This window comes from Magallana gigas, chromosome 3 (assembly GCF_963853765.1).
Source record: "Magallana gigas chromosome 3, xbMagGiga1.1, whole genome shotgun sequence".
NCBI classification, from domain to species: Eukaryota; Metazoa; Mollusca; class Bivalvia; order Ostreida; family Ostreidae; genus Magallana; species Magallana gigas.
Window position 1 is genome coordinate 15,232,768 of NC_088855.1, and position 144,179 is coordinate 15,376,946.

At 33.8% G+C, this 144,179-nt stretch overlaps 8 protein-coding genes, 1 long non-coding RNA gene and 1 other non-coding gene across 14 annotated transcripts in view; 4 read left to right on the forward strand and 6 right to left on the reverse strand.

The window, feature by feature from the left end:
* Nucleotides 1-13,878: 13,878 nt before the first annotated feature.
* LOC117693017 (short transient receptor potential channel 7) lies at nucleotides 13,879-49,179 on the reverse strand. The gene is given in 27 exon segments (XM_066077727.1): nucleotides 13,879-14,393; nucleotides 14,711-14,777; nucleotides 15,179-15,316; nucleotides 15,690-15,920; nucleotides 16,129-16,327; nucleotides 16,485-16,639; nucleotides 16,896-17,047; nucleotides 17,265-17,364; nucleotides 17,691-17,830; nucleotides 21,136-21,158; nucleotides 22,416-22,977; nucleotides 23,366-23,432; nucleotides 23,658-23,795; nucleotides 24,158-24,388; nucleotides 24,605-24,803; nucleotides 24,967-25,121; nucleotides 25,379-25,530; nucleotides 25,749-25,848; nucleotides 26,176-26,315; nucleotides 27,748-28,000; nucleotides 28,351-28,515; nucleotides 28,875-29,051; nucleotides 29,257-29,748; nucleotides 30,104-30,262; nucleotides 30,842-30,954; nucleotides 45,744-45,860; nucleotides 48,496-49,179. Coding segments are annotated over 26 exon segments (4,866 nt in total). The 5' UTR covers nucleotides 45,832-45,860; nucleotides 48,496-49,179; the 3' UTR covers nucleotides 13,879-13,923.
* A 7,194-nt stretch (nucleotides 49,180-56,373) lies between these two features.
* LOC105322871 (neuroguidin-A) lies at nucleotides 56,374-61,864 on the reverse strand. 2 transcript variants are annotated; one of them, XM_034482904.2, is made up of 13 exons: nucleotides 61,783-61,864; nucleotides 61,399-61,537; nucleotides 60,786-60,923; nucleotides 60,576-60,660; nucleotides 60,427-60,479; nucleotides 60,134-60,221; nucleotides 59,661-59,785; nucleotides 58,931-58,986; nucleotides 58,750-58,798; nucleotides 58,129-58,221; nucleotides 57,798-57,836; nucleotides 57,085-57,103; nucleotides 56,374-56,813 (listed from the first exon to the last, which is right to left on the reverse strand). In XM_034482904.2, the coding sequence occupies exons 2-13, from the start codon at nucleotides 61,525-61,527 to the stop codon at nucleotides 56,788-56,790; spliced, it is 900 nt and encodes a 299-aa protein (XP_034338795.2). In that variant the 5' UTR covers nucleotides 61,528-61,537; nucleotides 61,783-61,864; the 3' UTR covers nucleotides 56,374-56,787. The 2 variants fall into 2 exon arrangements, with proteins under 2 accessions (XP_034338795.2, XP_034338796.2); XM_034482905.2 differs by lacking the exon at nucleotides 61,783-61,864 and adding an exon at nucleotides 61,711-61,734.
* A 3,249-nt stretch (nucleotides 61,865-65,113) lies between these two features.
* On the forward strand, nucleotides 65,114-87,949 carry LOC105322845 (protein-glutamine gamma-glutamyltransferase K). 3 transcript variants are annotated; one of them, XM_011421745.4, is made up of 14 exons: nucleotides 65,114-65,272; nucleotides 67,546-67,697; nucleotides 78,044-78,226; nucleotides 78,560-78,820; nucleotides 80,306-80,424; nucleotides 81,022-81,129; nucleotides 81,426-81,603; nucleotides 81,799-81,934; nucleotides 83,523-83,626; nucleotides 85,324-85,566; nucleotides 86,194-86,472; nucleotides 86,892-87,052; nucleotides 87,173-87,309; nucleotides 87,636-87,949. In XM_011421745.4, the coding sequence occupies exons 1-14, from the start codon at nucleotides 65,229-65,231 to the stop codon at nucleotides 87,790-87,792; spliced, it is 2,262 nt and encodes a 753-aa protein (XP_011420047.3). In that variant the 5' UTR covers nucleotides 65,114-65,228; the 3' UTR covers nucleotides 87,793-87,949. The 3 variants fall into 3 exon arrangements, with proteins under 3 accessions (XP_011420047.3, XP_034338800.2, XP_011420048.3); XM_034482909.2 differs by lacking the exon at nucleotides 65,114-65,272 and adding an exon at nucleotides 67,277-67,294; XM_011421746.4 differs by lacking the exons at nucleotides 65,114-65,272; nucleotides 67,546-67,697 and adding an exon at nucleotides 73,758-74,199.
* A 552-nt stretch (nucleotides 87,950-88,501) lies between these two features.
* On the reverse strand, nucleotides 88,502-98,436 carry LOC105322846 (b(0,+)-type amino acid transporter 1). Its single transcript, XM_011421747.4, has 14 exons — nucleotides 98,299-98,436; nucleotides 97,037-97,126; nucleotides 95,557-95,658; nucleotides 94,526-94,653; nucleotides 94,018-94,153; nucleotides 93,426-93,551; nucleotides 93,076-93,175; nucleotides 92,943-92,987; nucleotides 92,673-92,796; nucleotides 91,609-91,712; nucleotides 90,674-90,770; nucleotides 90,406-90,555; nucleotides 90,095-90,275; nucleotides 88,502-89,927 (listed from the first exon to the last, which is right to left on the reverse strand). Exons 1-14 carry the CDS (start codon nucleotides 98,303-98,305, stop codon nucleotides 89,881-89,883), a joined length of 1,437 nt encoding a protein of 478 aa, XP_011420049.4. The 5' UTR covers nucleotides 98,306-98,436; the 3' UTR covers nucleotides 88,502-89,880.
* Nucleotides 98,437-100,861: 2,425 nt separating this feature from the next.
* LOC136273305 (mitotic apparatus protein p62-like) lies at nucleotides 100,862-103,047 on the forward strand. Its single transcript, XM_066077728.1, has 4 exons — nucleotides 100,862-100,903; nucleotides 102,059-102,258; nucleotides 102,588-102,693; nucleotides 102,817-103,047. The coding sequence occupies exons 1-4, from the start codon at nucleotides 100,862-100,864 to the stop codon at nucleotides 103,045-103,047; spliced, it is 579 nt and encodes a 192-aa protein (XP_065933800.1).
* Nucleotides 103,048-103,050: 3 nt separating this feature from the next.
* On the reverse strand, nucleotides 103,051-110,151 carry LOC105322847 (uncharacterized). Of its 2 annotated transcripts, XR_010711513.1 has the most exons (4): nucleotides 109,952-110,151; nucleotides 106,467-106,617; nucleotides 105,534-105,587; nucleotides 103,051-103,886 (listed from the first exon to the last, which is right to left on the reverse strand). It is a non-coding gene; the product is annotated as an uncharacterized lncRNA (long non-coding RNA). The 2 variants fall into 2 exon arrangements; XR_010711514.1 differs by lacking the exon at nucleotides 105,534-105,587.
* An 8,725-nt stretch (nucleotides 110,152-118,876) lies between these two features.
* LOC105322849 (E3 ubiquitin-protein ligase RNF166) lies at nucleotides 118,877-124,696 on the reverse strand. The gene is made up of 6 exons (XM_034482911.2): nucleotides 124,515-124,696; nucleotides 122,099-122,255; nucleotides 121,001-121,104; nucleotides 120,587-120,701; nucleotides 119,434-119,541; nucleotides 118,877-119,277 (listed from the first exon to the last, which is right to left on the reverse strand). Exons 1-6 carry the CDS (start codon nucleotides 124,640-124,642, stop codon nucleotides 119,212-119,214), a joined length of 678 nt encoding a protein of 225 aa, XP_034338802.1. The 5' UTR covers nucleotides 124,643-124,696; the 3' UTR covers nucleotides 118,877-119,211.
* Nucleotides 124,697-124,849: 153 nt separating this feature from the next.
* Nucleotides 124,850-124,921, forward strand: Trnaw-cca (transfer RNA tryptophan (anticodon CCA)). The gene has a single exon. It is a non-coding gene; the product is annotated as a tRNA-Trp (tRNA).
* Nucleotides 124,922-126,694: 1,773 nt separating this feature from the next.
* LOC105322850 (protein BANP) lies at nucleotides 126,695-134,839 on the reverse strand. Its single transcript, XM_011421749.4, has 11 exons — nucleotides 134,652-134,839; nucleotides 133,589-133,782; nucleotides 132,171-132,262; nucleotides 131,319-131,524; nucleotides 130,432-130,478; nucleotides 130,214-130,303; nucleotides 129,860-129,935; nucleotides 129,555-129,718; nucleotides 128,734-128,957; nucleotides 128,183-128,353; nucleotides 126,695-128,015 (listed from the first exon to the last, which is right to left on the reverse strand). Exons 2-11 carry the CDS (start codon nucleotides 133,776-133,778, stop codon nucleotides 127,896-127,898), a joined length of 1,380 nt encoding a protein of 459 aa, XP_011420051.3. The 5' UTR covers nucleotides 133,779-133,782; nucleotides 134,652-134,839; the 3' UTR covers nucleotides 126,695-127,895.
* Nucleotides 134,840-136,181: 1,342 nt separating this feature from the next.
* LOC105322852 (protein O-glucosyltransferase 2) overlaps nucleotides 136,182-144,179 on the forward strand; it is a 13,634-nt gene continuing 5,636 nt past the window's right edge. The window contains exons 1-5 of the mRNA XM_011421750.4: nucleotides 136,182-136,560; nucleotides 141,627-141,832; nucleotides 142,290-142,501; nucleotides 143,442-143,519; nucleotides 143,772-143,944. Coding sequence (XP_011420052.3) covers nucleotides 136,355-136,560; nucleotides 141,627-141,832; nucleotides 142,290-142,501; nucleotides 143,442-143,519; nucleotides 143,772-143,944 — 875 coding nt within the window. The 5' untranslated portion in view covers nucleotides 136,182-136,354. The remainder of the gene's footprint in view (nucleotides 136,561-141,626; nucleotides 141,833-142,289; nucleotides 142,502-143,441; nucleotides 143,520-143,771; nucleotides 143,945-144,179) is intronic.

The following is a 144,179-nucleotide window of genomic DNA, read 5'->3' on the forward strand; positions in this document are numbered from 1 at the left end:
ACATGTGATGACTCTTAATCATCTGTTATACATGTATATCTGATATATATGTACAAGATGGGAGAAATAATGACGGAACAGACTGGGATTCGAACCTGGGCCCCCTGAATCTCTAGTCAGGTACTGCTCTAGCTACAAACTGAACTATCTGGCACTGGTATTCAAACCAGTCTGACTGTCACATATATAAAGAATTATTTAAACAATGGTGATCAATAAAATATAACACTTGCAACCTTCAGTTTTTGTCTGTAATTAATCAATATTGGCGTGCGATCAGTTCTCGCCGAGTACCATTTCTCACCAGTGCATTGTTACGTCATTTTATCAACACGTAAAATTATATATGAAAATATGATGTAACAATGCACCAGCAAGAAATGGTCCTCGGCGAGAACTGCTCGCACGCCAGTACTGCCTCGGAGCGAAACATCTCACTGTATTAAGATATTTTTCTCGTTTTATTATTGCTCTGAAGTTAATTATAATCTATATAAGAATTGAAATAAGTTAAAAAAAAACATTAAAACAGTGTTTGCATTTAATATAATATGCGCCACTAGTATAACGGTTTTTTGGTCCTGTTTTCGCGGTGGGTTTTTTTATGAGGCCTTTGAAGCCATTGCGTTATTATATAGGTTCAGAACAAGAGGTATTAATTGTGTTGTGATAACAATTATAGCATGACTTTCTCTTGAGATTTACCTGTATTTTTATGAAAAATTAGGGGTGTTATGTACAGGTAATTATGTACTACAGATCTAAAGGTGGGGATAATTTAATTACATCACTTTTCTGCTTTAAACTTTAAATTGCCGCCTCTGCATCCATTCAACGGTACTACCATTTTTGTACTTCTTTTGAATAAAAGTAATGTGTGAAATTGTTTGATACATATGTAATTTCCATTCCCATATATTTATAATATAATAATTTCGTTATTGGAGAATGACATACAAATTACTGAAAAATACACACGAAAATAACACACATATAGTTCTATATACAGAATCATTACTCCTAATATAAGAAATAATCTGAGATAAATATTCAGAGACACACTAATTGTACATCTTGTACATAGTGGTAAAAAAAGAAATTCATAAATTATCTTTTAAAACAACTTGCAAACGATTTTTTATCGTGTGTTCTCCGATTTTTTCAATTAAAGCATTATTGGTGTGCCTGCACGTGGCACAGATTGATTCAATTCAATAACGGATTAATGTTATGATTAGTAATGCAGTTATACCGGTAACATTTTTTTTTTTATAGTTGCTTTCTAGTATTGTTCACCAGAGAATGTTAAAAAATTGTCATTAAAGATTTAATTGCCAAATTTAGAGGGTGTTGTTTAAGCTTTTGGTAATTGATAATTCCTAATGACTTAATTGTTTGTGCAATTAATTATATGAATTAATTATTGTGTTATTTCAGAGAATAATTAGTATGGTCTTCGAATAGTTACCGGTATTACTGCATTACTAATCATAACATTAAATTTTTATTTCATAAATATTTTGGAATATTAACTTAACATTTACATGTATATGTTTCATAAATTATTTATTATTGAGAATGTATTCGATGTGAAACATTGCGGTGCGAACCATCTCAGCGCGAAACAAAATAGGTGCGAACCATCTCAGCGCGAAACATGTATAGGTGCGAAACATCCCGTACCCCCGTCGGTCTGCTAAACCTCTCTAATGATACAATGATCGGCATCATAAAAATATTAAAGTCATGTTTTAACTCTGAAGTATACAATTTATTTACTTGATGTTATGTCGTCAGGGTATTCATGTCTACATTTAAAGTCTTCCGCACAAGAATATATCATGTGTTTCTAATTAGACCCTGCTTTGAATTTTGAGTTGAAAATTCACAAACTGGTTTTTTTTTAAATATACATATAGATAAATTTGGTCATCCTTTCCAGTCTCCCATGAACCTCGAGCGAGAAATATTTGTAACTTCATACGTGATGCACATAACATAAGAAAATCTATGTACTAACTATATTTGTATACTGTATGTATGACTTTCGCCACATGTGGATTTTGTCAATAAATTGAATTGTAATTCAAACAAAATTGTCTGAACTAACAAAATAACATACATCAGTGACAGTGTGCACGTACTTACATGTACACATCTATAGACTAAATGTTTACTAGTTTACATGCTGACATTTTAACCACTAAAGACAAGAAAGTTCAAACTTTAAAATGAGTAAAAAGACTTACCTTCTTCAGTAACATCCACATAAATCACACTTTTAAATGTCCATCTTTTTTCTGTTATTACTCGTAACTCTTATCAGCTTATCAACAGCTGATCAATGTAAACGTAAACATCTGCCGACAGTAGGCCTACTGTGACTGTCAGAATTTCCTCGTAAACGATTCAAACGGTTCAAACAAGTATGAAGAATATATCCCTCCTTAATATACAAATACGAAGTAGTGTTCCCGGTACATGTTCATGTGCTTCACTGTGGATTGAAAGTGCACGTGAACGTACATCATGTACGGCGAAAAAATACACAACTTCTCTTCTGCGTTTCGGCATCCATGGCTCTGTCTTTCCCATAATGCCGTTCGTCGCTGTTTATATTTGGGGTTACAGGCAGGGGCGCCGACAGAGATTTGTTCTGCGCGGACACATAGCACGTTTAAATAAGTAGTTGTGTATGTTCATTGCATTTATAAATTATTTAGATAAACAGAATAAAACCGTGAAATTTAATCAGAACAATAACAAATACTACGCCCGGAAGCGGCATTGTTCGCTTGTGTGTCTATGTAGACAATTAACTCGTTCATGTACGATTCTCGCATATTTGTTTTATGAAATTACAAATAAATATAGCACAGAGCTTGTTTAATTTCATACCAAATGACAAAATTTAATTTATTAAAAGTAATCTAGTTATTTTTTTTTCATAAAATGATAATTTTTTTAGCTATCAGAAAAAAACGTTTATGGACTGCTGACCCCTAATTATAGGGGCCAGCCCTTTTTTCCTAATTTTAAATGAAAGCTCTTGTTATTCTAAACAACTTTGTGTTTTAACAAAATATTTTTAGTTTAAAAGTTATAATACAAAAAAGCAACAAAATTTCAGCCCCGAAAAAATCTTAAACTTTGGCGATAAATAGCTCAAAAACTAACGAAGAAATTACCAAAATGTTCATGCCAGCAAAACTATAAAATGTTACCGACAATTTCGCCAAATTTCGTGCATATATCATCTGTAGTTCCCGAGAACAACTCTGGACAAAAGACCCCCCAATTTTCAATAAAAGGGCAATAACTCATAACCGGAAGTGAATTTTAAAATTTGAAAAAATTGTCTAAAGATCTTAATATTATCTACATACCCTGAAAGTTTCATAGCAATCAGACAATAAATGTTCGAGAAATCTCGTGCACAAAATTTGCGGGAAAAAAAAAATAATAACTAGAGCAAAGCTCGTTGCAAAGCAACGAGTGGGTCTTCCGTTAATGCCGGAAGTAAAGCTGGGAGTCCTGTAAGAAGCAGAGTTCTCAAACCAATAACAAGAGTAACTGAAATAAAAAGATGAAAAAAATCGAATTATTCCTGGTACGACTTAACAAAATCCGAATAATTTTAAGTGCGAACTAACAAAAACCTTTTTGATTTTAAGAACGACTTAACAAAAAAATTCGGAATGTGTTCAAGTACGACTTAACAATAGTTTTTGGTAAGGTGGCAGGGGACAGTTTTTTTGATACAATTCATTGTAGCCAAGGGATGCATGTCTTCGGAACTCTGTAACTAGAATTTCCTCAGTTCCCATTCAGCACAAATACCTTTAATTCACTCTTTATAAGGCCAATCACCAATTTCTGAAGAAAATTACTAATCAAATCCTGTAAAATTCTCTACATACTGGTTTTTATGAGATTTTGACCCTTTCATATTTTGCTAATTTTTCATGATTTTTCAGCTTTTTAGACCTCCCCCAGCTAATTCCCTGCAGAGGGTTGACCTTCCGTACTGCGTGCATGTTGCACTATCACATGTCACAAACTTACCGGTGTATAGTTTTCAATGTCCCATCCACCTACTTTTCGTGTTATTTTACCTCCCGTCTGTAACTTGCAATTTCACTGTGTAAAGTCAGCACAACAGTCATAGCCGCAGGTTTCGCAGTTTACTTCTGATTCTCATGTACCTAACATAAGGGGCCTACATATTGCATATCAATTTCAACAAGAGACACCCCTCTAACTAATGATAATCATTAAAAATCATTTCATGAATTTTAGCAACACTCATAAGCCTTCAAGTACAACAACTCTCAATTTTACAAAAATATTGACGGGTACTTTATTCGAAACTGTCCCTTGCTACCTTTAACATACACTAACATTCTCTGAAAAGTCATCTTGTCTTAAAATTAAAAAGCTTATGCTATTCTGAAAAAAAGTACACCACATTTTGCCAATTCCATTGAGGTTTAAGAAAAATATGGCCATTTAAGTGAACCCACCATTTCCAGTTTCCTCTATTTAACACAGATTCACAGGGCTCTCCATAAATAAAGCATCTTTACCTAATCTTTTAGAGGTCAACTGTTGTTCAACCCCCTTAAATAAGAAACCTTATTCAATACTACATACATCTGCTTGATATTATCATGATAAAAGCATCACATCACTTAGAAATCCCTTTACATGTATACCCTCCCCCTATCTTTTGATTTTCACATGAAGCATTAGTTTGAACACTTTAACCTAATATTATGAAACTTGTGGCAGTTTCCTTGAGTCATTTCTTACACATAATTGAAAACAACCATCACTGGTATTTAAAATTGATCTTTTTTGGTAAATGGATAATTTGTAGCATTTTTATTCACAAAAAGTCATGTCGCCCTACATGTGATTTCTTGTTTTCATGAAAAACTAAGCCTATAATCATATTTAGTGGATATCTTATATAGTCTGGTTTCTAGTCTCCTTTTAACTTTGCTAAATTAGTAAGACCTACAAGTGTGATGTGTGCGTTTAATTAAAATGAAATTCAAACACACCCGGGTACCTGGGGACGGCTGAGAATTCCATGAAAAAAGTTCAAATTTTACATGTTTTTCTACATTTTTGATGCATATATACAATAAAAGGGTACTAAAAATATGTTGTTTTTTGTTCATTTCAAGAGTAATTATCATAGCAGATGTTATTTCAAGGTCAAATGTACATTTACATATCCTACATGTATTGGTAATGGAGTCCATTGGAAAGAAGGGGTGGCTTTTTCAATTCTGTAAATACATCTAAAATACCATTTTTTGATACGAAGGAGCAAAAACTTGAGTTTTTTGACATATTGTATACTTTGATAACTGCATTTGTCTACATGTAAAGTTCATTTGAAATAAAAATATGCTGTTTTAAAAAAATTGGGTGATATAAGTCAGGTGGATTAATGTTATTTCATAAAATCAGACAGCAAAATGACTGCAAATTCATAAATTCAATGATTTAATTGATAAAAACTGTTTTAAAGTATTTATTCTTATCTCAGTAATTAACTTAAGCCTATTGATTGTCATCAGGATAGGAAATGCCTACTCTCTAAGCCAATTTACTCTAGTGGTGGTCATTCTACACATTTAAGAGGGAGTTACTCCCCTTGAATATTTTAGCTAATAAATCATGTCATGACATCTATAGCCAAGAAAATCATCCATTGTCACAAAATGTATTACTTATGGTACAAAATCCACTCAAAATTACACTCAAAGGAGAAATATGAAAATACCATGTAGTCTTGAAGGTGGCAGGGGACAGTTTTTTTGATACAATTCATTGTAGCCAAGGGATGCATGTCTTCGGAACTCTGTAACTAGAATTTCCTCAGTTCCCATTCAGCACAAATACCTTTAATTCACTCTTTATAAGGCCAATCACCAATTTCTGAAGAAAATTACTAATCAAATCCTGTAAAATTCTCTACATACTGGTTTTTATGAGATTTTGACCCTTTCATATTTTGCTAATTTTTCATGATTTTTCAGCTTTTTAGACCTCCCCCAGCTAATTCCCTGCAGAGGGTTGACCTTCCGTACTGCGTGCATGTTGCACTATCACATGTCACAAACTTACCGGTGTATAGTTTTCAATGTCCCATCCACCTACTTTTCGTGTTATTTTACCTCCCGTCTGTAACTTGCAATTTCACTGTGTAAAGTCAGCACAACAGTCATAGCCGCAGGTTTCGCAGTTTACTTCTGATTCTCATGTACCTAACATAAGGGGCCTACATATTGCATATCAATTTCAACAAGAGACACCCCTCTAACTAATGATAATCATTAAAAATCATTTCATGAATTTTAGCAACACTCATAAGCCTTCAAGTACAACAACTCTCAATTTTACAAAAATATTGACGGGTACTTTATTCGAAACTGTCCCTTGCTACCTAAGAGTTAATTTTACTTTAAACATTACGCTATTTTTTAAACCAAGGACGTGGAAACAAAATTTCCGAAAAAATCAATTTTTAAACCCCGATTTCTCTGCAAAGTATCGTCCGATCTTAAAACGGATTTCAGTTTTAAATTTAGCTTAATAAAAGCTCATTTGCTGCTTTATGATTAATATCAAATTATTGGTCAGAAAAGAGTTATTATAAAAACACTTAGTAGCCCTTCTGGCCCCTAATTTGAGGGGTCAGCCCCTTTTTCTTGATATCAAATAAAAGGTCTCGCTAATATAAACATATTTTGTTCTACAACTGTTCACGAATTGTAAACCGTTCTCGAGATATCTAAACAACTGTGTTTTAGGGGCCGACCCTTTAACCCCTTACTGGGACCACTAACAACAAAATTTTTGGTATCATATTGTTAAGAAAATTATTTTGAACAATTTTTGTTCTACATTGCTTTTCAAAATATTTCTCCTTTTTCAGATATTAATTATCAAAGTTTTGAATTCTGGCCCCTTGAAACCCCTGATTACGTAATATATGACTTAGGTATGGTACTGTATAGATAAACAGCTGTACAATGAACATTTTTGCTTCTATAATTAATAACAAATTATTTTTCAGTAAAGACTTATTGTATGAAGACATTAGAGCCCTCTTGGCCCCTAATTTGAGGGGCCAGCCCCTTTTTCTTGATATCAAATGAAAGGTCTCGAAAATATAAACATATTTTGTTTTACAAGTGTTCACGAAATGTTAACGGTTCTTGAGATATCTGTACAAATGTGTTTTAGGGGCCGACCTTTTAACTCCTAAATGGGGTCATAAACAAAAACATTTAAGGTTGCATATTGAACAGACCATTATTTTGAGCAACTTTTGTGCTACATTGCTTTTAAAAATATTTATCCTTTTTCAGATATTAATGATCAAAGTTTTGAACTTCTGGCCCCTTGAAGCCCCTAATTACGTAACATATGGCTTAAATATGGTACTGTATAGATAAACAGCTGTACAATGAACATTTTTGCTTCTATAACTAATAACAAATTATTGTTCAGTAAAGAGTTATTGTAAGAAGAATTTAGAGCCCTCTTGGCCCCTAATTTGAGAAGTCAGCCCCTTTTTCTTGATATCAAATGGAAGCCCTTGTAATTTAGAACAACTTTTGCATTACATGTTTTAACAAAATATGTACACATGGAAAGGCATTACAGAAAATGTGCAAAAATTTCGTGAAAAAATTTGGTGCTAATTTTCAGGTTCGGGCGAGCTTCAAGGCCTTGAGCATTTTTCATAATTTGAAGCATGGGGGTACATCTACAGACATTCATCTACAATCCCTGAAAATTTTAAGTTTCTACCGTGATTAGTTTCGGAGGAGATGCGTGGACAATATGACCCTTAAAAATTTACAAAATCGTCTATATCTTAAACCGGAAGTGACGTCATCATTCGAAAATTTAATAATATGTAGCGACGACGTTGTTCTGATACTCCTAAAAATTTCGTGCAAATCGGTTGAGTAGTTTTTGAGAAAAGACGCTCCAAAAAAGTCAGAAAAAGAAAAAAAAATAATAAGAACTAGAGCAAAGCTCGTTGCAAAGCAACGAGTGGGTCTTCCGGTGGTGTCGAGAGTAAAGATAGAAGTTCCTGTATGAAGCAGAGTTCTAAAACCAACTACAAAGAAAATGAAAAAAATATTTTTTTAAAAATCGAATAATTCTTACAACGACCTAACAATGTCTGAATGATTTCAAGAACGAATTAACAAAAACCTTAACAATTTCTAGAACGACTTAATAAAAACAAAGTCCCGAATGTCTTCAAGTACGAATTAACAATTTCCGAATCATTTTAGGCACGAGTTAATTTAACTTTTAACATAACACTATTTTCTTAACCAAGAACCTGGAATCAAAATTTCCGGAAAACTCAATTTTTAAATCCCAATATTTTTGTAATGCATCGTCCGATTTTAAAACGGATTTCAGTTTTAAATTAAGCTTAATAAAAGCTCCTTTTTTGCTTGATGATTTATATCAAATTATTAGTCAGAAAAGAGTTATAATAAAAAAGACTTAATAGCCCTTCTGGCCCCTAATTTGAGGGGTCAGCCCCTTTTTCTTGATATCAAATAAAAGGTCTCGCTAATATAAACATATTTTGTTCTACAACTGTTCACGAATGGTTAACCATTATCGAGATATCTAAACAACTGTATTTTAGGGGCCGACCCTTTTACTCTTTACCGGGGCCACTAACAACAAAATTTATGGTATCATATTGTTCAGAACATTATTTTGAACAACTTTTGTTCTACATTGCTTTAAAAAATATTTCTCCTTTTTCACAGATATTAATGATCAAAGTTTTGAATTCTGGCCCCTTGAAACCCATGATTACGTAATATATGACTTAGGTATGATACTGTATAGATAAACAGCTGTACAATGAACATTTTTGCTTCTATAATTAATAACAAATAATTGTTCAGTAAAAAGTTATTGTAAGAAGATTTAAGACTCCTCTTGACCCCTAATTGGCGGGGCCAACCCCTTTTTCTTGATATCAAATGAAAGGTCTTGCAAATATAAAAAATATTTTGTTAAACAAGTGTTCACGAAATGTTAACCGTTCTAAGGATATCTTTACAAATGTGTTTTTTAAGAGCTGACCCTTTATCTCCTAAATGGGTAACACATGATAAAATCATTACATTGCTTGGATACATAACTGTAAAATAAACATATTTGCTTCTATAACTGTTCACAAAATATCCCTCAGTAAAGGGCTACAGATGAAAGACTTTAGAACCCTTTGGTCCCCTTATGTTAGGGGCCAGCCCCTTTTTCTTGATATGAAATGAAAGGTCTTGTAAATATAAACTTTTTTTGCATTACATGTGTTAACAAAATATTTTTCAGAAAAGAGATAAACTAAGAAAACCATGAAAAATTACGACGTTTTTTAAGTCTCAATTTTCGGGACCAGGCGAGCTTTAACGCCTTTTGAGCATGACAAATATGAATGCCAAATTACACATCTACAATCTCTTGTCTACAATCCCTGAAAGTTTGAACTCAATATCTTTTACCGTTTAGGAGGAGATCCCTGGACAAGCCGACCCTCTGAAAATCGCTAAAACGTCATTTTCTCAAGAACGGAAATGACGTCATCAAAATAAAAAAAATGTATATTAAGTTCGGACTAATATCTATTAGATCTAAAAGTTTCACGAAAATCGGTTCAGCCATTTCCGAGAAATCGCCTGCACAAATTTTGTAAGAAAAAAAAAAATAACTAGAGCAAAGCTCGTTGCAAAGCAACGAGTGGGTCTTCCGTTAATGTCGAAGGTAAAGCTGGAAGTTCCTGTAAGAAGCAGAGCTCTCAAACCAATAACAAGAGTAACTAAAAAAAAAAAAGATAAAAATAATCGAAGTATTCCTGGTACGACTTAACAAAATTCGAATGATTTTAAGTACGACTTAACAAAAACCTTTCCGATTTCAAGAACGACTTAACCAAAAAAATCCGAATGTGTTCAAGTACGACTTAACAATTATTTTTGGTACGAGTTAATTTTACTTTGAACATTACGCTATTTTTTAAACCAAGGACGCGGAATGAAAATTTCCGGAAAAATCAATATTTAAACCCCAATAACTTTGTAATGCATCGTCCGATTTTCAAACGGATTTCAGTTTTGAACTCAGCATGGAAATTACTGTAAGATGCGTACGTAAAAATTTTAAAATTGAGAAACATGAAAATTCAAAAAAATTGGTTTTGCTTCCGGTTTCGACCGGAAGTGTCCGAATTGAGTTTCCAGCCTTATGTCATAAGTAAAACAGTAGTTCTACCTACTCTGTAAATCTCATAGCTTTATCTTAAATCAAAAATGAGAAAAGCTCCGGACAAAATCACTTTTTAAAACGTGAAAAACGTCAATATCTGACGAATTTGATGACGTCATCAAATAATTTTTTCATATCATAGAGATCTTTTAGATATACATTAAACCTGTAAATTTCAAAACAATCGATGCAAGCGTTTTTGAAATATTTGAGTTGGAAAAAAAATAAAAAGAATAATAATAATAAGAATAAGAAAAAAAAGAAACCGTAGAAAAACAAAAGGGTCTTCCGTTGGAAAACGGAAGACCCTAATAATAATAGGGAAAAAGAAACTGAACGAAAACAATAAGGTCTTCCGTTGGAAAACGGAAGACCTTAATAATAATAGAAAGAAACCGTAGAATAACAAGAGGGTCTTCCGTTGGAAACGGAAGACCCTAATAAGAAACAGTAGAATAACAGAAGGGTTTTCCGTTGAAAACGGAAAACCCTAAAAAAAAAAACAATAGAATAACAAGAGAGGTGAAAAAGAAACAATAGAATAACAGAAGGGTCTTCCGCTGAAGACGGAAGACCCTAATAAGAAACAGTAGAATAACAGAAGGGTTTTCCGTTGAAAACGGAAAACCCTAATAAGACAGAGAGAATGGGGTTCAATCAGTTTAACTAAAGTGGTGATGGTGAAGCTAGACCCCTATTGAAAATGTTTGGTATATATATTGCATATGATCTTATTTACGGTAAAAATGGTATAAAGGCAAATATGTCAAAGATTAAGTTTATACAAAAATAAGTGCACAATTATGGCATTTATTTTTTGTTAATGTACAGAGGGGCCATATGGCATAATATTTGAACGCTCATATAAAGCCAATGTTGCTCAGATGAGCGACGTGGCCCTTGGGCCTCTTGTTAGAAATCCTAAAACGAACATAATTTGAAATATTTTTAAGTTTTATGATATCTTTACCATTTCATTTAGCAAATCACATCCATTTTTTTAATTAAGCCTAAACATGTCGCAATATATCTTAATATCCATCAGGCCCCAGGGCCATAAAACTTATACGAGCTCACTTTTGATCTCAGTCTCACTTTTCGACTATAGGTTTCTTTTGTAAAAGTGAGACTTAGATCAAAAGTAAGCTCGACTAAGTTTTATGGCCCCAGGGCCAGGACAGCGATTTCTTCAAACTGACAGAACCTTCAAAGATTTTAAGCTTTTGATAGGAGAATGAATGCACACCTTAAAGTGGCTCACTACACCTTAACTAAATCAGCATAAAATTAATTAATTGTAATAGATAGCATGATGCATAGAAAGTATATGTCAAATAGGCAATCGCCCACTTGTGAAATATTGCCTTGAAAGTTTTTATAAGTTTTGATGTAGTGAGCTTCCTTAAGTTATTGAATAAGTCATTCAATGGAGATTTACATAATTTGATATATTTGTATGTATTAGGAATTACGTTCTCGGAAATATATTTGTTTATTTGTTTGTCTCTCTTTTTTCCTATTAGAAATTGCTTTCTCTAGTAGGGGATCTATGAACCAAGATACCGGTTTATTCCCACTTAGCCAACATTCTGAAATTCTCAATTCCCACTTGGCCTACATTCTGATTTTCATACCTGAGTGATCAGGACGCTATAGTCTGTTTTCACATGTAAATGTATTTGTTATCAATTACCTGAGAATAGTTTGATGGGAAAAAATAAATGATTGTATTTTAAAAAGATAAACTACAATGCATAAATTTATTTCGAGAATAATCGGCAATATATGTATTTTTAATATTTATCGAAACATAAGTCTTCTTTAAATGTTTATTCAAAGAGCATTAATTTTGCCTCTAATCAGAATAAATAAATAAAAATAACCATAGAATATTTGTAAAAACAAAAATGAAAATCATCAATTTTCTGCAAGATAATTGCATATTTTTTTTTTAAACTTTTATATGTATAAACTAGTAGCGGTACATGCATTATCAAAACATTAAAATAAATGACTATAGAATGTTTTAATTGGAAGTATAATTACATAAATGAGATTGATCAGCAGTTTTTAAGAATATAGACTAGATAGATAAGCATAATTATGGTCATTAGTTTACAAAATCAAAAGCCTGAAAATTATGAGATCTTAATTGTTTAATGAACTGTTAATGTAGTTGAAAGATATTAAGAAAATCAAATCAAATCAAAATGGCCAATCTTCAGGTGCAAGTCAACTTTTTAGAGAACGGCAGAGGAGGATTCTATCTTCTTCATGCTGGATTTAAGAAATTAATCATCATCATACAGTTGATCTTATTAAATGTGAAAAGTGAAAATGTTGCGAATATTCTGTGCGGGAATAGTGTAGATGTTACGTTGTCTATTCTTAATGTATTTATTCATCATCATACAACTGATCTTGTTAAATGTGAAGTATACAACATTAAAACATATAAAGCAATTTACTCAAGCGTTATTATGTTTTGTTATTTTCATATTGTGTTGATTGGAAATATTTGTAATATAACTATAGAAACTATATAAAATTGAAGGAAATAACATATATAGCTTATTTATAGTCAACTAATACAAATTCTAAGTCATGAATAAATCTATAACTATAGAAACTACATAAAATTGAAGGAAATAACAAATGACCCATATTTTTTTTTTTTTTTTACATATTTCAAGGCTTATTTAAAGTCAACTAATATAAATTTTGAGTCATAAATAAATTTAAATTTAAAATTACATTTTCCTCTTATTTATTTAAATCAAATAAAGTACTGTGTCAAAGCTTAATTCATATCTGTTCTCCCGTATTCGAAAACAGACTATAGCTTACCTGTAATTAAATTCTTTTGTTCTCTACCTGCACCCCATTCCCACTTAGCCAACACAGATCTACCTGTATTTTACCTGTATTTTTTCAAAATGTTGGCTCAGTGGGAAGACACCAAGATACCCACCCAGTTGTCACACACACACACACACACACACACACACACACACATGAAGGAATATAAGAAATGAAAACAAGTCTATTATAGGTATTAATTTCCGGTTGAATATGAAATGGGTTGTCATTAAGAAACTTTTATTCTGTCCTTCCATTTCCTTCTTTCTATTTCAATTTAATGCAATTTGTTTCGATAGCGTCATCCGTCGAAATTTCAGTCACAACTGGCCGTATGTGTTTGGTGATGGTGCTTACACTACAGGGTTTCGCCAGTCGTGGCCCCCAGGCTGATCGTTGCGTTAAACCCCATGTAGAAGTAATACAAACGGACGTTTGACATGCCAGCCGTAGGTGTCATGTACAATTTTGTTTGGGACGGGTTGCAACTTGCAACGTCCGATGTCCATAGGAACCGTACTGAAACTGTGATATTTGTAACTTGTATCATTTTTATTGTATCTTAACTGGTTGTAACTATCAATACATGTTTTATAAATATAACCAGTTAAGATACAATAAAAATGAAACAAGTTACAAATATCACAGTTTGGCATCAAACGCGTTTTTTACGTCATTTTCGTTCATCACATGAACGATGAAGTCGTCAGTGGAGTAGTTTTCATCATCCAGTGACTGTTAACGTGATAACCTTGGTGACGTATTGGTGTCCTGACTCTCTGAGCGAACTCTGACCCTAAGACGCCTATCCTCCCTCTGTACCGTCGCTTCCTCTTCCGGAATATCCTCCAAATACTGATTCCTTGTCATTGATAATTGCTGCAAAAGTTCGTCCTCCAACGACGATTCATCTAATGAAGAATAAGCACTTTCTATCAAAAGAGGAGCTGCAGGGCCTTTATCGTCCTCACTTTCATCTTTCTTTCTATAAACATCACCAGACTGTTCGCCGTTTTGACTAGAGTCATCGGAGTTAGTTTGACATAGCTTATTAAGGAGCACAGTTTGTTGCTGAACCAGGTCACTCAGTTTCTGTTCCATCATGGTAATCTTTTCTCGACATTCTCGACTCTCGACTTCTCGAGATTGTAAGTGATTTAAAATCTCATACCGGAAGCTTGATATATCTTGTTTAACTTCATCGAAATCTGAAAGAAATTAACATAAAAAACTAGTAAATTTACCCGGTATAATAGTACATGCACATGTACCACATTAAATAATAGTAAATGTACTGTACTTGTAATTACATATACATGTATTATGATCGATCTAAGATACATGTATCTCATTTTTTGGTTTAAATGCAGTGTCAAACTAAAGCTCCTTACAACAAATTTCCGGAAATAAAAAAAATGATAAACGCATACACGAACCACGCAAATTACAGTTACTGTACTAGTCGTGGAAAATGGAGCATTATATCATCATTTTGATAGAGAACTTAGTTATCTTGGCTACTCACAATCGTTACTATCGTTTTCTCTCTGCATGTCAAATATGTATCGTTTGACAATTCTTTTCATTACTCTCTGTAATAAATGAAACGAAATAATGAATATTTTCGATATCTCCTTGTACAATTAGTATAATAACCAATATTCATAAAGATGTTCATCTATCTGGATAAAGACAGAACAGTAATTATAATTATTCAACTATTGTAGCAGATTTTCATGTACATGTATCTTGCATATTGAGGTGAAAAAAGAAAAAAAGTCCAAACTATTGGAAGTCTTCAAGGATTAATCCTTACTGTCAATAGTAATACAACAAAGTTTATTTCTAAACAGAATTAAGGGAATGACAGTAATCGTGAAGGACTAATATTATTCCAAAGAGTAGTTATAACTCAAGAATTCAACCGGTTTTAATGTCAATTTACTTCAGCGTGATAATTCAGAGTAAGATATTATGCTTGATATTCTATTACTTTATATGTTAATTTTTCCTCAAACAGATTGTGGTCGGAATCACTCCTGACAAATCCATTTTTCGTCTGCATTCTCTCTCGGAATCTCTTGATGCCGTTTGCTTGATGTGCGGAACGTCCAACATTCCACCCTGAATTCTAAACAAATAAAACAAACACTTCTTTCACAGTAAAGAAAAACAGTTCCACACCAATAATAAATAAACTGATGAAAATCAATGACAATGTTCAGGTACGCTTTGTGCCTCTTATTCCCTACTGTCTAAAAAGCAGACGGTTACAAACCTCATTCTCTCTGGTAATTTTCCTAAAGAGCCATAGTGGCTTATATATACACTATTTCATTGCTATTGTTGATTTTATCTACACAAAGCACTTCAATACTGAAGGTTATCAGTACTGCAAAAACCTGGCATAAGGTGTAATATTATTGACCTAAGCATCGGACTGATATCGGACTACCACAGTTAGAGACCACCTTTAAGACCACTGTGTGCTAGCCCTCTCTTACCGTTGTGGTGGGACTAGTGGCGTATAGCTCCACGTCCTTGATCCTCCCGGGGTGGGGCCTTGCATCCCCTGCCTCCCCCTTACAGAAACAGATACTTAATTTTGAGCATAGCTTCCAGACTGACTTAGGTGTGGGAATCATGTTGAATGGAATGGGTAACGTTGCTCCTGATTTAATGTAGTCCATGTATAACTTACTACGAGCGAATTTCTACTCGGTGTCCGAGTCTTCCTGCGGAAAGAAATTTCGATTCATTCAAGGCCATTTAACACGACATAATTAATTTCTAAAGACTTGCAAAATCACTATGGGAGAGGGGATATTGTGAGTTCTTTTACAACCAACTCCAAGAAAACTCATTTCGATGCGATAATTTAAAGTTGCGAGATGAAAATGTATTATACTAGTACTTTAAAAACCAAACAGAAAGTATAATCACCTGAATGAGTTCGAATGACCTGGACATCTTGGCAATGAGCATGTTGAGTAGAACGATGACACTGCACCAGTTGTAGGCTCCAAAGATCCAGTACCCCACGTACTGGGTGAAGATGTGTTCAAACTCGTCCAACTCTACTATAGTGGCATCCCCGCGCCCGAACAGTGACCAGAATACAGTCCGAACTGTCTTGTCTGGTCTGGAATAGAGGTACGTTCAATTAACAAACATCCAGCATATGTTTATCTTTACATTTGTTAACTGGTTTTCTGATTTGTACATTTATAATTTTTTGGCATTTTTTTTAAATTGTTGACGGAAATTTAATGATTTGACGTGACTTCAGGTTTTCTTACATTCCAAAAGATTCCTCCGCCCTGACTGTAATGTTGTGATTGATGAACTCTACTTTTTCCCGGACTTGTTTGGGGTAGTACCAGTACAGATTGTGTAAACCGACCATAAAGGCAACCAGGATCACCAGAAAGATCGCCAAGAACTTGATGATGTCCTGCAAATGAATGTTATTTGTGTATGGTTCTTAGCTTGAAAAGCTTAATTAAGTAATACCAAACAAAAAAGATAAACGTATAATCAATATCAAATTACTTTTATTTTATCTTTTTCATTCATTCATGGCATTTTGAAATTTAAAAAAAAAATTAAAATACCAAGGAGAACGTTTACAATGAAAAATCGGCAGACAATTTATTGAATTATGAAAAGTACGAAATCCGAGTGTTATGACAATAATGTAATAACCTTACCGTCATCATCCGGGCTATTGAGATTTGCATAGGACCGAACATTTCATTGGCTGGTAGGATGTAGGAGACCCTAGTGAAGCTTATGACATTGGCAATGGCAAACAGTCCCTCTGCGATGTTGTGGGGGTCAAGGGAGTCCCAATAAAACCTGTCTGAAAGGAGATAGATACTGATTCATTATTTGGCTGATTAAGATGGCTTGATGGTCGGGGCCATTTTATATAGACTGTAGTGATCTCCTTTAGAAGAAGGGCTCTATATAAAAATATAGCAAAATTACCAAAAAAGGAACATGTAATATGGATTTTTTTTTCATTGGATAATTATTTATTGCTTAACAAATCATATCTGAAAATCTGAAAAATTTACCTGCAATGATCCAGTACATTTGCTTTGCTGCTGTCTGGTCACTAAGAAGTAATTTCTCCCAGTGTTCTCGAGTCTCAAAATATTGTAATGCAACATTAACCTAGAATTAATATGATGCCCTTTATTTTCTCAGGAATTGTTTCGAAGTATGATATTAAAACTGAAATATTACTTACAATGTAAGTACATGTACGTGTAATAATAGAACAAAAAAGAAATCAAATCAATAATGTAGTACGTTACATTCTATATTTAATAAGAAAGGTTTTGATTATAATCAATGCTATCGGCTACCAAGAATTTTTTTTTCCATTTTGCAATTATTTTTATCAAATCGGACTATATGTTGTTAGGGTGAAAGCAACGAAGACTAGTATGGTCTCTGTGCAATACAATAAGCTTTTTTTCTTATAGAAGCCTCTTTACCTTCCAGATGCAGACGTACTTTAAGGTGAAGGAGGACAGGTACAAGGTAAGAACGGCCACGTCCAGGTAATTATACAGGGAGTCAAAGTAGCCGTACAGGCCCTCACTGAACACCTGCTTAATCTCCTGCCAGAGCATGCCTACAAAACGGGTCAGGCGTTGAATTCAGTTACAGGGCAGATGGACATGGTATAGTAACAGCCAAATCAAGCTATGGCCAAACCAACGAAGAATCGCCGTTGTTTTGCAACCAACGAGCTCGTGATATAAAAAAAGCTAAAATCTAAGAAAATCGTCACTAATTGCAAGGCAAATTTTTTCCTCTAATACATGTACGCCCATGCTCTCTCTTCTTGACTTCTATTAGTTTAGTTAATGCTTTACGGTGTGGCAATCGTTTAAGTCAAATACATCGGAATATGAGGAAACATTTGACCAGCAGAGGATAGAACTTGCCTTATCGTCAATAACCGACTCAAATCAAGAAAAGCTTAACCTATTTGAGAAGTAAATATCGAGTGAAAGAGTTTCGAGCTTTATTTAGGAACACTTCTCTACAAAATAGGTACTTGATATAAAAAAAAGAAAATTTTATGTTTATAAAATCATATTCAATCAAGATACTCATTTAGATTAATTAAGATTTCGAAGGGCTTAGAATAATGATACTTCCAATTCGTATTAAGCTATCCTTTTATAGTTAATCTTGACAGTGAATTTGCAGATTTCTTTGATAAATGAGTAGTTGTGACCGACCAACCGATAACAAACCCGATTGTAATGATACAAAAAAAAAATCCTGTCGATTAAATTTACAACACAATGCTTGACACTATTTTACAGAAATTATTTGTTTGTTAGAAACAATAAAAGGAAAGGTCCAAGTAATGCTCGATATGATTACTGACAACATACTTTCCTCGTTTATTTGATACACACCGAGCCATATAACGAACCCGAACATTAAAAAATTGGAATATAAAAAAATTATTTTCTCGAAAATATGTCTATCAGACGCTACAAAAGTGTAAACTTGATCTGTAGTTTGACATTTTGAAGCTGTTCCGCAAATTTCATATTATTCCTCAAACGCATAAAGAAAAAAAATGTGTGGAAAACCGAAGTGGGACAGACAGACGGACTGACGGACGCAGAGGAAAGCTATAGTCCCCTCCGGTGAAAACCGGTAGGGGACTAATAAAAAAAACCCAAGCCAATCCAGTGTGGCAAGATAATTTGTTTACATCGAAGTTGAACATGAGAGTGTTTAAAAATTTATCATCGGGCCTCTTCACTCCCCCGAAAACATTATCAATCGCAATTTGGAAAGACATCGTATTATTAGGTATATGAGACAATACAAAATCCAGCATTGTGATTTTATTCTCATAAAAAATATCATATATCGCAGTCAAAAACAGCGAAAATCATCAGGTGAAATGGTGAATATTTTGTCTCAGCCATGTTTTGACGTGAACCTTTGAAGAATACAACAATGGCAATGAAAAGGATCGGTTTAGCTCACCCGAACTTTGTCATATTTTTGCATTAATTTTCAGAATGATATAGGGGTGAAAGGGGGGCCATTGTCTCTTTTATTTTTGAAGTGTTCACCAATCGGATACCACGGCAGTGTAGGGGACGTATGGGGTTATTATTTCCCAGTCTCAAATTTGGGATGTAGGGGTACCTCCAAGTGGCTCCAAGGTGTTCTGGCTCATTTTAGAGCTTTATATCTCACGTGAGTTTGATCATAAGATCTTGAAAACACTTGGATTAGGTAGAAGACCTCAAGAGGTATTCATAATAAGCCTTAAAGAGCACCTATGACACCTACAAGGGTCCAGTTAGCTTACCCGATCATAGTCATATTTTAGCATTTCACAATGATATAGGGGTGTAAGGCGGGCCATTTTCTCTTTTTTTCTTTGAAGTGTGCATCAAACGGATACGGGGTACTGTAGGGGACCTATTGGGCTATTATTTCACGGTCTCATATTTGGGTTGTAGGGATACGAAGTGGCTCCCGGGGGTTCTGGCTCATTTCAGGGGTTGGCTCCCGGGGGTTCTGGCTCATTTCAGGGGTTTACATCTCGCATGAGATTTACCACAAAACTTGGAAACACTGGGATTAGGTAGAGGACCTCAAGAGGTATTCATAATAAGCGTTAGAGGGCACCTATGACCCCTACAAGGGTTCGGTTAGCTCACACGAACTTTGTTATATTTTAGCATTTCACAATGATATAGGGGTTAAAAGTGGTCTATTGTCTCTTTCATCTTTGAAGTGTGTATTAAACGAATAACATGATAGTTTTGGGAGCATATGGGGCAATTATTGTCCGGTCTAAGATTTGGGCTGTAGGGTTACCACCAAGTGGCTCCCAGGTGTTCTGGCTCATTTAAGAGGTTTAAATCTCGCTTGAGATTGACCACAAGAACTTGCAGGCTCTTGGATTAGGTGGAGAACATCAAGACATATACAAAATAAGCATTAGAGGGTACAAGGGTTCGGTAAGCTCACCCGAACTTTGTCACATTTCAGCATTTCACAATGATATAGGATTAAAAGTGGTCCATTATCTCTTTTATCTTTGAAGTGTGCAGTGAAGAAGACCTAAATAGGTTATTATTTTCCAGCCTCAAATTTGTAGGGCTGTAGGGATACCCCCAAGTGGCTTTCAGGGGTCCGGGGCTCATTTCAGGGCGTTATATTAATCACAAGAACTTCAAAGCACTTGGAATTAGAAGAAGACCTCACAATGTATTCATAATAAGCGGTGTAAATGTGCGCCTATGACAACTGAAAGTGTCTTGTTAGCTTGCCTGTACTCTGGGATTTTTAAGCATTCTACAGTGATATATGGGTAAAAAGTGGAGTGTTGCTTCCGTTAGCTACCCTGATTAATGTAACTTACATTAAAATGTAAACTTCATAGGTCCATGACTTGAATGCATAATAAAAAATCAAATCAAAAACATAGTGTTTATTGTTTCCAAAACAAATTGTGTTCTTTTCAATTAATCAACAAATTATGGAATTATCATGAATACCTCTTGAGGTCTTCTACTTAATCCAAGTGTTTTAAGTTCTTGTTATCAAACTCACGTGAAGTATAAAGCTCTAAAAGAAGCCCAAACCCCTAGGAGCCACTTGGTGGTACCTCTACAGCAGAAGACTGAGACCGGGAAATAATTAAATAGCCCAATAGGTCCCCTACACTGCCCTGGTATCCGTTTGATGCACACTTCAAAGATAAAAGAGATAATGGCCCGCCTTTCACCCCTATATTATTTGGAAATGCGAAAATTATCTTTGAAGTGTGCATCAAACGGAAACCAGGGCAGTGTAACAAAGTTCGGGTGAGCTAACTGAACCATTGTAGGGGTCATATGTGCCCTCTAACGCTTATTATAAATACATGTACCTCTTGAGGTCCTCTACCTAATCCTAGTGTGTCCAAGTTCCTGTGATCAAACTCACGTGAGATATAAAGCTCTAAAATGAGCCCGAACTTCCCTGAGAATGCTTTCACATAAGTTTCAGCTTTCCTGGCCAAATGGTTCTTGGAAAGAAGATTTTTAAAGATTTACTCAATATACTCGTATGTTAAAATTCGACCCCCAGTGTGGCCCCACCCTACCATCGGGGGTTGATGATTTTCACTACTTTGAAATCACACTACCTGAAGATGCTTTCACATAAGTTTCAGCTTTCCTGGCCTAACAGTTTTTGAGAAGAAGATTTTTAAAGGTTGACTTTATATATTCCTATGTATAAATTAGAACCCCACCCCCCCCCCACCCCCCATTGTGGCCCCATCCTACCCCCGGGGGTCATGATTTTCACAACTTTGAATCTACATTACCTGAGGATGCTTCAATACAAGTTTCAGCTGTCCTTGCCTTATGGTTCTTGAGAAAAAGATTTTTGAAAAATTTTCGTAAATGTTCAATGATTCGTAATAATCTCCCCTTGTAAAAGGTTGTGATCCTTAATTTTCACAACATTGAATTTCCTTAGCCTAAGTATGCTTTGTGCCAAGTTTAGTTGAAATTAGCCCAGTGATTCTTGAGAAGATGTTGAAAATGTGAAAAGTTTACAGGCAGATGGACAGACGGACGACATACAAAATGTGATCAGAATAGCTCAATTGAGCTTTCAGCTCGGTGAGCAAAAAATACATGTACATAATCCGTGTTAGCGCATCATGCAATTTTTTCTTTAATGATCGTTACTTTCATAATCCACTTGTACAATCGAAGAATGCATTTTATTGTCTACATTTACATCTTTCTTTCAAAAAATAAATCGTAAAAAGTAAAACATATTTATTGTTAATGTAATGCAAAGAGCCAAGTCATGTTATATGGGAATTTGCAATTGAATCTGACATCATCATAAATCATATTTTTTTAATTTTCTTAGTCTGCTTATGGTTTCGATCGATTAAAAAACTTTCTCGAACTGGATCACGTAGATTTCAGTCCTGTTCTTATCTATTGAGCTGTGAAATACAATCAATTACCGTAAGAAATAGAGGGAATCGTTATGATACTTAAAATGAATGTAAATTTAATGATATAATCGTACATTGTTAACAAAAAAAATTGACAGACATAATCTTGTTCTCTGATATCGATGCAATATCGAATGTATAACTCAAATTAAACAACGAATGAGGGATTCATGAACACGTTCAGTTTAAAGGTTACAAATATCACAGTTTGGCATCTGACGCGTTTTTGATGTCATGTTCATTCAACACATGAACGATGATGTCGTCAGTGGAGTAGTTTTCATCATCCAGCGACTGTTGACGTGATAACCTTGGTGACGTATTGGTGTCCTGACTCTCTGAGCGAACTCTGACCTTAAGACGCCTATCCTCCCTCTGTGACGTCGCTTCCTCTTCTGGAATATCCTCCAAATACTGATTCCTGGACATTGATAGTTGTTGCAAGAGTTCGTCCTCCAACGATGGTTCGTCTAATGAAGAATAAGCACTTTCTGACAACAGAGGCGCTGCGAGGCCTTCGTCATCCTCACTTTCATCTTTCTTTCTATGAACATCACCAGACTGTTCGCTGTTTTGACTAGAGTCATTGGAGTTAGTTTGACATAGCTTATTAAGGAGCACAGTTTGTTGCTGAACCAGGTCACTCAGTTTCTGTTCCATCATGGTGATCTTCTCTCGACATTCTCGACTCTCGTCTTCCCGAGATTGTAAGTGATTTAAAATCTCATACCGAAAGCTTGATATATCTTGTTTAACTTCATCGAAATCTGAAAGAAATTAACATAAACAATTAATAAAATACCCGGTATAATAGTACACGTACATGCACCACATTAAATCAGGGTAAATGTACTGTACTTGTCATTGTATAATGGTCGATCTAAGATATGATATCTCATTTTTTGGTTTAAATGCAGTGTCAAACTAAAGCTGCTTACAACAAATTTCCGGAAATAAAAAATGATAAACGCATACACGAACCACGCGATTTACAGACCTAGTCGTGGAAAATGGAGCATTTTACCATTATTTTGCATTGCTTGGGATAGAGTTTTTTTAACATTAAAATAAATAGAAGCGATAAAAGGGTTTTTTTCACAAGTATATAGGTTCATACATTGAAAGAAATTAGTTATTAGTATCATGTTTACTGACCATCGTTACTATCGTTTTCTCTCTGCATGTCAAATATGTATCGTTTGACAATTCTTTTCATTACTCTCTGTAATAAATGAAACGAAATAATGAATATTTTTGATATCTCCTTGTAGAATGACAGTAATCTTCAAGGAACAATATTATTCAAAAGTGTAGATCTTACTCAAGAATTCGACCCGTTTTAATGTCAATTTACTTCAGCGTGATGATTCAGAGTAGGATTTTATGCATGATACATATAGTCTAGAATCCACAGTGTAATAGCAGAAGGTAACATAGGGAGAATTACTTTATATGTTAATTTTTCCTCAAACAGATTGTGGTCCGAATCACTCCTGACAAATCCATTTGTCGTCTGCATTCTCTCTCGGAATCTCTTGATGCCGTTTGCTTTATGTGCGGAACGTCCAACATTCCACCCTGAATTCTAAACAAATAAAACAAACACTTCGAAAAACAGTTCCACACCAATAACAGATAAACTGATGAAAATCAATGACAATGTTCAGGTACGCTTTGTGTCTCTTATTCCCTACTGTCTAAAAAAGCAGACGGTTACAAACCTCGTTCTCTCTGGTAATTTTCCTAAAGAGCCATAGTGGCTTATATATACACTATTTCATTGCTATAGTTAAAGTTATTTACACAAAGCACTTCAATACTGAATGTTATCTGTACTGCAAAAACCTTGCATAAGGTGTAATATTATCGACCAAAGCATCAGACTCATGCTTGACTCACACAGTTAAAGACGACCTATAAGACCACTGTGTGCTAGCCCTCTCTTACCGTTGTTGTGGGACTAGTGGCGTACAGCTCCACGTCCTTGATCCTCCCGGGGTGGGGCCTTGCATCCCCTGCCTCCCCCTTACAGAAACAGATACTTAATTTTGAGCATAGCTTCCAGACTGACTTAGGTGTGGGAATCATGTTGAATGGAATGGGTAACGTTGCTCCTGATTTAATGTAGTCCATGTATAACTTACTACGAGCGAATTTCCACTCGGTGTCCGAGTCTTCCTGCGGAAAGAAATTTCGATTTATTCAAGGCCATTTAACACGACATAATTAATTTCTAAAGACTTGTAAAATCACTATGGGAAAGGGGATATCGTGAGTTCTTTTAAAACCAACTCCAAGAAAACTCATTCCGATGCGATAATTTAAAGTTGCGAGATGAAAATTGTTTCTACGAGCGACTTCATACTTTAAAAAACAAACAAAAAGTGTCATCACCTGAATGAGTTCGAATGACCTGGACATCATGGCAATGAGCATGTTGAGTAGAACAATGACACTGCACCAGTTGTAGGCACCAAAGATCCAGTACCCCACGTACTGGGTGAAGATGTGTTCAAACTCGTCTAACTCTACTATAGTGGCATCCCCGCGCCCAAACAGTGACCAGAATACAGTCCGAACGGTCTTGTCCGGTCTGGAATAGAGGTACGTTCAATTTACGAACATCCAGCATATCATGTTTATCTTTACATTTGTTAACTGGTTTTCTGATTTGTACCTTTATAATTTTTTGGCATTTTTTTTAAAAAAGTGTTGACGGAAATTTAATGATTTGACGAGACTTCAGGTTTTCTTACATTCCAAAAGATTCCTCCGCCCTGACTGTAATGTTGTGATTGATGAACTCTACTTTTTCCCGAACTTGTTTGGGGTAGTACCAGTAAAGATTGTGTAAACCGACCATAAAGGCAACCAGGATCACCAGAAAGATCGCCAAGAACTTGATGATGTCCTGCAATTGAATGTTATTTGTGTATGGTTCTTAGCTTGAAAAGCTTAATTAAGTAATACCAAACATAAAAGATAAACGTATGATCAATATCAAATTACTTTTATTTTATCTTTTTCATTCATTCATGGCATTTTGAAATTAAAAAAAAAACTTAAATATACCAAGGAGAATGTTTACAATGAAAAATCGGTAGACAATTTATTGAATTATGAAAAGTACGAAATCCGAGTGTTATGACAATAATGTAATAACCTTACCGTCATCATCCGGGCTATTGAGATTTGCATAGGACCGAACATTTCATTGGCTGGTAGGATGTAGGAGACCCTAGTGAAGCTTATGACATTGGCAATGGCAAACAGTCCCTCTGCGATGTTGTGGGGGTCAAGGGAGTCCCAATAAAACCTGTCTGAAAGGAGATAGATACTGATTCATTATTTGGCTGATTAAGATGGCTTGATGGTCGGGGCCATGTTATATAGACTGTAGTGATCTCCTTTAGAAGAAGAGCTCTATATAAAAATATAGCAAAATTACCAAAAAAGGAACATGTAATATGGATTTTTTTTTTTATTAGATAATTATTTATTGCTTAACAAATCATATCTGAAAATCTGAAAAATTTACCTGCAATGATCCAGTACATTTGCTTTGCTGCTGTCTGGTCACTAAGAAGTAATTTCTCCCAGGGTTCTCGAGTCTCAAAATATTGTAATGCAACATTAACCTAGAATTTATAAGATGCCCTTTATTTTCTCAGGAATTGTTTCGAAGTATGATATTAAAACTGAAATATTACTTACAATGTAAGTACATGTACGTGTAATAACAGAACAAAAAAGAAATCAAATCAATAATGTAGTACGTTACATTCTATATTTAATAAGAAAGGTTTTGATTATAATCAATACTATCGGCTACCAAGAATTTTTTTATTCCATTTTGCAATTATTTTTATCAAATCGGACTATATGTTGTTAGGGTGAAAGCAACGAAGACTAGTATGGTCTCTGTGCAATACAATAAGCTTTTTTTGTTATAGAAGCCTCTTTACCTTCCAGATGCAGACGTACTTTAAGGTGAAGGAGGACAGGTACAAGGTGAGAACGGCCACGTCCAGGTAATTATACAGGGAGTCAAAGTAACCGTACAGGCCCTCACTGAACACCTGCTTAATCTCCTGCCAGAGCATGCCTACAAAACAGGTCAGGCGTTGAATTCAGTTACAAGGCGGATGGACATGGTATAGTAACACCCAAGTCAAGCTGTGGTCAAAAACAGGAAGAATCGCCGTTGTTTTGCAACCAACGAGCTCGTGATATAAAAAAAGCTAAAATCTTAAGAAAATCGTCACTAATTGCAAGGCAAATTTTTCTTTTAATACATGTACGCCCATGCTCTCTCTTCTTGACTTCTATTAGTTTAGTTAATGCTTTACGGTGTGGCAATCGTTTAAGTCAAATACATCGGAATGTGAGGAAACATTTGACCAGCAGAGGATAGAACTTGCCTTATCGTCAATAACCGACTCAAATCAAGAAAAGCTTAACCTATTTAAGAAGTCAATATCGAGTGAAAGAGTTTCGAAGCTTTATTTAGGAACACTTCTCTACAAAATAGGTACTTGATATAAAAAAAAGAAAATTTTATGTATATAAAATCATATTCAATCAAGATACTCATTTAGATTAATTAGGATTTCGAAGGGCTTAGAATAATGATACTTCCAATTCGTATTAACCTATGCTTTTATAGTTAATCTTGACAGTGAATTTGCAGATTTCTTTGATAAATGAGTAGTTGTGAATGTACTTTTGCAATTCTTGATTAAAATAAAGTTAACACAAAACTATATAATTCAATATTTAATTTAGTTTAGTACATATTTCTTATTATATATATTGCAAAAGTTGATTATCACTTTAAAGTTGAGCTTAATCAATATAATGAATTATTAACACCCTGCTTCAAATGTCCACTAATATAGCATCTTTTACACTTCTAACATAATACCATTTGACACAACACCGTAGTTTATTTAACTGGAATGACATAAACAAGCTGTAAACTTGCCCATCTCATATTCCCCCATCAAAGTTTGAAACCATTAGACAGCGGTCTGGAGATCTCTAGACCTACTAACCAGATTGATCGGAGGGTCCCGCACATTTCTATTCATGACACCAACGAGGCAAACAGCCTTAGGGACTCGGAATTCTAATCAGAATTAGAGATTCCAATTCAGAGATCATCGGCCATTTATATTACAATAGCTAGGCTGTTTAGTCCAAGTCTACAGAGAGCTACGTGGGGTTCAAGAAATATGTGGAACTTAAAAGATGACATTGAGACACGTAATAAAACGCTACGGGTCTGGAATTTGTCAGTGTCAACTCTGATTTAGCTTTCAAATTAATCTGAATAATTAAATCAAATCATATTGCTGTGTACGAATACACAAGAAAACAAATGTATAACTAAATCCATCTTAACATGAGTAGTAAAATGTTTCAGTTTACCATATAGGGTATGGAAATATCATCATAAAATACACAAAGTGAAAAATATAGATAATTTCAATTTATGAGAATATTAATTTAACGACCTATGCTTTTAAAAGCATTACCTATTATCCACAAACTAAGTCCTATTTGTATAACTTCCGGTCGGCACGTTCGAACCACGAAGTCCTCAGGCAGCGTCAGTCTGCTGTGGTTTTTGTACCAGAGGTAGTGTCTGTAAGGTCCCGGAAATGACGACATCCGACTGAGGTCTGTGGTGCCCTCCGCACTGGAGATCAGAATCATGATCAGGAAGGTCACAAAAGACATGGCGTGACCGATGAACTTGATACAGGGGTACTGGAGAAAACGTCCGATCTAAGAACACACAAGATAAATACATTTATGATACAAGGATACCACAATTTATTCTATCATGTACAAAAGTAAATGTTCAAATGGTTGGTCTATGTGTTATTTCCCATAACATATGTCATTAAACTACATTGAGATCAATAATTGAAATGTCTGTCCATTTCTTGTGTAAGAAAACGGAATCTTTAAAAAAAAATTCCATATATTTAATTAAGCTGATTTGAGTATATTCCTATTCCTGATAATGAAGAGCATTTTTTTAAATGCTTTCTTGAACAAAATATCAAAAATTCCTTTCTTAATAATCAGATTTGGTTTAACAATGTGTCAACAATGAATGAAGTACAGCTCACCTTAGAATGAGGCGCAAAAATGTATAGAATGGCTAATAAGGGATAGGCGGAGGTGACCCCGAGGACAATAAGGGACCGGAAAAACCAGTTGGAACGCTCCATGGCCCTCAGATCGTTATACCATATACTGACCAGCTTCTGTTGGCAACTAGCGTGGGCCACAAACTGAAATATGCAACGAGTTATTAAGAGAAAAATAATAAAGATAAACTATCAGATCTTTTATATTTATTTTTTAATGAAAATTAAATTAAATTAAAGTTTTAAAATTGAAATAAAATGTAACATATTAGATGTACATGTAGCACAATGTAAAATGCCTTTGCAGACTTAAGAAATATTATTTTCTGATAAGGGGGTGGGGCTTTACGTCGTGTTCTGTGAGATCCAGCTCTGTGATTCTATCCCACGTGATCAAAGTGAACGAATACATGAATATTCACGGTAGAATTAACTGATGGTAGAATGCTAGCTTGAAATAAGAATCAGCTACTATATAAGAGTGTTCGACCATCTTCACTCACTTTTTTCTCGCTGTAGTGGATTGCCAACTTCAGCCGAGACAGTTGTTCATACGTTTCGTCATCAGGTTCGCGTTTTCTTTTATTGAGAAGTTTTTCCAGTTCATCATGACCTCTGACCTTGTCCAATAACCGGACTACATACTCACTTAATTGATCTGCTAATGCTAAATAATCACTCTGGAAATAAACAGATGTACCAGTTTTATAACCGTGATTATATTGAGAAGAGCCATAATTACACTCATCATTTGTACCATTGACGTAGATAGCTTTTTAACGTCATTCCATTCAATTTTTCCAAAGAAATAGGCCAAAACATTATTATATACCGGCAGATAAAAATCTTAATGACTTTATAAATTCAATGGATTTTGTGTCTCACCTTGTAATATTTTTCCACTTTTGCAACACATCTAAGTTCTCTAGCTAGTTCAAAGGCGGTCAAAATAGGATCGTTACTGGATAAGGATATATAGGCGCTACTGGCTAGCCCTCTGTAGGCATTTAGCCTCGTTTTGGCTAATCGTAGCTGGTCAAATACCAGTTTGTTGCTACATTCCTGACAATTACAGTAATAATGGTGAGGCTTTCTGATTGTCTCGCCACGTAATAACAAAAGCTGGACGATCTCAAATTGGTTCCTCTCAGCGGCCAGAATCAGTGGAGTAATGTCAGAGGAAAACGGCGAATCTTCGCTTGTTGTATTGAAAAAATAATCTGTCTCCCCGAAGCGTTTATTTTCACGTTTGACGTCTTTATACTTTGGGTGTTTAAGTATGGTTTCTGCAATTTGTTCATGTCCTGCACTAATGGCTTGTAGAAGAGCTTCGTGAATACTGGCAGCATTAGAACGATCAAGAAGCAATTCAACAACCTGCAAATGTCATTCTTATGTTTTAACAATTTTACAAAATACTACATGTATTATTCTATATAATAATCGAATACCACCTCCCTAAAAAGGCCATTATAATCATCTGTCGTATACTTGTTGTTACATATATAATTCCATAAACATAAATTTCATCAAACATTTTGAACCATGAATTCGTACCCAAAAGAGTAATCTACATAGGTTTTTTGACATTTAAATTAGTGTTTAGTTTTCAATGCACTGATATTAACGTGATAACGAATTGGTAATGACAACTCTTGACCCATTGATTCGTTTACATCTTTGTGTGTGATAATGAACAGATGACGAGTGCCTCTCAATTGGAGTGAATTACCTCCAAGTGTTCGTTGCCCACAGCCAAACGGAGAGGAGTGCGCCCAAGAATGTCGTTAAAATCAACGTTAAAGTTAGGGTGTTCCTCCAGCAGCCGTTTTACGGTCGGAATGTCCCCGAACTCCGCAGCAAAAATGAATTCCTCCTCAAGGTCTGAAAGCTAATTAAATAAGTTTTAATTTTTTACTCTAGAACAAATAATCACGGGGGTTTTTTTCCGAAACAAATCAAACAAACACATGACTTGTTTCCTTCACGCATGTTTTGCGACGTTATATAACACTAAGGTTTTAACAGTTTTACATTTACAAAAATATATTTAGATACCGTACATGTACAAAAAGAGCAAAGAGATTAGATCTCTTAGTTTGAAAATCATGAATATTGAAAATACAGAAAACATTTCTGTACTGTATCGAATTTGTCTGTTTCGCACTGGTATAGAAATCAAAGTACAATTAAAGTTGCGTACTTTACTTAAAATACATATTCATCTATGATAAAAACGTGTATTAAGGTCGTATCGCCTTATATATCTTGAAAATATTACACAACTCTAAAAACACTTAATTTTTTCAGCATGTTATTCAAATATTAAAAGAAAAAAGAACTTTTTTTGTTCTGCACAATTAAATAAAATTTGATTTTTTCAGAAATATTATTAATAGCTAAATGATGTATATTTTGCAAGATTCCGTTAACGAAGCATGCTCATTGTCACGGTGATTTCGGTACTTACCGGTCCTTTTGTGTTATTAGACTTTTCACTGGACAACGCAAGTCGTGATAACGACTTTTTATTCTGATGTGGTTTGTACGGCATACCGTCGTTCACTTCATTGTTCCGAGAAGCTAAAAATAAAATCAGTCATTGATAATCTTTGATGTACTGCAATTTAGTGCCACTTATTTCCAGAATGCCTTAGACCCTCAAAGCAATGACCATGTCCAAAAAATTAGCATAGCATTACATAAAGACGCAGTGCACACCTGTATGTGTGCGTGAATGTTTTAAATCACGGAAAAAGTTTGCATGCGGATACTCCACAATTATTCCCTTGTTACTATGGAGACCAGGTAAAATAATGTATTTTTGATTTGCCCTGCACTATAATTACAAGCAATTTTCATAAATGATTTCCCAGCTTTTTGGGATTACATCACAGGCATTATTATATCATTATCGATTCCATACCCCTTACAAGCTTTAGGGAGAATACCAGACACTAAGGAAAAATGACTTTTGCAAATTCTTTTTCAGCTCGAATTTAGCTCTCCAAATTCTGCCAAGTGTAAAAACCTGCTTCTTAAAACACAAACATATATCCAAATACATTAAGGGGACTTATTAGATAGATTTGATATCAAAATTTTCATTTTTTAATGTATAACTTCATTGTTTGTGTTTACTTGTGCAATTCGAATGATTGACCAAAACTTAAATGTTAAAAGTCAAGTAATAAGAGAGATACAGAGGAAAGAATTCATTGTTATGTAAACAAAGCTTTAGTCTTAAAATATATATATATATATATATATATATATATATAATGTGAAGTTAGGAATTGCCACTTCTATGACAAAATGACACGTGGCACTAAATTAAATGAATCAATGTATTCATAAATTAGCCTTTACACGGCGCATAAGACAAATTATCATACTGCACTAACGCGGGATATTCAATTTGTCGGCACAGCCCTGGTGAATTTCAAACTGTATCTTGCTTGTATCTTAATATTTATATATCATCCATTGTAAAAAAAAAAAATTGACATCCACCCAATGCGGTCCCATCATACCCCGGGGATCATGATTTGAACAAACTTGAATCTACACTATCCGAAGATGCTTCCACACAATTTTAAGCTTTTCTGGCGTAATGTTTTTTGAGAAGAAGAATTTTGAAAATTTTCTCTATATATTTCTATTTCATCCTTCAATGTGCCATTCAAAGTTTTTGACTACATCATTCCTATGTAAAACTTGACCCACCCCCTTCCAATTGTGGCCCTACCCTACCCCCAGGAATCATGAGCAAATTTGACTCTACGCTACCTGAGGATGCATTCATATAAATTTGAGCTTTTCTTAAACGTTTTGTAGTTTTTGAGAAGAAGATTTTTTAAAAGATTTTCTCTATATATTACTCTGTGAAAATTATTCCCCCTCCCCCCCCCCCCCAGCATTGTGGCCCACCTTACCTCCGAAGACCATGATTTGAACTAACTTGAATCTACACTACATGAGGATGCTTCCATACAAATTTTTGACCTAAAAATTTTTGAGAAGAAGATGTTTAAAACATTCAAACACATTTTTATATTTTTTTAATTATCCCCCTTTAAAAAGGGCGTGGCACTTTATTTGAACAAACTCTAATTCCCTTTACCCACTGATGCTATGTGTCAAGTTCGGTTGAAATCGGACCATTGGTTCTGGAGAAAAAGGTGAAAATGTAAAAAGTTTACGCCAACACTGATACCAACGCCGAGACGACAGGTAACGAACAAATCTTGATAAGAAAAGCTCACTTGAGCATTTGGCTCAAATGAGCTCAAAAAACTGAAAAATTTAAAGTTAGAGCTCAAATCGTGTCAAAGTCTCTTTAAGCTTGTATAAGCTCTGCAAAATTAACGGAGTCTTTCTGGTTTTATCTTGAATTGCTTGCGTCAGTACCAGTACCGTATTTGTATCCAGAGATACTTCACTTTGCCTGTTTACCGGTCTTACTCTGTTTAAAAGGTGGATTATACATGCAAAATAGATATACATGTAGAAACCACGTAATATGAATTAAAACTTTACATCCTAGTACAATTGTATTAAACAAAAAAAAATGTTAACTTTTTTTAGAAAGATGAACTGATGAGCAAAATAGAAAATTATTTTAGTATTTATAAGAGATAAGAAAATGTATACAATAAAAAGGCAACAGATGAAATCCATTCAAGAGATTTAAGTAGCATTCATAGAGAGAAGAATTACAATCACTGTCACACAGCTAAAAGAATTACAAGTACTTATCTTTCCACAACAGAATAAGGAAGTTCTCGCTAAAGGGGAAATATGAGCAGTACTTAAGAGTATTTGTATTGTCGCCAATTTAAAAGCATATTGCTCCTCAGAAGTTAACAAATAGGAAAAACCCCTTTTTTAACTTATAATATATCACATGCAGAATTATATTATTATTCTTTCAGCAAAAAGTTAATGAACAGAAAATCGTGACGGTGTTCACTGAGATATTTTACTTGCAGAAATTGAGCAATAAGTCCGTTCTCGCAATTTTCCTCCTAGAAACATGATCATTCCAGAAAACAATTTTATTTTAATATGCAACATAATAACTGATGTTATACAACTGTAGCTATAAGCTGTGTAACAAAGCGTAAGGAATGCTTATATTCAAGGAAGGATTTCTAATCATTTACCAAGAGCTAAGTCACAGTTGTGGGCACTTGATGCCAGAAACACCTCGCCTTCTATGCGAGTGATCAACCCGATATATTTCTGTAGTCTTTCAGTAACAAACCTAATAAGTAATAATATTTTAAAAGTTTCGTTTTAATTGTCTACAGACATGTCGGTGAAGTTCGAAGTTCATAGTAGACGAAACGAAGAACTCAATGTTTAAAAAAAACCTGTAACGAAGAACACTATAAAAAAATGAATACCAACTCAAACATGTCTAATAATGATTTGGCGAGTGACAGAAGGGGTTTCATGTGATAAGTGCAACCACAAGTATGCATTATGTACATTAACAGTTTTTGGCATATCAAGCTTCCTTGTACATTGAAACAAACCAAAGACGATGCCCACTTCTTATATTGAATAAACAGTGGATTTCATAAATCTGCGACAACGTGAAATATGAACAAAACCTGATCAGAAGGAATTTTTCTTTGTGTATTTTTATAGCATAAAATATATAATGTCAAAAAGTGTGTGTTTTGAGGGGAGGAATAAACCATTTCATTTCTAATTTAACCTCAACTGACTTTATACGATTCTCATTATACTGAAGTTGTCGATGTCTGAAGGATAAGGTCGACATTTTGTAGCGTGGAAAATGAAGTCTGAGGTTACTTAACAGCAACCCATAGAGCATTTAGCGAACACCCCGTCAAAATGACCGATAATTCACTTTCTCTAATTTACTGCCGTCAATCAAACCGCAGCACTTCTCGCTGAACAGCGGAGCTGATTTTATTGTTCGATAGGTCATTAATATTGCTTAACCCTGTTTAGGTTAAAAAAATGTATATGGACCCCCACCCCCCTCCCCGAAAAAAGAAAGAAATCTAGATAACGAAACACAAATACACGAAGAGGTGGAACTTTAACAAAATTGCAGCTGTATTCCTTTTCGACATTTGCCAAATTTTGTTTGACGATGTTTGTCGTTTTCATCGATGTTGAACGCGTAATGAAATGATGAACTCTATAATTATCACATCGGTCAAACGTTTGACCTTCACAGCAAGTGAGGGTCAAAGTCGACCATTGAACTTTTTTTACATCTTTTGTGAATTCAAATAAGTTACAAATTAATTTTTGCGCATCATATGTACATGTATGTTAAATGAAATTTAAGACAAAATAATAATGTAATTGAGATAAACAAGAATTCAGATGATATACTGGTCCACTTGTTGCATTAAATAAATACTGACAAATTTTGAAAGAAAAAAAAACGTGGCAAAAGAAAAACCTTTTTTAACCCAAGAACATCTTATGAGTTCTAGGAATTCACCGAAAAAAACGTTTTATTTGTCATCATAAAGTTTTGCTCTGAAGGTGTATGGCGACATCCATAGAATAAATATCAGTGAATCGAAATAGTTATAGAAAACTCGCAGTCATCTGTTCAAACAAAAGAAAGGGCAATAGTGGACACTCCAGAGAAATCGGAGTATGCTGACGACATGGACATATCGGCATGAAAATCAATGAAACCCAAGACACGTGAAGCCATACGTGCTAGTACGCCATTCTATAACTGTAAAGAACAACTCTATATACGTTTCTAGCATCTCCAAACATCATCATTTTTAAAAAATTTAGTCATTGCACTAACCCAGATATTCAAGTAAAAAAAACTAAAATTTAAAAAAACCCAACTTTTTATTGAAAAAATTACATAATCATTATGAAAAATTATATAATCATGAAATCCGTCATCTGCATAAAAACGGAAATTAGTCGGGCAACTGCGGGTGTAGTTATTTGACAACAAAGCTGTTTTAATTCCAATTAATTCTCAGTAATATTATTGGGAATTCCTTGTGCATATGTTCTATTAAATCATTAGCTCATGCATATGGTGAATTTCTTATGAGTGTTTCCCTATATTTACTTATGCTTGTTTGCTCATACATTTTGATTGCTAATATAAAGTTGCTTCTAATGCTAGTAATGGAATCCGTCGAAACATCTATTTTTAATTCCAATAGCAATATATATTCTGTTGAATCATTCGAATTCGTGGTGGCTCAATTTTCGTGGTATTCGTGGGAAGCCCCCTCCCACGAATTTACATCCTCAACGAAAACTAATTATTAAAGATTAAGTTTACGTACTGAAACTGAAAACTGACGCATCCACGAAATTACATCCCCACGAATCATTAAAAAAAACCTACAATCCACGAAAATTGGCCCCCATCAAATTAAATGATTCCACAGTATACGTTTAAAATTTCAAACCAGGACGGGGATAAAACTGCTCACTATATATACTTACTAGTACACATAGCAACAGAAAATACTGACACTTGAGACTATAACACAAATAAGCAAGGGATAATTTCCTTTGCTGTGCCATTCTACGTCTATGAAACACGAGTTCGCGATTTTCAAAGTTTTTATTTAGACAAAATGAAATTCAAATCTTTACATTCATTTTTAAAAGATCCTTAATACATTTAAGTTTTTAACTGCATCTACTTCATCCCATAATTTAACTAGAATAGAGATGGTTTAATGAGAGAAAAGTCTTAATTTCTTACTAGTTTTAACTCCATAAACATAAAAGCTAAAACTAGATTTATATAATTGTTCAGATTTAGTGAAGAACAATCAATATTATGTGGTAAGTTTTTATTCTTCAGAAGCCTTCGTAAAAAGAAGGTTCGGAATCAGTAAATTGGAAGGTGGATGGTGGTGATTGAGAAAATTGATTTCCTTATTCAAAAGCATTTATTTTTTGGAATTATCTACGTCGAAGCGTCTAATAGGTAGATATAAAATGCTTACCTGATAAACGGCTGGCAATGATAAACCCTCTCCCTGTCCTATAGAATTTTCTTGGACGCATTTTTGAATCCATCACCATTTCATTAACCCCGAAAACAGTTTTAAAATGTTCCAAATAATTTCAAAAATCATGAATTAGTTTGTCCCTGCCAGACTAGGAGCAAAAAGTTATTTCAGAACAATATGGATATCTATCGGCGGAAAAGCAATCCACATTTAAACAGATTCTGTCGCTTTATTGCGCGTGGATCACGCGTGATGCACAGTTTTAGATCCTGGTTCAAGATAGTTCGGGATAAAAGAAGGAATTACCATATCCCGTGCTAATGCTACTCACTACCCAGTAGTCTGAACAATTCACGTGTAGCAACCTGCGACCTTCTCTTTGGGACGGAGCGATATCCGATACAACCCTCAAGTCGTTCTTAACGATTTGAACAAGGTGAAGTATAGATTTTTGTATCATATTGACCATTGGAGGAAAAATAACACTGACTCCGTCAAACTATAGAGAGCAAGCACCCAGGCGTATTAACGCCCTGTAGTGAGGATTTGGAAGGCCTTTCAGTTAAATCATAAGCTATAGAAAATATTTGTAGGAATCAAACGCTTCTTTGTATACAAGAATGGCAGGAAGGTTTTAAATTGTAGAATTCGTTATTCGGTGAAAGCTTTCAAAGCATTCTAATGCAATATAGATTACGTAAGAGAATCTGCATAATTAATTAAGATAATTTATAACGTTAGAGAATCTGCCAAAATTAATTAAGATAATCTATAAGCACGACTACTGCATGCGCATTATTTCGATTATTTCCATGTGCGCTCTTCCAGTTCAAGGGATCAAAGTTTTGTCGTTTTAGATACCAGCGTTATTGTACATGTATATTTTTTGTATACTACATGTATATGGACCACAATCACTTAATTTTAACACTTATTTTTATATTCGTCGTAAAATACAAAAAATATTTCATTTACAATTATTATGCATTATACAGGATATGTATTTGCAAGGTAGTCCAACAGAACTTGATTAGTTATAAGTTGGACAACAAAAATTTATTCATCAGTAAATAAAGGATTTTCGATATAGAATCATGAAATTTTTACGCCTTTATTACTAGCATTTATTTTGATGTAAATTCATTAGGGTCTTCATACATAAAATGAGTTCTATAAAGTAAACTCAAGTCATCGTCATTACATTCACTAAACCATGAGGATCCAAATGGTGTATGCAAAACAATGAAAAACATATCGTTCTTCTTCAGTATAAGTTTTGCCTGTTTTGAACATCACCCAGACAGTGTATCATGTTCACACAGCTGGTGTATTACATTTAGAGTTCATAGCTCTTGTGTAATCACCGGATGGCTTGGATACTTATAATGCAGTATTTTGATTTATGCTCTACTTGAATTATTGGTATGTACTAGATATGATGTACATCAATATTTATATGTTTTGATCAGGATATAATCATATCAATAAAATTTTCAACCCATTTGTGAGTTTGTTTTATACGTAGGTAGGAGAATGAGGAGGATAAAAGACAATAGGGAGAGCGTTAATGACAAAAGATATCAAAACGGTGAAATGTGCCGTTGATAAGGTAAAGAACCAGATCAAAGCTTATAAATGGTTTTCTTTACGTTGTCGCATCATATTCAAAACATAAAAGATGATTTATTTATTTATTTATTTATTTTTTTTTTTTGGGGGGGGGGGGGGGTCTTACGACTAAGAGTGATCTATTTCAGTTTGTTTGTAAGTGTCGAGACATCATAAATAGATTAAGGCCTATGGAGAATACTGCTACTTTACCACTGACGCCTTTTGCAATAATGTCGCATAACGTTAACAGAATTGCGACAGACGCCGAACTCACTTATCTCAAAACATAAAAAAATTGTTTTCGTTCTTAATTTTCTTATACATCAATTCAGTACACTAAAACTTTCACACTCATCAAAAATATTCATAAAAATGTAGCAAGAAAATTATCATTGCAATGGACTAAGTTTGGTTTTTATTATCTTAGTCCATGTACATTAATATAGTACAAATCGTAAACCGTAGTCACTCTGATCTGTACAAAATTTAGGTTTTTCAGATCCATAATTTGTTGATGGAACCAATTCTGATTCTTAAGAATCTAAATTGTTAAGAGAAAGTGCTAGTAATAGCAATACCACAGGGAATACTATATGTCACCATTTTGTAGCATTTGTAATCTGTATGTCATAAGGAATAATAAAAACAAAGCCTGTCTGAAAAAGTCTGATTATCATAATTTGTTGTGATTGTGTGTTATCAATCTTATACAAAGGGAAGCATTTCCTTGCAAGATTTTTTTAAAAAATTGTAATACACACGAGGAATTTAGAAAGCTATATTAAGGATGACGTTTACTCAGAATATAAAAAAATTCCACTGATGATAATGAAAAACCAACTATTGTGTGTTATAGACCTTACATGGTAGTGTTATTCTTCACTTTCAAAAAAGTATGTCAATGACCTACTTTTTGAGTTAATGGCCATTGAATATTTTTTGAAAATTTAAGAAAAATGCATAAAAATTTTACACTATGATTAAGATTTTCTTAATTGTGAAAATAATACAACTTGCTTAACTCTTTAACAAATGAATGGTAGTGACATTAAATAGATACAAAGCATTAAGTTTTCATTCACACTTTTTATAGATATTCTAGTCCGAATTTCCTCTATCAGTTTTCAAATTACTACTCATTTTTGATTCAATATATCAAAACACTGAATGATGATAATGCTAAAACATTTATAGTATTAAACTAGGTATATTGACCTCTCTTTGCTGGCATAAAATTTATATGAGGTAAATGATCAAAATTTTGAGATATGGTGTCTTTTATCATTTTCAAGCAGTTTTCAATATTTTTGTTGTGTGTGCTATACAGTTATCTAAATCAAAAAGCAAGATAAAACCAACAGAAAATATGCAAAATTATGTTGACTAACAAATAAAATCTTAACTTTAAACATTATAGTACTACTGTCCTTTACAAAAATTTAGATTATTGATAATCAAAATTTTGTCATGTACAAATTTTGATTATCAATAATCTAAATTTTTGTAAAGGACACTACCAAGAAAATTTCAGTGGAAAACGAAATCTGAAAAATTTAGTCCGAATTTCCTCTGTTTTGCTTAAAGTCAAACTGTGTCAGAGCCTAATTACATAATTTAGTAAAAATATCGATCGTTATGTCAATAATAATTCATTTCATAAATACTTTTTGTATTTAAAACAAATTTTACTCATGAAATTGAACTTTTTAACAATCCGGATTTGAGAACTCAAACCCTGAGTAAACAACGTCCTTAATCAAATGTATTTATAAACGTAAATCTTGTACCTTGTACACATGACATTTGATTTTGTTTTAAAATGCGTTACGTATTACATATTGAACGTTTACAATATGTTATTTTTTAATCTGCATTGTATTATTTTCCACTTTCATTGCATATGTTTCTATTTGACTTGTATAAAAATATAGTTTGTATTGTAAATATTATAAAGTATTTAATATTTTTTATTTGCATTGAATAATTTTCATGTGTACTGTACGTTAGGATTGTTAACATTGGTTCAACAGATTTAATGGGCTGAGTTTTTATCATAACAATTTATATTAGGTATAGTTGGTTTCATTTATTTTTTGAGCGTATGTATACATGTAATATGTAAATATATTTGCATACTACATTTATCATTCACTGTGGTAAACCGAATTTAAAGCTTCTGTTAAAATGAATATTTGTAATGACCTTTCATTTTAAAGAAATCATAGTACATGTATTATACACTACAAATATTTGATAAAGCAACCGTAACGAGCCTTGATGTTATCAAAATACAAGGAATTATCTACAAAGAATAAAAAACGATTATTACGTTTTTTGTGTTTTCATCAAACATTAAGCATCTTCAACCTTATAAGATACACGTACATTCACCTTAGTAACAATGAGGGAAATAAGGAACACAGGATAAAGGTTGATGGCAATCAGAAGGATTGTCAAAAAACAATTACTTAATAATTGGAAGCATTGATTGGAAGGAATCCAGACACAGTTCGGTGGCAAATGATGATTTGAAGCATAGAATATAAAAAAGAAATCAAAGGGAAATATGCATAGATTGCGTAGTCTTCGCTCAAAAGCCAGATAAACCTTCTTGATTTCAAAGAGCCATAGCAGAGTGGCCAACAATGAAATAGCCAGGGGTACTGCTGTTTGGCACAACTAACTAAAACCCAAGTTCCTGTTAAAATTGTTCTATATTCACTTAAAGGGGCATGGTCACATTATTGGTCAAAATTTATTTTTACTTTTTTACTTTTTACCATGCTCCAGTTAAGCATTTCTAAAAGTCAGCCAATTTTAGCGACATTTGTTGAGTTATAAGCGAGTTACGGAGCTTACGGAGCTTACAATCCTTTGCTATGTAACAAAGATTTTGTTTACATTTTGATTATTGAAGTGAAAATTCCATTTTAGACCTAAAAATAAACGTGTTGAACGTTAGGAACTGTTTATTTATGCTTAAGATGAATAAGAAGATGGGCATATTAACTTGAAAAAGATTTTTACAGGTATATTGAACCTATGTAAACAAAAACAGGACAGAAACCTTGTTTACATGACAAACAATTGCGAGTATGTTTTATGCCTATAACTTACTTGCTTAAACATTTTGAAAGAGATCTTGGAACTCATTATGGAACAGCTTTTCAGATGAGTGATGTTGTACATCAGCATTTTGTTCAAGTTTGTCATTTGATTCGATTATTCTTGGTATATCAGGTTATGTTTATGTAATATATTATACTTCCCTAAACGTTTGGTAGAACAATAACCCCGGATAAAATCGAAGTTATTTTTAAGATCTACATAAACAAAATTATAATTAAATTACTCCAAAAATAAAGGATTGACTTACAGGGAGCAACAGTTTCGTCGTTCGTTTTGCAAGATGTATTTACCATTGGCCACTGTTTATTTATTCTCATGGTTTATAACCGATTCTCTTTGACTTCTGTAGCCGCCATCATCATCATCATCAGTATCTCAACCAATTATGGCGGCGATTTATGAAGCGGGTGACGCTAGATTAGTCTAAGCAAATATTATCTGTCAACGATCAGTCCTACGCGTAAGAACTTCTGAATGCTATTCCTAAGGTCTTTAATTGTGTGGAACTAGGTTCAAAGAGAAGCTAACACGAAAATATCACATGAGTTTATTTGTCTTATTATTTTCTTCTGTACACTTTTTTAAAACAATGTTTCTGGTGCCATTAAGACGAAAATCAATACTCGTTGATGCTTATTCCGTGTTAGAAACAAACAGCTATCAAAGGTTCAATACATTAATTAGGTTTACTGTAGATGTGCTTTAAATGCATGTAAAATATTTGAAGAATTACTTGGATGTAAAAAAAAAAGTGAAATGGAAATACACATGTACATGTAATTAGCGACTGCCAGCATTTGCATTAATTTTATGATGATTGGCCTTACTCTCCATACCATTAACCTACTGAAATATATATGTTCCAATAATTTTCAATTATGAATATACTGATCATTGTGGTAACGTTTTGAATTAATCAATAATGCATTGGTGTATTCCAGGGACCTCTGAACTGGGAGTAGTCTAATAAACAAACTAAATGATCATGATGAAAAATATTTTTACCTTCAAAGTGTAAACCTTTGGTCCAAACCAGTCTTGTGGTAGCTTTTCAAAATGCTACCATCTCTGCTTGAATAATCCGTTGTTTTGAAATATTTCGAATGGATTGTCTCTTACTTACTTTATTTGCTTTCAATATCAATTATCGATAATTAATCTCACTGTTCGTGGTGACTTGATCATCATTGTTAATTAATTGAACTGATCGTCAGGTATTACGATTAATAACTTACAGCTTATTCAATCAATAACACTGCATTATACAATTAATTCCTCACCATGTTAAATAAATCATATATCAACAAGCAAAGAGGGAGTTGCTGCTCTTTGAGAGACGTATTTCTTAATCAAGATCAAGTCAATTGATGCATGCAACTGATATCTATGACGTACAAATAATGACAACGCCTAAATATTAATAGATTAAGAGGGATATATATTGTCGTGACCATTTTAACTGTATTGGTCTCCTTTAGAAGAGAGTATCATAAATTACTGGAAAATACTCAGATTTAAAAGCGAAAATTAATTGATTTATTCTTTACTAAATAGTTATCTATTTACAACTGTACAAATCATTTCAAAAAAATTTAATGTAGATGATATTGACAATTTGTGAACTATTCAGCCTCCTTAATCAACTTAATTGGACTAAATGCGCTCTGTGCATGATTCGATGACAAATGCAATCTAGAGCGTAAACATCTGGTGACTGTTGTCTTTTAAATTGGCTTTATTAATTGTTTTGCAAAAAAATCATGAATATTTAGATGGGACTTAAGTGTTTCATCTTTCCAGAACCAAGATAAATATTCTAGAGATGATATTTGAGTGACTTTTTGTATAGAAATCGCTTTATTACCAATATATCACGATGTCTCGAGTCTTACAAACATATCAAAGTTCTGATTTGACATTGTTATTCCCTTTCCTTTTTTGTTCAGTTTTATGACTGGGACACATACTGAAAGGAATAAAGGGTTAACATATGGAAATGATTTCCTCGGTTTTAAAAACATATCTAATGGACCATTTTCTGATACTAATCATCGTTGTAATTGCTGTTTTTGATCGGTTTTATTGGTTTATTGGACATCCAAGACAGCAATCTATACCCTCCCCCTATCTTTTGTTTTCATAAAAAGTCATAGTTTGAAATCTTTTACCTAATTTTATAAAACTTGTGGCATTTTCTTTGAGTTGAAAACATTTACTGGAAACATCAAAGACATAAACATGTACAGTCTCTGTCATTTCCATCCAATGACACTTTGATTAAGATGTTATGAGGAGGTTATAAAATGAAAGGTTATCACTTTTATGGGAGTATCTTCATGAACACACATGCCTTTCAGTAATAAACAAATTAAAATTGATATGTAGAAAGATTTCAAAGATGTCTTTACCATGTGTTCTCTCTTTTTAGAAATAGAAATTTTAAAAGAGTTAAAAATCTATGAGGAATTAAGATGAAAAATAAGACACCTTTGATTATTTCGTAACTTTGCGGAAAATGTAGCAAAACTTTTTTTCAACATTCACTAAGTTCAACTTCACTTTGCTTTTGCTTAATGATAGTTTACTGTCGTTTTCGGCACAGACTTACCGTATACTTCTTCAACCTGTCAATATACAGGATGCGTCTAAACTGAAAAGTGTTCACTGTTTTGTGGGGTTTTTTTGGTTTTTTTGGTTTTTTTTTTTTTTGGGGGGGGGGGGGGGGTAAATATGAAAGTTTGGACCCCAGGTAAGTTAAAAAATTCAAATTGTCAAAGAAAAAGTAAACTTGAACAGTGGACATGTATGAGTATACTTTGTCCAGTGATATTTGACCAACACACTTTGCTTATTTTTCAAATAAATATACTATAGGTTCTCGGATATCCTTTTGCTTGTATGAAAAAATTTCAAGATTTCTTCTTTAAAACGTCCTTTTAATATTTTATTTTTAAGGAAGAAACGCCGATTTCGAATTGCATATAGCAATCACAGTAAAGTATCTCAATGATAAGGTTAAAAGTTGAAAAAAACTGAGAACTTACAAAATGGATATATATTTTTCACATTAAATTCCCGTAAAAGAGAAGACATTGCATGACATTAGTTGACATTTATTTCATCGTCAAAAAGCGATCATATTTTAAAAAAATCAGAGACATGTTAAAATTTTATTGCTAAATTAAAATCATTGTCATTGAGAAGCCTATAGCCTGACAATGCAGGTAGCAAATGCTTGATTGCGAGTCAATTTGGTTTAGAATAAGAAGACTAATACTGAAGTTAAATTAAACAAAGGCACCACAAAGCGAAATGTGCATACTTTCTCTTTAGCACACAATGACTACTCAACATGCAAAATCGACCGCGACTTTAAATATTTCTTCCAGACTCACGGTCAATTTCCCTCTCATTCACACATATCAAACGTGTTACTATTGCAAGTGGGATTTTAACAAATTAGTGTATGAGCAATAATTTAACCTACGTGTAAATAATTTGCAAGATACATTTTAATATAGCAATGTGAATTAAATCAATGAAGATAATCAGTCAGTCAATTTGTGCATTTCAATATTAATCATTTTTTACCAGATTAGTTAACGCGGCATTACAATAAGATATGAAAGATAAAAAGAAATTGATTGATCTTTAATTACCCATATATATTGTATAATTCACTTAAAGCATTATTTCAGATTAAGTTTACGAAAGGCTTTACGGTCAATATATCCTCCAATGAAAATAATTCAGAATAAAAGTTTACATGATGTGTAAAACATATGCACGACATTTCTCAATTTTTTTTTCTTGAATAATTCTATTAAAACTTTTCCTCTGTTGTGTTATCATAATTTTTATTCAAAAATTTATTCCTGTTTTTTTATAGCTAAAACTTGAAATGAATGTCTACGATTGTCAACTATGACAATTCTTATCATTTAGCGTATCATATACGAGGTAGTCTGTCCTCCAGGAGTTTCATTTTGTATAACTTTTCCTAACTCTCTAACCCTTATATTTATATATGTTTACCTCTGACCAATTTATAATTTCTATGTATATTTTAATGTTATTTTTTGTCCTCATGTACCATATGTTTGAAATGGTTTTGAGCGAATAAATGAACTGAACTGAACTGAACTGAGCCTATGAATTCTTAACGATCATTGGTTTTAAATCAATCTAGCCTAACGATTATTGGTATTTTCTCAATTTATTTATCATAATTGCAATATAATAAATCGATTCGTGAAATTTTATCAAAGCTTGTGTATCGTTTTAAGTAAAAAAAAATATCTAGATATTTTATCTACAATCAATATTTTTTTTAAATAAACAAATTATTGGCTAAATAATTAATTTATTCACTGATCTTTGTTTGATAAGGCCAATCAGTTTATATTGAGTCACAGTCAAATGCCAGTACAAATTCTGAGATAATCATATTCAAATCAACTTAAAAAGCTTCTGATTCAATTCAAGATGGCTTGATAATTGTTTATAAAAAAAAAACTAAGACTGACAATTCTCGTCAATAATTCATTCAGTTAAGAAAATAAAAATCTTTGGATACAAGAATAAGAAGGTGTCACAAGAACATAGTCACGTGGTCACCAAAAAGGTTGTACTCACGGCTTGGGAACTCGTGGTCGTAAAGTCTGTATCGGTCCGCCCCGCCTCGGTATCTCTTGAATGTTGGTATCTCACCGAACGAAAACATGTCGCATTCTTGTCAAGCAGCAGCTACCTCTGGAAATATTCAAGGAATACCAGCATGATGAAGCTTTCAGTCTTTACGCTTCGTATTTCTTCGTGACAGGAAAGAAAAATATCGGTCTCAATATCGCGTTCTAATAAAACGGTTTTTTTTCAACAACCTATTTGATATTAACGAAATATGATACGATCCGCATATCGTTTCAATGAATTCAACTTCGAGACATATAGACAGTCCATATAGTAAAGGGAAAAGGATGTTGGCACCATTAGCATTTCGACAGGTCATTTTGTAACAAACATCTTGATGATATATAATATAAATGTACAAAACCAGTATCGTAAAACTTATTTGTAGTTTATGGCGAAATTTAGAATTTCACTTCTTCAATTAACGATTTAATTAGAACTGTGTTCCTTGTTTTTGTCTTGAAACCATTAATAACACCATCGGAAATTCGTGTCTTCTAAAAGATACTGTTTAGTGGGGGTTTTTTGCCCTTGCCATAAAAGTACAATACAGAGGAAACTTTCTTACAAAGGATGTATTTGTTTCATTTTCACGATTGCTTTATGTATCTGTATATTATGCTTTATGATTTTGTTTAAAAATGACCTCTTGTACATCAACACAAATATACATGTTTGTACAGCACCATGCTTAACAATATACATGTGTATTAACCTTCTATACAGTAATGAAACGATTTTATGTGCATTAAAAAAACAGAATCTTTTGTACAACAACAAAAATACTTTTGCATATATTATTCTCTACAGCAACAAGAAAAGGCCATTGTATATCACCATCTGTTTATCATCAAAGCATATATAATATTAAAGAACCTTTTGCATATCAACTAAAGATTGCAATTGTATACAACCTTTTGTACAGCAACAAAAGAATGCTAATTTGAACCATTGCTGGCCATCGTTCCTTAAGCTTATTAGAAATCGTATGAACGCCATCAAATAGGATTATATTTGCTCTCTGTTTTTACACATGACTACTATAATCCGATCAGCACAAAAGTAGAAAAAGGCTGTCATTCTCTGAAGAATTTTTTTTAAATTTTTTCTCTCTTTAGTTATTCATATTTGATGGGGGTTTTCCATATACATGTTAGTTACAGATTCCAAAATTCTCTCCTCAATAAAAGGAACTATGTTATTTTTTGTTAGAGAATCATTTGGTGGCAAAGTCTCTCATCCTGACACGACACCAGTAGGTTATTGGTAGATTCTTTTAACAATCTTGATTGTACTATTCTTGAAAACATAAGACAAGAAAGGTCTTATCACCGAGAAAAATCTATTTGAAGGCAACGAATTTCCCTAAAGGAATACATACCTAGACAGTCCTTATAAGGTGTTAATGTTTCGTGAGACAAAGTGACAGTCACTAAGGAACGCCAGAAAATTCGTTGGGCAGCGCACTCCTACGACAGCACTAATCCAGACAGTGCTCACTATTGCTGGTGTGTCATTGTTCAGTGAGATTCAGCTTTTCAATTGTATTCTTCTTAATATTTCAAAGCGAAATTATATGAAACTTTTCATTAATTAATCATAGGTAATTTTATAATGCCTTGACAAAATTAATCTTTTTTTAAGTTTTAAAAATCTGATGCGTAATTTGTTGATCACCCAGCTTCCATATGCAATATTTAACTAAAAGTGTTTTTACAAGTACTAGTATATGGAATAGAGGCTTTTTAGTCGATATAAATGTACGTGTACTTGCAATTCGTTCTGTCAAACAAATTTCCAAATATAAGCAATGTAGGTGCTTAAGGTATTCATTATAAAATGGAAAAAATGAAATCAATCTGATTACGATACAGTCGGCAAGTCAATTCAATAATGAAAAACTCTAAGATCGATTGATTACTGGACTATAACTTTTCATTTGTTAAAAAAACGACAGAATAAAGTGTTTTCTTTTCGGATATTGCCGTGATTTGGCTTTTGCTTCTAGAAGTCAGCAAGAAATGAACCATTACTTACAAGTTTTCCCGTGCAAAGACAGGTCACAGAAGTTATATTTTTGTCATATAATGTACAATTAGAAATTCAAGTAAATGTTAACTAAAGTCAGAAATTTAATTGTTCTTTCCCATATTCATAAAAGAAATAGTGTCGTGTGTACCTGCTGCATGTCTATTTTGCGAGACCAATATTGGAAATATAGCAAAGAAAATGGTGGTTTTTTTTACTTTTCATTTAATAAAGATTGCATCTTTTTTACATCAAGCTTGTCTTTCCTTTATGAATAGCATGCAAGAAATTTAAGATGACAATCATTCTAATCAAGTAAGTTGAATAATGATGTCTAATTCAACTCGGCTAACGTTGCATCAATTTTGAAAAAGTAGGGGGGGGGGCAGACTCATCCAAAAATTCTTACAAGGAAAGAAAAAAAATTCTCTATAACTTCAACTTTCAATTTCCTTATTTTCACTTCAATCTTTTTTTACACCTCACCCCAAAAAAGAAAAGCCAATAATATTCCCCTTATAATATGTAATTTTTTAAAAGAAAAATGTTTACTGCAGCCCCCCCCCCCCCCCCCCCCCCCGACGCTACGTGCCTGTTTTGTATCAATACTAGTGCTTAATTTTCTTTCTGCATGTGAGTAACATAACAGGTAATTTAGGTAAAATCTTACCTTGCCACAGCATTAAAACTTAATCCTTGGAAAACGAGTCACCTTTAAATATCCATTACACGATTAATGAGATGGCTAACACTTGCAGTAGAACTATAGAAATCAACAGCCGCCAATTGCAAGTAATCTATGTAAACTGAACAAGCGGGAACTGCAGTACTACGTTAGAATAATTCCCAGCCTGCCTGAGGTTTATTAACCGTGGAAGTAGAATTGTCACTTTTTGTATCGATGCCTTTCATCACTGGTATTCCAACTCTGGTTTTATTGCGCATACCCCGTTATTTTTCATTCAAACATATGGACACAAACAGGTGGGAAGGACCAATGTTTACGTCCCGTAGGGTCATAACAACATCACCTATAAACACTGATGTATTCCACAACAACTACATTTTATTTTGATGATGGGATTTGATTTATTATAATTTTTTACTGAGAGCTTTGCTGCTAAATCCCAATGGTCGCTGTAACACCTGCAGGTGTGTCCTGATTCTGCGGTAACTGCTCTAATATTATCCTTTGGTAAATATATTGTTCTATATATATATGGTTTACGATTTATAACAATTAAGACATATGGAAAGCACGAGTGATGGCACTTAGAGATCCAATCATTAATATTTCAAAAGTTCATGAACCGGCCACAAACGAAAAGAAAGGAATGTTCGGTGTTGTTCAGTGCACTTAGGTACGTAAATAAAAACTGCTCTTGACGTCATCAGTTTCGGGCCATAAATCTGTGTACCCTGGGATTTGTATCTACTGCCCTGATTAGAAATCGTAGATTAAAGAAAAATAAATGCAGCAGTAAAATCAGTTAAACAACAATGACTTATGCAATTAAATTTACAGTTTTATCTATAAAATGCATTTATTAATAAAAACCTAGTATTGCCCTTGAACATTCTCTTGTTGACACTATGGCATCAGCATAATGGTGTGATTTACATGAAATTCTCCAATATCCTGGCACTTTATGAACATGTTGTTTTTAGAGATTAGTAAGCTGAAGGAATATTTCAACTGATCATGAATTTAATCTATCTCACTTTGTTGTTGTCCACTCCAATAAGAAAGTTTGAACCAATTCATTTTCAATCAAACTGGTTACTTTACCAGCATATACAATCTTCAATCTAAGGTTGGGTGGTAAACAAATTAACAATATGATTTTCAATAAATTTTTAGGTATGATTTGATAGTTTAGCCATAAACTATCATCTAGTCAAGAAAAATTTCAAATAGTGAAATTTTAATGTTTTGCTTGATCTTTTTACAGAGTCTTTCTTCTTTATGAGATTAATATATATACTTGTATAGTCTAAAAATGGTACCTAAGCTGTAATTGTATTTAAGTGTATATCGACGTCTATCTAAATCTTTTTACGTGGTTTTAGCAGATTTGTTTAAACATCGTTGATTTTTTTAGAATAAAAATGGCATTCTATAAGTTTTGTCATGGACGTCAAGAACATAATTGTATAATGAAAATAACCAGTATTATACATCAAAATAAAGTAATCTCCTTCTGTATACATATGTATATAAATATCATCGTTACTTGAGACTACGTCAATTTATATAATGCATAAAAGTTGTTGCAAAAAAACAAACCTAAAACCATTAGATTTGTCGCAGACAATTTCATGTGATAGTACAGGTCATATCAGTGTATGGATTTTCTCTGAATTTTATCGCTTAAATCATTTGATATGTTTACTTTTCTAATCAAAGCCTACATCCATCTCGATTATCGAAATGTCCAATGTCCTACAGGGGACTTTTGGTTCCTGGAGTGCTTCATTACAAATAGACAAGAGATCCTTTGAACCCTGACAGTAATGTGGACAAAGACCCGCCGATGACTTCTCTATCTTGACAATCTTTTTTTAACAGGGAAAACTATTAGTTTGATGAAAAAATTGTCTAAGCCAACGCAGTTCCGATGTTACGGGTATTGCATGATGGCCTTTTCACGTAATACTCACATATTTTATCTGTACATTTCATCAGTGCAATAGAGATATGCACTGCTTGTAATGGCCACAGTGTAAGAGATAAACTTTCAGTAAGAATGGAATAATTCAAACTGCTCTGTTCACCATAACATTGTTATAAAATTAATCACAATAAAGATTTGATCCACTTCACAAAAACTTCTAAGTACGATACAAAACACTATAAAGCATGAGTGCATACAAAATAAGACCAATCATCGATTCAGTTTACTCATTCTTATGTATATATATTTGTGTACTACTTTTGAACTCATCCATTTACTTTGATGGAACAAAATTAATACATTATTAATCGAAATAGAGTTGACTTATTAACACTGCACACTCTTAAACTTTTCACCTTGCAATAACTCTTGGATTTAACACTTACTGGATTAATATAACAACGGTAGGTGCTGTACAGTACCTCCTGTTTTCCTCTCATGTTGTTGTTTGGTGATACCTCAGGCTTTGTCTCTCTCTGTTCCCTTTATTTGGTCCTTTATATAATAAATCATTCATTCTGAAATATCTCTATGAAGCTTACACGAGGGACTGCATGGATGTTGTGGATTATGTTTCCTTGAAGATTGGTCTCGTCTCCGCATGCCCATCGGGATATGGACAAATCCTTTTAATTTGTTTCAATTATTTTGTTTACATACAGTGTATGCAGTGGATATAAAGCAAGTGAGAATTGCAATTTCGAGCTCATTTTGATTTTAAGCTTGCTTCTGTGGTTCTCTTATATCAGCAGGCCTCGTGACAACGACAAAAAATTCACGTTTCATAGTACATAAAATATCATAATACGCAAAAGAATATTATATTATTCGACAGAAAATTAATTAAAATAATCAGGCTTTATATAAATTAGTTTAAATTTCACATTCCCGTACATGTAGTTTGTTTCAATGATATCAGTATAACATTAAGCATGCTTCTCAGAATATGCTTAGGAAATCTATAATCTACCGCTGATTTCTAACAGCTCTATACGTTCGGTCTTTGGCATACCGTTCCACAATTTATCATTTTTCAATTGATGAATAGTCATGTTAAATCCAGAAAACATGATCGGCAAATTACATTTGATAAATTGTAGCAATTAGCATTTATGGAATGATTTCCAGAGAAAGATCATCTGAACAATCTCTCTTTTTCTAATTTCTATTTATTCTTATATTATATAAATAAAGCTCATTACAGTCGATATTTACATCCACGTTGGGGGGGGGGGGGGGTTGGAGGGGGGGGGGGGGGGGTAATAAATATTTATTACTGGTTATTCAAGGTTGATAAATCCGGGGACAATTAACAGTCTCATGGCAACGTATTTAATCTCCATTTATCAAACGGAAGCAATCGATTCTACAGCTTTGCTTGGTTTTATTTAGCCTTTTTCGTACGCGTTCATTTTTATGACTGTCCCTCGTGTGTTCTTCACTGAAATTTTAATCACCACGCAATTCATTTTTTTAGTACACGGAAGAGGAAAAAATTGACACTGTTGAACCATTTTGATCAGTAAGATGGGGTGGGGGAGGTGGAAGGGGGTATGTATAAACGGGCACACAGGGCATATTTGTCAATGGCATTATTGTGTGTTGCTTGCAAAAACACGTCGAAATAGTTATCTACAACATGTGATTAACCATGTCCATTTATGGATAATGCACATAAAATTTGAGGAAAATCATATCTCCATTTCTAGTTCCCAATCAGATATCGGAGACGCTCTATTCTCTGTCCCGGTAATAACCAATCGAAATCTTTATTATTTGATAAAACTAATTTCCGAATACTGTGCGCAACCTGATCACATGATCATCCGGTGATTTCTCCAAAGTCATCTCTCGGCCGAATCCTGGAAAACTTGCTCTTCTCGAAAAAATGGCTATATAGTAGTCCCCTTCAAAGCTGGATGTATATATAGTCAAATTCACCTTTATAAAGCTAGGCAACCCGAGGGAAAAAAATCGATGTACATGTATTATAATATGTATACATATGTATTTTCCCCTTAATTCCACTTTGGTCAAGTCTATGAGGAGTCTATAAGGAATTTCTGCTTGTTTAATTATTTAATTTATCTACAGGCAAATACAATATACAGAAGGAAAAATATTAACTTTAGATGACCGCCCCGCCCCACGTTCGGAAAACTGTTTTTAAATGGTAGTTAGTTTCTATATTTTTTGGGGGGTAGGGGGTATTTTCGTCAAGATTTGGAGTAGGTTTGCACCATCATTACAACCCCCCTCCCCTTCAAAAAAAAAAACTCCGCTACTATACGTGCCAGATCTCCATGTAAGTAAAAGTAACCTTTTGAACTGCACTAGTTACATTTGGTTCTGTTGAGCATATCGTTGACTGGGTAATGTCTCTAATCAAGTCCCCGTCTTACTATACGGTCTCTATTTTAAAAATGCAATTATCAAAATGCCATCACTATATGGAATGTATACATAAATACATATATAAATGTAACATTTATTTCATATTATTTACGTTAATGTCCACTGCAAATTAAAAAATCTAGCAATGCAATCCATGTATATATTATATATATAAAATTTAAAATGTCCGCAGTATATGCAGCTGTTGCCGATGTTAATACGATGTCCTAGTACTGTACATAACATATTGTGATTGTGATCATAGACCCTGGAGCGGACTTCTACATGTACAATGTACGCCAAATCCTCGGTAAATGTACGTTTAAGGAGGCTGGGTTATCAACAAAGTATTCATCAGATTTCCCTTAAAACTCCTTTTATTTAAAGCCCAATAACTTATAAACTGTGAAAAATACAAAACAAATTTAACAGAGTCAGTCGGGGCTTTTGGCCACATTGCTCACCTGAGCAAAAATAAAATCAGCTTTATGGAGTCGTATACACAATTTTTAGATATGATCTGTTTAGCTATAAACTATCATTTTGTAAAGAAAAATATCATACATTTTTGCTTTTAACTTTTTAAAAGCATTTTCTTATTTATATTTATACCGAGCTCTTCCTCTGAAGGAGATCAATACAGTCTAAAAATGGACACGACCACCCTGTCCTCTTAAACGGTTTTATTTGCTGATGTGGCAAAAGTAACATACGTAACATTAAAAAATACTCAGATTTTAAATAAATGTATTGCTGAGTAAATTCACATAAATAATTAAATAAATAGTATGCGAAATAAAGTAAGATTGATCCTTTTAAAAGTCATTATTTTCATTCATATTTCAAACAATCTGATTAAAATCGATAAAGTTTGAATGCGGTTGTGTATCAGAACGGCTGATTTTAATGATATTGTTGTTTTTTTTAAAACCATAAACCATACATTATTAAAATTGTTCAAAAAATCATCTTCGCTAGCAAAAAGTTCCCTATTCTCATCTCAAAAGGGAGATGAGAATAACGAATCGGACACCTGGCTAGCTGGCGAAGACTATGAGAAATGTACTTCATCAACATTACCTTTGGAAGCATCTCCAGCTTTGGCTACTTAATAATGGTCAGAGACAGTGTTTTCATGCATGAATAATGGTTTGTACCTTAACCAATCGACATTCAAATCATGTAAATGCAAACACCATACAGATGAAACAGCTTGATCCGATTTTTTTCCTATATACATATATAAAATATAAAATAATTTTTCTTGCAAACCAATTCTTCTGAAAGTTAAATATTCGCCGAATAACACCCGCAGAATCTTCTAAACACCTCTTTTGAAAGATGAGAATATCTGAAGTAAGTAATTACGGAGAAAATCATTGTTTTTCTGCATCCAAAATTAGATCAAGTAATCTTGAATTTATTAAATGGCTTATCAAATATGATCAATGCCACTCTGTTTATATAGAATCTAATCGTTTTGATGGTTAGAAATATCTCAGACTCGAACACACCGATCAACATCACGGAAATAACAGCATCATTCTCTCGGCAGTGACACATGGCATTCTTTGATGAGAAAAACAACACGGCCAATAACAAAAATATAGCGGCACCGAAAAATGGCAGATGTTTTAACTTCTAACAAGTTAAAACCAGAAAAATAGCATCGTCAGAAAGCCAAAGAAAAAGACGCGTTATTTCTTAATGTAAAATCGAAGTATTTATTTTTGTGGGATTACTTCAGCGTGAAAATAATATTCGCACTACCATTGGAACTGGCGGCAGGGAACACGTGGAAAATGGCCGTGAAACAAAGACTTGCACGTAGGGATTTGATTTGAAATTATTTTATCATTAACAAGTATATTGCTACATGTAGTCGCGCATAGACTCAGTGAGTTGCAATAATGCAGTTCTCTTTTATTTTTGCAAAAAGAAGACGATGAAAAGGGTTAGAAATTTGGGTTTAGATTTGCAGAAACTTCTATGCTAGGTTTTATCCATCTTTATAGAAACAAGGGTGCCAATATTGCTTTTATACGATCACATCTTCCTTTTGAAGAAATACATGCAACATGTTATATCTGTATTCCATTATGGACGAGATTAGTCAAGCTGAATCTCGCAAAGATTTTATTTTACAAGGGAATATAAAGTGCATCAACAATTTGTTCTAATTGAACGTAATCATTCTTACTGACAAATTAAAGAGCGCGACCTCGTGCAAAGGCAAAAATTCCCTTTTCTTTTCATTTAATTGATCGATATGTACCTTTACACCCAATTGTAAACATTGCAGTATAGTCTGTGTTATTTCAGAGCGTTGTCCTTTTTTCTTTATCATTAACATCAAGTGTTTTTTTGAAAAATCAAAATAATTGCAAAATTTAATCATATATACCTACATGTCCATGATGAAAATTTAAACTAATTGATCATGAAATGCGATCTTTACAAATGCAGATTAAATCAACCTTGTTCGCGCTGAATCGTCGGGAAGCTATGAACGCTTACTGAACGTAGTAAGCTTTAACCATTTGACGGTTGATTTTCAAACGATTAACATAACCACAACTCATTTACATGAACATACATTTCAAATTGAAATATATGTGCGATGCTACTACAGACATTTCCGAATAATCCGACTTTTCTCGTGTTAAAATGTGCGGTAAAGAAATCAAAAATTATAAGAAAATAATGGCATTGCATTTCAAAGTTTCTATCAATAATGCTTCTCGTGTCGTTTTGTGATTTTTGGTATGTCCAAATCTTTCAATGGTTAACTGAATATCGATTCTATTAATTCGGCTGCGAAAGCACAAGCTGTCATTCTACAAGTACTTCAAAAGGTGTGTCCATAACATTAACGATTTTTTAATCTACCCTATATAAAGAGTATTCTTATGGATAATATTATTTCTAGTGAACACATGCTTTTAAATGGGTATATGTCGTTTCTTGTTGTGTCCAGTTTTACGTTTAAAAATCTACATGTACTTCACAATTACAGCGTTTCGCTGTGTCGATGGCTTTTTCCAGTGAATGAAGTTGTGCATTTACAAGAAAATAAAACCAAGCATGCCTTGTAAGACTTTTTAGGCAAATTATCAGAAAATGATACATAACATTTTTCACTTTTCCACTGAAAACAAGATAAGTTCCAATTCATGAAGGTTCTTACATTTACTCTGCGTAATTTGGAGTAAATAGATACCTTGTGTAACCAATATACTATTGGGTAAACCTCATAGGCAATCATCGCAGAAACAAGTGCCTGTACAAGTTTGGTTGAAAACTAGAGATGTTGAAAATGTGTAAAGCTTATAGACATATCGACAGACAGACGTCATATAGACACCTGATAATCAGAAATGTCTCCTGGAATATATAGCACAGGTGAGCTAAAAGATTAATGGGTCAATTTAGAAATTGGAGATAAATATGTGAAATAATGACATAAATCCATTTAAAATCAAACATTTATTTTATGTATTTCCCTTAATTTCTTGAAGCAATGTCATAATCAATAACATTTTAGTCAGCGTAAAATATGATTATGTTTTATTGATATCATCATACTTCAAAAGAACAAATTACAGAATTTTGCCAATTTCACTGCATTTATGTAAATTATTTAAACAGCAATTTGACTGAACACAATCACATTCTGTAATCTGCCAATATTACAAATTGCACTATATTACATGCAGATTGTCATTCCATCAGATATAATTGTATTTCGGTGCAATTTACATTACATGGAAATTGATACTTAATATATATATAATAATTATATATATCACAGAGGCATGTCAAAAAGTACTGCAATAGATGTTCACGTATGCAAGTTAATGACCATATAATTTCCTTTCTGTTCCTTTTTAATTTCAATGTATTCTCTTCTTTTTAAAACCTGAAATGGGGAAGATAACAGAATAAAATTGCATCATTTTTCTTTTGAAACATTTTCACTCTATACTCAATTTAACTCTTCTCAGTCACACCTTAGACCTATCTAGGTAACATATTTTGTTCCTATATAATTTATCATAAATGTTAAGGTTTTTTTCTATTTCATCTGTCAGTTTTTGAATTGGTAAGGTGTGACTTTTTTCTTACAGATGTACGTAAAACATATAAATAAGTTGAAATGTGAGACAAAAAAATGATTCTTAACAACATACCTTTCTTTCCTTTTTTACCCTGAAATGAAAAATTGGAAAAAATGAAAGAATGGTATGAAAAATGGTTTCCCTCTTATTAGTTGTTATTTCCTGGACTTAGATTAAATGTAGTATAATATGTGTTAATTTAATGATAATAAATGTACAACTCAAGAATTTTTTTTAAGTTGAGCTGCAACTGTTGTATGTTTCAATAATATGCATATATTTATATTGTTAAAACTTATTACATACATAATTTATAGTTGACTTAAATTAAAGTTTATGCAGTGAATTCATAAATGGTCTCTAAATCATGAGGAATAATATCAATAATCATTATCATAACTCTATATGCAATTTGCTGACCACATATGACCATTTAAATATGTCCTCTTATGATTTTTTAATAAAAGCATATATGAAATAAAAGTTTATGAGTTTTATACTGAATATCATGGGGTTTTTTTACATATATACCCAGGTAACATTTTAGATGAATGGGTACAAGAGCTGTTTTTGCAAAAATTAAGGCCGAAATTTTATACTGACTACCAGTAAGTATATAATGTTAAGTCTTGAATGACTTATTTGCCCAACTTTTTCCTTACGAGCATGTAAGGAGGAGGTAACGGTGAAACATATGTGTTATTAGTGTGTACATTTATTCCTAAAAGAAACTGTAAATATAATAAAAGCATAAGGCGTATAACACATATACATGAATGATATACCTTTCCACCATGTTTTCTTTTCTTCGAAGATCCTCCAGCCTAGAAAATAAAAAAAAAACCATACAACCTTGTGAAATGTTTCCTACTTCTATCAATGATCAGATTGATATATCCATTACACCTGAAGACCCAGCAATATTGACCCACCCAGTCAACTGAGAGCATTGTATAAATCAGACAATATTGATTCTGTTCACACCCTGCCATTTACAGGTGGGAAATGACAGTCTGGTCTGAGCCTTGTGTAATTTGCAGATAATGCACCAAACCTAAAGCCAGATAGTTGTGAAATTGGAGAGAGAGAGATGTCAAAACAATGTAAAAGTAATACCTGTGGGGCTCGGCCCTCTGTGAGAGCGCTGATGTCATCGAAATGCGTCAGATTGTTTAACGAGGACAATCCAGCCACTCTCTTCATTTCGTTCTGCAAGCAGAGTAAATACAAGTAATGATGAGCAATGAACATAAATCAATAACACATTGTCTCACAAGGGCTGTTGCAATCAGTAATATTTATTTGTCTTTTGAAATACAATGATCACCTTAACTGTTGCCAATATTTTTGCATGTTAGTAAATTTTGACATTCAAAATTACATAAGATAGATATTAAGATGATTTTATTCCAATTTTAGGCCAAAAAGGCATAAAAGATAAGTACAAATTCCAAAATAAACAATTTATAAAATTCAATATACTGCACTTATGTGTGATATACAACATTATAATGGTTTAAACAAGGATGACATGGGGGGGGGGGGTTAGTCTGTGAAAATTTGACAAAATAAAAGCAGTAAATATAAGTAGAAGATCACTGAAGTCATTTTTTGTACACAAGTCTTTGATTTAACCAAAATAATTAACTCAGTACTCAATTATTAAAACAAGCTGGATAAATATTGAATGACAAAAACAAGAAAATAAGATGATAATATCAAAATATCCATGATTACCTTGTCTTTCTTTGACACAGAAAATCTCATGAAATTCTCCTCTTCATAACTATAACACAAAAAGACACACACAGAGTTAAACTTGTATCAGGGATGACCATGGTCATCAACGTCAATTTACTTTTACTCAAGAAATATTACTCTTATAAAACATTCGTCTCTGACTGTCAGCACAACTTACTGAGTTCTCTCCCTTAATTTCCTTTCAGCTCTCGACCTCTGTGTGCTCGTTGTTTCCTGTAAATCAAAAAGATTAATATTTTTAATTAAAGATATGTACCATATACAAGAAAAAAAGAAACTCTTTGTCTTAATTACTTTAAAAAATATTAAAATAAAGACATTATGTAGAAAAAGTCATTTTTAATTTATTTCCAATAGGATAGTACTCATGTTACAATTCACTTTGTATGTCACACAATATTTTCATTCTTTAAGTTATAATATACTTGTACATAGAATTAAAAAGTATTTTAGCACATTTAAATTTACAATCACAAATGAAAATTTATAATACACTTTTCCTTTTATATGGATCTAATATTAGTTTTTATGGCAATAAAATTTCAATGGGAACTGAATTTTTTAAACAGCTTTTTTTATGTGTATTAGACAGTTAAAAGTTAAAATATATTGGCATGTAGAATTATTAAGTATTTTAGCATCGATAAATGAAGCATACATTTACAATCACAAATCAAAATTAAACACATTTCCTTTTGTATGGCTCTAATATTAATTTCTAAGGCAATAATGAAATTCCATGTAAACTAATTTTTTTTAACAGCTTTTTTATATGTATTTCAGACAGTCTGTTGATTTAATTAAACAAATTTTTATCGAAGAAATATATAACCAGGATTTGCAACAAGTTCAGAAACTAAGACAGCCCTCGTATTTCCCATACTTACCCTGATCTCTGTGGGTCCCTCGCTGAATTCCTCTCGTAGTTCCCTGAGCATGCTGGTACTGAGGGCCCGCTTTTTGGCCCTCTCCAGGACCTTTTGATCTTTGTCCATCTCTGTTTCATCTCCCTCTGACAAAAAGCAAACAAAATCATATTAGATCCACTATTTCACTCATAAGCCATGATAAACTGTAACAACTGGTTGAAATGAATCTTAGGCTATTTCTAAAAAAAACAATTCTTATGGTATAGAATCCCTAGTTATCTAATTAAAGGGATATACATGTTTGACTACTAAACATATATTTCTCACAACAGATTTTGATTGCTTTAATTAAGAGCTAATTCCTCCAACTGGAAAGTATGTCAACATCAATGCAAGTTTGTTAGCTAATTAAACTTGGCTTTATATCTTTGATGTACATTGTATTTTAATTTTGCTTGGTCTGATCAGAGGGTTATAATGTATGTAGTTACCATAGTGCATGGCTGTGAGTTTTGGTGGGTGATATATCTTGGATTTCTTTTCTTCTCCCTCCGATTCCGATTCTGATTCATCATCCAACTAAAAAAGATGTTTTATTCTTTAAAGGGTAATTGCAATGATGATAAATTTTTTAAAAATATTTTTAGATCTATCTGAATAAATATAATCCTGAAAATTTTAATGTACAAACATATATTCCAAGAATTAAATCCTTTATACCATATTTATAACGCAATCATAAAATGTATGCATTAATTCAAAAGTTACAGGTGAATTTACAAACCTTGCTTATGAGGTTTTCAGGATTAGCTCTGTATCTAAGAGGGTCTGAAGAATCTAAAACAAATGTGAAAGAAAAGTGTTAATTATGTTGATCTTGAAATAAAGATAAAAGAGTTCCATTGTCATTTATTTAATTATCACAAGCCTTACCTGTCCCACCACTGGCTGCTGTTCTGACTACTTTATCTACCTGGTATTTTAATTTCTTATCAATTGGTCTCATTTTTTCCAAAACCTAAATATTAAAAAACATATAAATGTTAAAAACTAAGGAAAATATCAAAAAAGATTAAACCATTTAAGTATATTATAAACCAAGGTAATACCATGAAAAGTCGACATATGTGAGGTGACACTGACCGTTCTTATTTCAATGAGTCGATCTATGGCAGGGTCATCCTGTATACTGGATCCCTGCGACTTCTGTAGGCTTATGTAGGTCAGATTCATCAGGTAGCTAAGTAAAAGCTGGTACTTCAATTCCAGAAAACTTATTCCCTGAAAATGGTGTCAAAAAATATAAAATTACATACAGTACCGATCAGACCCAACCTAACAGAAAGTAAACCAAGACTAAACCCTGTGTTTACTTTCGGCGTTTACTCTGGGTTTACTAGAGTGGGCCCAGGGTAAACCAAGAGAGTAAACTCCAATCAAAAGTAGACCCCTGAGGCAGAAGCTACATGTGTATTTGGATATATACAAGGGGTTGGAATAGCAGACAGTAAGATAATTAGATAAAAGACACATATACATGTACTTCACATTTCAAAAAGTAAACCCCGAAAGTAAACCAAGGGTTTAGTTGGGGTTTACTCTGGTGCTAGCACCAGAGTAAACCCCATAATCAGTACTGTATAATCAATTATTTAACTAATGCTTGAAAGATATCAGTTTGGTGCATTATTGCATAGGGACTATCCTATACGTTGATTTATAAGTGATTGATTCATTAGATTAGAAGTTGGCTTACTTTTGATGTATTGTACTCATTTTCTGTGGCTTTCTTCAGGAGGTGGTCTACTAATTTTGTCACATCCTGGGTCTGAGACTCCACAGCACTCAGTAGATTCATAGCTTCCGTTATCTCCTCTGTCGACATATTTCTAAACCTTTGTTAAATTATAATACCTATCAAGTTAAACCACATGTTTGCTTGAAAGACAGTCTGAAACACAATCATCATTATGATCATAAACCACAATACATCAATTATCGTTTTTCGGTTATCTAGTTAACCAATGTTAACAGGTCAATGCATTGATCTCAGATACATCTTACATACCATGTTTATGATTTCTCAGTAATAATCCAAAATAATTTACTATTATCTACGAATGCAATCAGTAATACATACCAAAATCATAAAATGAATATAATTTTTCGATTTTTTTTCCACGTGAATTTTCAGCGGAAATGCAAATAGCTACATAAATCAGAAACCATAACGGATACATGAAGTTCCGGAAAATTCTTTTGGAGTACCCGTTATTTCGGCTCTATCTGTGTTTGAACGGGAAGTACCTTTCCCCAAATTGAGTATACATGAACTTGTCGAATTAGATTAGAATTTTATAAAACCAAATATTTTTTTTTTCATTTTTCATCTAGGAAACTGAATAGAAAGACCTCTGTATACCATCATGGTCAACTATAGCCAGCTGATATTCTGAATCGTGATTGTGGTGGGATTGGAGGATCATTTTTAAGAAAATTTCCACAATCAAATCTATAAAAAGAAAATGTCATGTTTAAATAAAAAAAAAATCATATCAGATCTTTCTATTCTTATTAAATTAAGGTTTAATAATGAAACCTCGCCTAATGATTTGACACTTGTACATGTACTTTTTTTAAAAATTGATATGAAACAAATCAGTTAATTTACAAAATAGCAATTAGATTATCCTATATTTCTAATATTTTCGAATTTCAAATAATTTTTGTTCTTAATTTCATACCATGAAGACATAATTTTAAAGGGGCATGGTAACGATTTTGGTCATATTCTGTTTTTCTCTTTTTAATGTTTACAATTAATGTTTACAATGCATTTCTAGTAGTCAAGTAAAATATTCATAAGAGTCAGTCGTAGAGTTGCAAAAAAGATACAGGGCTCACAATTCTTAATTCATGTAAACAAGGCTCGTGCCCTGTTTTGTTTACATAGGTTCAATATATACCAGTAAAAATCTTTTTCAAGCTGATTTTTGTATTTTCTTATTCATTTTAAGCATAAATTAACAGTCCAAAACGTTTAACACATTCATTTTAGGTCTAAAACTGGAATGTTGAATTCAACTTTCAAAATGTAAACAAAGGCTTTGTTTACATAGCATAGAATTGTGAGCTCTGTAACTCACTTATAACTTATGACTCTCAAAATTTTGATTGCCTTTCTAAAGCATTGTAAACATCAAAATCGGAAAAATATTTTTTAACCAAAATCGTGGCCATACCCCTTTAAATACATTTAAAAGCAGGACATAAAACACATTTTACACTCAAATCTATATGATTTCATATGAAAATTAATATATGATTATAGATTGGGCAGAAACCAGACAAGGCGCAATTTTATTCCTTCATCATATCCTGTATACTAACATATTTTTATTATACCTGCTAAGGAGAATTACACAACGTTCAGAAAACAACCAAACAATTTAAAACTGGTGTGTAAATGCAGAGATGTATTTTATAGCTAATTAATATATGTCCGGGGTTAATGTCGAAATATTAGATATACATATGTACATGTATGTACAAACATGAGTAATAATTTAATGTGCGTTCTTTGGTGTTTCATACATGTATGAAGGTAAAGAGCATTGCAGAACGTTGTCTATCTCTTTCTTCAATAATCTCTACCGTTCATAGCCCAAATGAAACAGAAATTAAGAAAAGATTTTGTTCTTAACTCAGTTAATTTTTTTTTATATCTTTGTTCAATTATATTTTAAAAATGATTGAAGATACTTTCATATCATCATATGCAATTGTGGTTATTGTCGATCAGCACTTTACATCGAAAAAAGTCAGAACCAGTATTTTTTTACATAGACGTGAAGGTAACCATGGTTACATGAAGTCTCACGTTTGTCCGTGGAATTAATGCTCTCAATCTATAGCTGACTTTTTTGCGTAATTTCACGAAATAATCCAAACACTGTCGATGTCACAAGTATAAAACTAGACGAATTCATGAACAATTTAAAAATCAGTGAATAAAAGTTTATGCGCTTAAAATGCATTTGGAAGCAGTTTTAATACGTAAATTAATACGAGGGCGAGTTGATTCTAACTAACCAGAACATGATACAATCTCTTCATGGCTATGTGAAGTTAAATAATCGGATTTCTTTAAAAAAAAATGGAGAATATACATGTTCCCATAGTAGTACTAGTAGATATATACACAGACATGTATATTTATCATAGTTCGTTAATATTCCATCAACCTTATAATAAGTCCGAGTGTTTTCTTAAAAATCTCTCTATTTGGAAAGTGAATTAAGAATCAACGTTTTCAGATAACAAGCTTAAGGTTCAGAAGACTTACGTTTTTGTTCCCATTTAGCACTTTCGATCCTTTAGCCATAAGATGATCAAAATGTCTTTACGTACAAAAATTATGCATTTGATCACCTTTTCGCAAAAGGATAGAGAGAACTATATATATAGAACAAAACCTGACGAACTTAAGGACCTTAACAACATGCACTAAAATCCTATATAGATATTATAATGTGCATATGCATGAGCGGATCTAGAGGGGGGTTAGGGGGTCCGGACCCCCCCCCCCCCCCCTTGTAAAATTCAAATTTCTTTGAATTACATTTTAAAATTACAAAAAAAACATGCCTCGGACCCCCCCCCCCCCCCCCGGCAAACTCAAATAACCGTCGGGCCCCCCCCCCCCCTGGAAAAATTTTCTGGATCCGCTCATGATATGGCAAGTCTCGCATATATAATTTTCAGATTTCCAAACAATCTTCCTTACATTTCATATCAAACTCTCTTGATGGACACAAAACTTAAGAGGGAATTTACAAAAAGTGTTTATAAATACAAAAACGCAGTTTATGATTTTATGTTTTAGCTAACGGTAAAAGCTGCCGTGATTACGTCATTAAGTTCAGTCTTTGAAAACAATATTGACCTGAGTTTACAAAAAAGAATCATCTATAGATAAGATGAAATGCCGCCTTAAACCTGGTATTTTTCAGAGGTATCATTTAGCAACAGGCCTAGGTTGAAAGAATGTATGTTACCCACCCAGTTCATTTTATTCATCCTCGGGCCTCGACAAAAATAAATCCCACGCTGTTGCTGCAATTGCTTGCTCTCTCTCTCTCTCTCTCTCTCTCTCTCTCTCTCTCTCTGTTATCTTTAATCTAGCTTTTCTATTTGTGACATTTTCTGTAAAATTATATAACAGTCGAGTTCCATATGTTAGCAGCATGTTTTCTTTATCCTATTTGCTACCGGTACCATAGCATTTAACTTTCGCGTCAGATCGGCATTATACATATGCTTAAAAAAAATCATAAATCTCCGAATGTTAGGTATCCAAAAAGTGCTCACCAGATAATGACATATGAGCCAGCTGCAGATACACGGGGCTACACAATGTTTACTAATAGCATCTTAAATTCTGACATTACTTGTTGTTGGTTCCGCTATTTTGGCGCATGAGTATAAGAAGGTTCACAGATGCAAAGGAAGTTCTTAAAGAAAGATTGGGTAAACATGAATGTTTAGGCTTCTCAGTGTTGGTAGTGCAACGGAACTGCTTTCAAAATGATGCATTCAAAGGATAAATACGAAGTGAACCCTCAGTCGAGGTTAGTACCCTGTCTGTCTGTTTGGCTGTTTGGTCGTCTTCATGCATGTCAGAATCGTATCTTATATCATTTGACCGTGCGCGTATTTATAGCCAGGCTATGCACTTTACAGAATCTGCCCATCTCTCGCAATTTTTCTTGTTCCTTCAGACTGAAACACATGGTTAAGCTATATCGTTACATGTATTCAGTGCTTGATTCGACGAGGCGAATTCAATCGAATACCATTTAGATAATGTTTAGAAACAAATCTCTCTGAACCGAATCTGTGATATCGGAATAATTGACTTTGCGCAAGCTTTTAACTTTTTCTGGTAGTCAGGTTCGACAAGTACATCCATCTATGCCGTATATTTGAATGAATAATTTGACCTTTTGAGTGCTCCTCTCTCCGATAAAACGCCATAGATCGGGAAATTGCTCGTTACTTTCCCCTTTTAATACTCCATCTTGAGTTGATGCGCGTTAAACATGGAGAAACACTTTTTATGCATTTCGCCTTTGTTCGTATACACTTAGTGAATCAGTCATCTTTTATCTAATGAAATGTGCTCGAGTAATAGCAAACATATTTACATATGCCGCAGAGCTCATTATTTTCGCGTTTATAACCGACATGAATCAAGCTGAGAATAGGTCGGTATCCGACGGGAACCGCACAAAACGACGATTGTTGCCTTGTTCAAAAAGCGATGCTGATCACTTCTTTATAGCAGACATATATTTGAAAAGACACTTCAGTGTTTTAGAGAGAGAGAGAGAGAGAGAGAGAGAGAGAGAGAGAGAGAGAGAGAGAGAGAGAGAGATTCTATATAGTGAACGCTGACATAAATTAACGCCTTTAATTGCTAATTAAGTTGTTTGTATGATATATGATATTCGCATTAATTTTTATGTACAGTAGTAATTATACAAAGTAAATTGTCAGCATACACTCAACATGAATACTGTGGATAATATTTCAATCCCTCCTGAAAAGTTTAGTTTAAAATAAACGTGTAACACGCACGGAACTGTAAAACAAAAGACCACAGGCACTGAAATAGAAATTTCCAACGACGATGTGAAATGTCAGCTCCAAATTTACACAGTTAACATTTTAACTAGATTGTAATTTTAATTATTGCATCCGCACCCTATTTGTTGGAATTATTGACTTTTCTTAGTTTAAATTTTTTCCACCACTGCGGTTAATTTTGTGAAGAAGGCACTAAAATTTGCGTTTTCTGCGTTCTGTGGGTTGATCATGTCATCAGATGCATGCATATTTCTAATCACCCTGTTATTCTGTTATTTTCATTTATCAACTACATGTACTTTAACTAATTGACGAACAATTGTGCCCACAGTGTACTTTTAAAGAATGCAGAAAATACCCACAAATATAACCCAAAAAGATTTAACACAGCAGGCACGTAGCATCGGGGCGCAAGGGGGGAGGGGTGCATGGTTTTTTCTTTCACTTTTTCTCACAACCATATTTTCATAAATTTACATATTTGAAGGACTTGTCCCTCTTTTCAAGATTAAACATAAAATAGAAGTTAAAGGTAATTTGCTACCTCCCCACCGCCCTAAGGATAAAAATTTGAAGATTTTTTTGGTCAATAGCTTTTTTTTTGAAAGCCCCCCCCCCCCCCCCCCATTTTCAAAAGTGATGTTTCGTGATTATATAACATTTATTTAATGAAGCGAGTCTTAAACATATCTCTGTTTTGGAATATGACTGAATCATTATATACATATAAGTTACTATGGCTAAACAGCCGTGGTAAAAAAAATCATAGTTTTGTTTCATATAACCCAGACGTTTCCTTAACCTAAAAGGGTTTTTTTTTTTGCATTATCCTTAAAGGCACTTGTTTCTGTTATAAAATCTCATCCTGTTACATAATGAGGACACAAGGATGTCATTTTTATACTAAAGGACTAAATTTTAAAACAGAAATAAGTACACGTGATTACCAGTCAGAGATCTTGTTCAGCCAAAGGAAGTATGTACGGTGATGTATGAAAAACAATGTAAGTACAACAGTAACTCAAAGATAAAGGTGTTAAAATTCTAGGGTAAAACATTAATTAGCAGTCATTCACATTTTAAAAACTATTTGAGGTCCTCGGAAATTGGAAACACACCAGATGAGACAATCCCCTTTGCGCTACGAAAATTTTAAATACTTTTCAATCACAAACGGGAGTTTGCATGTCTCAGATCAACAACATAACAAGTTTGCTCGGAGTCAATCTTTATATATCTTTCCCGATAATTACAGGGCCACCTTATCTGACCGTTTGTCGTCCTATTACGGGAATTTCCGGAGCATTTTGCTGGGACGGAGATCAACATACGATGTCGACGAGACCTTCCCAACAGCAGACGACAGTCATCCAAGCACGTTCAAAGAAAAAGAGACTGTAGCAGAAGGTAAACAAAAGCTTGTCGAGAAACGATTTGAACCTGATAATTTATTGACAAATAATCAATATTGGATTAAAAACACAAGGTCTAATAATTTAGCTTTTCCTTTCCTGTCAAAAGATGACGTATCGATTACGTGTATAGTGACGAAACACTGTGCAAAAGCCAATGAGGTGTCTGACGTACGCGTCTTATTTCAGAGTGTGCTTGCCCTGATATAAGTCACGTAACATAAATTTCAGTAAATGCTCACTGTTAAAGCTGCTAGAATGACAGCTATTTGAAACAGGGAATGATTTGTGTGAAAGCCTCTGGAATTCGATCACGATAATAAAATTTCGATTAACAATTTGTAATTACTTTTGTAACTATGCCCCCTGTGTTCTGATGGTAAGAATTGGTTCCTTTAGCTACGTTTGAATATTTTAAAAGACTTATTAATTTTTCTAATGATATCTGTTTTTTTAAATAAACTTTTTAACTAAATAAAAAATCTGTAAAAAAAAAAAACCCAACCAAAAACATTTAATTTCTTAATCAAATGCTCTCAGGTATACGGTAGTTGTTTTAAATTAATGGCTCTAACTGAACCGTTTTTAGCAAATCGCAAAGATGGACAGTCATGTAGACTTGTCATAAATCTTGCAAAGTAAGATGATATTTACCCAGAATTCGTCGTTTCGGCCGACATCTATACGTTGCTGATATTGAAATTTTTATCTCAGTGTTACGTTACATTATTTACTCGCTATTTCACTTCTATTTAACCATTGAGATATACAGAAACTTGTAAATAAACATTGGTTTATAAAGCTATATCAAATGTATAATAAGCCTGGGTGTTAGGATTTGTCTGCGGCTAGCCTATATTGCACCACATAGCAAACTCCAACTAGAAAATCGTTTAGCCTTTTTCCTGGACGGCTGAAGCCAGCATGATTCTATCTTGGTTATGACATGTTCTGTCAAATGAATATATATTAGCCGACCTTTCCAACGGATTTCGTAATGAAGATGAATCAGTTTTCTAGTTGAAACAGATTACCTGATTTTTCTTAAGAGAAATTGCCAGAAAAATCGTTAATTTTTCCGCCGTTCCCGTTTTTTTAGCCATCATCATTATAATGGATTCCACATTACGAGAAAATGATGGTTTGGTATTATGATATTTAAGGTGACTTATAATAAGTAATAAAAAGGGATCTTTATTTAAAATAAATTAGATTCACGCTATCTTTCAATCCCTTTAATTAAGATATACTTATTCAATTATTAAAAAATAATTATAAACAGGAAGAAATAATGATAAAGTACATTGCTGCAATATATTTAAAAAGAACTCAATAAACAAAGATTTGTAATGAATCAAATTGAACACTACAACCTTTTATGATTAAGTACCGGTAGCATTTAAAAACCTACTGGGTTTTTAGGGGGGTTTGGGTTGTTTAGGTGTTGTTTTTTAATTGCTGTTTTGCTTTTGAAATATATCACAAAACAGAAACAAGGAACGCTGTGGACATTGTAAGAATAAAAGAAAGACAATCTTTACTGCAAAACGGCTTAAAATCCCCGGTATACCTGCTAGCGAGCTATAGCATGCAGCAGACTATGTTTTGTTTTTCTCTTCATCCTGTCTTCTGGCATCTCTTCCGTCCGTCCGAATGATTGAGTAACCCGCCAGAGCAATCTATTCGGCGTTGCTGATCGTACGGCGGAAAAGTCATTCAACAAGATGATTGGAAAAGACCGTTTAAAGAAGTTAGAAACAAATTACTCTACAGATTTTAATCTAGCAGGTTGAAGAGAAAACAACTGTAAAATTTAATGAGTGGAGAAGAAGCGATCTTGATTGCTTGCCCTCTTTTAGTTTTATCTTCTTACTCTAGGTTAGTTATCAGGGATCGTCGATTAAGAACCTGTTACCAAGATTGGAGCTAAATTGAAGAAAATTTTAGATAAGATCACGGAAAACTACAACATGTCCATTTTTCAGAACAAATTGCGCGTTTGTCTAAACATTGCCTTGCACTGTGGGCTTCTTTGTGATAGCTAGGTAGCCGAGGGAGCTTGGTTTTTTTCAAGAAAGATCCTGTAGAGAGTATATTCACCTCACTAGTTTGACGACTTGTTCATCTCTTCTTCGAAAAGCCAAGAGGAGTAACTAGTCATCAACAGGTAGCGAAAATAATCAAGTAAATATATGAGTAATTCGAAGAGTTTCAATACATGCACGTATTATAATTTTTGAGTGACGATCATCTGTCTTTCAGAGGAACGATGTGCAGATCTACAATCTAGATTAACATTTTTTAATATAAAACTAGACATTCATCTGGCAATTATAGAGACACTATCTTTAGTCTATATGACAAACTATCTTCAGAACTTTTGAAAGACTCTCTTAAATTCTTTTGCGAAACTGTTTCCAATTAATGTGCTCCCTGTTTCGCTTTTTCCTCCTATATTGTCTTCAGAAAATACCAAAGCGTATAAACAACTTATTCCTATACGTTTTCTGATTGGTTGTCAGCATCTTGTACATGCAGTTGATATGATGTTCGTGGCTTCCTTATTTTTCAATTAGTTTTTTTTTCGGTAACGACCGTTATATATGTCGTATAAACCGTTTGCATCATTTAACGGTCCATCAAATCAACTTGTCTCTTAAGATTTGTGTTTCAAATACCACTTTTCATAATGACTGAAATTCATTTCAAAGCTCAACAATGCCTTTTTGTTGTGTCTTATATACACAGGGTCTTTGAACTTTTATTCTTTCAATATCATGATCGAACCTTAGGTCCCAGCTATTAGCTAACTATGTTTCCATCCCTTAATTATTCTCACTGGAGAAATAATATGCATGCAATTAACTTAATGAACAGGAAAAGAATGTTATCCATGTTTATATAACGAAATTGATATCAATTTTTCTCATATGAATAAAATCCTGATATTATTAGATAAAGAATATCGGAAAAGCTTTGCTTTTATTCGAGACCCCCGAGACTCTGGATTCAATTAACAATTCAAGTACACATGCACGCTTCTGTGAATACCATGACATTTAGATCTGAAATACCAATGAAAAGAACGAGAAAAAATCTAACAATTACCGCAGTTCCGAAAATGGCTTGTATAAGTTTTTGTAACAATAATATTTGTCAACGGCTGTGTCAATTTTGAATTATTGTGAATCAAAGATGTCGGCTTTTGAAATAACACAACGCTCCTTGTATGTAAAGTCAGAATCATAAACTGATGACAAAATAATTTTTATTGGTCATAGATTCAATCACATTACTCTTGATGGAAGAAAATTTAAAAAAAGAGAAAAAAAAAAGGTAGTGCGACCTCTTGAAAAAGGTCTTTTGAACCAACTCGAAAGCCTTCGCTTAAATAGTGCTTTATTTGTGCCAAGTTTGATTGAATTTGGTCCTATAGTTTAAAAGACGAATATGAAAAGGTGACACAGCAACGTTTAACAGACAAAGTTCACAATTTGATCAGAGAAGCTACATTGAGTGTTCAGCTCAGGTGAGCCGAGTTCATAGTTTGATTTGTATAACAGAATTAAGGCTCAAGATCGACACTGTCAGTTACGTGCATCGCTTATGCAAGACAATATCTATGCCCATTTTCAAGTACATCAAGAACATCGGAAATAAATCAGATGTTCGATCAATTGGATGGAAACCAAGTACAAAACAGAACATTGCATAAAAAACTAAATCAAAGATTACTAGATTCTCATCTTGCTTACGATGTTGAATAAATACAAGATGTATAATGAAATTGCGAGTATGACATAACTACAAATGACTTGTTGAGCAATAATTCAACAATATAAAACAAAACAGCCATTTATACGCAGAGAGCGACGGCCGCGTACAAAATGTCTGATGTCCAAGTTACAAATGCCTGGTACAATTATCTGATGAATTTGAAATACGACAAGCATAGATCTAGATAGATGCTGCCTTTGTTATTATAAGATCCTCGGAATCCGTAGAATCTGTGCCTCGTCACGAGGGTACAATACTTTCCTCTCCTCATTATACGTAATACAGCTCTATGAAGCTTTCTCTGATTTAGTGCAACGCTATACTTCTCATAGAACCATCTCTGTAAATTGCAGTTATCTCTGTGTGAAAAATACCAACAACCTTGACCGTGGAGCGAAACCAAATTATCTTCAAATTCATTCATTGTTTCTTGTTCCACTTCTTATTACTGTTAGTAAATGCAGTTTGTCAAAATGATGTATTTCAAAACCTTAGTCAGCAGAACGAAATGAAATTATCTTCAAATTCATTCACTCTATCTTCACTTGTAACATATATATTGTTCGTAAAAGCAGTCTTGTCCAAGAAAATGTGTTATGTAAAAAATGCTTAGTCAGATATTTCATTGTGAAAACGTGCTTCTTGTAATATCATCTGTTTGACTTCAAGGAATAAGACTACGGAATCATTACCATATTTATATCGTTGCTTAGAAATCGTGATTTTTCGCAATATACGACTTAGAATATTGAACAAAATGACGCAATTAATTATCTTGTTTTTTCATTAATAAGTCAATATATGCAACGGAATTTTTTATATCCCACATTTGAAATCTCGGGTTTTGGGGATTTCCCTCATTTGGTCGACCAGTCATTGGCCTTCAGTTGAATGCGTTTTTCAAAGGTACATATAATGACCCTGACTACAGGCTCATCTAGCTCTTCTAGGAAAGAATTCAATCTTCTGTAATCTTCTAGAACAATGGAGGTTTTACGGTTGCAAATCCGACTAGGAATCATAATTTGTAAGATTTCTAGTTACTAGCTACTCAATCTTTTGAACATACGAATAAGGCGATCCTTTACAATACAAGTTGTTGCTAGCATGACTTCTTCTTCGGCCATAAATACCATCTGTTACAATTATTCTTTGTGCACATTCTTTTCAATGTTGTTTTTTTTTTTCGGAACAAAAACCCTCATCTCGCATCCATCTTTTTCTCCTAAGTACCGTTTGGCTTCATTACAGTATTTTTTGTGTGAGTTATGTTACGCGCATGTTATTTCTCACCGACACCTCTCATGTGATCCAGTAAAAAGACAAAGAACTACATAGGCATCACCCAGAAACTTGTTTTCTTTGATCTCATTCTTCCTAGATCTGTCTACCCTGCGCCGAAATACAGACTGCCTTACTCAGATCCCCAAGGCTATCTAGTTCCATACTATACCTACATGAACTTCACTTCATTAGATGTGTCATTGTCCGTTATTACAGTAATTACGAAGCAAATTGCAACTATCCGTTTCGATATGAAAGAATCGGTGCAGTTTTCCCCCCAACATTGAATAAATCCTCTTCCTTATAGATGTATGCACTAAGCATTCCCTTGTGTTTTGGAGATAAACTTGATAATACTTAGTTGATGCTGATGACTCAGAACCAGTTTACATGATTGAACCAGTGCATTGTAGTATATCGAACTACCACTTATTGAATAACTTTTATTTCTTCCTGAAAATCAGGGCATGCAGTTTATAGAGTTAATGGAAGAACATTAATTCAAATCAATGGTCGTTTTATAGCAATTTAATTATCACTTTACAAAGTTACAGAATTTAGACTGGACAATGCTAAATACATGTGTTATAAAGTCTACCAACATCCATTCACAATTACATGTAAGATAGGTGCCAGAGTCAAAGATCAAAGAATATACTCTCTCTCTCTCTCTCTCTCTCTCTCTCTCTCTCTCTCTCTCTCTCTCTCTCTCTCTCTCTCTCTCTCTCTCTCTCTTTCTCTCCCTGTGTTGAGTACACGTTATCTGATTAACACGATATGTAATTTCTTACTTGAGAGTTATGCAATTAATCTTAATAACATCCCCTACCTGAGATCAATACCATGCATTGTAGGATTCGCTCTAGATTAATATCTCTATCTGTATCAGATCCAGTGTACGGACATACATTACATTTGTATCTGTATCAAACATACTGCAAGGAGTTGTTCTAACATATGCATCCCTGTTCGCACCATGTAGGTATCTTTTGATGCAAAATGATGGATATTCCAGTTTATTTTTATCGAGAAATTGGTCCGGAACCAAATCATTTATAATCCTCATCAAAGCATCCCCGCGTGTTTCCGCTTTCTCATTTGGATATACACAAGGCCATGCGAGTTTCTGTGAATGGCTTTCATATTTTTGACGCCCATGAACGTACTTGGTGATTTTCATTTGTCTAAATTTTCTGTCAAATTGCATTAATATCTCCACTGATAGGACAAACCTGCAATTCAGGGAATAATCAATTGACATTCACCACTGGAGCGATCTGTGGTACAACATTTCATAACTTCGTCAATAATCACTTAATATAGTAGGACAAGCAAGCGCTTTCAGATGGGAGCTACATATAGTAAATGAACTGGACTTCCCGGAATATAAATCATGCTCAAATGTTTACAAAGGATTAGCAGTGTTCACAAACCAGGTAGGATTAATGTTTTATTTTATGGGGTATTTTTTTATATATGAAAAAAGAAAGCTGCAAAATTTCATTTTGATATCTCGAATTTTGCATTAAACTGTACATTTATTTTTCATCGTTTCATGTATAAAAATCTGAACTACTGGGTATTATAACTAAACCTACCGTAACAGGTAATAAATCTAATAATGTTTTAAAACTTACAACAGATGGAAAAAAAACCACACAAAATGTATCTGCAAATCGTATACCGGTATACTAAAGTATACGATGATTCATGTAGCTACGAATTGCGAATCAAAATATTTGCGCACTTTTGAATAATAAAAAAACTAGCAAAGCAATTTACATAATGCAATTCCGTGTTAAACAATTCAAAGATTTTCACGAATTCATATTATCTAGAGTCTTAGCAAACCTAAAACCATGTTATGTGAACCATTCACATGGAACTCCGATTAGTCTAAACACGTTAGAAATATTTTTGTTTGTGTTGATTTACTCTACATAAATATAGGTGAATTACAAATCTGAACACCTGTTGCTCAGAAAAGCCTTTGGTCATACGATTGTTTTTGTCCGATTTAACCGAAGTTCAATGCAATTTTGAATTATGTAATTGAAAACAAAAATGAATTTCATTGGTAACGCCACTAAGGCCCATTGACCCACTGATCGAGAAACAATTCACAGAGGGATCAATGAGCATTAATCCTTCACAAAATTGTCTTGTTAAAAAGGTGTTTCCTATGAAGTTTTTATCCGCAAGGTGTAATAAAATTGCATCTCAATTACAACTTTTGTCATGGTTTACTTTGGGAAAATCACGAAAGCAAATTTTTATATTTGTAAACCGAAGGACTATGAACCATAATGTTAAACATCTACACTTCTCAAAAATTGTGATGTATTTGGTTGTTTACACCAAGAGTGAAGTATGTTTGATTCTGTCTCTTTGCTTTCTTTTTCTTGTTCGACTGATATCTGTCGACGCCATGTGTCACCAACAGATCGCTAGTAATAGCGGCCCTTGGTCCTTCACACCATCAATGGTCTCGGTTTGCCAGAGGATACCCTCTGGTGAGCCATTGACTAAGTCTACAAAGTTCATCTAGATTTCTACAACAGATATAAGAGCAGCATCTGGTCTATGAGAAAAACTCTAATTAATAATCTTAGCAGGTTGTTTTACAAACGAAAAAAATGATACCCTTTGAAGCCCTAGGGGATATATATTGATAAATAATTGGACAAAGGTTTTAGATTTTGCAATTTTTCTCCATCAATTATTGTTTATATGATTTTTTTCTGCTTCACGTTATATGAAATTTGTTGCTATTCATCATTTTCCCGATGTGACTGAAAACCTTGTTCAGCCGTAATTGCGAATTTAATCTTCTGACAGCCATCAAATATATTTACAATTAATGGAAAGAAGTCAACTAATTGCTCAAATTAAAACCTTTATCTTCTTTGGCTTCATCAGAATCTCTCTTCATAACTACATGTACATGAATTCCGAACGCGAATTTCAATACTATTGTTTTGTCGTTGCTAAGCAATTTTCCATTCCTGGCTTTTATTCGGTACGGTTGACACACTTATTGAACCATGACATTTATCCAAGGAAACATTTGAAGAGAAAAAAAAGTTGGTTAACTGTCCAATTATTACAATATTTGCCTCCAACAAATGGGATATTTTCTCTCTTCCCCTCAAAGTGATATCTCCTGTGCATGTTGCGTGTTGTCTGTTTTCTTGTCGGAGCGAGACATCCAAAAGTTGGCTGGTAATTGTCTTCCGTGAAAAATGCTCTGAGAGGGATATTAAGTAAATGTTTTCTATTATCGTCTCACGCTAAGATGGAAACACGGAGGAGGTTTTAAAAAACGTTAACACTACTGTCCTGTATTTGATTTTTTTAAAAACTCTGATGCATCCAAAGTAATTTCTACCCCAGCACGAAGACGTTTGATACATGCAGAAATATACGGCTGTTGCGCGAAACAATTAATGCGTCAAGATATAGAACATCGACAAAGTTGATCGTGTAAAACAGTTTTAATGGTCTTGTGAACAAACCTTAAAGTTAAACGCTAGAAAAGTCACGTTTATTTAAAAATGATATTAGCCTGAAAGATTTTTATGGTAAGACCAAATAAATTGTAAAAACGGGATTAACTATGAAAAGTCGTCTAATATCGTTTCGCGACAATCTCATGTGATATTTTCTCAACCCAAAGAGAAATTCTAGTAGTTATATCCTTGAGATTGAACATCTTGTTTACCTTATTATATAATAGTACATCTAGAGACTTCAAGAGGCCCAGGGACACATCGATCACCTGAGAAACGATAGCGAACCAAACAATAGAGCTTAAGGCCATTTCTGAGTGTGAAATACAAAATATCTATGCAACTAGGTATAGTCTGGTCCAAGATATTTTTGCCGCATATTTCCTTAAATTATTCGATATTTATAAATACCTCTTGGTTCAGACGATGTTCATTCAACAGTATGAAAAAATTCCAAGATTTCCCCTTTAACCCCCCCCCCCCCCAGCTTGTCGGGTATCAATACACGACTAAAAATAAAAAGGGTTTTTCCATTGCCAAGGAGATGAAGACGCCCGGATGATAACTGATGATAGGAAATCTGTTTCCGTTCCTGTGAATTTTTCCGAGGGAAAAATGATAATATGTGAATGAAATTATCTTGGGATTTTCCCCTTTCATCGATCATCGATACCCCCGAGGATCATGACCTGAACAAAGTGGAATGTAGACTACTTGAGGATGATTCCAAACACGTTTAAGTCGTTCTGGCAAAATAGTTTTTGAGAAACTCATTTTAACCGATTTTTCTCGACCCATTCCTACGTCATGTCGTAAATTCTGAAATTACTGGGTGGTTGTAAATACAAAATTGACAACAGGACAAAAGTTGTAAGTTTTGTATTTTGTAAAATAATTTTTAATAATTTAATATTATCTCCTCTCTAAAGAAGACGTGGTCCATCATTTGAATAAAATTGAATCTTCTTTACCCAATGATGCTCCTTGTCAAGTTTAGTTGAAATTGGCACAATGGTTTTAGAGAAGATGAAAAATATGAAGTTTAAAACTACAACGTCAATAACAATTTTTGTAAGAAAAGATCACTTGAGCCTTCGGCTCAGGTGAGCTAATAATAAAAAAATAGGGATTACTAGAATTTTTAAATAAATGGCGTTGGAAAGATGATTTGATTTCAATATTGCATAATATTGAAACTTAGGGTTTAAAACATTAGAACAGCAATTTGTTTTGACCGTTATGTGAACATGTGCACAGACTCAATGGTTATCAGACAAGTAATTCCTGTTCTAACGAAAGCCCTCTTTGTAATGACAGTCTCAACCTAATGAAATGTGAATTCTTACGGCAATTTTATCACACCATGTAAACCAGGGTTAATACTTCAATTTGGTTGACCGTATAAAGTCATTTTATTACTTAATGACAGTGGATTGTCGTTTTTACTAAACGAAAAAGCCAGCGGACTTACACTGTTTGCATTCATTGTATGGCTCGTGTTCTTTTATTCTTTAAATTCTGCAATTTACTCACAAATTTTATGGATTTTTTTTTTAATTTCGTACATTTCACACTTTTAACTGAATGAGTCTAAATTGAAAATTGCAGGCAATATAAGAGTATGATAAAAAGTTTTTAAAAAATACAAATAAAATATACGTTGTCAAAATTTGAAATTTTTAATTCAGCAATTCACTACAAGAGTTTAACAGACATTATTTTACATAAAACCAATAAATACATTAAGTGTCAATTTTTTGTGTACCTACAGAGATTTCGTTGAGGCCGAAATGTTTGGACCTACAGCGTACGATGAATCGGGAGGCCCACCGGACCAGCTCCTACGAGATCCCAAACCTGATCCTGCGGCGGGGTCAGACCTTTGATATGAGCATCGCCTTTGACAGGGTCTTCTCTGAGCAAGATGACACCTTTACTTTACAGTTTGTCACAGGTAGGATAATGTCCACTTCACATGCAAGCATTTTTTCCAGCGAATACTAACAGTCTCAATAATCCCTATTGGCGTCAAATTTAATTACTCTTTAGTGATATTCAAAATAACGTCAAATGAATTAAGGGCATAGTCTTACAAATAAGTTTTTTGCAGATACTTATTCGATTATCATTATATGAATTTTGATTTTATTCAATGTCCCAACGACAAAATGCACCCCCCCCCCCCAAAAAAAAAAGGCGTCTAATTAATAATTGAATAAATTTGAAAAGTGCACAAGGAATGGATTTGTTTAAGAAGTAAGAGATATACTGCATCTTTCATTGCCAGGACGCAAACCTATGCAAAGCAAAGGGACTGTCATATCCGTCCACAAAGCGCGGGAAGTTAATCCGGGTTCCTGGGGTTACCAAATTACGGAGATTGACGAAAAAAAAGTCAGCATTAAGGTGTGTACTTCCGCCAGCGCCATAGTCGGCAAGTATCAACTGTTCGTTGATACCGTCCACAAGCTCAAAGATGGCGCCTCCCAGAAATGTCGCTATTGTCATCCAGACGACATCTTCGTCATTTTCAATCCTTGGTGCGTAGGTAAGGAAAATATCATTGAAGGTTTACTGCCTTCTCTAGCTTTTTGTATCTTTGGCATGTTTGCTGAAGATGAAAAACGATGATGCAAGTAAACAAATAAGTTGGTTGTTTAAAGAATTCATGATCTTTTTGTTTGTTGGCTCAAGATCCGAGAGACACATGTGAAGAACCAATATCATTTAGTATTTAACTTTGCAAAATCTGCAAACTTTTTGTTAATGATTTCCTGTTTCTTAATGATGTATTACAGTAAAAACCTACATCTTATGCTCGGAATGTTTCAGGTTTTCTCTTTTTATTTTATCATGTATGCTTTCCAAACCAGTTTTCCGAAATATTTCATTAAACAAGGTCAATAAAGATAGGCAATAAAGAAATCATTTCAGGTCACGTGAGTCACTCGGATGACCTATTACTCTCTCTGTTTTGTGTCGTAGTGTGTCGTCCGTCGTCCATATCCGTTGTGAGTTAAAATTTGAACAGTTTCATCTTCTTCTATAACACTACTGTGATTGACGACCGTTAATGTTAAATGTAGAAGGTGAGGAACATAAATTGTAAAATTCAAGACCCTCAACCCCCCAGAAGCTTACAGACGACGGATGGATTAAAGATGCGTTAGTAGTTCATATGTTGCAGGGAGGGATCTATTGGTTGAACTAATTAAAAATGCACTAATTCTTAAAAAAGAGAAATCTACTATAAGGCATTTAGAAGGGAAACTAAGTAAATGTTTAGGATGAACGAGGAAGTCAACCAAACCGTGAAATTTATGACCTTTTACTTTTTAGATATTTCTTTGTCAAAATGATATAATTTGAGCATTTACAAATTAGTCATCCCTCATGTTTTGACACACACACACACACACACACACACACACACACACACACACACACACACATATATATATATATATATATATATATATATATATATATATATATATATATATATATATATATATATATATATATATATATGCGCTTTAGTACTCAGGTGACCGTTAAGGCCTATAGGCCTCTTTGCCTGGAATTGCATTTCATGTAAGGTATAAAGCCAAGATATGCTACAAAATTGAGAGAAGACAACTGGTTTTCAAATGAGCAATAAGGCCCATTGGCCTCTTAATTGGTATTTTGATATCACTTCTCTAGCATTGCAAGAAATTTTATTACCAAAAACCATATACAAGGCCAGGTTTCGGAGTTTACAATTACCAATCGCACGTGAATTTTATCAGACGAAAGTTATTTCATACATGATGTATCCAAAATGAATTATTTCAGCAAACAGATTGAAGACATCTTGCGTTTGATTTTCCACTTTTCAATAGGGCCGATATGTAATACTTAGCGTACCCAGTTCTTTGAGGGCTCCCTCTTTTTCAGCCTTATTTTTAAACATTGTTTGTAAAGTATATGTACATTTTGAGATGGTATATATATATGTACAAATTAATAAACGTAATCTATTATATGACAGGAGACTCTGTGTACCTTGAGGAGGAGACACACAGGGAGGAATTCGTGTTGAACGAGACGGGCAGGATCTGGATGGGCACCGTCGGCAAATTCTGCGTGCGCCCCTGGAACTTCGCGCAGGTAACAGTCCAGTCCGCTTGTACTGTGGAATCATTATAATTTGCGGCGGCTTAATGTTTGTGGATTTAGTAGTTACCACTTTAACACTACTAAATTTTACATTCACACAAATTTGATATTAATATCTGTATTTTAAAAAGCTGTATTTTATTTCCGGGAAGGTTTTCCATGAGAAAACGAACTAGTTTTTAGAGGGGTTTTTTCATTCCCGCAAACTTTTCTCCACATAATATAATAGTCAAGGAAAACACATCCCACTTTAATTTTAACTTTTGTACTTCGTTTTATGCTATTTTTTTCAATTGGAGTTTGAATGTTGAGGATTTACACGTACCTTTTAAGATTCAGATTCTTAGAATTAAGTTCTTAGTGGTTATAAGTTTACATCAACAACGTGGTTTACTGGTCACAGTTACTAGACTAAGTACTTTGCTGACAGTTTGATGTCAACTTTCAATTCCTTTCGTCTCAGCTCTATTGGGAAATCAATTAGAGTTACAGTATACTGTGTAGCGATATGTCAATTACAGCTGTACTTACATGTCTATATTTTGTACTAACATAACAGTGATTCCGACCCTTATACTTTACATGTAGTTTGATGACGTGTGTTTGATGGCTGCCCTGTCAATGATGGAGAAATCAGAGCTCGGAGACCCGGCCCGAGGGAACCCACTACTAGTAGTCAAAGCACTCAGTCGCGTGGTAAGTATAATTATACAGTAACACATTCAAACAAATAGAGTACCTCGTATTGGTCAGGCGCGGATCAAGAAATTTTTTGACACGGGTGGGTGGAGTGGGGGCGGTCCGAATTAGGATTTTGTTTGCTAAGAGTAGGGGGTCCAAGGCATGTTGTGAAAGTTTACTATTTGAAATTAACAAAAAAAATTTCCTGAGTAGGGTGGGAGGTGGGGGTCTGGACCGCCCTTCTCCCACCCTACTAGATCAGCCCATTGTTTTTATTGACATCATTTCTAGCAATATAATTTTTGGTTCAGATAAACAATAACGAAAGAGATGGCGGTGTTTTGGTCGGAAACTGGTCAGGAAAGTATGATGATGGCATTTCTCCCTATGCTTGGAACGGAAGTTCGTCCATCTTGGAGGAATTCCTAAAGAAAAGGAAAGGTGTTAAATACGGACAGTGCTGGACGTTTTCTGCCATCGCAACAACAGGTATAATACTAAATCTGATTGCAGTCTTTTTTTTCTTCTTTTTTGTCAGGACGAATAGTCCTGTTTATGTTACATTTTAAATCAATATGGATTGGTTTATTAGGTGAGGGATTTTACATGATTGAAGTACCAAGATCCATTATCACACTGTATTATATGACCGTTTTAATTAAGTCCCCTGGTGTTTTGTTTCAGTGTTTAGGGCCCTGGGAATTCCGACCCGATGCATCACTAACTTCCGCTCGGCCCACGACAGTGACTACAGCATACAGATTGACAACTTCTGGACTCCGGAAGGACGGCCCAGGAAGATGATGGACGACACCATCTGGTGAACAGTTTAAACTCATAATAATTATTGGAAAAAATATCTCGCTATGGTTTACAGATAGTTGGTTAATTGGTTTGGGTTCAACTTATTTTATTGTTAAAGGGACTTGGACACGATTTGACTTAAAATTCTTAAATTTTATTTTTCCATTTTCAATGTTTATACTGATAAATATAGAAGTTTATAATGCTGTGTCAAAATTTGAAAGTCAAATATCAAATTATAAGCAAGATACAGAGTTCAGAATTCGTTGTTTTGTAAACAAAGCTCAATATTGTCATTTTTTACATATGTGTTGTATTGGTGTAAGTTTCAATCAAATGTATCTTTCTTTTGTTGATGATAGTATTTATGAATGTATTGAATTAGTTTAAATTGTTTTTTACATGTCATTTTGTCTAAGAAATGGTAATTCTCTACATTACACTTTTTGTAAACAACTATAAGACTCGAGCTTTGTTTACATAATAACCAATTCTTATCTCTGTATCTCGCTTGTAACTTGACTTTAACATTCAATATTTTGGTCAATCATTTAAATGCACAAGTTAACCATTTTATACATAAACAATAAAAATGAATTTTTTTATCTTAAATCGTGTCCAAGTCCCTTTAAGATAATTACAATGGGATTTGGCACTAGTTCTAAAACTTATGTAGCCCTCTTCGATAGTTGACGCGTATCTAAAGTTACTTCAGTCCTCATCGAATGTAAATACTATTATAATCAGCAAATACATGTACTAAAAAAACCTGTAAATATCACATCTTTATTTAGAAAAGTTTGAAATTGTTCAGCATCTGACGCTGTTTCTGAGAACCTCCGCTATCATTTTATTTCTCATTATAAATGCAACGTTTGTTACCGCCACTATTCGTTTAAAAACCATAAATATGATATTAGAGTCTCTAAATTGTGGTCACCAAAAACTATATATGTACAGACACCGGGCAACTTTGCGGTTCCAAGCGTCATAATTGTATATGCAATCCCACAAAATATTAACATCTAAATAACTTATATAATTCTGAATTATTGCTCGTATTTTACATATTTCATCAGACTCTTTTGTATCTGGAGGTGGAAATGCAATAAAACCGTCACGACCATCGAGAATCATTAAGTACTTCTATTGCCCTTGTTATTTAACTGAATCGGATATATTTGAGCGTAGAATTGTGTCAGTTCCTTGTCTTTGAGACAGAGGAATAAGTATGTCGGTGATAATAGGTGACATTTTCGTTCGAGTTACGATTTTTTTTCTTGTTTCATGGGCGGGATCACACTAGTATTTACACTATATTTCTGCAATGTTTAAGAAACTACAAAAATGCATAAAGATTCGATAATTGTGTGCGAAGAATGATTTCATTTTACAAAACTGAAAGTACATGTATTTCTAATTCTTAAAGAACACTTGTCAACTACATGTACATGTATTTTTCTTATTATTGATGTCAAACAAAAAAAATAATTAATAATACGAATTAGTGCTTACTTATATCAAACGCATCATAACTGGAAGTGTTTTGCATATATACGTGTAGTAACGCGCCAATACTGACTGTGATTATTTTGTGTAACCAGGGACTTCCATGTTTGGAATGAGAGCTGGTTCCGGCGCCCAGACCTGCCCGAAGGGTATGACGGGTGGCAGGCTTTTGACCCCACCCCTCAGGAATGTTACGAAGGTATTGCTTTCAATAAACATGGAGAGGGAGAATTGAACATTTTACATGTATTATTGGCATTGTATATACTGTATACAAAGTTATTTTCGCCCGTTGATATTTTCGTCCTTCCTTACTTGCAAATGGTTTCGCTCCGTCCTGAACATTTGCTAAATTCGTCAAGATGTAGTTGTGTTTAAAGAGAGGTTATTTTGGGACATTGGAATTCGCCCATTCTTTAATTCGTCTGCTGACAACGAGGATGAAAGAGGCGAAAAGAATATATTTCTATTCATTTGAATATTACCCCATGAAATTAACAGGAAAATATGAATTGCATGTAATATTGCATAGATATCTAGGATATTTATTGATTTTTTAATTTCCCTTTTAGATGCACTAAACACGTTATTCCAAAAGTTCAGTCATTTTGGTTGGACAATATTATTGCTTTATACTTTATTTGATAACACTATCGGATATTGAATAATCCCTATTCATTTAGCAACTATACCGGCCATTAAGATTGAATCTTCTTCCGTTTCTAGTTAAGTTATTGATTCTGTGTGCTTTCTACATGTTAATCCATTAGGCTGCTAGATAAGTGAATTATGTCTAAAATTGAGGTTTCGTTGCGTCTAGTATTGATTTTCGTTTATGATTTTTTCTAATCTATTCACTTGATAAAAAGTGCATTTTATTTGTAGTCTAATTGTTGTTTTCCATCAATGGCAAGCCATTTTATTTTACACTTAACAGTGACTTCATAATTCTAAGAATATTAGAGGAATATAAAGACAAGGAAACTAGAACACGAAAATTTTTAAAACAACACTAAAAAAAGATTACAAATAACTGTTCTTTGATGAAACAAATGGTGATGCATAGTGTGCCCATCTAGTTATATGAAAACGCCAGATCACCATCAATTCGTACATAAATATAATATTGTTTAAAAGCTTGAAAAGAGCAGACATTTAAAAATTGTACGTGTAATATTACAAAAACTTTAAGAAGGCCATATAGTAATAAAATGGTATGGATATGTTAAAACACTAACTTTGAGTGCATGAAAATCGTTCCAATCGTTGAAGGCCTTCGCATATCTAAAAGGAGCCTTTCAAATTTGTCTGCAATTTTCTGTTGCTCTGGTTTTGCGGTTTGTTATTCGTCCTTTAGGGATTTTGGGGACAAAAGCACTTCATTCAGAGATATGTTAATTAAAGTACTCTTATGACAAAAGTAAAGCAATTGTCGTTTATTTGCAGATGAACCATTCCATATTTTTTTTCATTTAAATATTTGTGCAGCATTATACAAATAATTATTTTGTTATCAAGAGGACAATACTAGTAATTTCCGTATGAAACAATATTTGATTTTATTATCTTCGACCGCGATATAATATAATAAAATCAAAAAAAAATATTAAACTATATATACATTTATTTTTAAAGTATAATTTAATGTATAATTGATTTTCTTTTACTCATATTCATGAAAACCTTTTTACATTCAAGTAAATTTTTAAGTTGACTAAATCATCTCCAAAAACATTATAGATGGTAAAGCTAAAGCCTATTGACGACAGACCTTCAACCAAACAAATCTTTTTGGTCGTCTTTTTTTTTTTCAAATTATTACACATATATCTCCAAATTTCTTTTGATTCAGTGTTTTGGATATTTTGCTTCAGAATTCGATTTTATTACTTCCAGGTGTGTTTACCTGTGGTCCGTGTCCTGTCCGTGCCATACGCAATGGGGACCTCTACTTGGGTTACGACACCAAGTTCTTGTTTGCTGAGGTCAACGGGGATCGGGTCTTTTGGACGGTAGACTCAGAGGGAAACATGACCCCCGTGTTCAAAGATATTGACGTTGTGGGCAAGTTCATGAGCACAAAAGCGGTCAATACCATATCACGTGATGACGTCACATCTAAATATAAACACGAAACAGGTATCAGAGTTTTGACACATTTTTGCATAGTTTTAGCAAATTTTTGAATACGCGCTTTTAAGAGGTTGAATGGTCAACAAATAATATATCAGGTTTTCATAAAAATTAAGATTTGAATTTTAAGCTGTACATTTCAATTTAGTAAAGAAAGAATCCATATGCATGTGTTTTACCTTAGGTATTTTCCTATATTTTGATATGGAACTCTTCTTTTAAAGGAGATTAACACAGTCTGAATTTGGCCATGACCATCGAGCCCTCTTATAGAAAAACCACATTTATATTTTGCACTGTTCAGAACAAAATAAACTGATAATGATGATATTAAATCCATTTTAGTGTTTTGGGGTTTTTTGGTGTTTTTTTTTTGGGGGGGGGGTGAGACAATGAAAAAATGACAATTGTACTGCTCATGAAAGAGGAAGTACCGAACGACAAGTTCGCAAAAAAAAAAAAAAACTCCCTGCTGAAAATTCCTCTTTTGAAAGTGCAGAAATTTGCATCTTTATATATAAATCATTCTGTATCTAATTGTTTGATAATTCAATGATATAATGATTAAAGTGTATTAAAAAGAAAAGAAAAGAATATTAAAAGGGTTTTTTTTTTCCTTTTCCGGGAATGAAGATTCCATTGAAAAGGCGGACGTCATTACAAAAGCTAATGGATTCTGTGGCCGCACTGACGTCACCATTCAGAAGCCGTCGGCGTCGGACGTCGTGTTCAGTCTGAGTGGAGACGTGCAGAAGTCCGGGGACATGGAGATAGAGCTCAAAATGGCCAACAACAGCGAGGAGCCGAGGATCGTTGAGGTCTACATGATTGCCGTGGCCACCAAATACACCGCCGTGCCTCTGATAGAACTCAAAGAATCCAATTCCACCAATGTTCTAGAACCGCGCAAAGGTGAGCTCCCTAGCGTTTTGCTGTAATCGGTCATTTCTAGTTACTCAGTAATTATATTCATATGCTACAGTGTGTATTTTCCCAAATAAATTATTTGATCAAATTTTTATGTTTTCTTTACTTTTTAGGAGTGTTTTGTATTTATGTAATCAAAAATATCTGACTAGTCAGAATGACGCGACCACAGGTTTTTTAAAACCAATTTTATATTTCATGGGTTTTTTTTGGATGGGGTGAGGGCTTGTCAAATATCAAAGTCTTACAAAAAAAACCCCTAAAAACATGAAATATTTCAGACAACATTAAAGAGTACTAAAATGATTGTTTGAGTCAAAAAACCGGTATTAAAAATATTGGTACATGTAAAAAAAAATTCTATCAAATTCAGCTATACATGAAGTATATTTCATCAATTTCAGATTCTGTTTCATCATTGAGTCTAAAAGGTACAGAATACCTGAGTACACTGGACGCCGATAGTCATATATCCCTTTATGTAATGGCGACTGTCAAAGAAACCTCTCAAGTCTATCTAAAACGGGAAATATATCGAGTGGAGCAGCCAAATTTAGAACTCAAGGTTGATGTCATTTCTACAGCTAGATTTATTAATTTACATTATTTGGAAACAAAAGAAAATAAACCTTCTTTTGTACAAAAATAGATTTGGGTGATAACTTGATTTTGTTGTTGTTTACAGACAGAAGGAAGCGCTGTAGTGGGTAAACCGTTTGATGTAATAGTCAAACTCGTAAACCCACTGTCTGTTCCACTCACTGGCGGCTCTCTTTGTATGGAAGGACCAGGAATGGTTAAACCCTCATCAGTCAAAATTAAGTAAGTCGTCTTTTTATCGTTCCGCGTGCCTTTTATCAAATCACCCACACATAGCATTGGGATTCCCTTGTTGAGGAAAGCCGCAAATTCTCATCCCGTAGGAAGAGAATTATTATTGTAATATTGCCTGTTTTGTAACGAATATACTTCAGTGAAGGACAGACTATGATTGAGAATTCTCAGACTACAATAATTAGTTTTCGCGCAGTAGATTTGACGTGTCCTGTAGGCTTCAACTTGAATTATGTAAAATCATATTTGGGGGAGCAAAATGCAATAACCATACAGAAGACGAGTAGAAAGTGACATGTGTTTCTTAATTGCAGAAAATCGATCGGTCCTAACGAGGAATTTCGGGAGACAATTCAAGTCAAGCCTCGGAGGGCCGGAAGAAGGGAGATAATCGCCAGTTTTCAGTGTAAACAGTTGTGTAATGTGACGGGGGTGGTAGAAGTAGACGTTGTCAACGAGAGTAAAAACTAACAGGCAAAATCTGACGGACGAACTCCCACAAATCCGATAATTGATCCCCGCAGTCGAGTCTGATAAGACATTAAAAGGGGTTTATCCGCAACAGGACATCATAACACTGTGTTTATCGAGTGCTTTTGTATTATTTTCTAATAAAAGGAATATTGTATTACATGTAATTTTTTTTAAGGAAATCATGTTTGTTTGAAAAGCAATAACAAGTCTTTCAACAGGTATTAAAAGATCTTTTAATACTGTATATATACACTGTATGCGATATTAATTTTGTTTCTGTTTCAATAGTAAAAGCACGTTATCATGCAAATAGAAATACATAATTTAAGCATGATATTATAGCTATATAAATGCATTTACATTTAAGTTTGGACGGTATAGAAGATGCGCGAAAATAACAACCATCATGAACGTAAATAAAGACTGTTAACAATTTGGTGTCCACTCTTAAAACAGTTGTCATTTACTCTGTAGGACACAGAAACCAGAGCTCAATATCAATATTCGGGCACACAAACACATACACACACACACACACAAACAATAGAATTTGTAGATATACATGTGCATGTACAATGAAGCATTGTCTCTTTTTTAAGCTTTGTGTGTAAAAATGCAATTAATATTGGTTTTTTTTTTAGAATCATTAATGACCAAAGCAAATTGCAAGTAGAGGCATTGCATGGAGTAGCTGCAATAATGTAGCCCTCTCCCGATTTTTTTTTTTTTTTTTTTTTTTTGGGAGAGGGCTACAACTCCATAGGATCTCCGTAATGGTGCAAGTGCGGGAGTGATTCACTCCCGCAACGATTTCGTCTCAAATCGTATATAAATGACGATAACATCTGCATTTCTTACCTGAACTCAAATATTGTAGATGTCTATGACATAAATTAATCCAAAAATATCAGGTATAGTCCACATATCGGTTATTTTTCGTGTATGTCAGCAACGCAAGTTGAATTTGTCCGCCATGTTTACTGACCTTGACCGGTTTTATTTTGAGACAGCCAATGAGAATTTAGGAGCGGATCTTGAACTGAATATAGGAATTCCCCTATTTTAAACATAATTAACGCGGTAAATATGAATTTTCCATTACATACCATTTTCTTTAATGATGTTTTAGTGATAGAACGAGGTAAGATAAATTATTTACACTGACATTCACGTTATCAAGCCCATCAAAACTCCAAGCGTAAATCCCACAAAATTACGCGAGAACTGTCATGGCTGCTGAAAAAGACGACTGGTAAACATGCTGATGTGTTTTATCTGGTTTTGATTTATATACGGTTAGTTTGTTCAACCTGGATTAAAAAATCATTTTATCTAAAGGAAGTCAAATATAAAATCGATCTTTTCAGACCGAAGTCCGTCGCATTAAAAAATTAATTTCGCACCATTACGGAGATCCTATGGAATTGTAGCCCTCTCCAGTAAACATCAGATATAAAAAATTGGAGAGGGCTACATTATGACAGCTATGCATGGAGTAAATTAGGGATGGGACGATCCACCGATGCACCGGTGCATCGCGGTATTTATTTTGACGATATTTGGATCGATACATTTACCATTAATACAACGATACCTTACGGAACTTTTTTTATTTTTCAAAAATATCCGAGCTTCATATATTGGCTATTTTTAGTCCGCGCGCCTAATATGAAAGTACAAAGATGGCGGAAAACCTCGTAAAGTTGTCAAAACTGTTAGGAAGCTAAATATGGAGTGTGGAAAACTTTTGGAGTACTTGTTTATGAAAAACTAGTGTACACGAGACTAAAGTAATTTGTAAATTGTGCAACGCTCATTATGAATATAACAAAATAACTTTGGACATGCGGTAATACATCGGCAGATTGAATAAATTTTAAACTTTTATTCATGTTTCCATTTAATTGCAATGTATCGTGATATGTATCGTATCGCATCTCATGTATCGTGATATGTACCGAATCGGCTCAGTACAGTATCGTCCCAGCCCTAGAGTAAATTCATACAAATTGTTCAACGTGTGGTCCAAACTAGCACCGTCGTTTATACTGAGTTCTTTTGTGTGATTTCATGGATACAAAATCTTCACGGTATGACTAGAAGCGCTTTTTGAATTTTTATAGTAACCCAATCTGAAATTATAAAATAAAAGTAAAATTAGGAAAGTATAGATAATCATATAGATCTATACACGATAACTGGCTGGTTAAATACATGTACAATTTTATCAATCCATAATCCTATCGTATGATTTGTATTAGGGAAATAAATACCCATTCACATAATGTCACTTACTTACCTATATATGGATCAAGAGGTAGGCGGCATTGCTTGTAATACACGAACGGGAAATACACGAAGAGTCCACCGGCAATAAAGAGAGCTGCGTACAGGAACTCGACACGTGGATAGTGAATTATGGGGGCAAGGACCAGGTAAACTGACGTAATAACAACAAAGATGGCGACTACCGTCGGTACCTTCAAAATAATTCAATATAAATGCAGAAAAATGCTAATAAACAGTAATGAATCCGTTGAAAATTAATCATATGGATGTTTTAAAGTACCCATGTATTAAGACGCGCCCCCGTTATTAGAGCGGACCTACCCGATATGGCCTCTCGGTTTTAGGCTCGGTCCTCCTTAACACAAGCAAAGAAAGCACGGTGAAGCCGTAGGCGATCCAGGCGGAGAAACTGAAGAAGTCGATCAGCGTGCTCAGGTCCCCGGGGATAATCAGACACGCGCCTATAAACGCCTGTAAGGGGGGTTGGAATTTGTATTATTATTATAATTTTATAGATTCGATGATAAATAGATATATATCAAATGAATGTTACTAGTACTTTGTTTTTGTGATCTTATCAAAGACTCACTGTGAGTATAATGGACGGTAGAGGGGTCTTTCTGTTCAGACTGATGTAAGAGAAGACTTGGGGGAAGTGTCCCTCACGAGCAGCGGCAAAACACAGCCTGCGACAATGGTGTTTAAATGTGAGACGTTTAGAGTACAAATTAATAATGGTGTTTAAACACGAGACATTTAAAGTACAAACTAATGATTGTGTTCAAATACAAGACGTTTAGGTATCACAACACTATTTTTTCGAAGGTTCACGTCAAAACATGGCTGAGTGAAAATAATTCCCGAATTCCCCTTCGTTTTTAGGAGTTTTCCGCCAGCGACAGGGACTGTACTTTTTTATGAGATAAAAAACAACATGTAAAATGCCTGATTTTCCCACCTTTGTAAAAATACGAGGTCACTTGAATTTTTGATGCCAGTTGTTTAGGCAGGGGTGTGAAAGGGTTCGGACATGATTTTCAAGCACATGTGTAACTTTGATGTAAACAAACTCTCGTGCCTTTGTGGATGGCTGTGTGTTTTCTGCTACTAGATTGGTTAGGAACAATTGTTTTAAATGTTGTAAAGAGGAATTTACCCAGAAGTTTGTTTTAAACTTGCTACCCGTATCTAAAGTTGCGTAATTTTGGTAAGAATATATAGTAAAAATTAATAGTGTTGTGCAACCTGAATAATTTAGAGTACTTTCATATTCATTTGCACGTGTAGGAAACATGTAAATTCTGTGCAAACCATCTTTCTTTTGTTTTGTTCTTTGGGTTTGGAGGGTTTTTTTGGAGGGGGTTGGGTTTTTTTTGTCACAAGAATTTTTCATCAACAAGAATTCCAATACTCAAAAAGACATTGGGCAGATAGTGATATCTAAATAATTGAAAACCACGTTAATACTTTGTGTTCAAATATTGATTCTTATTGAAATGAGACAAAATATACACTGTAAGATACCTCCCAGAGGCGAACAAACAACCGTTAGCAGCTCCAAAACAGGAAATAGCCACAAATATCGGCATGATGAAGGCGGTCATTCCAAGCATACGCTGACCCCAGGTCTGAGACACAATGAAAAACCAAAGAAGTATTAAAACATCCTCTGTGTAAAGAAAGATCCAATTTATAGAAAATTCATACCACAATATTGTTCTCAGCTATATGCTTTTTCCAATTCATTGATGAAAATTGTCCTTTAGAAATTTTCTATTTACATTTTTTTAATAAAAATGAAAAAGAATATTCACACTGAATTTGCTCATGATATCCTCGTCTTTATACATGATTGTATATTTTGACCAAATGGTTTTTTTTATCATTTAGCTCTATTTTCATTCGCAAATATGTTTCTTGTATGAACATAATTATAGAAAAGGAAAAAACTTTCTGTATGAACGTTTTAACGGGTCAAGAGGTCATATTTTCAAAGTTACACCGATAAACGCCCCAGTTTATTGTTGGACAGTTGTATTTCCATAAACATGCATGACAACACGATTTTGTTTATAATTTTGAACAACTTGCTTTTTCTCAAACGTAAATTATTTACATGTACGTAATAAACCGCAATGTTAAAAAGTTCATCGGGATATGATCTTGGTTGGTACATGATGAAATCTTCTAAGAAGGCCTTCGAGTTTCACAGAATTTGATCACATGACCAACCAAGTTTATATTCTGGTCAACATTTTAACTAGCTGATTATTTCTTAAATATTTTTGTTTTACCTTATATACTAGTATCGTCGTTTATGATATTGTTTGGCTATTGATATTAATAATTTTTGTAATATATTGCTTTATTATGTATATAGCCTTGAGGCAAATTGTTTAGGCCATTTCTTATACAGTAAAATACGATTACAACGAAGTGCTAGGGACAGGAAATCTTGCTCCATTATAAGCGTAATTGTCATAGCCGTCAAGCTCTCAACAGGTAAAAAAGTCATGAGGAATGTAATTCAATTCGCTGTAAGCGTCAATTTAATACAAGCGAGTTCGCTGTAACTGTGTTTTACTCACCACTGCTACTGCGTGTGACATGATAATTTCGGTTTTGGACATGACCCCCAGGTAGCCTATATTGGCCAGGACGTAACACACGGTGGTCACTGGGATCCCGACCATGATGGAGATCGGCAAGTTTCTAATAAACAGAAAAACGCGAAAAGGACCGGTTTAAATGGGTTTCTAATTTTGCACTGTAAATGAAACATTTTAATTTCTGGTAGGTGATGTACAGTAAAACTCGTTTAGTACAAATACAGAAAATTAATACACATCATTGTTTACCTTCCTGGATTTTGCAATTCTTCTGTGACAAAGTTCAGATTGTTCCTGAAATCCACAAGATAATACTTATTTAAGTCACATATTGGTTTAGTTATATAATACGGTTCAGACAGTACATTGTGTTTTGACTTACCAGCCGTCGAAGGCCCAGAGTCCATTGTAGAAGGCTATGGCGATCAGGGACACGTCGCTCTCCGTGTCCTCAAACCCGTCCTGTATGTACTCATTGTTACCTGGGAACAGAGGGAAATATACATGATAAAGGAACTCTCTCTCTCTCTCTCTCTCTCTCTCTCTCTCTCTCATAAATTTTGGAGCTAATTCTATGCGATTCCCATATTTTAAATCCTGCAAGTAAATGTAATATATAAGTTCCGTCCCTTTTTACCCTATCCTGTCTAGTGGTTCATCTTGAACGTTAATGTCCCTTCCTCCAATTTATTTTAAAATGCGGCCTAAAATTTACACTGCTTTGGCCGTTACCTTGTATGATTTTGACGATTCCTCCGACAGTAAGGATTGCTATGGCGATCAGTTTGACCACAGTACATATATTCTGTATATAGGTTGCCAACTTCACGCAGTAACCGTTAATGAATGCAATCACCACTGTAAAATTGATACAATTGTATAAGTGTAAATTACTTTCATTGAAAATATGTATATATAAAATATACGAAAAATATATAACCTCTGAGAAAAGAACACAGAAGAAATTCCTGCAGAGGTCCGTCAATTGCAAGCGATTTTTGAAAAATTAGAACCGAATGGTATTTTAATTAAATTCATGGTTTATATAATTATCAATAACCCCAACTATTGAGAGATCATTTTAGAAACTTATTACTTTATCTTAATCTTATCTTACGTTCAGAATTCTTAAATTGATTGCAAATTGTTGAATACAATGTAGATTATATTAAAACGGCAAATCGCTCTGATAATCCGTAGGTACTTGGAAGTATTATCCAGTGAAGTGGGGTTCTTAGATATACATCACAAGCAAAAACAATGCCTACACTTAACCAAGAGGAAAATGAGCTGGTTTAATCTGTTACAAGCTTTGTATCCTTACATATAGCAGACAATGAGACGGCTTTGATGGCGGTATCTGGAGGTGTACAGTTGAGGTAAAACGGCTTGATGGCGTAAGTTCCCAGAGATAACGTCATAATGGCGAACATGGTCGGTCTGATGATAAACAGGCCAACCTAGAACATGTTACAAACTCCAGTAATCATTTGCGTTTATAAAAAAAGGAAAAAAAGAACAGAAATTTTCTCTTCCAGTATTAAAAAGGGAAATGTGATACATTTTTTCACCTTAACTGTTTCAACATCACAGACAATATTATAATACATGCATTATTGGTCTAGTGCACATGCTGTCTTCTTGATTAATCTATCACATCGTATTAATCAAGTCTTTCAAATCATTTTTTATGCATGCCTCAGTTGTGCATTCAAAGTAAGGATTTAAAGTTATATAGGGTGAATTTTCACCAGAAGTGCATACTAGTAATCAATGATTCAAATTGAGGGGGATTCCATCTATTCACTATCATCTTTTTGCGTTCTCCTTACCCAGTCAAACAGAAAAGCTGGAATGGGTCCAAAACATTTATCCATTTTGCCAAAAGCGTGCATCAGGTAGGAATGTTCACCGCCTGATTTGGGAATCATGGTTCCTAATTCAGCGTAGCACAACGCCGCTATAAAAAAAAAAAAAACCCGGGAAAACTGTAGTTATATACATGTAAAACCTAGGTGTAAATAAGAATTTTTAAGAATGTTTAAACAGGTAATATTTTTTATTATGATAAAAATATATAAAGTCAAGTGCATGTGTGTAAAATGAAAACTTCAAAATAATCGTATGCTTAAATATATCATACAAGAATTCAGAAACATCTTAAGCTCCTCTAGTTTTCTATACAAGTTCCCCTAGGTCTAATTGCAGTTAATAGATGGTGTCAGATAAAATGTGTATTACAATAGCATTCTCTGGATTTAATAGATTAGATTTATGAATAACGTATGTACATGTACCTCCTGAAATTTCTACTCTCTACTCTAGAATTAACCGACGAAAACGCAATTAAAAATAATTTCGTAAGTTTATCTGCTGCTGCATTGCTAGTAGATATCATTGTCACCATCTAAATGAGATGAAGTTGTTTACTATAAGACAAAGCCTTTTTCATTTTATTTTCTTTGCTTGGCAACTTTTTCCTAGTTTTGATTAACTGCGTAATAATATTCGTGTAACTAGTTGTTGAAGGCATTTTTTGTTGAAGTCTGATTCATCGAGTTAAATAAGTACATGTAAAAGACTCTATTGGCGAATATGAAAACAAAAATTACAATAATTGCACACCCCAACACACTCATTACAACCCACACACCCCCTCCCAACCATTTCTACTTCTACTTCATTCAGAAGTGTGTAGAACTCTGTAAATAGTGAACATCCAATTTCCGGACCAAAAAGGTGCAAAACATTTTTTTTTATTTACACAGCACCTTAGAAGGGTGAAAAATTCCATCTTTGCACTTGCATTAGTTTCAGGAAATTTTTTTATTCTCTCAAAAAAATTACAGACATGACATGTTACCTAGTGTGACCACCACCCCACAGGCCATCCACACTATAAGGGCCATCCCCACCGACCCAGCCCCCTCCAGCACGCCCTTGGGGGAGATGAAGATTCCGGACCCTGCAAAAACAACGTTACATTATGTACTTGTAATTATACTGTATACGGTACAGGAAATATAAATAAACAACGTACAATGACACTTTCCCCTGCATGTGTGATCTTATATATACTACAACTATCTTTGCCATCCATGTTTACAATGCATATGGTGTTTAAATGTCAAAGTTACACTAAGTACGAGATGAGTAAGAAAGATTTGCATTATTCAGCGAGTCTTATGCAATTAGTCTGTTGTTTCGCGAACAATTATTCAGACATACTAGAATATTCTATGCAAGAGAAAAAAAGCACATAAACACCAAAATAGCATCATATCTGATATTATTTTATTTCTTCACTGCACTCAACTATGCAAGTTCTGTATTGAAAAACAAACCAAATCACTTAAAACAAAAAAAAGACTATCTTTGATGTTAATTGTAATGTTATAACACAAACTCAAATACAACTTGTCATGACGTTTATTATGTAAGCATTGTATGCGTACATTTCAATACAGGTACACGTTAAACTCTATCTACCCAGTAAATCTCTGTTAATTAGAATGTCATATTTTTGATTCAGCATAAATTTTAATGACTGAATACACATTTTTCAAACAGTCAGCTGAACGTATTTAGTGTTTCCGCAACGATGATCATGATAATATCGTTATGGCTATGTCAAACACCCCACATTGTTTGGATTTATTCGGTTCAAAGTTTTCAGACTCGTTATGCTTCTTGATTAAAGAAGTTAGTGATTAGGAACATTTAAAAAAGGCCATGCATGATTAAAGATAATGATTTGAATATTTGCACAACGAGCGTCTACAACATCAATACCGGGTTCTTATGACAATTTCATCGTTCAGTCTAACTAATACCTACATGTATGGGAAACTAGAGGACGTTGCTCTGTATCTTTAAAATGAGTACGGACATTGTATTCTTTAAAGGGGACACCTAATTTTTAGAAGCAGGTGAAAGACCTCTCGGGAATTTGCCTGGTCAGGGTGTTCTCACTTTCTGTGTTGTGAGATCAAACGACGGCCGTCATCACTCTCTTTTATCACTTAACGCCCTCACAATTTATAGGAGCGAGACATCTTCAACTCGGTTAATGTAAAAGCTATTTTATTGTAACTTACTGCTATATAAAAAAATATATACCTGTATATTAAAATGTAACACCAATGAATTCACCTACTAAGCAAAACTAACTTATCAAAATTATAAGATTGAATATAGATATAATAAAACTGTTTTTATTAAAAAAAAAAAACAACCTGTAAATTGATTTGCGACACCGTTAATTCACTTATTCACAAAATCATCTTACTGTAACAAAGTAATAAGATTGAATATAATAGATATAGTAAAAATACTTTAATTACCGATCATGGTGCCCATGATAAGGAATATCCCTGACAGTAGTCCCACATGGCGCTCCAATTCCGTAGCCATCCCGGGGTCCTCCTGTTTCCCTTGAGGTCGGAAAGAAACAATGCATATTTTGAATTACAAAACACATCACGTAGTTATTTTGCGCATTATGTTCATTGTGTGTTTACGTTTATAGAGAGCGTGCACGGTGTTTATGTGTGTCACAATAATCAGCATGCATGTCGGCCTTGAACTTCGACACGTTGTTAGAATTATGCATGACATTATGGGTCGATAAATCCGATTATGTCAGTTTGATCTGGATTTGACGCGCTCTGGTCAAGAACACAGGATATCGAGACCTTGGATTTTACTTGTTCTTTTATCTTTTTTCGCACACACGTGCATCTCCTGAAAGAATATTTTCGCCTAGTTTTTGGAAAGAATTAAGTCGTGGAGTTCGTTTGTTCGAGATTATGAATATTGGACATGTAGGATGATACGGTTATATTTTTTCAGACCGCTATGCATATCTCTCAGATTGGTATTGACCATATAAAGCGTGCTATTTTGGTTAATGTTGAAAACTAATAGAACTGGATCTGTTATCATTGAAAAAATGTTGGTTATAACCTTGAGATAAAATTGAATTTAAAAAAACAAAAATGTTTTTATTCATAATTTTTTTTAAAGATTCGAATTCTTTTTAATTCTTATTTTAATTCTAGTAGAGTATAGTTTTGCGAACGTACGTTAGAATGACATATATATCACTTTTAACAAACAATAGAGTCCAAGGTCCATTTTATCGGGATCATTTTGCCATTCTTTGACCAGCAAATCAGCGTTTCTTTAAAGATTACTTTTGAATGCCATTTTGATACATAATGCAGTCGACCCACTTCGGCATTCAGGTGCGTGGTGTATATTCTTCCAAAATTTAAAATGAACACGATACGTACACGTGAAACGATTATGTATATACAATAGAAAAGCGTCGATACGACACTTATTTATTTAATTTATCCTGCAATTAAAATTGTGTTAATGTGACAAAGACACTGTTTTGTGCCAAAATCAAAAAAGACACAGTCATTAAGAAGATGCATTTTCTGGATTGTTTTAATTAACAGCATTGCTCAGTACAATGTATTTACCCGGTAACTTTAATGCAATTTATTCCTAGCGTTGCATGATTGTTTAAAAAATAATTGCACAAAATTTACTAAAGCTCATCTCCTTTAATAGTAAACGACCAAATTTATAAACATACCTGCCATATTAGGTAAAATGTCCAAATATGTCTATCAATGATCGCCGCGCATATCTCCGCGCTTTTAAATTCACTGATCTTTGGTCATGTGACCTAAACTTTCGGGAGTTGGAATGGAGGGGGAGGGGGGGGGGGTGAGAGGCGATCGTTGTCCGCGAGACTAGTTTAATCGAGATGAGACTGATAACTGATAACCTGCACGTGATGCAGCTCTCAGTTCAATGAGTCAAAAACAAGTAATACAAGTAAGATCGAAATGCTTGAAAGATCGATACTCAGTTAGCTATTAATTTGTTTTAGAGTAGAACTTGACTGCATTTTCTGAAAGCTTTTATTTTATCTTTATGAAGAGCTCGGGAAAACAAATAGAGCGACACAACCTGTGATATCTTATGTGTAAAATTGGCACTTCCAATGGGTAATATAAATGTTTTATTGATAAATATCATGCTGGATGTCGAAAACACGTCCATAATGTCAATATATTTATAACATATAGGCCTGGGGTATTTATGTTTAGAGATATGAAGTTTTAAAATTATTCATTAGATTATTTTATTCGCAAATCTGTGTCAAATACATGTAGGTACACACACAAAAGAATTACATAATACATGCAATAGCTCTAACAATAAACTCCTCTACTTAATACACACTGTTCTTTCTTGAAAGCCCAACCACTTTTTGTATTTTTTTCTACTTTAACAACTCCTGGCTTAAATAAACGTCGCATAAAATTTTTCCGTTCCATTAAAGTCAGACTGAACAAGTGGATCTCCTGGGTGGATTTAATGTCCATAGAGGTCCTAATTCTCAAGTTTTATTTACGTAATCTATTTCGTACATATGGCTCAATACATGAATGCTTTATACCCGTAACAGGTACCTGAAACAGGTTTTTTTTGGATTGTAAACTGTCACATAATCAGGACCTTGCTAAATCTTTTCGGTCTTTTAACATTAAGGGTTCGTTTATTATACATACGCTACAAAATTATACATGTAACAATATATAAGTAAAAGATATACGGTAGAATTTTAGTTACCAGAAACGAAACTTAAACTCTTTTATATAACGCTCTAAATTTACACGCACTTACATATCTAAGATGTATACTGCATGAATGTTCGGATTCCAACCGAAACAACATGCGCGGATCCAGAAATTTTCCCAGGGCGTTGAAGTGGCGGGGTGCGGGGGTAATTTTGTTTCCCAGGGAGGGGATAAGGGTCCAAGACCTTTTTTTGCGGGGTTTTTCGTATTGAAGAACATTTGATTTTTTAGGGAGGCGACCCCCCTTCCTTACGATAACCCTAAAAGATCTACTGTCAAAGAAATTCCCTTTTTTTTTGGGGGGGGGCTCTCCGGGGTCAGTGGTTAATTTTTTTCAGGAAGGCCAAAGAAGAGGTGGAGGGGAAGGGGGGAAGGGGGCTTACCCCAAGTGTTCACTTGTAATTCATATTTTTATTGTATGCTGTTGAATTTATCAAAATGTAATCAGTGCAATGGGCCTATGTGTATTATTGGCCTGTCAACAGGATGGATTTTAACCTGTAATATAATCAATGTTTCAACTACTTCAAACAACCATGCATAAACTCTTTTATAACGTCGCCCAAGAAGAAGCCGAAGAAGCTCCAAGACAATGCTTATATAGATAAGATCATTAGATATCATAACAAGAATACACTTATAACCAAATCGATTTTGTATCGATTACCTAGTTTGCCCTAGTGTAAACACAAAAGAATTAAAATCAAGGGGACTAACTCTAACTTAATTAAAGGACGCTATAAAATCAGTTCTCGTGTGACTGACTATATATATATATATATATACCCAGTGTACTTTAAATGCATCGATGATTTTTTTCCTTTCATATCTTTGCGTTTGGATTTTTTAAAAAGTCACTTACTTGTACATACAGAAGTCTTTTTGTATGTTCCGGTCATGAAGCGATCAGGAAAATACAAAACTTCTAATGTCATTATGATGCATCAAATGTTGTAAAGTACATTAATGACCCCCAGGCGTTGTCTATAACCCCTCCCCCCCCCCCCCCCCCGCCTCATCACAAACTATCACTCATATATATATATATATATATATATATATATATATATATATATATATATATATATATATATATATATATATATATATATATATATATATATATATATATATATATATATATAGTATTTGTGAACGAGAAAATGAGAAAACGTGCATAAATGTACATATAATGTGCATTTTATAATATTTTATAAATATTATATATTTATAGATTTTCATGTTATAATATTGACAAAAAAGTGTATCATACTGCCAAAAGAAAAAAAATTGTTGGCAACGATTTTCCAAAAAGGATGTCAATAACTGAAATGCACCATGCACATCAACCTTAGCCCAGTTTAAGTAATAAAATAATTTATTGTACAATGACACGTAGTTGGGGGTTTTTTTTATACATCCTTCATTTATTTTTTATACTTTGGCTGCTTGCTGTGGTTGATTTTTTAGATCGATCGAAACTAAAGCTACATCGTCTGATTTGAGAGCATGAACATTCACGGACTGACCTTTGACTTCCAAGTGGACCTCGTTTCCAGGGCTGCCTTCACTTGTATTGAAAATTAGTTCAGTGTAACGTTTTACAATAAGATCTAAATATAAACAATGAAATGTTTTTGATTGTGCTTCATGCGGTGATGAAGGAAGCTAGCATCGCAGAAAAAATACTTTAAAAATAACAATCTCTCTCTCATCTCTTCCCACACATCTCTCTCCACTATCTCACTTCTCTCTCCCAACTCTCCTCTCCCTTTAATACCCGGCTTTCCTCTCCCTACTCTATCACTGCTCAATCACTTCCTGCTCTCCCACTATCTCCCTCATATTCCTCTCTTTTCACCATCTCAGGCCTCTTCCTAATCTCCCTCTCTCTCCTCTCTCCAACCCCCATTTTCTCACTCTTTCTCACTACTCTCTCTCTCCCTCTCTCTCACCCCACACGCTGTCCCCATCTCTCTCTCTCACCCCACTCTCCTCACTTTCACCCCACTCTCTCTCTCTCTCTCTTACCCACTCTCTCACTCTCTCTCCACTCTTTCTCACCCCACTCTCTCACCCCACACTTTCTCTCGCCCCACTCTCTCTCTCTCTCATCCCACCACTCTCTCTCTCTCCACTCTTTCTCTCTCTCTTTCTCACCCCACTCTCTCACCCCACACTTTCTCTCACCCCAATCTCTCTCTCACCCCACTTTCTCTCATCCCAATCTGTCACTCTCACCCCAGTCTCTCTCTCACTCACATCCCACTCTCTCTCACCCCATTCTCTCTCACTCTCACCCCACTCACTCTCACCCCACACTCTCTCTCACCCCGCCTTTCTCTTCCTCTCCTCTCCCTCTCTCCCTCTCCTCTCTCTCTCTCCTCTCTCTCTCTCCCTCTCTCTCTCCCCCCCTCTCTCTCACACTCTCATCCCTTTCTCTCACCTACTCTCACCCCTCTTTCTCTCTCATCCCACTTTCTCACCTACTCTCACCCCACTCTCTCTCTCTCTCACCCTTTCTCTCTCTCTCTCTCTCTCTCTCTCTCTCACCCCACACTCACCCTACTCACTCTCTCACCCCAAAGCAAGTTAGTAAGAAGGAGGGAGTTGAGAAGTTAGTGAGGAAGAAAGACGATGAGAGGGGGTAGGAGGAGGTTGAGGAGAAATAAAAGTTAGATAGGAAGACTAAAAAAAAAAAGACAGGAGGAGGAGGAGGAGGAGGAGGAGGAGGAGGAGGAGGAGGAGGAGGAGGAGGAGGAGGAGGAGGAGGAGGAGGAGGAGGAGGAGGAGGAGGAGGAGGAGGAGGAGGAGGAGGAGGACTGGGGCGTAGGAGTTAGTAAAGTTGGACGAGTGATGGAAGACAAAGAGAAGAGGAAAATGGAAAACAGTGAGGTAGGGGTAAGGTAAAGGTAGGAATAGGAAGAGGTAAGAGAGGGCCAGAGAGGAGGAGGAAGAGGAGTTAATAAGGTCGGACGAGTCAGGGAAGACAAAGAGTAGAGGAAGGTGGAAAATAATGAGATAGGGGTAAGGTAGAGGTAGGAATAGGAATAGGTAATGCCAGGGAGGAGGAGGAGGAGTTAGTAAGGGAGGACGAGTCGGAGAAGACAAAGAGAAAAAAGAAGAAAGGTGGAAAACTGTGGCTTATTAAGAAGGAGTGAGGTGACGAGTTAGTGAGGAAGAAGGAGGAGGATGGGAGGTAGTAGGAGGTTAAGGAGGAAAAATAAGGAAAAAGTCAGGGGATAGTTGTAGAGGAGGAGGAGGAGGAGGAGGAGGAGGAGGAGGAGGAGGAGGAGGAGGAGGAGGAGGAGGAGGAGGAGGAGGAGGAGGAGGGCAGTGGAGTTAGTAAGGGAGGTCGAATAGGAGAAGACGAAGAGAAGGAAAAGGAAGGTGGAAAACAGTGAGTTAGTAAGAAGGAGGGAGGTGAAGAGTTAGTGCGGAAGTAGGATGAGGGGATGTAGTAGGAGGTTGAGGAGGAAGAAGAGTTAGGAGAGAGTCGGAGGATAATTGTAGAGGAGGAGGAGGAGGAGGAGGAGGAGGAGGAGGAGGAGGAGGAGGAGGAGGAGGAGGAGGAGGAGGAGGAGGAGGAGGAGGAGGAGGAGGAGGAGGAGGAGGAGTCAACGCTTCACTTCACTAACTCAATCCTTCACTTCCTTCTCCCGAACACTCGCTGCTCCCCTCACTTTATTTTTTAAAAATAACAACAAACAAAAGTTTATTAATTATCATAACTTCAAACGTGGACATACGTATGTACAAACAATCTTTTGTCAATAAAGTAGATAAATAACAGTTTTTAACATTCGCCAACCATGTACTTTTTTTTAAGTTCAGTACTAATCCTTCAGTATAAGGTACAAGTAAACTGCATATGCGCACAAATTGACTATGAAAATTTTAATTTTTTCTTCAACGGGTCTCTTGTGGGCTTTTTCTAATTCCAAACACACGCGTTTGAAGTAAGACGTCTCTTAAAGGGACATGGTCACGATTTTGGTCAAATTCTAATTTTCTGTTTTTATTATTTACAATGCTTTAGAATTGCATTTCTAATCATCAAATGAAATTTGAGAGTCATTCGCAGAGTTATAAGCAAGAAACTGGGTTCACAGTTTTTCAAGCTATTTTGTCTACCTCCTTATTCATTTCAAGCTTAAATCAACAGATTCTAACGTTTAACACATCAAAATAAGGTCCAAAATTTGACTTTTCAATTCAACATTCAAAATGTAAACAAAACCTTTGTTAACATAGTAAAGAATTAAAAGCTCTGTAATTCGCTTGTAACTCAACGAATGACATTAAATTTTGGTTGCATATTAAAAATGCCTTACTTAAGAATTGTAAACATTAAAATCGGAAAAATGATTTTTGACAAAAATCGTGACCATGCCACTTAAATGCCTATAGGAATTCCAATGCAAGCAGTTGCGGTTCGCATCTCATGAACGATTAACATTTTAAAGATGAATCCTTTGTAGTGGCCATTCTTGGTGCTGCACCATAGGTTCTGACGTCCGGTTCCCTTTGGTAGCTGCAATGGTAATGAACATAAATATCAAATATAAATGGTGAAAATCAAACTCATGGGTCACTGTTAGCAAGTGTATTTAGCTGTAATTAATGATTAAAACAAAACTGGGATTAAATTTCTTTATTTTCTTACTCTTTTTTGGAATTAAACGAGACTTTTGTAAGGCAGTGATGATGTGTAGATTTATGGTTCTACGTACAAACCTTTATTTACTTGTTATTGTAGTACATGTATTTCTATATGTTTATCATAAACGAGAGGCCTACAGGCCTTGAGGGTCACCTGAGTACTATAGCCCTTAGACTGACATGTCAGAGAGTCTTTTATTTGCATTTAAAACTTCATTATTATTTCTATGGCGGTCAAAAATTGTAACCTCGCAGTAAAAAGAGACATGCAAGCATTTTTAATGATCAATTAATCTATAATATTAATGGGGTTGGGACCTGAAATATATACTAGTAATGTCAATCATCTGAACACCAAAAGATGGGGCCCCAAAATGTTTATTTATTTTATTTGTGATCTATGTCAGAAATGATCAATGTTTTTTTAAATATGTGGCCCCAAACAGAAATGATAATTTTTCTGAAATAATTGCTAAAATTTGGCATGGAAATTGATTATTGAATAAATCAAACAAATATTTATAGTTTGAACTCTTATTTAATTATAATTTTAATATAGTATGAAGTTGAAAACATGAAGTTACTATAAAAGTAATATCTAAGTCAAAGTTTTAAACAAAACTTTGCTTTTATTGATGGATTAAAATGCCTGTACTTAATGAACAAAACAGCAGATGTTAAGATTGCTACAAAATTTTTGAGTAATCCGATTATAACAAAAATAAAAAAGTACTAGTTATGCCATCTTTTCAAAACTTTGCACACAGATAGACAAACATTTAGTGCCTCATTAAAAAGAAAAAAAAAGGAGGGGTCACATCTCAAAACAATTGGGAAATAACAGGAAAAAAGGCTATTTTTAAGCAAAAATTGGGGTTAATTTTTTCTTGACTTCTATGAAATATAAGCTAAATATGCCAAAATATATCGATTGAAATATCAAATTATTGTTCAAATACGAGTATGTTTTTCAGAACAACATAAACAAACCGTAATACACAAACTATCTGGAAGTTTGATCTGCGCTGAAAATTAGGAAGTAACAGTACTCTAAAACTATTGAATTATGAAAATTGTTCATTTTCTTCTTAAAACCCTTCCGCCACAAAATAAAGTCCCTTACTGAACTCTGTAAATATGTAATTTTTCTTTTAACAATTGTATTCAATATGGTTTTTTGGGCATTGTTAAATATAAACATACAAAGGGAATTAATAAATGATGCAGACTTTTTAGACAAGAGGTGACAAAAATAGTCATCCAAAAAGAGAGGAACGAACCTTTTTAACAGTCTCATTTATAAAGCACACAATATGCACAATTAGGATATATATAAACCCTGTAATTAGAGTTAGAGGAAATTATCTTACTTTAAAAAAAAATTGTTAATATCAATTGCATGTGGTGAAATTAAAAAGTGTCGTGGGTCTTTTTTTTTTTAAAATGACCCCCGGCCTCTCGTGCAATTCTCTCATGAAAAAGTTGTAAAACTTAGCATGTTTATCAGTTTTGAACTCACCACTTAAAGATCAAAGGCTTTTTCACAAAATACGTCTCGCTGTAGGTCAAAAGACTATGAAAGATAAGGTAACAAAGTTGTTAAAGTTTATTATTTTGTTTATATAAAAAAAAATAGTAACTCAGAAATGGAGTGTCTTATATCTCCTTAGGACTACTTTTTATGGGTAGCAAAAATATACCTTCTTTAATCTGAATTAACTAATTTAATTAATTATTCCCTTGGAAGAAGACTATATGAAAATAAGAAGCTGATGGGTCACATCGCTCACCTAGATTCGCCCAAGAATTGTCCAGGGTCCCATGACTAAACATTTAAGAATCAACAATATGATCACTTGGTGTCAAAAAGCTTGCATATTAGTACATTTGATACCATGTATTTAATATAACATTTTTGGAGAATAAGTTAAAAAAAATCCTATGTAAAAATTCAACTCTCAAATGTGGCCCCATCCTACCCCCGGAGATCGTGACTTTGACAAACTTGAATATACACTTGCTTTTCTGGCTAATTGGATTTTGAGAAGAAGATTTTTAAAGATTTTTCTCTATACATTCCAGTTTAGAAATTCATTACCCCTTTGTGGCCCCATCTACAAACTTTAATCTTACAATACCAGAGGATGATTCCACACAAGTTTCAGCTTTTCTGCATTAATGTAAAAAGTTTACAGACAGACGTACATATGGACGTACTGTATGAACAAACAGACGGACGTCGAACAAAAAGTGATCAGAGTAGCTCACTTGTGCTTTTAGCTCAGGTGAGCTAAAAAAGTAAACAATAAATGCAAGGAAAGACAACAAGTATTGGTCAGAGAAGCTGAATACAGGATATACATATACCAGTATAATATCACACTTGAACATGTATGCAGCATAATTATTTTTTTTTAATATAATAATAATATTAAAAATAATACACACTTACAAAGTACATCTTGCAAGACTTTGATTGAAATTGTTAATGTCATGTTGATGATGATGATGATGATGATGATGATGATGATGATGATGATGAGAAGGGAAGTGGTGGTTGTCTTCCTTCTATCAATATTTTCCTCTGCTGCATCATGGTTCCCCTGCAGTGAAAAAAAATTGAGAACATAAATTTGCACAAATTTTTTGAGTTTCATACGGCCTATAAAGGTACCAGTCATTGCAAAAATAAAATATACAATATACATAACCAGTGTCAGCTTGTACATGTACCTCTGAACCCGCATAAAACACTCAAAAAGGCATTTTATCACTAAGTATTTTAGAAAACAGGACTTAAATGTAACCAAATTTCAAAACGTTTATTAAATTATATTGAAACCTTTTTCGCAATTCAAACTTGAAAAAGTAAATAATGTGTAAATAAAAATTCCCGAAGCAAGAAATCTTGTTGGAGAACTGTGTCTCTGCGGGAAAATTTGCCGCGTGAACTGCCCAGTCAGTCAACAATGACATACAATAGAATGATTAATTTACACTTCTGTCTGTCTGTCTGTCCGTCTGTCCGTCTGTCTGTCTGTCTGTCTGTCTGTCTGTCTGTCTATCCGTCCGTCCATCCATCCATCCATCTATCTATCTATCTATCTATCTATCTATCTATCTATCTATCTATCTATCTATCTATCTATCTATCTATCTATCTATCTATCTATCTATCTATCTATCTATCTATCTATCTATCTATCTATCTATCTATCTATCTATCATCTATCTATCTATCTATCTATCTATCCATCCATCTATCTATCATATATCTATCTATCTATCTATCTATCTATCTATCTATCTATCCATCCATCTATCTATCATCTATCTATCTATCTAGTATATATGTATATCTATCTATATCTGGATGCATTTAATAGACCATTATGTTCATTGAATTGTGCAAGCACTCTGACAAGTAGTTGAGAAAAGACAATAGAGTAAACTTATATTTTTGTTGATCAGTTGTATTATTAGCTTTCTGCACTAATTTAAGTTTTAAATTTAGGGCGTTTTTAACGTTTTTATAAGCCTGTCTTTCTTCAATGTGAACTATTGTAGCAAAATCTAATTGTATGTGGAAGATACGCATGTTATATAACAGTCTTTATAATTGGATTATCCAATGTACATGTACGTAAGTAATAAGGGATCATTCTTGGATGGCTATGAGGGGATCAAATACGGCCGCGAGTGATCAACTCCAATAAAGTCCGAAGAGCTTTATGATAGACATGATCAAGTCAGACCGTATTTGATCACCTCATAATAATGAAAAATGAGTCATTATTCCCATATAATTTTCAGCAAGTTGTACGATTAGATATTAAAATAGTAATTGTTGAATTGTATTGGACTATACATTACAAAATCAATTCTTAATGTTATCAAAGACAAATGCAAAAACATTGAAAAATGTAAATATATATGAAAAGCTGGATGTGATCATTCATGCTATGTCAGTTTTTTCTGAGGCAGTAAAGAATAACAGACGGGTAAAATCACTGTTGTGTTAGATATAGCCATTATAGGATCAAACTTTTTTGCAATTTTAAATTTTTGGAAAGTATTTACTCTATGAGTGAAGGACTATATATATACTGATTTCATGGTAGTTTAGGGTACTAAGAGGAATCTGGTATTTTATATCAAATTATTTATATGGTGAAAAAAATTAACCAATGCAAGCATTTTGTACCTTAAAACTTAAACTGTATGCATTTATTCTTATTAATTATTATTTAGTACGTAAACATGCGCAGATCAAGAATTTGTTTCGGGGGGGGGGGGGGTGGATCCAAGGGATAATTTTGTTTTCAAGGGGCGAGGCCTATTTTCGGGAATTTTACAATGTGACTTTTAAAAATAGAAATTTTCAAAAAAGGGGTGTAATTTAAGGTTTTTTTTATTCAACTTTGTTCCAATACTTTTTATATCATTTTTATTCAAATTAACATTAAATCTAAACATTCACTGCGTCTAATAATGTTAATCGTTTCAAATTTTCTTTTCCGGTTTGGCGCAATACACACGTACAACAAAATGACCTACTATAGATAACGCCTGCCTGAAAATTTAATGATTTCACAGACTCTTATCAATGACATGATTTAAACAATATTTTCTATTACGCCTATTTTCCTTTACAAAAATTCTTATACTTTTAAAAATTAAACTTTCTACAAATTTCATTTCAAAGAATCAATTTTTCGGTAAAGGACACTGTGCAAAAACTGTGAATAAAGTTACATTTGATATATAAATATAATATTGAAGGTTTGAACAAATAGTAATACATGTACGATGTATGGTATATAGGAACTGTAAATGATTGCAAATAGCCCCACCCCCCACCCCCACCCTTCCCCTCTTATGCGCTGATTCAGAGACAAGTATAACGATAAAACTATAAACAAAGACTGGTTAAGAGGAAGAAGGGGTACATGTATAACCCCATAAGTTTTTTATCACCGAATTTAGATAAGTAAATATAGACTTGATCTTAAATATCATTTGATTTTCATGACTTTTTCTTTTTTAATTGATGTAATTGGTTTTTTCGAGGATAAACTCCAAAAGTAAACATAAGTTACATGTAATTATTGATAATTTAACAAATATGATATAGGTGACGAATTTGGATCAACGTGCATATATAGCACATAGACATTGATAAAGAGAGATTGATTTAATTAAGACATCGAACTTTTGATTTCACACTAGTTTAATCGCCTTGTCATTAGATGGACCACATGTTAATTTGTCGAATAGGTTTCGATAATGCGGTAGGCTCTACAACAGATGTCTTTCGGGGAGAGATGATTTTTTTCCTGCAAGTGGGGAGGGGGGGGGGGGTCAAGGCCCATTTTTAAAAACTATATGATGTAATGCATGAGCAGATCCAGATTTTTGAAGGGGGGGGAGGGATAATTCTGTTTTCCAAGGTTCCCGTATCCCCCCTCCCTGTAAAGTTCCCTGTACATTTAGAGATTTTACATGGTTTCTTACAAAGGCAAAGCAAAGAGTTGTATGACTGTTGAGTATCAAAACATCTATTTTTGGCAGAAATATAACAATGTTTGACGATTTGTTTTCTCGATTACATTTACCGAATGCACCCGAACTTAGGTACATGTATCAGCTGCGTATAGAATACTACATGTTTGCTGTGCATTCAATTTCAATAAAAGTATAATGGGTATACATTTATCAAGGCACGTAGCATCATTTATTAAGAAAGAGGGAGGGGGCAAAACAACCCCAAACAAACAAAAACAAAACTTAACCTCACCAATCATCAAATTCCAAATTAATTCTATAGTATCACGAGAAAATTTATTTCGGAAAAAAGTAGAGGGATTGCTACCTAACCTACTCCCCATCTACACCTGATGATACGTGTCTGATTATAAATCAAGCAATACAACTCACCAATGAAAACCCGAGTTGCACTGATTTAGCCTTCACTCAACATTCGTTGAATTGCTCACATGTCCCAAACAGCTACATGTATATTACGTCATTGTCAGTCTCAGCACAGGCGAGGGAAGAATAAGGGATTTCTTCTACGTGGAAAATGAAAGAAAACCATAATGTTTGAATTCTAAAAAAAAATAGTTCTCATAATAGTTGTATGCATAATTCTAAAAGATGGTGTCAGAGGGATCCGAATAGCCCCCCCCACCCCCCCCCCCCCTCCCGCCCGGGAAAATTCAAACCTTTTACATTCACTCAGTAAAAATACCAAAAATAAGCCCTTGATTTTTTTCATTAGTTCATGAGCTGCCTCAAGAAAAAACTATTAATGTATCACTTTCAAATCTGTTTCTTAAACCCCAGGATGAATAACAATTCCAAGAATATTTTTTTTCATTTAAAAATAAAAGTTAAAGGCATGTTAATTATTGTTAAACTGACTATTAAACGCAAAAAAGGGAATTATCAAACGACATAAAAGCGAGCAAACATATTGAATTACTACGTACCGTTTTAAATACCAGGACCAGGATTTGAAACAAAGACAAATTTCCAGGCGGGAACCTGTTCTTGTTTGTACGTCTACTGCCCTCGAAGACTGCTCAGAACAATGTTTGTCCCTGCTCTTGGTCACGTGGGCAGTGAGGTCCACCGTGCAGTGAGTGATCATCATGGGCACACTCGTTGAGCAATAACCATTGACCAGGAAGTCAAAGGATTTCAGACAGAACAGGTGTCAAACATATTCAAATCATTAACAATAAATTATCATAAATAGCAAAGAGTGAACGCGTATATGAAAGTTTTTTTTTATATTTTATTTTCTAAAACCCACAAATGATACAGTCTATGCACAAGCACCTGACGTTATAAACTGTCGTTATAAAAATAAATACTCTATACTTAGTGTATTAAATTATTAGTTATATGTTATCAATTTTAATTATGACAAACAATTAAAACGTCAGGTGCCTGTGAGTCGATGATATTCCCCGCTTTGGGTGTGGTGCTCTCATGATAGTATACATTTCATAGGCGTCGGAACCCCGGGGGTGGCGGGGGGGGGGGGGGGGCTTAGGAATGTCAGACCTAACCATAAGACACAAAGCATGAAAGAGGGACCAGCCCCCACTATTTCTCGCAGCAAAAGTAATTGTTCCCAAATTTACCGTATAAAACCTATTGGAAATTATACTAGCGGCCCTTCCCCCTCACGGATTAGGAATTTATGTTGGTGAGTAAGATAAAAAAAATTTTTGGAGTTATAGGTATACTCACACCCCCCCCCCCACACCCCCCCCCCCCCCCCCCGGATAAGGTTAGGATTTTCATAATTCTTGGGATTATGGTTTTTTTTTTTTGCTTGTCAAGATTTCTGACGATTAGTATAGCCCCCCCCCTTTCAATTTGCTTCCGACGCCACTGCATTTGCACAGAGTTGCGAATTTCGAATTATAAAATGTAATTGGACTACAAGGTTCGGGGATAGAAGAAAAAAACACAGCTCGTTGGATAAAAATCATATATCATCGCAAATCAAGAGAGATCCTATATTTACATGTATATAAAGCATTTAAAAAATATTGATGAGAGATCTACCTGTTCGAGACGAATAAAGTTTTAAATTGTTGTGTAATCCCAGTCCTGAATATTGATAATTAGACCTGTCCATTGTGAGAGATAAAAATGTTGCTTTTTGAAAGAAAATGATACGATAACAATATAGTCTGTTCCCAAGTTCCCGTTTCTGCGACTTTTCACTTATTATATTTGTAAATGGGAACTTTAAACAGACTATATATAGACCAACGTTGGCCACTATTGCTAAGGTAAGCTGTATGGCCCTTTTGTAATGGTTTGCATTGTTTCAGGTACCAAAATTATATTTACTGTAATTATTTATGCCATTCAGATATTTTATTGTTGACAGTTGTTTCTGTGGCTTTTTATATTTTTATTAAAACAAATCATCAGTAGGTTATGAAAGCAGTAGATAAAATATTTATGAAACACAATTAACAGGTACGTTAATCGAAATGATGTTTTGATCTGTTCATTCTTTCTTTCTTCCTTTTTTCTTCCATCCTGTACTTCAGTTGTAATCATAATTCCAATATAACCCATTAAAATAGATCAATTCAGTGCCTATAATTCATTCAATAATCGAGTGTATTTCAATTTCAATCTAATCAAAATCCGATTTCTGTTACGCTACCGTTTAACAGATTGCCTCAATTCGTTCATCAATTCAGTACCTCATTGCTAAAATCAAATATACCTAACATACTTGCAATCTTCAACAATACACCGATCAAATATCTCTTAGATATTTTATAAACCAGGAATACTTAAATGCATTCATTAGTCAGATGGAATTATTTTTTTATTAATCATAGTGTAATTAGTATACATGTACATCTACCAAATCGATGAATACAATCACATGCACAGGCGCCTGTGGTTAAAAATATTTTCTTTTTATAATGAAATTATTCCTTGTACTATGATAATAATCAGGCTATTATTATGGTACATGGAATCATCTGAAAAAGAAATATTTTTTCACTCAGGCGCCTTTTAATACAGTGTACTGGTGTATAATAATAAACAAATATTTCCTGACCAGATGGGACTTGAACATAGGTTGTGTATATTGGTATACTATAACAACATCCTGCAATATGACCTGCATTCCGCATACATGCATGTGTGTCATCCGGCGTGTAAATGATGAAAAACAGCTTTAAATTAAATGAAGTCGCAATAGACAAATAATCTAAGTGCACTTGTATTTGCTTGATTCTGAGAGTTTGTTAAACGTATACTATACACAAAAGCTATAGTATGCCATTTTTGGCTCTTTTGATCATGACGCGTATGTCGTCATGCATGATTAGATATACGAATAGGCAGGTCAGAGTCTAGACGAATATAGATTAGTATAAATGACTGTGTTCATTCAAGGCCAATAATAAGTAATCTAACGACAAGGCCAGTGAGTAAGCAAGTCTTTAAGATGCAGTCTTATCATTGACGTGCGAGCATCGCATCGGTCAGAAAATTTATTCAAATTGAGTGTAAGGGAAGGATTCTTGAATATTCATTAGATAGTTCAAGTGTGGTTTGAATTATGCAACATATTGTGCATGCAAACAAGATAAATCTTAGATTTCAAACCATTAAAATCATGAATGTGATTATAAAAGATTTCCACGAATCAAGAAATGTATGCAGTCGAGGCCAAATGACACTGAAGATATTGCAATTAAATTCTGTTCCTTTTGATTCCAGAATTTGGAGTATTTCATTGAATAATAATACTGATTAATGATCAAATTTCTTTCGATCATAATTTGACATGCAAGTTTTAAGCGATGATGTCATATTATTTTTCCATTGGATAAACCTGTGCCATTCATTCAAATGATTGCTAACTGGAATGTTTGACATGGTTATTAATTTAGAGATTGAGCAATGCCATTTAGTCACTGTTTAGTAAAGATAAAATTGCATTTTTTGCTAATACTAAACATATTTATTTGACTGAATGCCAAAGGGTTGTCCTGTATCTGAACATTGCTATACATACTGGTACTATGTATATACTGTAGTATTTTCGTCATTTTAAATTAATAAATTAAGGGCGCTATTTCAGTACATAATTCGATAGCACAATGTGATATGATGATTGCACACATATCTTATAACGTTTCAATAAAACAGAATAAAATTTGAGCATTGTGTACACCTCTCAGTTCTCAATTTCCATCGAAAAATATAATCTCCTGATTGAACCTTCATATACGTGTATTTGTTACTATTCTTTTTATATTGGAATACTTAGTTATTCTGTCAAACAACAGAAAACCCAAAAAATCAACAAAATACGTTATCTTTTAAAATAATTATATTATATCATAATATTTTAGACATCGTTTTACACCACTAATATTTTTTACAATAGGGGGTGCAATTTTATTTGTTAAATATTTTTTTTCATTTTTTAAAGAAAATGTTAAGTGGCTCTAGTTTAAAGGAAATTTATATTATTGTCATTCCGGACAAAAATTGATTTGCTCCTATATACTTGTATATTCCATTGAACACGAATGTTTCTTAAGAAAAAAAATCAACATTATAAATCATAAATATGTTAGTAATATTATTTCATCATAGTCGTCTCAAATGAATATTACAATATTTCAAATTACATGTATATGAAATGTTTAACAAGGGGATGGACACGACACGAGCTGAAAATGTACAGATTTTATTTTGCTACTTTCACTGTTAACTGTGTTTTTCTGTAGTATTTCTAATGGGTACGAAAATTTCACAGTCAGTCCCTGAGTTACAAGCCCGATATGGAGCTTACAATTCTTTTGTTATGTAAACAAGGTTCGTGCTAATATACATGTATATCAAAATCAAAACAATTTTGTTTATGATCGAAAATTAACGTTTTTTTGTGGTGCTTTTAAATAATGAAATATAATTTATAAGGTTTATCTTGGTTACGATTCATATTTGATAGAATAAAATATGTGTTACTTAGGAAATGCTACAAAGAGAAATGGTTTATATTCTGGTCCATTTTTTTTTTTTTCGTTTACAATGCATGGGAGAATTGCATAAGCCATATAAAGGATTTGTAAATAGAACTAACAGGTGAATAAACAAAGAAATAGATATTTTAAGACTTTAAAAAAATTATTTAAAAGTCCTCTTTTGCTGATAAATGTTTAATCTAAGAATCAGTAAACAAAACTCCGACACGTTTTTGTAAACATTAGATAAATCATGCAATATTTTCAATTTCAATTTCTATCAATTTTCCCTTCTTTTTACAGCATTTCCTAAAAAAAGTAATGATGTACAGAAATTTAAGTTTAAAAGCCATCAATTTTTTGTCATTTATTAACAAATCAATTTTGCAAACACTTAAATCAATTTATTATATAAAAATGAACACTTTCTTCGTGCGCAATATCTTAAAAAATTAATGAATTCAAACAAATAATTTTAAAGACGTCCAAAAATCTAGATTTTCTATGGTGTACTGAGGAATTTGAAATGGTTTCTTGACTTGATGGTCAAACATAAATCTTCGACAAACTCGGGCTATATATCACTAAATACATGTCAACAATTCATCGTTCTCATGAACATTAACCAAATTTATACGAGTTAATACTGTTCGTTCTGTTCAATCTACCGGGTTTTTTTTAAACTACAGTGTAATATGAGTATCCTCTCTATGAAATCAACATTTGTCATTCTTTTATTTTTTACTTTTTATTTCAAAATCACAATAAACATATAAACAAACACGATAAGCTATCACGCAGGGTTTTAAAAGTTCATATACAGGTCAAATCTGGACTTTAATTATACTTACCATTTTTACGATACACAAAAATAATATCACTGTATGCTTTATAAGCAATGGTCAACATAAACTTGAGACACACCACAATTTAATTTCACAATTAAAGAACACACATATATAATCTTGTATTAATCCGCCATCATCAAACCGATTTGGAATTGAAAACAACAAAACACTTGTGTCCATTCCCAATTCTAGACCACCAACCGACCATGTAATCCAATTAATGACAAAATCAATAAATGTCATCCAATATCAGATTGATTAACTACGAAATGAACACAAACAAACAATTCGGAGCTGTCCTATTTCAGGACATCCCCCCGGAAGATTCCATTTTTTCCGCGGTGAGCCAGCTTTCCGCTCTCTACCTCTGAGGTAGGTAAGGCAATTCTGCTCGCCGTGGATGAATTTCTCTCTGTGTGGTCCTCACTCTCGCGATGTGTGGTCGATTTGTCGGGGCCCCCCTCTCTCCCTGACGATGCGACATGGTTTCAACTCTGTGACGTCAGTGAAGAACCGTATCGTCTTGCAGTACAGATTAGTTGAAGTTTAAAAAATCAATTAAAAGAGCCGCAAAACTTGTTATGTCATTCAATTCAACGTATTAAGGAAAAGATTATTTTGAAATGGAAAAAGACCTTTTGTTTTGTTATGAAGTTTCAAAATCATAACAGTAAAATAAATTTGAAAAAAAAAATATATCGAGTCCGTCTATTTTTTTTTTCATCATTTTGTTATGAACAAAGCACAATAACCTGATGCTAAATAAAAAAAACCCCTATCAGCTAGTACGAGGTATATTTTTATTATAAAAAATATAACGTTAGGTGGCTGTGGAAGAATGAAAAAGGATACTGGTATGTTTTGTTATGATAATATACTTACATACTGGCTCTAATAGATCATCAATAACGTTGTATTCCCCATATAAATTTTCAACTGTTTAAACACCATTCATTTCAGAATGTGTAATTTTATTTACGCTATTTACTTTCGTCAAATTAAAATTATTTAGAACCGTATTAATTTTACAATTTATCATAGGAAAAAGTTACGGATTACCATCCTTTTATTTGACCAAGGGCAAATAACTCTTCCAATTTAAAAAAAAAACCCATTAATTGCTAGTAATTATAGTTCAGCATTATTTAGATATAAAAATTATTTGTCTTATACATAAATGTGTTCGGTTTCTTGAATCTTGTTTGGTTTAACAAGGTTCTTTACTTGTAAACTTCAGAATTGGTAGTGGGAAGTGAAACAAGAGGTCCATCTCTCTCCCCTGAAAAACATTTCTTGTATATCTTTCAAATTTTTTTTATTATGTCACTGTTCTTTGTAAATCTCGCAAAAATTCTTATAGATTCCAAAATTTGACAATACATTAAACAAAAAATCAAAAGATAGTTGACACTTACTTTTGGGACATCATATCATACTATGCATCAATGCACCAGTCTCAGTTATAAGGCACCAACGTAATAAAGATAGCAACAAAATTGGAAAATGAATAATTGACAATAATGGGCAAAAAGTATGCTACTGGGAACAACCAACTAACAAAGTTTGATAATTATAGACCCAATAATATCAAAGGTATAGATTTGACTATAAATAATCAGCACATTCCAAAACAAAAGGTCACGGTCACTTTGATATGAGAATATAGGATATGACGATGCTTGCATAGAATATCACGGCATTGTAATTCTTGAGGAAAATATTTTCAAACATTCAATCATCATGTTTATACACTATACAAACTTCTAGTAGGGTGTGACAATTAAATTGTAGTTTGTAATTCTTGAGAAGAGATTTTTAAACTATCATGGAGTTGCCCCCCCCCCCACCCCTCCCAACACCTTTTTTGGGAGTATGAGAATTGAAATAGAAATAAGGAAATTAAGAGTGAAATTAAAATTATAGGTATACTACTCTACCCCCCTCCCCCCCCCCCCCCCCCCCACCACGGATTATAGGACTTTCATGATTTTGGGAAGTTGTTTGTGTGTGGTTTTTTTTTTTTTGCTTGTCAAGATTTTTGGGATGAGTCTGCTGCCCCCCCCCCCTTTCAAAAAATATTTTACGTGCCTGTTGGGCCCTTGTATTGGTCCGATGGTCACAGTTTGTTCTATTTAGAATCTACACTATCTGAGGATGCTTGGATAGAAATGCCATATTTATGCTGTACGTCTTATTCATACGTTATAACAGAATTTTATATTAGTATCAAAATACTGAGTATGCTTCCATTTAAATAAAAATAATCGTGCATGGTTTTGTTGTTGTTGTTTTTTTTCGGCAGAAAATGTCCCCATACATGTATCTTATGTACCACTACCACCCCCTTCCAACCAGGGAGCATTACCGGTATTTGAAAAACTTGAATCTACATAACGTTACATAGTACATTGTATATATACATGTATCTCATCGTGGCTTTGCGGTTTTGGGGGAAAAAATAATAATGTTCTTGTGTAAAAGTCGGTAAAATTATTGTGTTGTGCCAAGCCCCATGGGTGATGCTCTTAACGAACTTGAATGTACACTTTTTAAGAATGTTTTCATATAAGGGATAAGGAATCATTCTTTTGAGTAATAATTGATCGCACATAGATTTCTTGTTACAGGTATTACTAGTGGGTTATCTTACTAGTTAGGAAGAAGAGCGATGAAATTTTTTTCTTGCACATTTATATGTTAAATTTAGGATTCCCTGGGGGAATTGGATTTAGGGGAAATTCTACCAACTTGAATCTACACTATTTTCACAATTTTTGACCCTGTGTCAAAAAATTCCCAGAACTTACAGAGTTATTGCCCCTTGAGAAGGAAATGCTTGTTATCGCTACTCCTCTGAAACCATAAGAGATAGAGACTTGGAACTTTTACTAATGTCTTAAGTACAATTAAAGGGTTCTTCAATTTATTCATACCGAAAGGATCTGAGGCCCCCTTCTAATAGTTTTTGCCCCTGAAAGTATTTGAATTTCTATAAAATCACTTCCAGCTTTTTTATTATTTGTCATAGAGACTTTGGACCACTTGGGATAGAAGGTCTAAAACTGGAATTTTCACTTCAACATTCAAAATGTAAACAAACGTTTTGTTTACATAGCGAAGATTTTTAAGCTCTGCAACTCGCTTATGACTCATCAAATGACACTCAAATTTTGGTTGCCTATTTAAAATGCTTTACTGAAGCACTGTAAACATTAATATCGAAAAAATAATTTTTGACCAAAATCGTGACCATGCCCCTTTAAGGTGATATTATTAGAAAATTTCTTTTGGTAAATCCTTTTCTACTCTAATGCTTCAAACTAATATCAGAGTGTTTAATACATGATAGATATTCAAGGTTAGAATATTAGGTCCTAATATGGATCGGATACCTTATGCAAAGTAATCAACAAAAAAGGACATGTATTCAATAAATATTTTCTTACATATTTAGGCAGAAAAAAATTATTTGGAACACTATTACACAACTTGCAACAAATGATTTATTCAATAATTATAAAGAGAATAATAACTCAAGAAAACCATAGTTTTGATAAATATATAAGCTTCATAATAATGGAAAACAGCAGTAATTGGTGGAGATACATGGTGTGTATCAATCACCACAAATACGTGCTACAAATACCTCACACTAAAATGGCTCTTTGGGCTCAGTCTGATAAAACTAACACCCTAAATCAACTGCATAGTGTCTAATTCATATCTCTCTCTCTCTCTCTCTCTCTCTCTCTCTCTCTCTCTGTGACTGTGCTGCATCCAAAAACACTAGCATCACTTCAGGCTTCCATTCAGGTTTCTATTAAGCTTGCTCTATTGAAGCCTGGAGGGCTTGCTTTAACATTTCATCTTCATCCTGGTTGAAATCCTGAAAAAAAAATTCAAAAAAGTACATTAGCAAAAAACTATGATCTGGTGCATTGAAAGGTGTTTGCTGTGATGTCAATCAATCAACAATATGTTACTTGATATAAGAAAAGGAGTTATTGCTTGCTTACAACTCTAAATAAACCTGATTTCTTACCACATATGTATCATACTCGAATCTGTGTCTTATGTTCAGGTGATGCACTATGTCAGAGCTGCGGTAGTTGGGGTCGCCCCAGGGCATGGAGGCACAGACCGGGCACACCTATAAACCAACAACAAATAACGGTCCATTAAGACTCCTTCTTGTTTACTGTGTAACAGAGTAGGAAAAAAAACAGGCCAGACCCCTAATCTCTAGTCAGGTGCTCTGCAAGCTAAGCTATCTGAAGCTGGGGACTGAACCAGTCTGACCACATTCTTTCCCTTCAATGATATTCAGCCTCAAAGATCAACATCCCATGTTCTTTCCCATTGCAGGAGTTAACCTGTCAGTTTCTGGGGTTAATGCCAGTTATCTGACATGGAAGAAATTTGATCACAAGAGTTATTGCCCTTGTCACACTGATTTAGGTTACAGCTGGTACTTGTAAAGGTTAATTTTGGGTCATTCAAATTTTAGATTTTAAATACTAGTACCTTAATTCATTCTTTTTCAATGTTTGATAAGCTGCAAATTTGTATAATTTAAACTCATGATAAAAGTCTTATATACAAAATTATTTCAAAATTTTAAAAATATTGACTTCAGTCTGTTCTCAGTTTATGGTTTCGGAGCCAGGAGTACCCGGTAGTTGTCTATGCATGACCAGTTTGAGACTGATATAGAAATTGATCATTATTTTGCTTCAACATGTGTTTCAAAAACTTACTTCCTGTAATCGTGTTCTGTATGATATATCAAAAAAGTTTCCTGATTCCTGTGTATCTATTCACAGTCAAAATACTTAGAACTTGTACTGAATACTAAAATCCCTCTTTCTTTCAGCTTCCTTTTCACTTTCCTTGCACTTTTTTTAAATACGATGCTACAGGATTGAAGAAAATATCATATATAACCAATACTATGGAATCATTAGAATTCATGGTGACATAATATTCGGGGATTATTTGCGTCCTCTCCACCCCTAAATTTTAATACATTCTAAAGAAATATTAGAAAAGAGTAGTATTATGTACCTATCATACAAGGTTATCCATGAAATCATGTCCTTTTGAACCAATAAAAAATTGACAATCTATAAAAATGAATGATCCTACTGTGCAGTAATATAATAAAGTTCTATTCTAAGCTTAACACATGTACTTACAAAGCTGCCCGACTCATGTCTGTGTTTCTCATTGCAGTGTTTGATTAAATCAGAACAGTCTAGGTTTTCAAAATGGCAAATAGGACAGATAAATGTGGACCGGTTAGGCAAATTGCTGAAAAAGAACACAGCAATGAAATAATTGTAATTATTTACAGCTCATAATCATGTGAACATAATCATAACTTAATTCTGGTTCTCAGGAATCATCAAGTAATGGCAATAATGATGATGATGAAATTACTCTGGTATACATACTTTTTGTTAACACCAGTCTAAACTGTATCAACGTGATATAGTAACAGGTCAAAACTGTCATCTGTCATGATACATTTTTTACTTATACATATGTATAAGTAAATTCACACCTGAATCCTCTTTTAACCACGTTTATGATATTGATGAGATACTTACATTGGATACATCTGAGATGTCTCGGCAACTGGTTTAAACTTCGGCAGTGAAACATCTCTATGTTTACAATTTGCTATATGTGACCTCAGACGATAAACTTTATACTGAAAAATTAAAAAAATGATACAGATGTACTTGCAGCCTCAATTTTGCTTCATAGAAGAGGTTTATTTTAGTTGGTTTTTTTTTTCATTTATGCACATATTTTCTTTGGGTTAAAATTTAGTTGCAATTGTTTTTTAACAAAATAAAATTTCATTGGCATTAAATTTCGTCAAATCGTATCAACACTGTATTCATTAATACTTGGGTTAAAAATTCCTTGTGGATTTAATTTCATTGATTAATACTGCCAACCGAAAACAATGAAAATAAATCACCAACGAATATTTCTGCTCCAACAGTAAATTATAAATTTCCACCATTTTGGGAATGGGGCAAAGATCTTTGGAATCAGAAATTTTATGACAATTCATGAAAAAAATAATGGAAAATTTGTATGTGCTACGTGTATTGTAAAAATAAATAAATCAAGAATTAAACTTTGTTAGTGAGTCAGAATAAAGTTTATTGCCAAAAATTAAGAATTCATGCCCTGTACCTAACCTAGATTTACTGTATTATTGTTTGTTGTAAAATTTTTAGATAAAAATATCATTAAAAAAAAACCCAGAATGCATAAATCTACAGCTATAAGTCATCTGAGGAACAAATTTTCAGAATCGCCAAGTTTCATGAATAACTTAAGCTATGATATTAAAACAAAATTTTATCTTGCCCTATATACAGAAAAAAGAACCTACAGCCACTCCAATTTACAATGTAAAGTAGAACAGTTTGATAACCATTAAGTATGTAAAAGTATTTTGAAGTGTAGCCTATCTGTATACTCAACTTCCTTCTGACAAAATTTCAATCAGTTTTCAATATACATGTATTTTAAAAAGGCAGGAATTACCAGTAATATACTTTTTATTTAATCTTGTCCAAAATAATAACAAGAAGCTGCCATATAAAATTTAACTCAAAATATTAATCTTGGTTATTTATGATATTAACAAGTGAATGAAGACTGATGAGTAAGTGTTAATTACGTACGGGCTGTCCGCACCACTGACAAGGAAGTTGAGTCTGTCTCATCTCATGCTCTAGGTCCACAGCTCTCGTTATGTCGTGGGGATCAAATGATCTCACACATATTGGACACTGGGCATTATCCCGGGACTGGTATGGGAGAATACACTCCTTGCAATACCTAAACAACAAAACACAGACTCCATAATGCAAGGATCGTACAAAGACATCAAGTATTGTAATGGTAACTAAGGGGTAGTTCTGAGTTGAACCTGTATGAGACGTTGTTCGATCCTCTACTGGTAAAGTTTACCATATCCTAGTGAAGCAATTTTACAAATACTTACTGGTAATCTGAGTTATATGGATATCTATTAGATATCTATTATAAATTAATATTGGAACTAAACATCAACTTCATTTAATCTTAAGATTATAAACCTAAAATATACTACAAATAGGACATTTTTACCTTTGTCTACCCAGTATTTCAAATCGTATTATTTATATACTGTTGAATCATCATTGTTCGTGGGGGACCAATGTTCATGGCTTTCGTGGGTAACCCTTGCACATGAATTAACATCCCCACGAACATATATATAAGCTTTTTGTTGAGTATATATTTACAAAAATATAACTTGCTACTGACGAAATTACGTCCCCATAAACCAAGAAAACTTTGGCTACCCATGAACATTTACCCCTGCGAATAAAAATGATTTCATAGTAAAGCAGATATTAAACTCTGTTTTTTCGAGCTCTGATCAAATGGTCTGAGAAGTTGAGATTGTACGTTAATTGTGAGACAATTTTGAAATAACGGTACATCAGTTTTCTAGTACAATGTACATGTAATAATAACCAATAGTCAGTGATCAATAGTCACCGTGGTAGTTAACCAAAAATGGCCAGTGATTTTTCTGGAGTGACCCAGAAGGTGAGACATCAGTTCTGTCTATGTACATGCACTAATGGCATTGTTTTGTTTTTGTCAGAGCAAGACATTAAATTTTGTCTAAAAGTGTGGTCACATAATGCAATTTTTCATCAGATTTACCATATATTTGCAATCAACATTATTTTTATAAAGTAACGTTTAAAATAAAGTAAAGAAACTGAATCATGTGAAACCTTATTCAAAAGCAAAGTCTGAAAATTGCTCACAAATCTGATTGTGCTTCATTTTCAGTGGACTCTTTGGTAAGAATCATAAAGTCAAAATGACTCAATCATTGTATTGATATGGGAGAAAAAAAGATGATGGAAGACCAGTTAAAATACCGGCGCTGATAGCTCAGTGGATAGACCACCTTGCTAGAGATTCAGGGAGCCTGAGTTTGATAATTATCCATAGGACCCCCCTCCCTGCCCAGGAAATATTTTCTGGATATGCCATGCACTTCAACAATTGACTTACCTCTCAGAGCAAGTCACTATACATTTAAAATAAGACGAAAAATCTCATTGTGTACCTGCACCTTTAATATACCCCTGCATGAATATAAGTAAAGGAATTAGGGCCTTCAGTCTGTCCCAAAATATTTATGCCACATACTTGGACAATTTTTAATAAAAATACACATAGCTGTGAGAGAAGTGCAATTAAAATTGATGAAAGGAAAAATATCAAAGATATCTTCATTGACACATATGATTTTTAACTCGAAAAAAATTCACAGAAATGAGAACCAATTTCTTACAGAGATTTAAAATGGGGAATGTTTACATCTTTTCTCCATTTGGAAGTCACTCAGAATATCTTGCACAATTTTTCAACGTTATCATCCGGGTATCTTCATCTCTTTTAAAAATGAAAAATCCCAATAGACTTTTTATTTTTAGCTAACAAACTAAAGGGGGCGTCTCAAAGGGGAATTTTGGGATTTATTAAAACTATTGAATGAGTATTGTTTGAACCCAGAGGTATTTATAAATATAGAACAATTTTAGAAAATATGTGGCATAAATATCTTGGGACAGGCTTTAACATTGTGATGGATTTACGTCCAATTCAGGGGGTGGGTGGGTTGTCAAGGATTTCATCCATTTACTTCCACATTAAACCTGGTAAATGAGTTTCCATGGAAGCAACGGTTCAGTTACTGACCAAATGCCTCTGAGCAAGAAAAGTGGGGAAGATTTGGCTGAGGCTGAAGTCTGTTTCCAATGGAGACATTGTCATTTTTTATTGGGTTTGAATTAAAGAAAGCAATGTACATACAACACACTTACGATTCAAGCCAATTGCAAATAACTGATATATGCTAAAAAAGTATATATGTAGACCCTTAAACTGAACTATAGCTTACTATGTTGACAGCATATGAAATCAATATCGAAAGAACACTGTACTGTGATTGATATTTAACAAACAAGTTTTTGCAAGTATATTTTTTTGAACAATAAGAGAAAGGACACAATAAATAATCAAACTTACGTATGGTTATAGCCGCATGATATGTGATAAGGGTTTTTGTACACCTCTTTACAAACAGGACACTCGAATCGATCTATCGGGTCTAACTTTGCTTCAACACCAGAACCAGCCATCACTGCCATAGCCATTTTTCATGTTTACGTCTGATATCTTCCCGGAAATGACGATCTAAAATAAATACGGCTTACTGCATTATTTTTGTAACGTCGTTAGAATTCAACAAAATATCATGAATGAAAAACCATAATAATTTTGAAGTGTTGAAAGTTTATCATTATTGATTTTCTCTGTAGCAATTCTTTATATTCTTCATTTTTACCCCGCTTGTTCCATGCGACCTCGTGGCGCAACGGTAGCGCGTCTGACTCCAGATCAGAAGGTTGCGTGTTCAAATCACGTCGGGGTCAATTTTTGCCAAATTTTATGAATACTTTAATTGTGGTCAAGATCTATTAAATGAAAGATGCCTACAGGTTTATGAAATTCATGATATAAACTCTTTCAATGATGCTTCATAACAATAGCTTTGTTTGAAAGGGTGTAATGGGGTTCAATGTTTTGGTCAACAAATGAAAAACCACGTTTTTCACTGTCAATTTCAATATAACATGAAGGAAATAATAGTTAATTATGTCTGTTGTTGATTAATGAAATATATCTAGAATACCTACAGTCTCTCCAAAAACGGCATCAAACAAACTCTTGACTTCCCCTTTAAAATGATGTTCAGATTGAATATAGGTATCAGGATTACTTTTTCCATGATTTAATACAGAATGACAAAAAAACTTTCACTTTCTACATAGTTTCATCTTTAAAGCCATAAAGAAGGGGGGGGGGGGGGAAGATTAAACAAATCAATTATGACGTCATAAAGGTTCCAGCATTAAAAAGACAATCAGGAATCATTTAGAAATCCAGCGATGCCGGTTAAATGGAAAGCACCCTTAGAGATTTTGACCTTACGACTTTGTGTATTGAAAAAGGACGATATCCCGTAAACAGTAGATAGATTGAAAAAAAAAAACCAAAACTATGATGTGGTCTATGTTCATTATTTTTTCATTAAATTAACACTTTCCAACAAGGATCCATAACTTGAATCGTAATTATTGTATATTTAATGCATTATTGATCATTAGATAGAACCAGTAATGGCAAATTTTGTTCTAGTTTGTGACTCTGTCTTTTTACTGAAGTAAACTGTATACAATTAGTCGGCTTATATACTGTAAGATTACTGTTACAGTGAACCAACTTTATTTTGCAACAATTTTATTTTGCGATTTACTACCGATAATCTGGTTCATGACGAATTATGTTCATGACTAAGGCTTCACCAGATTTGTGTTGGTGAAATAACCATTCAACAAGGACTGCTCGCAGCTAGAAATATTTACAACATGGCTCTTTTGTGAAAATTTCTTGCTGGTGAAATTTGGTTTGCATTACATGTATGTCCAATATTCTTACCAAATATATGTCATGCGACAGGCTTGATACAGAAGAGTACCATCATGAAAGGTTAAATGAGCTCACACCAAATTATCCTGGACTTTTGCTTTACATATGAGCTGAGTGCAGTACTTTTTTTTCCTTTCACACACAGTTATATAATATATGATGTATATATTTAAATTTGATAAAATACATTGACCAGCTGATGGAAAATTTGAACCAGATTGTGTTCAAGTACATTGTATTTCAGTTGCTGGGCAGAGCTAAAAGTCTATCGGGTACATGCATATATATAAACTATGTACCCCTATAAAAAGTAGAGATTAATATCATCAATGTGAATGTTTTTATCTTAGATAAAAGGGGGATTTCTTTCCCTGACATTTTCGCACTTTTGGGGAAAAGACACCACTAATTTTCAAGCAGTTAGACTGATTGCAGGTGGGAGCCAAATTTGATACTTATCATAATATATACCCAGTATAGTCATTGACTTCTGGACCAACACTTCTGTGCCAGTCACTATAAGCAACAATACACAACACAGAGCTTGATCTGGCTCTCCCGAGTCTGTAGATAGTAGATAGGCAGGAGATTTTCTCTTTTAGCAGGAACTGCATGGCCAATCAACTGCTCCAGGGTTTTGAACAGTAATTGGCCAAGTGGTTGTAAATTCTAACGAGAATGAAAACCACCAATTCTGTCAAATTTTCAGTATTTTATACCCTATTTGTGATACACATGTACAGTATGCCAAGAAAATGACAAAATTTGAATATTTTCATTTCATATATTTTCTCATCATCTAACATAAAAATATTTTGAGTATTCCACATTCAATCTGTAAATTTTGAGCAAGATGACAAGTTTGTATGAGAAAATATTGACACAAGTACATCATTAAATCATTCCATACAAAGAAATGTATTCAAAATAAAAAATAATTATGTGCAGATCGACACACACACTTAAATATTATATGTTTGAAGAACCCATTAAGTTGGCTTTAACATAATGGAGGAAAGTTGTATAATTTTCACCCTCTAGTCTCACTCAAAATACAAATTTTAATCATAGATCATGCTTTGGAATGTATCAGAATGAGAGGCCCATACCCTTTAAGATGCTAACCTGACCATACCCCCAACCGCACCCACCCACTCACCCAAGAAAAAACAGAAGTCCAGTTTCTGAATGCAAAAGTTAAAAAAAAAAAATTAATTTGCGTTGCATCAACCTATAATACATTTCACAACTTCCCTTTGGTTTGTATTGTACATTTTTCACCTAAGAGATAATTTACAAGTCCTCAAGCTTCACGGCAGTCTCAATGGTCTGTGTCACAAATAAACACTATAGAAATAAATAAAACTTATAAATTTTCAAAAATCAGACTACATTTTTAAATAAATAAGTTATCTTTGAATTATATGTACATGCATAAACATGACATGTACTGGCCTTTTGAGACTTGTGCGTTTATATAAAGGCATCATAAGGAAAAACAAAACAAATATCATAGAAAACATACAGAACAAATACTGCAGTGTTCCTTTGGCGTCCAGCATTAAACCTTAGCTACTGACATCCTGAGCATTGTTTCTGATGCGAGAAATCCAACACCTATACACAGTTAAGGTAATCTCTGTTTTTTACTAGTAACTAACTTTCGAACACACAGTGGGTAAAAGACTGAGCAACTGAGCCTTTTCTGTCCTGTAGGATTACTCCCGTAAAAGTTGACATGAAAACACTGATGATCAGATCGCTAGGTAGTAAGTATATCCTTTGTGTAAGTCCTTTGATCCTTATTGTAAGTCCATTGGGATTATTCCCTTAATATTTGACATGCAAGAAGTGGGATCTAAGACTTTGGGACTCCTTGGGATTTCTCCTCTGATAGCTGACAGAAGCAAACAGATGCTAGGACTGCTGAATCTGCACTATCTCCCCACTGTCTGTTGTTACCGTGGCAACCTGAACGCTCGTGGGTTGAGGAAGTGAGACAGCAACCTGGATATTTTGTGTATCTTCCTGAGACAGCTGATTAAAAAAGAAAATGCATGAAAATATGTTTCAGCAAATTCAAAAGCAAATCCTAAGGTTTAATTCTTTCTTTAAGAAAATCAGAAACTCAAAATGGAATGAGAGAAAGGGATAAATTGCTATAAAATTATTATGAGTAAAGAAAACAGGATAAAGCTTCTTACTGGAACACCGACTGGCATCTGTATGACCTGGTCGCCCTGCAGGATCTGGATGTGATGGGCCTGTTGGAGCTGGGAGATCTGCTCCGGAGTGGCATGGAGGATCTGGATCTCTCCAGGTGGGAGTCCATCACCTGCCATTGCTGCCACAGTGTGCTTCAGGTCTTGATCATGCTATAACATGAATGATAAAATCTTACCTGCATTTTTTTTATTCTACTCAGCTCTAAATGGGTATCATAATATTGACTTGAATTATCTTGCCCTGCTTATTATGATATTGATCCATTTAGAGAGTAGTGTGTAATTTTCTCTAGCAGATAAAAGATGGTAGCTGGTCTTTTGCAGGACAAATTAACATTGTTTTACATGTATTAAAATTGGTTCATTATCCACGGACTAAAATTTCAACAAAGTATGTCAATTTGCCATGTCATCGAGAAGAACTGCAATTATTGTAAGAGTTTATATCACTTCGCTTTATAAAAATTGATATCAAATCCTAGAGAGAGGATTCCAAAACCAACAAATAGATATGCAGGTGATGTTCTTACATTAATGTGTAGCTCTGAGTCCTGCATGGAGTCCTCATCACTGAGCGAACTGTCAGCAGGGTTCATCTGGACATAAGTAGGTGTGGCCTTCCCTCGGAACGCTTTAACTGTCAGAGGCATTCCCCGCTGTTTCCTACGAAATGCTGTACGACACTTAGAGTCTATGTTCTGTTTTATTCTATGCCAGTCACTCTCTGTTATGTTAAATCTGTGGATTAAATGGCCTGAAATAACAAAAGTAACTATTATATCACTTAATACAAATCTTTATTCACAAGTACTCCTTTATTGGTAAATTAAATAAAAATGCGCTTTTTATTTCATGTTCCAAAATTTCAATACTGAATAAAAAGGTTTTAATGGCTATTGAACATTGATGATATATAAATGATCTAATGTAAACAACAAATCAAAATTGTACACATGTAAAATCATTTTTATTAGGACTACATCAAGATTTTCAATTTCTTCAGATTTTACTCTTATTTATTATGAAATACATAAGTATTTGTCCAAGAATTGCCCATTTCACAGCAAACAATTTTATAAAAACATAAAAAAGTGCTAAACTTACAAAACTAAAAAAAAATATAAAAGATAAAATAAAGGGAGGTAACTTCTGAAGTCCATTATATTCCTTTCATCTCTGTCTAGTGCAAGCTATTTAAAATCTGACAATAATTGACAATAATACCTGCACATTTTATTTATCAAATCAAAATTCATTCACTATTGATTGAAGATTACAAAACAAACATTACAGCTTTGAAGTTTTCAACTGTTCTAAATACTGAGGATTCCAAATCAGTATTTGTACTTACACCTGATTCCATAGATCATCAATGGATCTAACTGTTTCTTTCCATACTTCCCCATACCAGACAGGTTTGATGTAGCTTGAGTTTCCCGATCAAATAAATAATCTAACATGGTCAACGCCATTTTCTCTGGAGTCCGACAGTTGGAATGAATGTGCAGTAAATCACTGTAAAATATCATTAACCAAAATCATTATATTCTAATACCTATATATTTTTCACTTTTTCTTAAATCATATTAAGTGTAGAAATGATGATAAATACTTCTGGATATGTTAAGTTTAACAGGAATCATAACATGTCCTCACCTAGGAGTTATTGGGACTCTGACTCGCATCTCTGGGTTTGTCTCATCTCCAAGCCAGGTTCCATGAGGAAAATCCTCTAAAAAGTAATTTTAAATTTCAATATTTAAATAAAAATATCTTAATATATTATTTAACCTAAAATACTAGTTTCTTGCTTTACAATACTGGTATTGATAATATCTTAATATTGAAATAGCAAACGTACAGGAAAAAGCCTCTTTCTGATGTATTTGTGTTCGTAATACAATATGTGACAATAAATATCATCTTCACAAACTCTGGTCTGATCCAATCAATGAATCACAGAGAATACATGTCTCCAGTAGTGAGAGATGCTATACTGGTTGTACAAACCTTCTGAGTTGAGGGTGATTAGTGTTACATTAGGTCCAAGTCCCATGTTCTGTATGCTCTCCACTCCTGTACTCATACCATTCATAGGACCTGGAATTTAAAGGACTGACTAGGTAACCGTTCTTTTATAATATTCTACATCAATTTTCAGGTAACTAATGTCAACAATCTTAATTACAACATTAATTTCAGGAAAACTTTCAGTGTTTTTAACCTACTCTGTGGTTCTACTTTTGTTCCTTGAGAAAGTCCAACCAAGACAGCTCTGGATAAAAAAATTATAATAAATTGTTATATTCAGTAGTATATTTTGACTATATCACTCTACATAGACGAAGTCAATAATTAAAATGTTAGCTCATCTGAAAAATATTGACAAATCAATACATTTTCAAGTATTGATTAGTAAGGAATAGTATCCAGAGAATATGTCTACCATTTCAATCATAAATTGCCTCTGATTCCTAGATAATGTTAATAAACCTTCCTGACTCCAAAACAAGGTGACATCATAATTGCAATCAGTGAATGCAAGTAAACAACGGAGGTGACATACTGTGGTTTACTAGCATAACTGATACAAGGAACCAGGTCGGACATCTGAAGCATTATTCCAAAAGGCAACAGAATATCATTAGAGACCATTTGATGCTGAGGATATTTAGTAAATGGTGTCTTGATTCTTGGTTTGTTTTTTTATATACCGGTATAACAAATGTTGACTGTGTTTTTGAGCAACATTGATAAATTAGCCTCCTTGGGATAAATAATTTGCCCTCCACTTTACGTCAGCTAGGCAATAGTTTTAGGACAAAATAAAATCAGGATGGCAGGTAACTTAATTTTCATTGATAAAGAAATCAACTCAATTTTTTAAAGTTTGACTTACAAAATGAAAATTGAATTATTCCCCTTTTCAAAATGGAAGACCAGATGCAGAGGTGCTGCAGAAACATTAGTTGTTTTTGGCTTTAAAGTTTTTTTTTGTTGCATGCTAATATCAAGATGTTAATATTTTTATTTCAAGAGTAAACAGATTGTCATTGAAATATTCCCTCTTTGAATAGTGTATAACAGAGTTTACACACATGAGTTAAGTACCTACCCCTTAGCTTGAGCCTGTACTATGGAGCCCACCGAGGGGTTGGACTGGGTGCTGCTGTGGTCCCCCGGGGAGCTGTCCTTGACATGACTGATCAGTTCCTCTAACTTCTCCTCCAGATACTTGGTGCGACCACTTAGGATCTCTATACTGTTCTCTATCCCATCCAGTCTCATACAGATTGCCTTATTTATTGTGAAGAGGAGGCTCTGCAAGAAGCATGCACAGAGTGCAATTTTTTAAACTTGTATCCTAGATAAAAACACAAGGCTGTAATAAATTAATACTGAAGATTCATGGTACTGGTACATGTATCAAGAAAATCAGTGAAAAATGAAAGTTTAGTAACATAGTTCATGTATAAGAAAAAACATTTTTCTGTCATACCGTATGTTCGGCTTTTTTCGCAATGTCTTTTAAATTGCAAATTATCTAATATACAGAAAATATATTCTGTATAATTTTCTATATGAAACTTTCAAATCACAAAAGAAGACTGACGCAAATTAAAAATGCTACACATTTTCCCCATTTATGCAAATTTTGTGACACGCGAAAAAAACAGGATATATGGTATGTCTGCTGTCATCCACTCATCAAATGTAAAATACTTTTACTTTCATTTACAGAGTTTTTCAATACAAACGCATTTTGCCGGAAAACGAAACTGACTTTACACCACGAAATTTAATCAGGAAAGATCCAATTTGATGAGCTTTCATACAAGAGGTTCCTCGTTGCTGAACGAAAATTAGGGCCGGAGCTATGAACCCTAACATTAACATTACCGCCTATGGAAAATGCATTAGTGGACTATACCCACATGCAATTTAAATTTTAATTTAGGTGTCAAACCTTTATAGACTGGTCTTGTGAGAGTTCCCCATTTCCTGTATCATATCGTACTCTCTTGCTGGGAGGCTCATCTTTAATGTCCTGATCACTTCCTATGATTTAAAAAAAATAATTTAAGAAACTAGACACGATCTCGTTGCGAGCAACGAATGGGTCTTCCGTCCAATTTTTGAATAGATTAGATTAAACTCATCACTTCAAAGATAAAATCGAGATCTAAGTGAAAAATAGTAAAAAAAAAAAAAAAAATGGCGGCAATTGGGGCTTGAACTCGGGTCTCCTGGGCCATGTCCACGACTCTATCGACTGAGCTACTCAGACTCTTGCTTCAAAATTTTGACGCTTAATTTCTCAAGAATGCCTGAATTACCTGAAAGCACCTTGTCGCGAGCAACAAGTGGGTCTTTCGTTTGATTTTGAATTGATAGGGTTCAATTAAACTGTTGACATATGGTACGCTCTACTATCATATTAACTTCCTTTTAAACTAATTTTTCAACCTACACTGCGAAATGCAGATTTCCGGAAAACGTCATTTTTAAACTTCAATATCTCTGCAATGCGTTGTCCGATTTTAAAACGGTTTTTAGTTTTGTATTTAGTACAAAAATTTGAACAAAACGCATATGCTTTAAAATTCCAAAAATCGAAATATGAGAATCACTTCCGGTGACGACCGGAAGTGACGGACGACCTGCTCATAGTTTAAAACATATTCTGATGGAAAAAAAATTGTAGATTATTTGATTTAAATTTTTTTTAAAACACAGTTTTCTAAAAATGCTGTTTGAGCGGACCGGAAGTGACGTACGATCGTAGTTTTACCTGATCGGCCCTAGAAATTCAAAAATCTATCATTCCTGAAACTTTCAATTTTCTATCTTTAATCGTTTTTGCGAAAAAGGGAGGACACGATCACTTTTTACAAAAAGAAAAACGAATATAACGGCCGACCGGAAGTGACGTCATCAACAAAAATGTACATGATAAAAGGCCTTGGTATTTTGTATTATTCGTGAAATTTTCATAAAAATCCATTGTAGCATCTTCGAGATATTTGAGTTTTAAGAAAAATGTTAAGAAAAAAAAGAATAATAATAGTGAAAAATAGAGAAAAAGAAACCTAACAAAAACAATAGGGTCTTCCGTTGGAAACGGAAGACCCTAATTAATGTAACATTCAAAATTTAAGAAATAAAGACAGGAAAATATTACTATTTATTCAAATATATCAGTCAATTTAATTTTTTCATTACAAATTCCTAAACATTATGAAAGAATTCTTATTCAAAACATCTTTTAATAAAGCAAAAACGGTTGGATAAGCCTGCTGGCTGATGCCAACATATGATATGCTGTTAAAATCATTTAGTCCAGTGATGTCTTTTATTTTTTAATTTCAAAATTTCACTGCCTACCAGAGAATGACTCCTGTAGAACTGAATTGTTTGCATCCACTGCAATGGTCAGAACTCCATCTGAGGGCATGACCCCCTCAGGCTGTGAATTCTCTGTGAGCTGGCTAATGGACAGGGGCATGTGCTCCACCACCAGTGATGCAGTAGACACAGATGTCATTCCATCACTGCTGTTGTCCTCAGTGGACATTCTCCTATAATTCAACAAATATTAGCAAAAATTTGGAATTCTTTTCCGAACAGTTTATTGATATTTGTCAACACAATAATCTTTCACTCTGTGTGACAGATATGTAACTGAAAATAAATGTCATTACCAATGAGGAAAAGTAGAATATGTTAATATTTTGATATAAATAGCGATATAGGTACATTTATACAGCAAAACTTTTCTGGTTATTAACAAGCACCCAGTAAATCGGTGTTTACTTAATTTAACAGAATTTACTTTACAAATAATAATTCTATGTTGAACTTCTTATTTTTATGCATGAACATTTTCATCTTAATTTTTTACATATGTAGATATATCACGAACATAAACTGAACTTCAAGTTCCAAAGAAAAAATATTTGTTGTAAATTGGGGTATTTTTTTTACTTTAATACATTCAAGTGTATTTCTGAATTCTCCTCTTTTTTTAAACCCTGACTTATACTGCCTTAAGTTGACTGTTTCAAATCATAAATTGTTTCTTTTATTCCATGATTTTCAAATATTCCAAATGATAACTGCCTGATATTTAGAAATATTAAACACATTTCATTTTTTTAAAAGTATTTTGAAATAATCTTTCATTAACATTTTCCATCCGTTAAATCATCACATCCTAAAAGTGATTAAATATTTAAAGAAATGCCAATTTTGCACAAGACAATCTTCCGAGGAAATTCGAATTAGCATTTCGTATCTATAGCAGACGATGTTGTTTTGACAGTGGTAAGAACTAGTTATTGGAAAAAGCGTCTGGGACGTCCTATTATGACCTTTTATTTATTTCATAAATGTGACCATTTAAACGCGTCATTTCTCATTCATACATGTCACTGAAGAGAAACAGTACCTTCCCACACGTGTTGATTGCGTTTGCCGCTGCAAAACTCGAACTATTTCCCAAATCTCGGCCCCTCTCTCGGAGAACGATAATGGCGTCCACAACGGTAAATTGCGAGAAAGAACGATGTTTGCGCATGTTCTCGTGCGGCTGTTCTGTATCGCCTCATCCCTCCCTCCGCAAAATTGGCCTCGGTGTAAAAATTGAAAAACACGGAGGTTGGAAATCAAGATAAATGTTCAATTATGTTAATTTTTTTGAAAGTACGTGGAAACATGCCGATCTTGACAGTCCTTGATCAGTTTTTTGTTTTTTTGGTTTTTTGGGGGTTTTTTTTGGGGGGGGGGGGGGGATTCGGTTTTTAGGTTTGATTAATTACCTTTAAATGACAATTTCAAAAATGATACTGGCGGGCCAGTAGATAACAAATTTAAAACAATAAAATTAACGAATAACTAATTTTTATATGGCATTTTAAGTAGTTACCTTATCCAGTATTGATGTTTTCATATGTCCAATTTGCTGCAAAAGTTATCTAAAAACTCGGCATAGATAAGATTCATTGTTTTCATTGTATCTTTTTGAAAGAGAAAATAGTGTTTTGCTTTCTAACGCATACTATTTTGGGAAACTACGTGTATGTCTTCCAGTAGCTTTTACTTAGATAAAGATGTATGTTTGTTCGTTTCTGTTTTCCCCCTTTTCTTTCTTTTTTATTAAAATTAAGATTGTCCACTCCACTTACTTTTTCTGCATGTTTGATCACCCTAGCCATAGAGTTGAATATTTTAATTGTGTAAATGATACTCATAATTATGTCTTTCTATGGATTAAGAATAAACTAACTAATTGAGTTTCCTATTCAGTGGGTCGGTGAAGAGCAAATGCCTTGGGGTAGGATACAAGTACATGTAGCTAGGTGAAATATTAACACTCTTTAATGCTGAAATTGCATTTTCATATTGAGCAAACATAACTATATAATCTTATTTATTTACGAATGATAATTTATTGATATATGTTTGTATAAGATACATGTATTATCAAAACTTTCAGGTTTCAATTTTTTATTGTTGAGATAAAAGAAATCAGTGTCAGCCAAAAACTAAATTCACACAATTTTCATCAAGACCATGCCCCTTCCTTCGTTTCTGTGAATTTTTCCGAGTGAAAAACGATAATATGTCAATGAAGATATCTTAGAAAAAAATTTTCCCATCAATTTCAATTGCACTTCTCTCACAGGTATGTGTACGTATTTTTTTTATATTAAAAATCGTCAATATAGGCCCTATGTATGCGGCATATTTATCTTGGGACAGACTATATAGTACTATGTTAACAATGTATCATCTTTTTTAATAAATAAGATATTTGCATTGCTAGATTAGTTTTTTAGCCTTGGATCTCGTCTTCTACAGCATTTTTAATATCTTATATAGTATATCAACCTCAGCATGCTCAGGGCCTCTGAAAAATGTCGTTAATATCCGTCTTCAAAAGTTTTGTGCTGCATGATTCGAATACAGGGAGTTCTTTAGAACAGCAAGCGGAAGTTGACAATCGTACGCACCACACATGTGTTGACATGGTTGACACACCACGATATGTTGTCATTTGAGACGCGTAAATAAAACAAATTATCAGTGGGCATCTGCACTTCTTTTCACAACACCAGAGAGACGAGTTACAAACGAGACGACATATTCGACATGGTTTTCATTTATAACCATTTGTTATTTGTGCTTTCGATTTTGTTACTTACCACCAAAAGATCGTCTGCAGAAGGAGCCGACCAGTCGGGTACAAGAACCTTGTCTCTGGAGAAAAGTATTGTGTGGGGACCCGGACTGAAGTCTAGGTTTTCTCTGCCGGTCAGATATTTTTTCATCCAGACTGTAGACCAATTTGGAGAAAAGTATGTACTTTTTTTCTCCTTTCATTCAATATTAAAGCATACCCCCCCCCCCCCGCCCCTTAATGCAGATCAATCGGTCGTTAAATTCAAAGAGTTCTATTTTTGTGCAAAAAAAAATGTTCTTTAAATACAAAATAGCCCTGCTTTAGACTATATACTGTAATTTGAGTAGGGTGTTTAGAAATGTTGCACAACCAAATTTAAACCCTGTAATTTGGCTAAAGAATGTGTTCCAATATTTTGCCTGTAGATGTTTTAATTTAAAAAAAAAAAAGAGGAATTTCTTGACAAATTTTTGTGCCTATTTTCCATACTGTGTCTCTTTCGTTGGTTATTAGATTTTCTCAAGAAATGCAAATCAGGCTCTGTCAAATGTCACGGACAGTTGTTAATTTATAATTCCAGGCCAGGAGTCGGACATTTAAAATAAATGTGTTAATATTCTAAGCACTGCTTCTCATTCATAAATCATTTATGAAATTCATGTAACATATAATACGAAACTGACAGAGTAGTTGTAGCCAGAAAAACCATTTCAGCAAATATGTCACCAGAAATTCCATGACAGGTTCTCAAGCTCTGGATAAAATACTAATGCAACTTCTAATCTTATAGAAATTTAATATTTTATCTTGTAGGCAAGAGTTACTATTAAATTTTACTGACTCAACACTAGTGGAATCATGCCACATTATAATATCTCTCTCTCTCTCTCTCTCTCTCTCTCTCTCTCTCTCTCTCTCTCTCTCTCTCTCTCTCTCTCTCTCTCTCTCTCTCTCTCTCTCCTTAGATATGATTGTTGATCAGTAAATAAATACATGATAAGTGGCAGTTTTATAATTGTTCAGTAGTTACTAGCAACTGTTTAAATGAATATTGTCAAGATAGTTTCTGAATCAAACTGAATTTCAATAATGTGTGATATAGATTTTATGGCACATAACAGGCAGATATCAATGAAGAAACACCTTTTAGTTTCAAACATTGATTCATTTAGTCATCCCTTTCTTTGCTCTATTACATAATCTTTACCTGCAGTTACCTGCAGGTTACTATTAGTTACTGCAAATCAATATTTGCAGTCTGATTTTTTACTAGATTGACATGCATGCATACACAAGTATTTATGGGGTTGTTGTTTTTTTTACAAATGTATGGAATGATATCTGTTAAAGTACAGAATAACATTATATTAAAATTTTATTGCGTTTTAAGTTACATTTTATCCAACATTCTAAATAATTAGATATTGATTTTTGTCAAATTTCTGCTTGCCAATATTCATTTCAATTTAATGTGAGCTTGTACAGATGTATACATAACATATTTATGTATTTTAGTTCATTGATCCATGTTATGAAGTAACATATTGTCAGTATTATTGGTACACATCTGTGGGTTTTGAATGTCTCAGTCTGACAGGATATCTGATTCACCATATGATGATATCTTAGTTTTTCCCTGAAAGGTTCAATTTTTGTTATATATGTCTTGAATATACCGGTACTTTCTTGTACATCCATTCAATCAATCAATGTTTATTTAACACATTTCCCAAATGGGTTGTTTATTCTGCCTGCCTTCATGTAATGACCAAAATGAATTATAATTGAAGTTTAAGGTTTTTCAAGTTTTTCTTCCATCAAGCCATCGTCAATGTCAGTGTAAGGATCCTGTCATAATAAGATGTTTCTTTAGTCATCAGCCCTTCAATACTGAAACCAGCTTTTATTTGTGTACAAAAAAAATTACGTAAGTTTTGCAAAAACATCTTAACCATAAATATTATCTTGCAGCTATTAACAAGTCCTACAATAGATCTCGTTAGTCGTGTCTATCAAATTTTCTGCACTGGGTCCGTCTCAGAAAATAGTTGTGGCAAACCAGTTTATATCTTTAAAAAATTGCAAAATAAAGTCACCATAAATAAAAGTTGGTAACATATATCTTCTGTGATGCAGACTTTGAGTTCGTATCCTAAATACAATGGGATTTAGCTCAGGTAATGAAAACTTGATTTGAGAGAAATCTAATTGCAGAGAACTTAGGCACATAAGAGATATCAAAAGACATCTTTAAAAGATACTTAGTATATATTTTCTCCCTGTCTATATATTGTGGGTATTTAAAATGATTTATGTGTGTTTATTAATTTCTATCAAGAAATCTAACAGGGCGGATTCCATTTATTTAAAGGCCTTGTCTCCTTCCATTCAGTGATGACAATGCTGGAATGGGTGGGGTTACATTTGGCAGATAAAGAGGGTTATTGAACCAAAAATAAAACCCAAAATCTGTAAACAAGAACTTAGCAGGGCTAGGCACAGTCAATCCTACATGTACATAATCTGGTTATGATATATGTATTTCATTTTCATGCATACTGACTCTTTAGCTTTTGGTGGTAGTGGGGGGGGGGTGTTCTCATTTGTTGAAATTAGAACTTGAATGGTTAAGTGAAAAAGTTGTTAACTTGATTTGAAAGAACGAGTTGAATGGTTGAAAGACTGACCGTGAAATGAATGTAAATTTGAATGAACCTAACCCACCATATTATCTTAAATAATTAGAGATATTTTATTGTTAGGGGAATTTATCTATGACCTGAAAGGACACCCTGGAATGACCAATATAATCAAAAGGAGAAAGGGGATCAGGATTGATAACATTTAAATCTTGATAAGTTGACCAAGAATTCACAAGACGGAATTAGCTATTAAGTAATGAGAAAGGGGACAAGATATTTAAGTGTCCAAATCCTAAGGCAACAGGAAGCAAACTTATTTCTATATAAATGATGATGTAGACCTTAACAAGGAGAGAGCACCTTGCACCTTGTTACCTTCAGAGGGCGCCAGCAAAATTAATTAAAAACAATTAATGAATGGCCAAATGGTTGCGTATTACAAATTATTACAAGCAACTAACAATGTACTACATCTTTGATGTGAAGCAAGATTTAATCATTTAAGCAATCCTATTTTTTTGCTGATCATCAGCCTATGTAATGTATTTATGAAGAGGTTTCTGTTTTACGTTGCGCTTGTTATGTCAATTGCCCTGAAGAGGAGAGAAACGAAAGTGTATTAATCAAAGTAAATATAATGTTCTAAGGTGTGTAATCACGAGTAAATGTCATGTAGTTAAGGTGTTATAAACTATAAATAGATAAAGAATGAGATGCTCTTGGTAGGGTGCAAGAAAAAAATTAATGCGTTAAATGTATTGGTTTTTGATTTAATTTTTTGTGCATGCCACTTCTGGAGGCTGCACTTATGACTTCAAATGCATGTCAAGATCTAAAAGTGCAGTGTATATATTAAGTTCCTTTTTATGTCAATGATTATGCTAAACAGAATAATTTTTATGTAAAAGGTGAGCTTTTAAGTTTCACTTCTGATCTTTTAGAACATATTTAGGGAAAAATATCCCTGTTAATGAACTTAAAACATTACATCAACTTCCTTGGCATTAAACCTTTAAAAAAGTTTTTTTTAGCGTGTTTAATGCTAGATAATCATGCCCATCCCCATGCATGTACAACATTTCATTTATTAAATATGACAAAAAAGTTGACAGCATTCTTAAAAGAATGAACTTGGGTCAGTGATAAAACATAGCAGTAAATCGCCTCTGATGGCTAACACGACAGACTCATTTGTCCATCTCAAATGTCGGCTGCCTGGAGGGAAAGTGTGAACTCTGTCCCCAGGGGCTGATGATTTTGTCTGAGTGACCACAGTGATTCTTGTGACTCTGGAGCTTCCTTTTTATGTAAGATATTGGGGGGGGGGGGGAGGGGAGGGGGGGATGGGTGATAAAGTTTGTATAAATTCTATTTGACTGGAATCTACTCCTTATTATACAGAAGTCAATGTGTGGGACATAATTTATGCATGAACTGAGACATTGACAGTCAAATGACAGCTCGGACAATAATATGATAATTTACCGCAACAAATGGCATACATAAAATATGAAAGCAAGTGATGTATTACATCTAAATAGAATATTTATTTTGATACAAAAAAGGATTCACTGGTAATGATACAATAAATATATTTTATAGATGGAATAACATTTTGGATTCAACTTATTTTCAACACAAAAAAGTACATGTATTCACATTATGAAAAGTTATGAGAATTTATTTTTTAGATTTTCATAAATATGTTCTTTCTATTTCTCTTTTTTTTCCATTTAAATATCAGTTTATTTCTCAATCCTTTTTAAATAGTATATATCTGTGTAATCCTTTTATACATAGTTTGGAATTTGTTTTGCTTTTTTTTAACAGCCACATTTTACATGTACCATCACAGCTTTGTCTCAGTTGTTGATTTTGAAATTCTTTTGTCTTCTATTTTCTTAGAGGATGATTGTTTTGAAAAAATGTAAATTAATCACTTTTGTCATTTTGCGGTTCCCATAACACAACAAACATATTCAAAAACTATTACAATTTTTGTGCCAATGTTCAGATGTTTTTTAAATTTTGTGGTTAAGGTTTCTGTATTTACATGTTATATGAATATGTTTGCATTTATTCTTATGCTCGCATATATTCTTAAAATAGGTAAATATTTGATAAATTGATGTATGCTAATTTGAGTTTTTTTATTAATTAATACAGGTCATTAATTTTTTTAAGTTGGAACATCAAAGAAAAATTCTTATCCTGTTTTTATGATCTTGGTGACCTGCATATTAACTTTTTTTTTAAACACTTTTTTTTAATTTAATTTGAATTTATTCTTTTTGGAACATAGAAATCATAAAAATGCAGCTATGTAGAAAATGCCTATAATAAGAAAACGTAAATTTTTTAAACATTGGTTTGCTTAATTTATCTATTCATAGATTATGCCCTTTACTTCATTAATATTCTGTCCACGAATTTCTTTCATTGATGTTTGTAATTTTGAATGCAACTATTTAGATAATGCTCTAGCAAATGCACAGTGATTTTTAACATTGTTTTGTTTGATGTACCATTGTATGCTTCAACCTCATTATAATTCCGTCACCAATTTTCACCTAGTGATATTTCTGTAATTTTCTTGCAGCTTTACAGAGTCAATCGGAGAAAAGGCATTTGAGGTCAAGATTAGCCAGGAAGATGGCGGGCGGGCCCGTATATATGCCCAGGTGCTGGACCTTCAAGACGGCAGCTACACCGTACGATTCCGCCCCTTCGAGAGTTACAGCACTCTCAGAATAAACCTCCTACATGAAGGAAACCATGTGGGCAAGTCCCCGTACTACCTAAAAGGTAATTGCGCTCATGCAGAAAAAACAGGGTGGTCCGGGGCCTTGTCATAATCTGGGCCGTTAATCAACCCCCCGGGAAAGCTGACCTATAAATCAGCCACACTGATACACCTATATACACCTATAGGCTGGGCATGAACTTGCTTTATGTGATGTCTGAGCTGGTAAATGGAATCTGTGACATCCTCCTGACCTGATAGTTTAATATAGACATTTCTCCATATCATCAGCTGTTATACATTTATTAACTTATCTCAGTGCATGCATAATGTGATTTAAGGATGAATTAGATAAGGAAAAAAAAAGACAGGTGACTATGCTCTTTGATAGCTGATTTAATAGCGCACAGCAAGAACCTATGAATATCAAGTACACACATACTATGCTTTGATTTCTTAATCAGAGGGTACATGTATCTAAACTAGAAATGAGAGACAACTCTTGATTTTTTCGTTTAGGAATGGTGTACCATGAGAACTGTTATTGCCCCATGACTAACATTGAGAAGTGGTACGTCGCACATGATTGTCCCAACACGTACGAACAAATAGACAAAGATCTGTCCATTTTTAAAAGAGTCAACCTTAAAAAAGTGGCAGACGAGGCGGTCAGTCGGTTCAACAAGAAGGGCATGCATAGTCTCACCCACTACAGGATCATCAACAACAAGGTACACAGGTGCTACAGGTGTCACAGCTGTTCCACATGCTGTCAGTGTAAACAGATAGAAGACTGGGGAAGGGACGGTACCACCATCTCCCTCAGTTCTTGTACCCCTCATCATTGCACGGTGCTATGAGCACTGACTGTGGCTACATTAACCAAAATAAACAGAAAACATTTAATACATGGAGATTCATGAGGTAATGGGTTTGCCTTGATGTTGTTAACATTCAATACCTGTGTACAGGTTTTGTCAGCAGCACAATGTATTTTTAGAGGTGGAGCCCATTGTACCATTGTGTCACACTGTCTTGTCTTCATTATCAGCACATGTGATTGTTGAATGTTCACCTAAAAAATCTTCTTTCCGCTTAATAAAAGATATGGAATTCTTGTTATGTTAGGTTCTAGCTAATCATGTACATTATCAACACATTATTTGTTCACAGTATTTTTATTGATCAGTTCCTGATTTCGCATAAAACGGGGGAAAAATCACCCAAAAAATTCTCTTTCAAAAACAATTTAAAGATAATTGATTACACTGAAAAAACACACAAAATTACACAGTCATAACTTAGTAGGAAACATCGAAACAAACACTGATCAACATTATAAGTTATAAAATGGCATGACTAAGTAATATCATATAAATTATTAGTGCAGAGCCAAAAATCACCACTGTCTAAAGGACGGACTTTCGGTGGGTATTTAATGGCATGACTCAGTTACAATCAACAATTTTTTTTCAAAATGCATCGCAACTACTTAAACTGCTTTTATACATGTACATAGCAATGAGACATCATCAATGCACACTCTTTATAGCTGGATTGGACAAGCCTTACTTGTCTTATTTAAAACATTTATCAACTCTTTTGCATAATTGCAGTATAGACATGCATGTTGTTTTTGTTTTTTTTTAATTAATTTTTGATTGACTTCAGGTTTATAGGAAGACCTATGGAGAACACGTAGGATTCAAAATGTTCAGTGACGCCATCATCCTGTCACTCACTCGCAAGGTATGAGCTGATTTAAGATGATCATATTAATGAATGATGTTCCTTGAGGTTAAAATATTCTCAGGTGATTAGCACAGTGGCATAAACATGCATTCAAAGTGGGTGGCATTCATGTCATGTTGTTGTTGAAGGCAAAAAGATACCTGTATGAATTTTATACTGAGTCTTAAAGTATTTTGCACAAATCTGAGCTGCATCACAGTAAAGGGACTGTCTACAGGAGTGGCGGTTCATTACTTTGGCGTTTTGTAGGTAGTCCTACCTGATGTGGAGTTCTTTGTTAACCTTGGTGACTGGCCCCTAGAGAAGAAGTCCCTGGCCGAGGACCCCATCCCAGTCTTCTCATGGTGCGGGTCAGATGACACCAAGGACATTGTCATGCCGACCTATGACCTCACAGAGGCCACCATTCAAATGATGCATAGGTACATGTACTTGTATTGCAATCATGTATTAAAAAAAAATACTTGCATGATCATCACTGATGATTAGTAAAAATATGTTATTTTCAAATTAAGTTCAAGATCTATTATTGAAAGGAAACTACAGATTTCTGAAATTTTGAGAAATGATTTTCTATAATGTTGAATAACAACAGTAGCTTGGTAGAATAAGGTTTTCTAGAACATATTTTAGTAAATGCCTTGTAAAATGTATTTT

Coding starts and splice junctions, on each gene's coding strand:
- LOC136273305 (XM_066077728.1), top strand. CDS start 100,862: ATGAACATTCACGGACTGACCTTTGACTTCCAAGTGGACCTC. Junction 102,259..102,587: donor AACAGTGAGGTAGGGGTAAG/GTAAAGGTAGGA, acceptor ATAAGGAAAAAG/TCAGGGGATAGTTGTAGAGG. Junction 102,694..102,816: donor AGGAGGAGGAGGGCAGTGGA/GTTAGTAAGGGA, acceptor GGGATGTAGTAG/GAGGTTGAGGAGGAAGAAGA.
- LOC105322845 (XM_011421745.4), top strand. CDS start 65,229: ATGATGCATTCAAAGGATAAATACGAAGTGAACCCTCAGTCGAG. Junction 85,567..86,193: donor TAAATATAAACACGAAACAG/GTATCAGAGTTT, acceptor CCGGGAATGAAG/ATTCCATTGAAAAGGCGGAC. Junction 87,053..87,172: donor AGCCAAATTTAGAACTCAAG/GTTGATGTCATT, acceptor TGTTGTTTACAG/ACAGAAGGAAGCGCTGTAGT.
- LOC105322850 (XM_011421749.4), bottom strand. CDS start 133,778: ATGTCCACTGAGGACAACAGCAGTGATGGAATGACATCTGTGTCTACT. Junction 128,354..128,733: donor ACTCAGAGCTACACATTAAT/GTAAGAACATCA, acceptor TTCATGTTATAG/CATGATCAAGACCTGAAGCA. Junction 128,016..128,182: donor AGATGCCAGTCGGTGTTCCA/GTAAGAAGCTTT, acceptor TTTTTTAATCAG/CTGTCTCAGGAAGATACACA.
- LOC105322871 (XM_034482904.2), bottom strand. CDS start 61,527: ATGTCGACAGAGGAGATAACGGAAGCTATGAATCTACTGAGTGCTGTG. Junction 60,661..60,785: donor GACTCATTGAAATAAGAACG/GTCAGTGTCACC, acceptor TTTAATATTTAG/GTTTTGGAAAAAATGAGACC. Junction 58,987..59,660: donor AGGGACCCACAGAGATCAGG/GTAAGTATGGGA, acceptor TTTGATTTACAG/GAAACAACGAGCACACAGAG.
- LOC105322846 (XM_011421747.4), bottom strand. Junction 92,797..92,942: donor GAATTGCAAAATCCAGGAAG/GTAAACAATGAT, acceptor TCTGTTTATTAG/AAACTTGCCGATCTCCATCA. Junction 90,276..90,405: donor AAACCGAGAGGCCATATCGG/GTAGGTCCGCTC, acceptor ATTATTTTGAAG/GTACCGACGGTAGTCGCCAT.
- LOC105322849 (XM_034482911.2), bottom strand. CDS start 124,642: ATGGCTATGGCAGTGATGGCTGGTTCTGGTGTTGAAGCAAAGTTAGAC. Junction 122,256..124,514: donor TCATGCGGCTATAACCATAC/GTAAGTTTGATT, acceptor TTTGTTGTTTAG/GTATTGCAAGGAGTGTATTC. Junction 121,105..122,098: donor GTCAGTGGTGCGGACAGCCC/GTACGTAATTAA, acceptor TTAATTTTTCAG/TATAAAGTTTATCGTCTGAG.